Below are 138,072 nucleotides of genomic sequence, written 5' to 3' on the forward strand. Positions count from 1 at the left end.
TCGTATGTCAGGATGGGTCAGCAATCCTTCCCGTGTCTCTGTCCTTAACAAGGCTGCATCTGGGAGAAGTAGCAAGACTGAAGACAAGATGGAGCCCCCCTCATGGCATTTGATATTCATTTCTGGTGTCTCCCAAGCTAGAGCTAGTTACATGGTCAAGTGACCTGTTTCATATGCCAGCAGCCATTGTGCTCTGGCTGCTTTGCAGCTTTCCACACGCATTCTTCAGGTGTGTATTGGCCACCTTGAGAAATATTGTCCTCGGAGCTATACTGACTAGCATAGTGTGACGGCGCGTTGGGGGTTCCCCGTCTCCTGCACCCCGAAATGGCACAAACAGACTGCACCAGCCAGTGGAATTGAGGGTGGTTTATTGCTCCTCCAGCACAGCGCAGCGCAGCACAGATGTAATCTGGTTACAGGAACTGGGGGCTAAGAGGCCTCAATGCCCCCCTTGAGATAGGGGAGTCCCAGCCCCCTCCCCAGTTCCTTCTTCCCTGTCTTCCAGAAGGAACCAACTAACTCCCTTCCCGCCCTGCCCCCCAGCCAGGGCAGCATTCCACCTTCCTTTGTTCCTCTCCATGGGGGGTGTCTGGCCACTGGTTCAACAAGTTTGGCATTACCTTTGCATAGTGAGGCTTTCCCTGCTGGGTCTTGCTCCAGACAGCAGGGGTCACCACAGCCCAGCCAGGTACCCCCACTACGTCACACATAGTCACTCATTGGACATTCTGTCCTCATGACAGGCAGTCCATACACAGCATCAGCAGAGCCCACAGTCATAACTCCCCATGCAAACTCCAAACAAGTACATGAATACCATACACAGAATCAGCACAATATCAGCTTTTGTTTGACACCTCACACGGACCACTTTGTACCAAATTTGGGGCAAAAAGTTCCCCGTGATCACAGCAGTGATCTGTATGATCACCTTAAAATCCAATAACGTGACAGGGATCTGGGATCTGGGATGCAGAAGCAGGCAGGTGTCTGGCAAGGGGGAAGATGCAATGTGTGGCCAGGAGAGAGGGTGCAAGAAAAAAGGAGGGTGTCAGTGCAAGCTGGGGGTGCTGGCTGCTGGAGGAAAGGGAATTGAGGAGATTGGGAGGGAGTGTCTGGGAAGGACAGCAAATATTAGCTGGCTTTGGGCCCTCTTGCAGCAACATCTCCAGTCACACTGTCTTGGTCACCCCAGAGGGAGGCTCTACTGCTGCAGCAGCAGCCACACAGACTAGGACCAGCCCCAGACACCAGACACCCCACTACTGCACCCATTCAGTCCAGGGCTGGAGGTGTTGCTCCTGCAGCCATGCAGCTCAGGAACAGCCCCAGAGGCACCCCTGACATGGCCATGTGGCCCTGGAGGCCAGCAGTGTAGTGGCAGCAGTGCCTCTAGTGCCGGGCTCAGGTTGTGTGGCAAAGACTCAGCCTAGCACTGCCTCCTCTCTAGTGGCTACAAAGCACGAAGAGGGGATGGGGCTAAGCTCCATCCCCCTCAGCACATGCTCATTTTGAGGTGGGGCCTGGCACTGCCTTGTGGACAGGATCAAAGTCTTAGGAAGGCTGAATTCTACTAACAGAAAATTTTGCTCACCCCCACTATAGGGTTTCTCACCGGTGTGGGATCAACTATATGCAACAAGCCTTGAACTCTCGCTATAGCATATCCCAAAGTCAAAGCAGTTAAAGGATTTCTCTCCTGTGAGAGTTCTCATGGATAACAAGGTGTGACCTCTGACTGAAACATTTCCTACACTGAAAGGAGGTGAATAGCTTCCTCCTTATGGGTTTTCCTATGTCTTACAAGGGTTGAGGACTGACTGAAGCTTTTCCCACAGTAAGAGCAGCTGAAAGGTTTCTCTCCCGTGTGGGCTCTCCTATGGATAACAAGGTTTGACCTCTGACTGAAGCTTTTCCCACAGTAAGAGCAGCTGAAAGGTTTCTCCCCTGTGTGGGCTCTCCTATGGATAACAAGGTGTGACCTCTGACTGAAACTTTTCCCACAGTCAGAGCAGCTGAAGGGTTTCTCTCCTGTGTGGGCTCTCCTATGTCTAACAAGGCATGACCTCCGACTGAAGCTTTTCCCACAGTCAGAGCAGCTGAAAGGTTTCTCTCCTGTGTGGACTCTCCTATGGATAATAAGCTGTGATCTCCGACTGAAGTTTTTCCCACAGTAAGAGCAGCTGAAGGGTTTCTCCCCTGTGTGGGCTCTCCTATGGATAACAAGCTTTGACCGGTCATTGAATCTTTTCCCACAGTCAGAGCAGCTGAAGGGTTTCTCTCCTGTGTGAACTCTCCTATGGATAACAAGCTGTGACCGGTCATTGAATCTTTTCCCACAGTCAGAGCAGCTGAAGGGTTTTTCTCCTGTGTGAACTCTCCTATGGATAACAAGGCATGACCTCCGACTGAAGCTTTTCCCACAGTCAGAGCAGCTGAAAGGTTTCTCCCCTGTGTGGGCTCTCCTATGGATAACAAGCTGTGACCTCCGACTGAAGCTTTTCCCACAGTCAGAGCAGCTGAAAGGTTTCTCCCCTGTGTGGGCTCTCCTATGGATAACAAGCTGTGATCTCCGACTGAAGCTTTTCCCACAGTCAGAGCAGCTGAAAGGTTTCTCTCTTGTGTGGGCTCTCCTATGGATAACAAGCTGTGACCTCCGACTGAAGCTTTTCCCACAGTCAGAGCAGCTGAAGGGTTTCTCTCCCGTGTGAACTCTCCTATGGATAACAAGCTGTGACCGGTCATTGAATCTTTTCCCACAGTCAGAGCAGCTGAAGGGTTTCTCTCCCGTGTGAACTCTCCTATGGATAACAAGGCATGACCTCCGACTGAAGCTTTTCCCACAGTAAGCGCAGCTGAAAGGTTTCTCCCCTGTGTGGGCTCTCCTATGGATAACAAGCTGTGACCTGTCACTGAAGCTTTTTCCACAGTCAGAGCAGCTGAAGGGCTTCTCCCCTGTGTGGGCTCTCCTATGGATAACGAGGTGTGACCGCTGACTGAAACTTTTCCCACAGTCAGAGCAGCTGAAGGGTTTCTCTCCTGTGTGGACTCTCCTATGTCTAACAAGGTTTGACGTGTGACTGAAGCTTTTCCAACAGTCAGAGCAGCTGAATGGTTTCTCTCCTGTGTGGACTCGCCTATGTCTAACAAGGTGTGACAGGAAATTGAATCTTTTCCCACAGTCAGAGCAGCTGAAGGGTTTCTCCCCTGTGTAGGCTCTCTTATGGATAACAAGGGTTGAGGTCTTTCTTTTCCCACAGTCGGAGCAGCTGAAGGATTTCTCTCCTGTATGGGCTCTTTCATGTTTAATAGGAGTTGCACTGTCACTGCAAGCACAAGGTGAATGTTGATGGGGGATTTTCTTTTGAACAGTTTCCGTGTTTATTTTCAACTTTCTGCTCCTCTGACTGGATTCATCCTGTCCTGCTCCTGGACGGTTTCCCTGCTGCCCTTGTAGACTACGCTGACTCTCACAAGTCTCTCCTTGCTCAGGACTCTGAGAAACATGCCCTTCAGATCTTTCCACTAACACCCTACATGCAGCCATTTGCTCAGGTCCTTCCGCTTGAAGACTCTTATAACTGTTTTCATTCAGCATCCCATCGCCTGCTGGAATGGAGAGAGAAACCACACAGGAGTCATTCTCTGTGCTGAGCTGAAATAGAAAATCTGAATGGTGAACAGACAATGGGGGACAAACCCAAAGAATGGCTGGAAAGATTCAATAATCATGAGCTGAGTTCACCCTGCTTCCCCCATAACTCTTTCCCCACCCAGCACTCTCAGACTGTAGTTGATGACAGGCTGAAGGGCCAGTCAGACTTGATGAAAACACACAGCCAACATCTGCTATGCAAACACAGACATTGGTTTAAGTCAGTTTAGCTGATTTCTCACCTGTGTGGGTGTCACTGATGATCTCCACTTCCTCACAGCCTTGGAGATCCGGGATCTGCAGCGCTTCCCCTCGCTCCACCCAGGAGAGCACATGAGCTTTGGAAATAGGAAATCCTATTCAGGGAGCAATTAACCAAGTGCTGATCTTGTTCATTAAGGTCTGTGCCATTTCTGCTTCCAAAGCCAGGATCTTAAGTCTCCTACCCAGACAGGCTCCTTCCCCACCTTCCAGAGACTGGTCTCTGGTTGGTACAAGATCCCAGGATACACAAATTTCATAATACCCCTGTACAACTACCATGTTGGGAATAGCCTAGCTGACTCCCATGGGGAACTGAGCGCTCTGCTGCACTCTTACAGGATACAACTGTCTCCTTTAGGGTCTGTTCCATACTTGGGCAGGACAGGAACACACTGCTCATAAGGGGAGAGCTCTAAGACTTTCAGGACTGACAGATGCCCCTAGCCAGGACTCATATTTGAGCTGACACATGTCAGGTCTCTAGGGCTGGGAGGGAAAGGATCCAGCTGAGCTCTAGAGCCCTAGGGGCTCTGCCCACAAAGCTCTTGGCTGGGGGATGGAATTGCCCTGCTCTTGGGCTCAGATGCTCTACTTGAGCCAGAAGGAGGCAGGGGAATTGTCTGATCAGGAAAATGAATCCTTGGCTGGCCACTTCAAGCCCTGCCTATGGTCCATACTCCTGATCCTGACTGACTGTGCCATGGTGGGCCCTGTCAGCTGCCCACAACAACTGTCAGTTCTGCAGACAGCCAGGGCAGTGCTGGCCTGTTCCTGTGCCCAGCCAACGTGGAGACAGGTTGGGCTGCTTCTCTGCTGCTTGTAGATGCTCCTGCAGCTCAGCTCCCCTTCTGCAGCCTTGGTTCGACTCTGCCAGCAGCAGCAGCCCTCCTTTTGTGGCCAGTTGAGCCTGCCATTTGGTGCCCCTCTGGGTTGCACAGAATCTACCAGAGGAAGGGAAGGTCTCTGAGTTGGCGCCTTCCTTCCAGGGGCTCAGCACAATAGCACAAGGGGACCCTGCGGACGCTAAGAGCAGCTGCACCCTGCCCCACAACTCTGGTACCTGCCTGGGCCCTTCCACTGACACCTACGGTCAAGGCACAACATGGGCAAGATGGTTGGAACCACAATGAGAGCTTGGCTGTGGGAAGAGCAGCACCACTATTATGTCACCGAGTCATCTCTCACGCAAGAGCCAGGATTACTGGGGCACATACTGCTGATATTGGGGGTTTGGGCAATAAAGGACCCTGAACCAAACCCAACCCAGCTGCTCCAGAGCCCACCCAGCTTCTGTTACACAAAGGGACAGGAATCCTCACCCAGCCAGCTCACAGCTTCGTAATTCTCCTGCGTCACATCCCTGTAGAGGGCTCTCTGGCCCGGGTCCAGCAGAGCCCATTCCTCCCCAGAGAAATACACAGCCACCTCCTTGAAGCTCACTGGCTCCGCCACGGCCATTTCCTGTCCCTGGCTCTGCAGGCCAGGGGCAGAGCTGGAGTCGGACATGGGTGTTCTGCAGCCTGGCAGGGGAAGAAGGGGAATTGGAGACATTTCAAAAAGGGCTTTAATCCTTTCCACACCCAATTCTGCTCAGACTCTGTCCCTGGTGAAAAACATGCTAGACTCTGCAGTTTTGGGCAAACACTGAGTCTAGATATGCCATAAACACCACACACAAGTTAGATCTGAAAGTTGTATTTATTTCTCTCAATATCTGGCTTGAGTTACATTACTTTGCCTGCAACAATGGGATTCAGTTCTCAGCAACCAGGGTTTCTGCTAAACAAGCCACATATTCATCTGCCTGAACATGGACATAGGTTTAATTTAATTTGGGCCGCTGTATTTATAATCCTTAGTCTTCATGGATTGATTTGCAACCCAAACTTTGGTTCTCTCATCTGACAGAGACTTTATAAACTCTCTCCACAACAGAGAACACTTTATAAACTCTCTCCACAACAATAATATGAGTATTCAGATACATATTATTAAACATGTGTGCTGAATGTTTACAGGATAAGACCTTAAAATTCATGGATTCATGGCATCAGAAGATATCCTTAGCCATGCAGTCTGTACCCTCCGTGGCACAAGCCATTACACCTAGCCCAGCTACCCATGCACAAAGCTCTGTTTCCCCACAGCATATTTTGTAGAAAGTCACCCAGTGTTGATATGAAGACATCAAGAGATGGAGAACCCATTAGTTCTTTGCTCATTTATTTCAGCAGCTAATCCTCTTACCCATCAAATATTTGTGCCTCTTCTCTAGCCTGAAATTCTCTGACTGCAGCTTTCAGTTATTGACTCTCACTGAACTGTATCCACTAGACCAGGGGTGAGCAATTCATTTTGTTTGGGGAGCGGGGGGAGAGACTCCAAGATTTTGGAAAGTGGTTGAGAGCTGCACTCTTCCAAGACATTAAGCAGGAAATAGAGCGTATGGGATGGACATTGCGAGAAGAAGAGAGCTTTCAGTAAGGGGTTGGGATGCAGGAGGGAAAGAGGGATCTGGGAAGGAGTTCGGGTGAAGGAGGCAGTGTGATTTGGGGCACTGGATTAGCAACGACTCATGAGATATTTAAAGTAAAGTTAATTTAGAAAAGCGGCTAAGTGAACAAATAAAGAGACGAGGGTTACTTGGATGCAGAAAAAGAACAAAGAGTTTGGGTATGTGGAGTGGGAGCCAGGAGTGGGGGGCAGAGAATTAGATGGGGAAAGGAGAGGTTGGGGTGCCAGAGGCAGGCTTTGGCCAGGAGACTTATCTGAGTTACTCCCAACCAGAAGCCAAGCACCTCTCTGAGGCAGGCAGGAAGCCTGCTCAACCCTCATACCGGCTGCGGGGCCATGTGGGTGAGTGAATAAATGAGCCAGAGGGGAGGGGGCACAGTGCTTCCTTTCTGGCCAGAAACCAGCCAATGAGACTGTCCTGGGGGTGGAAGCAGTGCCTGTAGCCTTTCCGCTTCACCTCCGGTGAAGTGGCTTGCAGGTGGAAAGTGGCAAGCATGGAACTAGCCCATGGCTCGCAAAGCATCAGTGGGCTACATCCAATGGCCTGGTGAGCTAGATAGGCTGTATTTTGTCCAGGTCTGCACTAGACTGAAGAGTCCTTGTGTATCCAGAAGTTTCTCACCATAAGCAAACTGATACCGTGGAAGCCAGTCAGCTCTCAGCCTATTTATTGTTTGAAACTAATCCCATATTGAAACTGCCCGAGCAGTGAAATCTGAGCCTGAAGGTGCCGTCCATTGTGTGCTTTAACTTCACCCCTTTAGCATCACACCTTGTAGATCAGTGTTTCTCAAAGTGTCTGCAGGTCCCCAACCAGCGCCCCTGGGGATCCTTACTGATCAGTGTATGAGATTTAGGGCTGTGTGCACCATGGTCGCTGGGTTTGATAGGTAACTTCAATGACAATCCCAGGAAGATGTTTTCAGAGGAATTTTCTCATCATTTAAAGAATCTCCCCCTGCAAACTCACCTTGTCTGAAAGATCCCAGAGATTTTAATCTTCCTCTCTCCAGTGCAGAGGGCAGAGTGACTGGTGGGGGAAGGAATAAGAGAGGTGAGATTCCAGGCTCTCCTATTTATAACAATGTTCCCACTTTGAACTCTGTGCTTCAATTGTATCAGAGACCAGATACACACACACTCAGGTATTTAGTATGAAAGAGTCTGAAACTTTCATTTCCTCTCTCACTCGGGCACCTCTCAGCAATGGAGCCAATATCTCTGCAGCCTCACACTCATCCCAGGAGAGACAAGCTGTAAATGAGATTTACTCTTCCCTCCTCACCCCCTCCCACTTGGTTTCTCATTCACTCACTGCCTCTTATCATAACCTGGAGCTGTGGTGGCGGAACACGTTGCCATCACAGTAACTGGCCATTTTGATCTCTCAATGGGAGGTTCAGAGTTTGCAAACCCCTGGCTCTATCTGCAAGCAGTTGGGTCTGTTCGCTTAGTGTCTCTAAGGAGAGCAGAATGATGGGGCCGTCATTCTCCATGTGGGAATTGAGGAAGGGGAAGGTTGGCTTCAGAGCCCAGATTCAATAGTTTCAGATACTTGAACCACTTTCCCCTCATCCATCCCTTTCCAGGTACCTTTGAACTCCCTCAGTGTCTCCGACAGCGCAATCGTTTTCTGGGAGAAGGTGCTGACTTGTTCTTCCAGTTCAGGGGAAATCTCTGGCAGCTGGAACTGCCCCGTCTCACACCTGGACAGAAACAATTCAATGTGATTGTATTTACTTTACTGCTGATAAGTTCTGGCTAGTAAGTCTCAGCTCTAACAGGCCTGGGGTTAGAATCCTCCAATTCTCCCAGCCCGAGAGCAGGGACAACACATTCCATGGCCCTGCAACCTTCCCCTGAAAGGTCCCATTGCTGTTCTTCACTTCTGGTCTGGGGAGACTGGCTGGGGGACTAAAGGGGAATTGAGTCTCCGTGGCCAACTTACTTCTTGGCCCAGACGCCGAGGGACAGAAGGTTCCCAGGTGAAGGGCTGAAAGAATCTGTCCACTAGGGACTACAGTGAGACACCAGCTCCCCTCTCCCCAGCTCCTTCCACACAGGTCTCCAAACAGCCCTCAGGTGGGACAGACTCTTGGTCCCTGCTGCTCTGGGCTGAATGTGCCCAGCAGTGACAGGCCCATGTTCCACCCCACAGTCCTGAAGCAGCCAGGCCCCAGGGAGGTGAGAGCTCTAGCAAACACCTGAGGTTAGACTGTGCCCTGAATGGGGAATTCCAGAGTCTAAAGTGCGAGGATGAGACCCTCAGAATTAGAGGAGTCAGAGATATTTGTATCTAACGTGTGGCTGTAGAGCCCTGTGGAGATGTGGTGCTAACATCAGTTCCAAGCCCTTTCCCTGCACTCTGCAGTGTGAGGGGAGTGAGAGCCACGTACCTACTCAGGGTGCTTCTGACGTCCTAGAAAAAAGACAGAGAAAAGAATCTCAGCCCCATTGGACACCCAAAGGGGACCTCACAGAAGGGATTTTGCAAACATGAGAAGAGGCCCTGCCTTAGCCCCAGGAACATGGATCCCCTGAGCAAATGGGGCTTTGCCATCTCTAATAGCTCTGTGCCTGTAACTCTACAAAGCACAAGAGTCACTCACATGGCAGCAATGCACAAGGTGTTACACTGAGATCTGACAGCTGGACCCCAGCACTTGTGATTCAGGAGCCTCCCTTCCCTGTGTGGAGAGCTGGGACATTTCTCCCTCAGTCTCACCTGCAGGAATTCACTTGCTGGCTTCTGACACGTCCCCTCCAGCTCACCGATCTGCTCGCTGAGGCGGGAAATCTGCACAGAGAGTTTCCTGACAGTGTCAGTCTGGAACCTCCCAATCTCCTCATCTAACTTCTCCAGCTGGGCCAGCAGGAGTCGCTCTTGTTCCTCCAGGAACTGCCGCAGCTGCTGAAACTCAGCCACAATCATCTGCCTCTTGGCTTGGGTCCATTTCTGTGTGAAAACAGGGAAAGGGCTGGTGAGGGGCATGGACAGAACCCAGGGCTCTTTCATGGGGAACAGCGTGCAGCAGCAAGAATTTCTTGGAAAAACCTAAAATGTGAGACATTTGACTCTACTTTGTGGTTACTTGGCAGAGGCGTCTCTCCCAGCGTCTCCTTTGACCCATGTCCCTCAGTCATGGGCAACATCTTCTGTCATTCATGGCCTCTGGGAATTCAGACCCAGAGCAGCAGGAGGCAGGACTCAGCACCAGCCTGACAGAGATACCCAGAGAGGAAAAAGAAGCAAACATGTTAATGCACCAAGTGAGCAGACAGCCCTTCAGGGGACATTCAGCTCACTTGGGAAAGCCACAAAGGCTGGACATGAACTCATGCTGACATGGATGTTCAGGGCCTGTCTACAGATGGATCTCAGCCAGCAATCCATGATCCAGGAGAAACACAAACAAGCCCAACCTCACCAAGGACACGCAGGAGTCTGCCTCCTAACACAGCCCTCCCACTGCCAGTCCCTGCTGGTCCATAGCCACAAGCACTTACCAGATACTCCTGGCTTTTCCCTTCTGTTGCTGTTTTCCTTCTCAGCAGCTTTTCTCTCTCTTCCCGCAGAGCCTTCAAAGGAGTCTTCAATTTTTCCTGAAGAAACAGATATAAGCATGAGGGCAAACCCCATCGGATGTTGGGAGCCCATTTATCTGCCTTTAAGAGAGTCCCAGTTTTGTGGAACTCTGCCCTTGTCCAGCAGGGACTCAGCACTGGACGTGGGTTTGTCCATAGAAAAAGAGACAGGAGAAGACTGAGGGTATGTCTACACAGCAAAGTTAATTTGGAATCACAGCCTGGAAGGAACTCCGGCATCCAGAGCTATCCCAGCAAGCTTGTCACCAGTGTCATCCAAGGCCAGGGAGGCCTCAACATGTGAGTATCATCAATGTCCCCTTATGTGGGGGATGGGGGAGGAGAGAAGGGTGTGGGGGGGAGCCTAGGGACTGCGCGTGTGGTCCTTGCTGACCACAGATCACGCAGCAACCTGTGCATGTGCCACACAGAGGCCCTGGCCTGTTACCCACACGCATGTATGTATGAAGGCACATGACATGCTCCTGACCCCGGGGAGAGACACTGCACAATGCTCTCTCCCCAGAAGCTCCCTCTATGCAGAGGCAGGGCACATCTCCCTTCCCCCCCACCACACCCCCACACAATATACAGCACAGGGGCATGGAAACAGTCCTGGGCCAGCTCACACTCCCAGGGATAGCAGGACATGATGGTGCGGAGACCTGCCGTCCTCACCTTGCAGAGGGGGGCAGGGTATCACCCACTGTGTCCCCAGGGATAACTGAGCAGGTCTCTTGTTTCTCCACAGCTGCACCAGCCGCGGGTGCAGGGCGCACCAGCCACGGGTGCAGGGCGCACCAGCCGCGGGTGCAGGGCGCACAACCCCACCCAGGACAGCGTCCCGCACCCGGGCCAGCAGGATGACCCGGCACCTGGAGGAGTACCACTGGCAGCACCTGGCACTATATGCCAGGCAGGTCTGCTGCCAGGAGCGCTGGGTGGAGGAAGACCTGCAGCTGCAGCAGGAGGGCTTGCAGGAGCTGCTGGAGCAGGGCCGTGTCATCCACAACAACCTGTAGACCCTGGTGCAGAGACTGGTGCCGGCTGCCGCTCCAGCCCCTGTGGCTGCCCCAGCTATCGCTCCTCCACCCACTCCTGCTCCCCCTCCCGCTTCTTCTTCCTCCCCCGCCACCTGTTCCCCCCCCCCTTCTCGGGGACGCCAAGGCTCCCGCACACACAGTGCTGGGAGACAGGAGGGCCAGCAAGACCCCCAACCCTGAGGTTCTCCTCCTCCTTCCCCTTGCCTTCCCCTTCCAGATCCTTCCTCCCAGGTGTCCCTCTCCCTCCTCCCCTCTCCAGCCTCCTTTCCCAACTCTCACCAGGGTTTTATCCCCGTTTTTGTTTATGAAAATACATGTATTTTATTGGACATCAGGAAGGGGGGGTTAGGGAGGGGTAGAGCAGAAGGACATGAGGGAGGAATGAGGCACAAGCCCCCAGTGGGGCAGACCAGGGAGGCTCTGAGTGCTCCTCAGGGTGGACGCTCTCCCGCAGGGCCTCCTGGATACTGACAGCCTCCCCGATGGATGTCCTGGATGGCAGCCTGCAGCAGGTGCAGCCAGGCTGAAAGCAATGCATCCATGAGACACACCCGGGTGCCCAGGGGCTGCTCTGGCTCCATGTTGCAGAGTGCTATGGTGTCTTGAGTGAGAGCAACCAAAGCACTCAGAGACACACATGCTTTGCTGTCCCGCAGCAAGGCAGGAAAGCAAGCAGGGACACCGGAGCATTGGCTGCGCCGGAGAGGGAGGGGGGGGTTATGTGTATGTCCCCTTAAGCACAAGCCTCAGCCTCAGGCAACAGCCACACAAAGATACCCCTTAATCCCCAGGCTGCTGGCTAACCCTCATAATCATGACACCAGCTGCCAATCAAATGTCTTGGGCTGCGCAGGCCTTGAGTCATGGCAAGAGCTGGAGGGAAATGGGGAACGGCTGCACTTTGGAATGGGAAGGGGGTGTCTGGCACCATAGAGTAGAACAGTTTGATGGTTGCTTTCAAGGAGGGCACCATGGCTTAGTTGGCTAAAGCACCTGCCTTGTAAGCAGGACATGCTGGGTTCAACTCCCAGTGGTGCCTTATCACCAGGTTAATGGGGCTTTCCTTTCTTCAATATGTATCTGCTGTTGATTTTACCTTCAGTTGAGCTTGGTGGTGCCCTCACAGTGGGAATAGGATAGTAGCAAAGAGCAGGAGGTGCCCTAGGGGTTTGGTTTAGTGAGGCTTAGCTAGGCTTGGTAAATCAAGCTGTGGAAGATGGATTGCAGCAGCCATCTCCACCTGAGTGAAGACATGACCTAATGGTGCAATTAGTTAGATGCCGACACTTACAGCCCCACTGCCGCTAACTCACAGAGGCTACATCTACACTAGAAGCTTTCTCCTTAAAAAAATATGTTAATGATGGACTCAATTGCACAAGTCATGATCTCATTTGCATATTTTCTGCCAATGGGATTGTTGTGCAAACACAAGCGGCGTGAACATTTTTTTTGCACAAAATCCCCTTTTTTCACAAGATTCTTATGCCCCCCCCCAAAAGAGGTATCCTGATCTTGCAGAAAAAGGGGGTTTTGCACAAAAAGAAAACTTCCATACTGCTTGTTTTTGCACAGCAACTCCAGCACAAAATCAGTTTGCCAGAAAATATGCAAATAATTTCATGACTCATGCAAATGAGACCCTCATTAGCACCTTTTTTGCTGAGAAAATTCGTAGTGTAGCCATAGCCGGAGATTCTGGTGCTGATCATGCAATAGAAGCACATTATGTTTAAACAGCTGCCATGTGAATGTACCTGAAAGTCACAAGGATCAATGATCTGTATGAAAGGAAGGTGGCCAGTAATTAGAGCCCCAGGTATGTTGTGGGCACCTCCTCCACCAATTGCAATACACACTAGGCCGTTCCTCCCCAGCTGGGTGTGGTTCTTGTTCTTCTGCATAGCACAGCCCATGGAGACCGAGGACCTGCCATTGGGCTTCCAAATCACACCCTTGTTGAATGGATGGAAACAGAAACCAGACACACAGTGGGTTTGAGCTCGCTCCAGCTGAGGGACGGGTTTGCCTGGTTTATGCACATTAGAACAGGACAGCAGTAAGGATTCGTCTTCATTTAAAGAATTTTAAAAAATAGAAACCTAGAATGTAATGGAATTGGAGAAATAAATGTTTCCATTGAATGGTCAGTTGGATTTGAAGTAACACTCATATAATTTGTAGTCTATCACTGAGCTACTCTCCCTGATGTTTGCACTGTTAGGAGTTGAGAAGGGAACAAGAGGCTTTTGTAGCCCACGCACCCCTGGGCCTGTCTCCATTACTTCTGCCTCTGCCAGGTGAAGGGAGGCCGCTGGGCCCAGCATCTTTCTACCCAACCAGGGCTGGCTTTTGGGGAGACGGAGGGGCCACTGGAAGCGCATGGTCCCCTGGCTGCATCTATGGGGAGGTGGCTCTGCTGAAAGCCAGACTGGTTTTCCTGTTGTTAGGCAGGACCGTGCAATCCATGTTCTCTCCTGCTTTTGTAGCCTCTGTTACCTTCTGCAGGTGTCCCTTCTGATGGGACAGGCATGTTCTTCTCAGGGTTTGGGTTCCATGTTGCCCTAGGAAGGGGTGTGGCTAAAACACAAGCCTGGCTGTGAGCAGGATTTGAACCTACACAGGGAAACCCTATTGGATTTCAACTCCAACACCTTAACCACTCAGCCATCACAGGTATAAGTAACAGCAAGCCAGGGAAACTGGCAAATAATCTCAGTGCCCAGGCTTGATGTCACCTGACACAGAATTCACACGGCAAACCATTTCACCCGTCATGCGGAGGAGTCCTGGGTGCTCTGGTCTGAGGCTGGCTTAGAGGTGAATTCAAGGGGAAACCTCACAAAGGAGATTCCAGGCAGCCAGGCCATGGGGGTCTCTGAGATACCCCAGCCCTGCAGCCTGTCCCACCTGGCTGTTGTCATGGTCCCTCTGTGAGGTCACTGCCTCCCAGCCAATGAGCTGAGGTGATGAAAAAGTTCCTTGTGATGTCACTGCTGCTTTGCAGGCTCATGTCCTGCCCCTCGCCAGCCCCTTTGCATGTGTGAGCTGCTCCCCCTCTGCCCCCCTCACTCAGGGCTGGTTCTGGGGCTCACGCAGGGAACATCAGAGGCTGCTCAGGGGGCCACATTGCTAGGCCAGGGGCCCTCCTGTGGGGCTGTGAGTGTTGCTGTCTCTGCTGTACAGACACAGCCATAGAGCCTCAGGAGGCTGAAGCGGTGGGAGACACTTCCCTGGTTTCGGGAGGGAGACGAGACGTCAGGGCCCATGACTTGGAGCCAGCTACAGATACCCATGGAAAGCTGATTTTCAGAGGGGTGTGATCAGCCCTTCCTGTGTATCTGGCTTCTTTAAAGGGGCTTAATCAGGAGCTAAAAGTTGAAGAAGGGACATTTAGAAGGGTGAATTTCTGTCTCCAGCAGTTTTTTCTGTGTGGCCTAATGGACAAGGCACTGGCCGTCTAAGCCAGGGATTGTGGGCTCAAGTCCCACCTGGGGTTACAGTTCTTTCTCAGTGACAAAGAGTTTACCTTCTTCTGCTCACTGAAACAGTTGATAAACACACCCTAGGGTTAGGGTTCGAGTCAGACAAAACCATTTTAATATCCCAGCTGGGGGTGGTGGTATTGCAGATGGCAGGGAGTTACCCCTTACCGATACAAGCCTCTCCTCACACTCAAACGTCTGAGATATTTATACCTTCTTACAAAGTCACAGTGGAAATTTATAGAGAAAAGAGGAAGTAAGGCACTTTTCTCTTAGATGGTAACATCTGCTTGACCCGATAAACAGCAAGCAGTGCGATTTTTTGTTTGTTTGTTTAACAGTATTGTGGTTTCTTACTCAACTTGCTTAGGAAGCTCCCTTCCTAAAGAACGACGCAGGTGGGGATTAGGGAGGTAAAAATGCTTAACAATACTAATCACGTAACCGATTACAATTTTATCAATGACAGTATTTTTTAACCTGCTGACAGGCAGGGCTGGAAGTGGAAATGGGCTCTCCTGGTATTAGATCTCTCACAAGGTCTGCTGGGGGCAGCCACAAGAACTGCTGGCCAATGGGAACGCCCAGCAGCTGCAGACTGAGGTTAACTGCCAGAGGCAAGTGGGCACTGCTGGAGCAGTGGGAAGTTTATCAGGCACCAAGAAACATTAGCTCATCAGTTAACCAGTTTGAACTCTTGCTACAATCCAGTTGAATCCCAGTTCTGCCTGGCATAGACCTGTGCTTCCTGAAACCCTGCTATGGGTAGAGTGAAGGTGCTCGGAGTCCCACACAGCATCCAGCCCAGCAACCTCATCTACTGCCAGCTGCTGCGTCAGAGTTTAACTCCTCACGGAGGAGCCCAGGAGTTCAGCATCCCAGTGGGAAACCTCCTCTCCCTGCTGGGCCTGGGGCTTTATCAAGGCATCTTTCCCTCATAAGGGCCACACTTCATCACTGTTCAGTGATGCTGAGGGGCAAGGAGCTGGGTCCCTACCAGTTAGGGCAGGGACTTTCCCTTGCTGGGTGTTGTGCAAGGCCCAGATGCCACTGCGGGTCTATAAGGCAAATGCCAGATTATTAGTCCTGTTCCTCCAGTCAGTAACAGCTTGTAACCTCCTCTTCTCCAGTCCCAAGACAGCTCACTGACCGAGTGGCCTGTAGCTCCTGTAATCTAAACCTCTCTGATTGTTAACAACTTCCCTTGTGCAAACACCCCTTCTGCCAGCAGTGAGGGCTGGGTTTCAGGATTCAGAGCCTCAGAGAAACATTTCCCACATCAGGTATCTGTAAAGACTTGATGTACGTTGTACCACTTGTACAACTTGTACCATGAAGGCTTTACAGAGCTGTGTCACGCCTGTGCCCGATAACAGTCAGTGAAATTAGCCTGTAATTAAAACCCAACGTTATTTCCCATCACACTGGACAGCAACTCTGTACCTTGTACTCCTGGGCAGCTTCCTGTATAGGCGCCACCGTTTGATCCCAGGATCTGTCATACACCACACAGATGGGAGTTTGATCCTCTTCACAGAACAGCTTCAGAGCCTCCTGGTGCTCCCCGCACACCCCGTCCCATCTTGCTCTCTGTGCTGCCTGGAAACTCAGCGGCTTGGCTAGTTCCACCACGTTTGCCAGCTGCCGGTTGGGCCGGAGGGGTCCCTGCTGCTCAGTGTCTCTGCACCGATGGCTGAGGGGGGCCTGGCAGGAATTGTGCCCACACTCCAGAGTGACAGGGGCTGTGAAATCCTCCAGACAGACGGAACGCGGCGCTTCCTCCCCCACCGGGCTCTCTGCAGCCATGGCTGCCTCTGGGCTGGGGGACCGGGGCCGTGTCACTGTCCTGTGCTCAGCAATTGGGGGGCAGGTCCGGGGGGGGGGGGGCCTGAGGCACCAGCACTGAGGATACAAAAAAATCAAAATTATAAACCAAAAAAGCCCCAAAAGCTTCGCTCACCCCCCCCCCCGGGGCCTCTCAGCCCCCTGCCCAGCCAGCCCCGCCCCGCGCTCCTCATGCCAGGGCCCCCCCTCTCCGCACACTCCGCAGCCCCCCCCCCCCGCACGGAGACAGGGCGACACGCGCGGGGTGTTTGGGACGCGAGCGCAGAGGCGGGGGGGGGGGGGCGAGGCCATTGCCCGGCCGGAGCCGCCCCCAGAGCGCCCCGATCCCCAGCGCCGGACCCACCAGCAGCGCAGGACGGGGGGGTCACAGCCCCGCAGCGAGTAACGGCACCAACGGCCCCTCCCAACTCCGGGCGCGCGGCGCGGGGCCTGAGCACGGCCGGGAACTCAGGGAATGGGGCGAGCGCGGTCAGACCGCGCATGCGCAGCGGGTCAATGACTCCGATGAGAGTCCAGCGCCAGGGCTTAGCTCAGACCGAGGGGCTCCCCTCAGTGACGTTGCTCGCTCCGCCCCTTGCTCTGAAGCCCGAGTGACAAGGGAACCCCCGGCTGTGAGCCCCGAGTGACGTGCGATTTCCCCGCCCCCGTACGGCGTCATCAATGACGTTGATTGCCCCGCCCCTTGCTCTCGCGCCCGGGTGACGGGGATTCCCCTGACCCCGCTGTGGCGCTGGGAGTGACGGGCCGCCCCAGGGACACTGAGGGCGGGGGAGGGATTCGCAAGGGGGCCGGGTCCGGGGCTCCATGAACCAATCAGAGCGCGGAGCCACAGCGACGTCACCGGGCCCCGCCTCCTGGCGCGAGACACCGACCCGCGGCACGTGCGGGGGGGCCGGGCCCTGGGCCGGGGCAGACAGCTCATGGGACCCCCCCCCCGCAACACCCTGCGACCGTGACACCCCCCTGCGAGCCCCCCACAACCTCCCCTGCGACAGTGACACCCCCCTGCGAGCCCCCCACAACCTCCCCTGCGATCGTGACACCCCCTCTGCGAGCCCCACCCCACAGCTCCCTTGCAAGCTCTCACAGCCCCCCCTGCAAGCCGCTTAAAATCCTCCCTATGGGGCCCCCCACAGCCCTCCCTGTGAGCCCGCCACACTCCCTCCGAACCTCGCACTTCATCCCATGGGGCTTTGACAGAAGTGTCCTGGGCTCTCACTGGGGGATCCCTGTTCTGTTCATTCCCTCTGGGGCACCTGCATTGGCCACTGGGCAGACAGGACACTGGGCTGGAGGGGCCTTTGCTCTGACCCGGCCTGGTCACTCCTGTGTGGGAGACCCGTAAAGTCATTAATATCGGCAGCGCTAGTGACACTGAGGCTCCTTTAGAAGGAGCCAGAGCAGCCTTAGCGCACGTCAGGATCAGGCCCCTGAAACATGGATTCCAGCTGGAATAAGCGTTTGGCCTGTGACCTGAATGTCACTGGGCTTAGAGGGAGCAGACCTTTATCCTTAGATGCCAGGGAACCTCGATTTCACTGTCCACTTACAAACCCAGGAAAAAATCTTTCCATTCATAGAAAGAACTGAGGCTGCTTGAGAACTTCTTAGAGTTCAAGGACTTGAATTAGTCTGTCTTGGGAGTCACCTCGACAATTTGTGGTTTAATAATAAAGATTTTACTGTTTGAATCTCAGTGTCTGTCACTGAATAGTTACTATCTGAGCCAAGTACTGCCTGCCCCTCCCCCTAGCATTTCCCACTGCTGTGAAAATTGAACATGGGAAAACTGTGCAACTGGGAGCATGTAACTAGATCCATATAACTACTCAACTTTTACTTTTTCTGTCAACATCACACATCAAACACAATGAATTCTTCAAAGTAGGAATAAGAGCCTCCGGAAAAGGGCGCTTTTTCCAGAGGATCGGGGCCAGTGTAGACGCTCTTTTCCGGCTTTTCTAAAAGCCGGAAAAAAGCGGCGGACATTTTTATTTAAATGCCGCGGGGGATATTTAAATCCCCCGCGGATTTCCCTACGACGACTGGTGAAATTTACATGCCCCTTCCGGAAAAGGGGCCAGTGTAGACGTAGCCCTTGTGCAATGAGGGCTACCGGCATTGACAGAAGCGCCCCTCAGTGCGATTAGCTGTCTTCACTCGACTGCTAATTCGAACCCTGGAAGATCGACAGCAGCAGCCCTCATCTTCTCTGTAGTATAGATGCACCCAAGTGTGTCTCTGCTATAACAAAAACCCAGGTCTGTGGGTTAGGGTTGGGGATGTTGTGTACAATATGGACTCCTCTCACCTGTCTTCTCCCTTCCCCCACCAGACACGCTGCCCTCTGCACTGGAGAGAGCAAGAGGAAAGTCTCCGGGAGCTTTCAGACAGGGTGAGGTTTCAAGTGGAGACTGAAAACACCTTCCTGAGCTTGTAGCTCAAGTCAGCAACCAAACCCCCAGCGACCACGACAGGCAGAGCCCCAAACCTGCCCACTGAGTGGTGAGGAGCCCCAGGGACACTGGATCAGAAGGACGAGGGGCCGTGTCCTGCCCCCTTTAAGCAATGGGATGGTCGGACCCCCCACTTCTCACTATGAGCACAGTTTGCAGGCAGGGGCTGCGCTTTGTGTCGGGGCAGCTGATCGGTGCAGCCCCTCCTTGGGCACCAGCCTCTGCCCTGTGCTGGCCCCTCCCAGTGACCCCACCCAGATCCCCTTCCCCAGAGGCCCTGCACCCAGCCAGGCCAGAAGCCAGAGCTGGGCTCCCCCCATTGAGCCTGGCTGCCCTGAGGAGCCCTGGACCCTCCACTGCCCTGGGGGTGACTAATGCCCAGGCCCTGCTCTCTGGGGTGAGGCGGCTCTTCCCCCGCGCTGCCCGCTCCCCTCTGTGCCCTGGCGGGGGGTGGAGGCTGCAGCAGGGGAGGGAGTTTCCCTCTGGGGGTTAAAGCTGGAACCTGCCTCCTCTGCTCCCTCCTCCCCACTGAACCCTCCTGCTCTGGGCCTGGCCCTGGGGGTGGAGCAGCCCGAGCTGGGGGCAGGAGGCTGCAGCCTCTGCACACAAATGAGAAGCTGACGAAGCGGGTCCCATTGCCCAGGCCGAGGCGCTGCAGTGACAGCTCGGCTCAGTCTCAGGGCCCAGGGCAGAGGCAGCTCCCTGGGGCCCAGGCCTGTCCCAGCCACAACAGGGCTGCTGGGGAGGGTGAAAAATGGCCCCAGCCGCCCACAGGGCTGAGCTCTGCCCCTCACACCCTGATTCTCTCTCCCCAGCGACTGTGATGCTGGATCCAGACACGGCGAATCCCCTGCTCATCCTGTCTGGGGATCGGAAACGTGTGAGATGGGAACAAACACAGCAGCGACTGCCCGACAACCCGGAGAGATTTGACACTCGGCCCTGTGTGCTGGGCCGTGAGGGGTTCACCTCGGGGAGACATTGCTGGGAGGTGGAGGTGGGGGATGGGCTATGCTGGGCTGTGGGGGTGGCCAAAGAGTCTGTGAGCAGGAAGGGAGAGATCAGCCTGAGCCCCGAGGGGGGGTTCTGGGCTGTGGAGCGGTGGGGGGTTCAGTTCCGGGCTTTCACCTTCCCTGAGACCCGCCTGCCTCTGAGCCCCCCCCACAGGATCCGGGTTTGTCTGGACTGTGACCGGGGGCAGGTGACATTTATCGATGCTGGAACCGAGGCCCCGATCTTCACTTTCCCGCCGGGCTCCCTCCCTGGGGAGAGAATCCGACCCTGGCTCTGGGTGGGGTGGAAATCCCAGCTCAGCCTGTGCCCCTGAAATTAGCCTCTCTGGCCTCACACACTCCAATCCCTGTGACCCTGGAGGACTCCATTGTACCCAGCCTCCTCATTTCTGTGATGCCTGAAAACTCCTCCCCCACCCTCCTCCAGTCCCAGGGATGGGAAAGGTAAGCAGAAGACCCGTTGGGGCTGCAGGAGGGGCAGAGGTGGGGGTTGAGCAGGGGGAGAACTAACAGCCAGGCTGGGGACAGACAGAGGTGGGGGTGGCAGGACACAGAATTAACCATTCAGGGTTTGGTGGGTTGGAGAGAAGCTGGAAGCTGCGCAGCAGCAGGGAGCGATTTGTACCAGTCTGTGTTCTGAGATCTCATTGGGGTCTCCAGCTGCAGCTCCTGCCACCGAAGCCAAAGTCACCTTCCCCTGTGACTGTGGGACGGCCGGCAACACTTGTCATCAGTATCCTCCTAAGTGTTTCCATCCATAAGTGGAGGGAGTTTGGTCTCATGCACCAATACTGATGTCATGGGCTCTTGTTGGGACGTGTGCCATGAACATTCATATTTAAACACAAGTCTCATTACTTTTGTGCAAATAACTTTTTAATAAATATTATTTGTTTATATTGTGTATGGAACATGACTTTCAGTCTGTCTCCCTGAATCCATGTGGGTATTTTCCTTAATATGGGCATTTTCATTAAAGTTCCTTTGAAGAATACTGCTGTTAGATTTCCTAAGCTGTGACATGTTCCAAAACAAAACAAATCACTTTTGTCCAAGCCCCACATGTATCATAAAATGCAAGTCTCAGTTTTTTCTCCCCTGTTGAGGGCTTAGTGCCTTCCCGCTACCTAAGGGTATGTCTACACAGCAGAGCTATTTTGGGTTACCAGAAGTATTTTGAAATAGATATTCTGCATCTATTGAAGCAGACAGTTATTTTAAAATAGATTTTGAAATATTGGGTAGCTTATTCCGACATCCCAGTAACACTTGTAGTCCCCTTACTAAAGGTGCCTCTGATTATTCTCAGGGAAGATCCTATGTGCTGTAATCTAGCCCCAGAGACTACAATTCCCATGAGCCCTGGAGGAAACCAGGAAGGAAGTGGCTTTTGTTTGGGAGATTTGAATCTCTCCACATGTGTGGAGGAAGACTCAGCAGTCTGTGGATTCTTCCCTGTTTTGGGAGCAGAAAGGGAACCAGGCTGCTGTGGGGGAGTTTGATCCAGTTCAGGAGCTGTTATGTGGCAGTTACAGACTGGGACAGCGAGCCTTTGGAACTGGGATCTAGCAGGCTGCTTGTGATTGCCCTAGAGCCGAGGTCACCAACCAGTAGATCACGATCTACCGGTAGATCTCAGGGGCTCTCAGAGTAGCTCTTGAGCCCTCTCTGAACTGCATATCTGTGCAGTACATTTACATTAGATTTCCTCATTTGAGGAGCAGCTACTCACCGAGCAACAACACAGGTGAGTAGCTGCGAGTAATGGTGGGAGTTGGGAGGTCTGGAGGCCTGAAACACCCGACCCAGCTGACCGTGGCTTTCAGCTGAAAGAGGCTGCCCCCCGCTCCAACTGATCGGCGGCTTCTCCTCTGCGCCTGCCCATGTGGAGCTTGGTGCACCCTGGCTGAGCACCATGGCCAGCTGGCCAGGCAGCCACTTCTCTTCTCTCCAGCCCGGCTGCCCTGCGCTCAGCCCAGGGAGGCTGTGTCTAGCTCCAGCTGTGCTGGAGCAAGCTTCCCAGGCTGAGCGCAGGATCACAGATGCCCATCTGATGGACTGTATACGACTAGAAATCTCAGACTACAACCCAGACTTCAAAACACTGGCAGATACTGTTCAGTCACAGGTGTCACATTGAGACTTTGTTATTGGAAGAAAAAATAAATAATTATCAATACTTGATTTTAGATTTACAAAATAGCAGAGAACAAAATGTATAATTGTAAATGCTTCATTTGACATTTAAATAGCATGAATTAAAAACAGACCATTTATTTCATAACTATAAACATGTGATTTTAATTTTATATATTGCATAATTTAAAAATAAACTGTTTAACAAAGTGTATAAGGGCTTGGGATAGCAAGTGATGGAAAGGAGAATAGAGAGGGCGGGGCTTCAAGGAAGGGGTGGGGCGGTAGATCTTCGCCTGTTCTGAGACTTAAAAAATGATCTTGGGTGTAAAAAGGTTGGAGACCACTGCCCTAGAGGGGAGGCTCTCTGGCTGTACTTGTGGCTAGAAGCTACTCTGCATCCAGCACACAGAAGGAGACTGTGAGTAACTGGGCATCGTTGGGAAAATACTGCCTGGGACAGACCTCGGAGATACAGACTAACTCTGGGTTCAAAGAGAGGCCAGTCCAGTGAACTAGAGCTGATGCATAGCTGAGACCCACATACACACTACCTACAGAAGCAAAATGCAGGACAATGTAGCACTTTAAAGACTAACAAGATGGTTTATTAGATGATGAGCTTTCGTGGGCCAGACCCACTTCCTCAGATCAAATAGTGGAAGAAAGTAGTCACTACTTTCTTCCACTATTTGATCTGAGGAAGTGGGTCTGGCCCACGAAAGCTCATCATCTAATAAACCATCTTGTCAGTCTTTAAAGTGCTACATTGTCCTGCATTTTGCTTCAACTACCCCAGACTAACACGGCTACATTTCTATCACTATACTACCTACAGAGAATCTCCATTACAGCTGCAGTTCTTCAAGCGCGCCCGCGCAAGCAAGAGTCTGGGGCTCTGAGTCCAGGAGTGTGCACACTCTGGGATGGGATAAATATTGGCAGTGCAAATGGCAGCTAAATAAGTTCCTTTTACTTCTGCGTTCTTTGTTAATTGATATTATTCACTGTTAATTTATTAAATCCTGTATCTTTAAGTTAAGTCAAGGTGTTCATTCTAATGCAATCTATTAGATGTATATTATTTATGATTTGTAATTGTTGTTCTGGAGTTAGATCCAGTTTATTGTTGGAATAAGTTTATTCCTGGAGGTTCCCAAGGCACACCAGTAAGTGTGTTACAGGGGCAGCCAGGTGGAGGCACTGCCATTATAAGTTCTTTATGAGCAAGGGACAGCAGCAAGGGGCTGGATAGGGTTTCCCCAACTAAGCAACATCACCACTGGAGTACTCAGGATCTCCTTTTATGTTAAAACCATTAGGTGCCCAGGCACACCTGTGAGTGTGACGTGCTCCCGAGTAACCTGCGGAGGGAAAAGGGGGTTAAACACTCATTCAACAAGGGTTAAGGGGCATTTTGGGATAGTTCATTATTTCAGAATTTGGCAGTGCAAACAGTGCCAAATTACAAAATAAGCTCTTTTGAAATAGCATTGAAATAAGCTACACAATTTGCTTAGGCTGTATCTATACTGGCCACTTATTACGGAAAATCAGCCACTTTTCCGGAATAACTTGCCAGCTGTTTACACTGGCCCTTTGAATTTCCGGAAAAGCACTGATGATCTACTGTAAGAAATCAGCCGCTTTTCTGGAAATATTATGCTGCTCCCGCTCGGGCAAAAGTCCTTTTTCTGGAAAACTGTTCTGGAAAAGGGCCAGTGTAGACAGCACATTAGTGTTTTCCGCAAAAAAGCCCTAATCGCGAAAATGACGATCGGGGCTTTTTTCCGGAAAAGCGCGTCTAGATTGGCACGGATGCTTTTCCGGAAAAAGTGCTTTTCCGGAAAAGCATCCTGCCAATGTAGACGCGCTTTTTCGGGAAATACTTATAACGGAAAACTGTTCCGTTTTAAGCATTTCTGGAAAATCATGCCAGTGTAGACGTAGCCTTAGTGCATATTGCGTAGGTTATTTTAAGCTGAGTCCTGTGCAGATGCACCCAAAATGTTTACAGGAGATCTGCAATATGGTCAAGAAATGTGTGTTTAAAATAGTGCTTTTAATTTTACATAACACAGACCTGTAACACAAACATAACCGCACTCCCTTTCGTGATTCAGAAACTCCTCAGATACAAGGTAAAAAAGAGGGGCAACAGGCTGTTAATGTTGCACTATACAAGAGACACTTGCCAAAGGCTAAAGTGTTGCATGTCATTCCTGGACTCCTGTAGCAGGAGGTCACAGCCACATTCCACCACAGAGAAATCCTGACGGGTCCACTGTACTGAACAGCAACGGAGCTGGTTGTCTTGCTGGAGCTTGGCTTGTTTTGCAAGGTATTTACAGGGCCCAAGGTCACCTCTTCTAAATGCTCGTTGAGGTAGAGCTGGAAGGAAACTGTTGTTTGTTTATTTGTTTCAACAGAGTAGAAAAATACTGAGTTAGAAAAACAGCCGGTTCCTAGATGGCTGAAAATCAGCTGAGCCACGTCCTCCTTCCACAAGGGGTTTTAACTCTCCTCAGTTCAAACACGTCCTGAGGCCAGACTGAACGGTGAATACACCATCACTGGGACCGGAGTGTGGGCTGCCCCTTTTCCTCCAGTGTCTCTCACGAGAACACTCCATTGGCTACGGTTGTGTGAGGAGATCTTCTCTAATAAGCAGTGACGTTGGTACTTGGTGGTGGTGTCCGGGGGTCATTCTGAAAGGCTGCAGGCACCATTTCACCCTTTTGTTCTTCACTGTGGGTATGTCTACACGGCAGGGCAATAGCCAAAAGCCGAGTGGCCCAGCTGAGCGGTGGGCGTCAGAGGGACTCTCAGGCCTGCAGACTCCCCTGCACTGCTGGGAATCGGTTGGGTCTGACATCTCTGTGTGTCTGTGACTGGCCATTGAACATGGCCCTGCTTGGGCCTTTCTCCCCTTGAGAACAAACCTTTAGGCTCAGACACTGACAGGCGGGGGCAGCGCAACATTTTGTGTGTGATACAAACCCGGCCACGTGCTGCCCCTCTAGGGCCAGGAGAACAGTCTGTGCCTGGGAGCAGGGTTCGAAGGTGCATCTCCCTGCCCCAGGCCTAGAGCTGATGGGGAGCCGGGATGCAGCCCAGCCCTGGAACCAGCAGCCTCTCTGTCAGGAGAGAGAAATGGCGTTTGCAGGGAGGCTGCCCCAGGCCTTCCCCCGCCCCCCTCCGCTCACACAAACAGCAGAGCTCCAGGGCACAGCCCTTGCACCTGTCCCCTCAGGCCAGCTGCTCTGAGCCCTTGCTCTAGGGCCTGAGACACCTGCTCTCACCTGGGCCTGGGGGGACAAGGGGGGGGGAGTAGCCCAGCCAGAACTTTAGGGCTTTGCCGGAGGCCAAGGCAGCCCCAGGAGGGCCCAGGGAGGTCTGAGCTCAGGGGGCAGGAGGAGGAGCCCTGAGAGCTGACGTGACACCGGTGGCCTGGCTGGCCCTGCTCCCTCTGGGCACCTTTCCCCTCAGGTGGCTGCCAGGCACTCGGCCCTTATTGCTTCCCCACAGCCACTGGGTTTCCCAGAACTCCCCCTCTCCTCCCCTGGCTTCCTCAGCCCCCGGCCCCACGGCCCTTCCTGCCTACCGGGCACTGCATGTTCCAGGCCATTTGCTGTGGGTCTGAGTCTCCATGGTGCTTCCTAAGGGCTGCCTGAGAGAACGGGGGCTGCGTAGCCTGAGGGAGAAGGGGTCAGACTTGCGATCAGAAGCCTGAGAGTTTGTGTTCCACGGCAGTGGCTTTGCTGCGCCTGTGGCCCTGCCATCTTCAGCCTGCAAACCTCCTCTTGGCTCTGGCTGGTTCCTGCAAAAACCTCCCACTTCCTGTGCTTTGGCTTCCTGGTCCTCAGGCTGGTGAGAAGAGAATTTTGTGCCTCCTGCTGGGTGTCTGATGCCCACTGGCGCTTGGTCTCTTATCTGGCTGGCTCAGCAGGAGGCTGGGATGTGCTGGGGCCATGGAACCTACCAGCCTGGATAGAGATGCAGGGGGCCGAATCTTGCTGCTTCCCCGGCTGCCCTCATGTTTGGTCCTAGCAGCTGCCAGGCTCTCCCTATTGCACCCGGCACGAAAGGCAGGCAGTCTCAGGCCCAGGCCTCAGGGAATGTGTGTTCACAGCTTCTGAGAAAGGTGAAGAAACCTGTTCGACTCCCTGCGCTGGCTCTAGGCTGAGGGAAATTGCCACAACATAATTTGGCTGCGGAGCTATTGCCTTGGGTGTAGGAACTGTCTGGCAGAGAGAGCAGCACAAGTGAGAGGCTAGACCAAGATCCACTCAAGTGGTTTGTTTTTTGTGGCTCTGCCCCTCCAGTGCCCCTAAAGATCCTGGAACAAAAAGGACCCACAATAGGAGCCCAACATTTTATCTTCTGCTGTGACATGGATGGATCTAGCTCAGGTTTCACTCAGGGGTCCTTTTCCATGAGACATACCTGTGACAACCCCTATACTCCTGAGTTCTTCAGCCCCTGGCCTGTGATGCTGCCCACTTGGGTGAGCACTTGCCCTGACACTTGTAGAAGGGCCAAGCTGGCCAATCCAGCATCTCTCAAGCTTCCATTGGTAGCTCAGCTGACAGAGCAGAGACCTGTAGTGTGTGCTTGGCTAGTGAGTTTTAGGTTGCTGGTTCAACTCTAGTTTGAAGAAGAGAGTCTTTCCCCTCCAGCCCAGCTTTAGTGCAAGGCAAGCAAGATGGCTGCCTTGGGTACAAACTGTCAGAGCCCTGCACTGCAACTGACAATAGGATTGTGGGTACCAGCTGCCAATCACATTTCTTGGGCTACACAGGCCTTGAGACCCTGCCAGGGCTGAAGGGAAATGGGGAATGGCTGCACTTTGGAATTGAAAGGTGTTGTCTGCAACCATAAATTAGAACAGTTTTAGAGACACTTTTTTCAGAAGAGACTTTTCCAACATTTGGTCCATCTACACGGAGCCAATCCGTGGGGAAAACCTCCTCTTTCAGAAGAGCCCTTATTCCTTATAAAATGAGGAATACAGGTCTTCCGAAAGATCATGCCAACTTTTTTGGAAAGTGATTTGAAAAAGTGGACCTGTTCCCTGGATGTGGCAGAGTTTTCCTGGGCTAAGAGAGTTATCCTGGAAAAACTCTGTAATGTAGACCTAACTAAGGAGGGCACCATGGCTCAGCTAGCTAAAGTACCTACCCCCTAAATAGAAGATCCTGGGTTCAACTCCTGGTGGTGCTTTGTTGTAGCCTTTGCTCACATTTTCCTGTGTCCTTCTGGGACACTGAAGAGGCCTCCCCTGGCCACCCATGGAACTGCTGGCTCAGGAAAAGGCTGGTTGGATAGGAACATTGGGAAGAAGGAAACCACAAGCTTGGAGTGAGTGCAGAGGCAACTGGCAAGGCAGGGCTCTGGCTACAATTCCTGGGACAGGAGAGCCAGTGCCAAGTGCCCTTGTGATTCCCTGGGGGTGTCAGCTCCACCCAGAGATCCTGTAAATGTAACCTCTGTAGCTCCTGCACCTGCTCCTGTGTTTTATATTGAGGAAAAGCACAAGGCCTTGTAAATTAAGCCCTAATCAAACAAATCACACTGAGACTGGAGCCTCCAGCATTCCTCTAATCTCGTTAACATGGACACAAGACAAGATTCTGTCTCTCACTTACTAAACCTTAGAACAAAGAAATAGATATTGAACCAAAGGCCTAAAACTCTATCCCTGCCTTAACAGAAATCCCACATTGCTACATCATTAAACCAGAAATACAAATGTAAACAGATATCAAACTCTTACTCCAGCCGGACCCAGGCCGGGGCTGCAACTCAGGAGCGAGGGCACCACAGGGCCAGGCTGGCAGGGGCTGCACAACAGGAGTCAGGAGAATCATGGATCCTGGAGGTGCCCAGGCAGGGAGCAGGGGGCTGCACATGAGGAGTGAAGGCCCTAGAGGGCTCAGTTGGCAGGGAAGCAAGTAGCACCAGGAGTCTTCCCAACAGGGTCTAGCTGCCCAATTTCCTCCCCACCATGCCGACCACTTCAGCCACTGGGTCAGCCCAGGAGCTAAGGCACAAAACGGGGGAGAGAGCGAGTCATATGGGGGGGGGGGAGGAGAGAAATGCTGGTCTTGCCTTCCTGGGCAGTGCACTGCGACAGCTCTTGTGTGGGGCAGAGCTGCCAAGCACCTGGGAAAGAGAATTAGAGGCCAAGAAAACCAGCTTGTAGCAGCCACAGTAGCTCAGCTCAGTGAACATTGGCCTGGAAATCTAAAGGTCCCAGCTTCAGTCCCATGTTTTGGCATTTCTCTAGGTGCAGCAGGCTCCTCTCTGTGCCCGTTGAAATGCTGGAGGGCTCTGGAAAACACATGGCAGCTCCGTGGGCAGAGTCCTGAGCCCCAGCCCCTGGCTGGGCAGGGCTCAGTGAGCAGCTGTGGGGCTGGGCGGGGAAAGCGCTGTGGGCTGGCGGCAGATGGCGGCAGATGGAGTCGTGGTTCACATGGCAGCCGGCCAAGGAGTTAGGCTGGGTTTGTGGATGTTCTTTACTGCTCCCCTGTCTCTGTTCTCTGACTCGCCCCTTTCCCGTCCCCTGGTCCTGCCCTGCTCTGACTCCCTCCCAGCTGCCTGGCTGTCTCCCGCATGGGCTGAGCTCAGGAGCCAGATGGCTGACTTGCTCCACTGACACCTCCCATCAGTCTGCTCCATCACTCAGAGCATCCCAGGCAGCTGAGCGATTGTGCCCTTGAGTGGCATTCTCAGCCAGCCAATCAGCTTTATGATGAGGATCATGGAGGCAGGGCAAAGAGCTCTCTTGATCTCTCTTGTTAGGTCAGCAAGGAAGCAGCCAAGGCCCCACCCCCAGGGATCTGGCTGGAGACCATGTGGAGGGAACCACTGCCTCTCCCCTGTGTAGCAGGCACTTTCCCAGTGGGGCAACTCTGCCCCCTGGGGCCTGTCTCCATCACTTCAGTCACTGCCAGGCTGAGTCCCAGCAGCCTTCTGCCCCCAGCCTGGCTGGTTTTGGGGGAGACAAAGTAGGAAGCAGAAGGGGGCTACTGGAGACATTTAGCCCTCTGGCTGCCTGTACCTTTGTGAGAAGAAAAATGGGACTTTTTCCCATTAGTGGAGAATGTGGGTATCAATCCTACTGCCTCTCACATGCTAAGCAAGTGCTCTATCACTTGAACTAATTCTCCTGCTGTAGCAGCATAACCCCTCTTGGAGGCTCTTACCTTCTCCACGGGGACGTCTGCCTTCTAGGTCAGTTAGTCGCAGGAAAGGAAAAGGCTCCAAGGAGGCTCCTCCTCACACTCATGCTTGTGACCCTCATTCTCTCTCTGGCCTCAAGGGCAGATCTCCAGAAGGAGACTCCCTGCAGCAAAGCCATGGGGGGCTCTGAGATGGCCCCTGCCCTGCAGCCTGTCCCACCTGGCCATTGTCATGGACTCTCTGTGAGGTCATCACCTCCCAACCTCCTTTAGCCAATAAGCTGAGGGGCTGCGAAAGGCCCTTGTGATGTCACTGCCACACCCACCCCTGCCCTCCAGGGCTAATGTCCTGCCCCAGGCAGCCCCTTTGCATGGCTGAGCTGCTCCCAGGGGTGAAAGTGACACATTTCTTACAGGGACTGTTCTATTGGGCACCATCCCTTCGGCCAAGGGGGAAGTTCAAGTCAGGAAGTTGGGGAAGGGGTTGGGATAGGACAGTACCTGTAAGAAATTACAGTGTGGAGTGGAGTGTGAGAGGCTCAAGGCAGGGATCTGGGGATTGTATGTTGGGGGTGGGGCTCAGGACAGGGGTGAGGATGTGGGAGGGTAGAGAAGTCAGGGCACAGGATTAGGGATGTGGAGGTGCTTGGGGCTGGGATTGTGTGTGTGTGTGTGTGAGTGGTGAGGGGATCAATGGGACTAGATTCCCAGCTCCCTCTGCTCTGGGCTCCCTGAGGCCATTTAACACACAAGAGCTTTCTCTGCAGCGCGCTGAGGAGAGGAACCCATGAGCCAGTGATGCCGCTTTGCCCAGCTTGGCAGGGATAGAAGGCAAGCCGGGTGCCCAGTAACCCCAGACAGATGTGCACATCTGCTAGCGAGCAGCAGCTGTTGTGGGGCTCTAGAAATCTCCCGCTAGATCTAATTCCCCATGTGCCAGGCACCAGTCAAAGCCAGGGCTACGGGGTCTCACTGCGAAGGGTGGATACGTGTCTATTTGAGGCAGGTTCCTCACTCCCACATCCCAGACACGTACTGTGGCACAAAGACCAGCAACTGTCCCTGCACAAAGTGTGTCCCAGGGATAAGTGTTAGCCCTGGGAAGAAGCATCACCCTGCAGAAGAGACACCCCTGGTATGGAGCCAACAAGCCCAGGAGCCACCCAGCTCAGGATCCCCAAGGGCAGTGACACAGACTCCCTGGCACAGGAGAATCCCAAGCCCCAGTTCTGCCGGGCAGAGTTTTCCCCTCTTCCGCTTCTTGTCAGCTCCCTGCAAAACACCCCACAAGGGTGAGTGGGGATAAACCCAGCTGTGCTGCAGAGCGGCTGTTAGATGGGGAAAGAGAGGTGCTCCTGCTGCCTCCCTGAGCAACTCACACATGTGAGAAAACTGCCATTGGAGGTACTTGCATGGATGTCAGGATGGCCGAGTGGTCTAAGGCGCCAGACTCAAGGACTTGTCTTTCCCTTAGTTGGGTGTTCTGGTCTCCAAATAGAGATGTGGGTTCAAATCCCACTCCTGACACATCATCTGTTTTATATCTACAGAGGTGACCTCATTTCCCCATCTCTCCTGACATTGCAGGAGCCCTTGCTGAGTCCTTGCTCAGCCCTTTCTCTTAGGCTGCATCTACACAGCAGTGTTATTTGGGAATAACCGTCATTATTCTGAAATAACAATGGGAGCGTCTACACAGCAATTCCATTATTCCGACTTCTGTAACGCTCCACCCAGACCAGTGGTCTGAGGAGCCAGGAGGTTTCCAGGCTGCAGACAGCCAAGCCCACAGGAAAAGACAAAGCAAAGTCCCAGCCACTTCCTGCTCAGCCCAGCGGGTTCTCTGTGTGGCCCCCAGACCTTTTGTTTGCCATTCCCCAGGTGCAGGAGCCCAGATTCAGCAACACTCACAGGCCCCACAGGAGGAGGCTGGTTTGCTGCTTCACCCCGCAGCCCAGCAATGAGCCCCCAAACTCCCCTGTGCTCGGGGAGTCAGGTTTGCCATGTGAATTGTGTGGGGGCAGGTAACATCAGGCCTGGGCACTGGGATTATTTACCAGTTTTCCTGGGGGCCCTGCTGTTTTCACAGCACAAATATCTTTCCCATCCCCCCTTAGTCGTCCCTTTCCCAAGCTGAGAAGAAGAAGTTCCATGAACTCCTGGGAGCTGCTGTTCCAAAGAAGAGGCATTTCCTGTGGAAAAGATGGCCAAGACCAATCCCCTACACAGAGCCCCAGAAAATACCAATGGACACTGGGCACTTGTAAAGCTTCCTCTCGGGCAGCGCTACAGAATGGATCTGGCTGGCCATCGGGCTGACTAACGCCATCCACAGACGAGTCCCAGTGAGACTTCTCAGCCCAAGTGCAGAGACTGTGGAGTCTCCTGCTCCCAGCCCAGGGACAGAGGGGCAGCGCCCTGAGGAGGCGGGTCCCGAGCAGCAGAGACCTTTGAAGGGAATGGAGATGTAAGGTAAGAATGAAGGAGAACAAGTCACCTCCTCCCAGGTGAGATGTGGTGGGAAACTACCAGATCTGGTGCAAGCCGAGCTCCAAGGGCTGGTTCCTGCCTGGTGGCTCTTTGCAGGGCCTGGCTTGAGAAGCACCAAGGAGCCATGTGTGGCCAGGAGAAAGGGTGCAGTGCAGAAGGAACATGGATGAAGGAGCAGGGTGGGGGAGCAGGAACAAAGCAAGCTGGGGGTGCTGGGTGAGAAGAAAGCAAGGTGAATGGGGTGGCTGGGGTCTTGCATCAAAGGTGCACAGCCAGGGTGGGCCCTAGACTGTGTGGCCGCAGTGACCTGGTCTCAGGCAAGGCACCACTGAGAAGTCTCAGGCCCCCCCCAGCCTAACCTGCTGAGCTGTCTTCCACAAGCTCCTGAAAGCCAGCACACATGCTGCCAAACCCTGCACCAGGCCCTGGAACTACCTTGTGGACACCCAGGGGAACTGCAATAAGGGAAGACCCTGTGTTTCTGCCTGGCTTTGAACCAGGGACCTTCTGCATGCTAGGCAAATGTGATAACCACTACACCACAGAAACACACATAAAAATGTTTTCTGCTACTGCACTTAAGCTTGGGCAAATATTCGGTTGCTAAGCCTTTGGCCAACAGAGATTGCTGCGGGGCAAAGGAATTCTCTGTTGTCTATTTTGTGCTCTCAGGAAGGGACCAAACTGAAGGAGGCAGGGCCCCCACCTGGGAACTCCAACCTAGACCCTGAGACCAAGGGGTTTACAAGCCTAATAATAAAAGTTCGCTGCATTTCTTCCTCCCACAACCCTGCAGAACTTCAAAACCTACAGTCCCAGAGGAGATGTGCATGTTAGAACCTCCACCCACTGAGCTGTAGCCTTCTGTGCCCAGGGAGCCAGATACTGCCTGGGTGGGAAGGCAGGAGGGAAATGGGGAATGGCCGAACTTTGTGAGGCAATCGTGTTATCTGGGACCGTACATAGAACCGTTTACAAGTGGGTCTGGGTAGGGCACCATGGCTTGGCAGGCTGAAGCTTTGTGTAATAAACAGGGTATCCTGGGTTCAATTTCTGGAGTTGCCTTGTTGCAGCCTTTGCTCACATTTTCCTACACCCTTCTGGGACACGGAAGAGGCATCTCCGGTCTCCCATGGAACTGCTGGTTCAGGAAAAGGCTGATTGGGGAGGAGTGTTGGGAAGAAGGAAACCACAGATGAGAAGCACGTGACACCCACATACCCTGACTCTCCATGGCTGCAGGAGCTGCAGAGGTTTCACCCTCAGGCTCTCTAGGTGATGACACCCCCAGGGAATCACAAGGGTGTGGGGTGCTGGCTCTCCTGTCCCAGCAATTGCAGTCAGAGCCCTGCCTTGCCAGTGCCAGTCAAAGCAGCCTCTGCACCTGCTCCAGGCTTGTGGTTTCCTTCTTCCTAACACTCCTCCCACATCAGCCTTTTCCTTGAAGCCGCAGTTCCATGGGTCCCAGAAGGACCTAGAAAAATGTGAGCAAAGGTTACAGCAAGGCACCACTGGGAGTTGAACCCAGGATCTCCTGTTTATGAGGCAGGTGCTTTAGCCAGCTAAGCCATGGTGCCCTCCTCCAAAGTCTTTTTAAAATGGCTCTTTATGTTTCCAGACAACACTTTTGACTCCCAAAGTGCAGCCATTCCCCATTTCTCTCCAGCCATCGAGCCCAGGTGGTGTCTGGCTCCCTGGGCACAGAAAGCTACAGCTCTGTGGGCAGGGGCCTTTGGCTTCCTTGCCCATGGGATGCTGTTGCAGGAAGGGCTGCTCAGCAGCGATGGGGTTCACCTGTGGAGGAAGGGAAGAGTATTTAGGTGCAGACTGGCTCACCTAGTGAGGAGGCTTTAAACTAGGTTTGATGGGGGCAAGTGCCCAAAGCCCACAGGTAAATGAACAACATGGAGACCTGGGAGATGGGCCAGAAATGGGAGAGAGCAGAGGCTGTAACTGCAGAGATAAAGGAGGGATGCGGGACCACTGGGAAGCAAAATCTAATCTGTGTCTTAGATGCTGGTATAGACACACGGGAACTATGGGTAATGAGCAGGAAGAAGTTGGTATCACTGGGACTTGGTGGGTTAATATACTTTACTGGAATATTGGGATAGAGGGGTAGAGCTCACTCAGGAAGGATTGGCAGGGAAAAAGGGAGGAGGAGTTTACTTATCTATGAAACATGCGAACACTTGGCCTGAGGCAGAGTTGGACACAGGAGCGGACTTCTCAGGACTCTCTGGGTGAGGTTAAAGGGGTAAAACCCCAGGGTGATGTCACTAGGCGTCTATTCCAGACACCTCCCCAGGCAGAAGAGGTGCCTGAGGCTTTTTAAACAATTAACAAAATCATCCAAAGTACAGCTGGTTTCACACACACTCAGCCTCACCCACAGCTGGGAGGCAGTTTGCAGGGAGCTGAAAAGAAACAGAAGAGGGGAAACTGGAGCCTGGCAGAACCAAGTCTTGGGATTCTTCTGTGTCCAGATGTGCTAAGCAGCTGGCAGCCAAGCTCCCAAGTGCTGGTCTGTTCCCGCCCTCCCCAGACAGGCAAATCCCCTCTTCTGGGTATTACAGGCTGGACTTTGCCTGCCTGACTTTTAGCCAGGGAACTCCTCCCGCACCTGCAGTTCATCCACCTCCCAGAGAGGAAGCAGTTCAGGAGAAGTGCCGTGTGTGTGTGTGGGAGGTGTGGGGTGTTCAAGGGGGGCATTTCCCTTCATGTGTAAAAACTAGCACAGCCATGGGGACTCACACACACACAGGTGCACACGCCCTCAATATTGATGCCCAGGACAAGACTTGCTCTGCTCCTGGAACAGGAACAGCGACTAGCAGTGAGGCCCCTCCCTGGCAGCACCGTGTCAGACGGTTTCTTCTTGGCCTGGTGCCTCCTGAATGCTGGGAGCAGCTGCCTGGCCCGAGGGGCTGCAGTTCCCTGGAGAGAGGGGCTGGGGCCTGTGGCTGCAGGAAAACCCTTCTGCTGTGTCTGTGGCTGAGCGGCACAAAGGAAAATAAAAGATCCATTGGTGGATGGACGTGCCTGAGGAAAGAAGCTGAAAGCGCAATAGATACATAAAAAGGGCACTAGGAGCAGTTTGACTCACACACACGGCAGGGGGCGCAGCTCAGCCAGGATCTTATCCACTCACAGAGCTTCACCACCCCCCAAACCGCCCCATGGGCCTTGCCCGCACCATGCTCAGGGCCTGGGGATTTTATGTCCGTTTGCCAGATCAAATAACTAGGGCCCCCCCCGCTCTGGAGTCTCTGCCTCTCATCCTCCACTTTGTCTCCAGACAGACCCTGCTCTGCTACAGCTGCCTCCCTCTGCCTGTCACTTTTAGACCAAGATGTGCCCCTTCATTCTGACTTTGAATACCTGGGCTTTTAGCACTCAGATCTGCACCTAACATCAGCCAGATATCATCAGCATTTGCTAGGGAGGGGTCTGAACAGCTTCTGCAGAGAGGGAGACAGCCACTGTGGAGCATCCTTGCCAACTGTTTCAGTGAGCAGAGGAAGGTAAACTCTTTGTCACTGAGAAAGAACTGTCACCCCAGGTGGGACTTGGACCCACAATCCCTGGCTTAGGAGGCCAGTGTCTTGTCCATTAGGCCACTGGGGCACACAGAAAAAAGTGTTGAAGACAGAAATTCACCCTTCTGAATGGCCCTTCTTCAACTTTTAGCTCCTGATTAAGCCCCTTTGAAGAAGCCAGATACACAGGAAGGGCTGATCACACCCCTCTGAAAATCAGCTTTCCATGGGCATTGGTAGCTGGCTCCAAGTCATGAGCCTTGATGTCTCGTCTCCCTCCCGAAACCAGGGAAGTGTCTCCCACCACTGCAGCATGCTGAGGCTCTATGACCCTGTCTGTACAGCAGGGACAGCAACACTCACAGCCCCACAGGAGGGCCCCTGGCCTAGCAATGTGGCCCCCTGAGCAGCCTCTGATGTTCCCTGCGTGAGCCCCAGAACCAGCCCTGAGTGAGGGGGGCAGAAGGGGAGAAGCTCACACATGCCAAGGGGCTGGCCAGGGGCAGGACATGAGCCTGCAAAGCAGCAGTGACATCACAAGAAACTTTTGCAGCACCTCAGCTCATTGGCTGGGAGGCAGTGACCTCACAGAGGGACCATGGCAACAGCCAGGTGGGACAGCCTGCAGGGTTGGGGCATCTCAGAGACCCCCATGGCCTGGCTGCCTGGAATCTCCTTTGTGAGGTTTCCCCTTGAACTCACCTCTAAGCCAGCCTCAGACCAGATTACCCAGGACTCCTCCGCATGACGGGTGAAAGGGTTTGCCGTGTGAATTCTGTGTCAGGTGACATCAAGCCTGGGCACTGAGATTATTTGCCAGTTTCCCTGGCTTGCTGTTACTTATACCTGTGATGGCTGAGTGGTTAAGGTGTTGGACTAGAAATCCAATAGGGTTTCCCTGTGCAGGTTCAAATCCTGCTCACAGCCAGGCCTTTGTTTTACCAGTTTCCTTGGCTTATTGTGAGTTAGAGCTGTGATGGCCGAGTGGTTAAGGTGTGGTACTAAAAATCCCATGGTTTTTCCCTGCGCAGGTTCAAATGCTGCTCGCAGTGAGGCCTGTGTTTTGGCCACACCCCTTCCTAGGGCAACATGGTACCCAAACCCTGAGAAGAACATGCCTGTCCCATCAGAAAGGACACGTGGAGAAGGCAAGAGGCTACAAAAGCAGGAGAGAACATGGATTGCAGGGTCCTGCCTAACAACAGGAAAACCAGTCTGGCTTTCAGCAGAGCCACCTCCCCATGGATGCAGCCAGGGGACCAAGTGCCTCCAGTGGCCCCTCCCTCTCCACAAAAGCCGGCCCTGGTTGGGTAGAAAGATGCTGGGCCCAGCGGCCTCCCTTCACCTGGCAGAGGCAGAAGTGATGGAGACAGGCCCAGGGGTGTGTGGGCTACAAAAGCCTCTTGTTCCCTTCTCAACTCCTAACAGTGCAAACATCAGGGAGAGTAGCTCAGTGATAGACTACAAATTATATGAGCGTTACTTCAAATCCAACTGACCATTCAATGGAAACATTTATTTCTCCAATTCCATTACATTCTAGGTTTCTATTTTTTGGATTTTTTAAATGAATACGAATCCTTACTGCTGTCCTCTGCCAACGCACATAAACCAGGCAAACCCGTCCCTCAGCTGGAGCCAGCTCAAACCCGCCGTGTGTCTGGTTTCTGTTTCCATCCGTTCAATAAGGGTGTGATTTGGAAGACCAATGGCAGGTCCTTGGTCTCCATGGGCTGTGCTGTGCAGAAGAACAACAACCACACCCAGCTGGGGAGGAACGGCCTAGTGTGTATTGCAATTGGTGGAGGAGTTGCCCAAATTCACTGGAGATGGGCAGGAGCCTGTTACAAACATACAGTAAACACCATTATCAGACTGCCCAGTGCACATTCCTACCTTCCCTTGTGCACACAACATACATGGGGCTCTAATTACTGGCCACCTGCCTTTCACACAGATCATTGATCCTTGTGACTTTCAGGGACATTCATACGGCAGCTGTTTAAACATAATGTGCTTCTATTGCATGATCAGCACCAGAATCTCCGGCTATGTCTACACTACAAATTTTCTTAGCAAAAAAGGTGCTAATTAGGGTCTCATTTGCATGAGTCATGATCTTATTTGCATATTTTCTGACAAACTGATTTCACGCTGGGGTTGTTGTGCAAAAACAAGCAGTATGGAAGTTTTCTTTTTGCACAAAACCTCCTTTTCTGCAAGATCAGGATACCTCTTTTTGGGGGCCATAAGAATCTTGTGAAAAAAGGGGGGTTTGTGCAAATAAATGTTCACACTACGTATTTTTGCACAGCAATCCCATTGGCTGAAAATATTCAAATAAGATTGTGACTCATGCAATTGAGTCCCTCCTTAACATATTTTTTTAAGGAGAAAACTTCTAGTGTAGATGTAGCCTCTGTGAGTTACCAGCAGTGGGGCTGTTAGTGTCGGCATCTAACTAATTGCACCATTAGGCCATGTCTTCACTCAGGTGGAGATGGCTGCTGCAATCCATCTTCCACAGCTTGATTTACCAAGTCTAGCTAAGCCTCACTAAAGGAAACCCCTAGGGCACCTCCTGCTCTTTGCTACTGTCTTACTCCCACTGTGAGAGCACCAGCAAGCTCAACTGAAGGTAAAACCAACTCCAGATACATGTTGAAGAATGGTGGGAACAAGAGACCCATTGACCTGGCAACAAGGCACCACTGGGAGTTGAACCCAGGATCTCCTGCTTACTAGGCTGGTGCTTTAGCCAACTAAGCCATGGTGCCCTCCTTGGAAGCAACCTTAAAACTGTTCTACTTTATGGCGCCAGACACCCCCTTCCCATTCCAAAGTGCAGCTGTTCCCCATTCCCCTCCAGCTCTTGCCATGACTCAAGGCCTGCGCAGCCCAAGACATTAGATTGGCAGCTGGTACCCAAAACCTTTTTGTCAATTGTAGCAGCAGGCCCCAAAGGGACAGACCCAAGGCAGCCACCTGGTCCTAAGGCCGGGCCTGCAGCCAGGGGAGGGAGAAGAATCTCTCCTTTCAGCTGGAGTTGAATCAGCAACCTAAGGGCACTTGCCGAGCACCCGCTACAGGCCTCTGCTCTGCCAGCTGAGCTATGGAAGGTGCCTGGGGCAGGCTGCTTTGCCTATATTGGCCCTCCCATGAGTGCCAGGGCAAGAGCCCCCCAAAGGGGACGGCCTCCCGGGGGGGGCAGGAGAACCCGGCAGCACAGGGGTGTCACAGGCGCTTCACCCGCAGAAGGACCCTTGAGTGATTCAGGCAGAAACGCCGCGTCTCGCTCCCTGCAGCTCCACTTGCTGCCCTGGCAGGCGCTGCCCCTTCTCCCACTGGCCTGGGCCTGGCCTCCCTCCCCCGCCCGGCACCACAGAAAGCCCCTTGGCGTGAGCCTGGGCAAGCCAGAGGCCTCAGGCCTGTCCCCTCTGAGGGGCTTGTGCCTCGGCCTCCTCTGCCCTTGGTGCCGGCTCCCCCGGCTGCCCCTGAGCGCTGCTGGGCAAAGGAGGCAGCAAGGCAGGAGAGGGGGGAAGGAACAAGTCCCGCTGAGGCTGACACCTCGGGCTTAAGCCTCAAGCCCCAGCAGCCTGGCTGGGGAAGGGGAGACACAGGGCAGGGCTTGTACAGAAGGAGAGGAGGGAGATACAATGGCAGCTCCCTCACCCCATCGGACAGGAGGGGGGGCAGAGGTGACTGGTGGGAGCACTTGGGGGCACCAACTCCTCTGCCCCAACAGAATTTCTGAAGTTTATAACCAGGGCGTCCCAAATGCCCCCTGCCTCTGTGGGTGCCTCTCCCTGCGCCCCTCCCTCTGCAGGCTCCAGTCCCCCGGGGGGAGGAACTGCCCCCTCCAGCAGCCTGAGGGGAATTTCTTCCGTGATTTTTTTTTAAGTGTAGATAACTGCAAACACTGATCTGTTAGGGACTGGCAACAGTTTATTTCTATATTTGCATATTTGTTATTTGCATAATGTATATGCATATATGTAAATATAATGTTATTGGTCTGGCACAAGTTTGTGAATGGGTTTGCCTGTCCATGGTAGATAAACACAAAGGCTGGAAACAAGGGCCTGATCAATGGGGGCTGGCCGAATGCAAGGCAGGGAAAACACTGGGTGAAGGGGGGGGGATATTTTCCCCGCCAGGCCTTTGTCCCTCGGAATCCCTGGGGACGTTGGGTTTTGTCTTGTTTGGTTTCCCTTTTCCCTGCTTCCCTCCTCGCTGTGGGGAGGGGGCAGCTCTCTCCCTGGCACAGAGATGGGATGGGCAGATGCTCTGAGAGCGAGTCCCCAGGCTGTTTGGGGAGAGACCTTTCACCCTTCCACTCTCCTCCGCACCACCAGGATATCTGAGTGGTTAAGGTGTTGGACTTAAGCTCCAATAGATATTTGTCTGTGTGGGCTCAAACCCCACTCCTAGTAGTTCCCTGCTTTGGAGAGACATCGATCTACAGGGTGCTCTGTCTTGCTAAGAGGACAGGACAGGGGTCTGGAATTCCCCTGTGAAGGTCCCTGCCAGTTCTAGTGCTCTGTGATTAGGGTCTCAGTTCTGATTGGCTGAGCAGAGGCCAGTCACAAGGAGGAGACTCAGGACTTCGTTGTTCTCCTTCAGTCCCAGCAAATGAGCCAGAACCAATTGTTTGCTCAGGAAATTGTTCTGCTTCTCACCAGTGGTTGTCTCTGAGCAGCTCCTGAGTCTCTCTGTGTCCTGGTGCTTCTAACCTGCTGGCTGAGCTGAGCTATCCCTCTGTGGGGCTGTAGCACCTTTGAGACACTTTATTCTGGTCAGTCAGGGTGTGAAACTCCAGACTGAGGGGGAGTTTCAGCATCAGGGTCCTGTCCAAGACTGGCTGTGTGAGGTCAGACAAGGCCCTTTGCCTTTCTCAGCCTTTGTCCCTCTGTCAGTTGGGGGGAACAATCCCCTCCTGCCTGCCCCATGGTGGGGGGAGCTGTGAGAGGCTGTTGCTAGCAGCAGTGAGTACTAGAAGGTGTCCTGTCCTCTGGACTCTGTGTGGGGTTGCCAGCTGGTTTCAACAAAAATACCAGACACACTTGACATGACATGACATCACAATCACAATCTACATTATTGTTGTTATTGTTATTTAGAAAATACTGGACATTTCTATTTCTATTTTCTCAGTTTGTTTCCTGAACAGAAAGCTCAAATACTGGACTGTCTGGTTCAAAACCGGACACCTGGCAACCCAGCTCCATGTCAGCAGGGAAACGCCATCAAACACCTCCCCCCATATGCTGGCCCAGCCTTGTGCCTGCTGCTGGGGCTGCCTCCCCCCACATCAGTGGGACCTCCTGCCCGTGTGTTGGTGCAGCAACTGCCAGTCTGCCCGTACCCAGGCCTGGCAGCCATGTTGTCTGGGGGCAAGAGCAGGGAGAACGGCGCCGTCCTAGCCCAGCCCGCCCCCCCCCCCATCCCATTGCTGAGGGAACTTTCCCCCAATGCCAGCCCCATGCTCAAGGGCTTTGTAAAAGGGCCCGGCCAAAGTCCTTCCCCGCTTGCTCCTACTGAGCTGCTGCCAGAGCTGCCCCTCCTCAGGCTCTGCTCCAGACAACTCCCTCGCTCTGAGTCACTCCTGGAGCTGGTGGGACTAGACAGCCGCTGTCCTATGGGATGTGGCACTTCTCCGGGAACCATCTCTCAGTTCCCATGGGGAAAAAAGCAAGCTAGGACTTCCCAAACAACCCTCAGAAGCGCACAGTTCTATACCCCAGGTGGGACTTGAACCCACAGCTCCTGGCTCTGGAGGCCAGTGCCTTCTCCATTAGGCCACTGGGGGTCACAGCTGCTGTTACCTGTGACACTGAGGTGAGAAAAAGTACTAGGCAGCTATCACATGACTGGGAAGCAAACCCAGGCTACAGCAGTGAGAGTACTGGATGCTAACCGCTAGACCATCAGGGACATATGCAGAATTCCTCTTTAAAATCAGGAATAAGGGATCTTCTAGAAAAGGCTTTATTTTCTGCAAGATCCCTGTCTAGACTGGCGCTTTTTTCTGGCAAAGCCCCGAGCCGGAACAAAGTGGTGGCCATGTTCATGCAAATGCCGCGGGGAAAATCTAAATCCCTGGGGCATTTGCAATTCCGACTGGTCTCATTAGCATCCCTTTTCCAGAAAAGAGTGCCAATGTAGACACAACCAGCAGGTTTGAGCTGGTTCCAGCTGAGGAACAGGTTTGCCTGGTTTATGTCTATTGGTGCCAGAAAACATTAAGGGCTTGTATTCTTTTAAAGTGTGCACATACAATAGAAATCCAGGATGCAATAGAAGTGGTGAGGTAAATGTTTCTATAGGAGAAAGATTTCCAAAGGGGGCACTTGGGTTTGAACCAAGGACCACTTGATCTGCAGTCAAACACTCTGCCACTGAGCTACACCCCCATGCAAAAGGGCTGCCTGTAGCCAGTGTTGGGAGCTGAGCAGGAAACAAGAGGCTTTTGTGTGACACATCTCAGGTGGGACAGACCCCCCCACTGACCCCAGATTGTGATGGACCCTAACAAGGAATTTGTCCTGAACGCAGCAGAGCTGGGGCAGGACAGAAGTTCTGTCCACACAGAAAAGTTATTTTGGAATAACAGCCATTTAGAATAACAATGCCAAAATCTGTGCAGCAAATCCGTTAATGTGAAATAATCTGAAGTAACAGACGGGTTATTCCAACTTCTGCAAACCTCACTCTACGAGGAATAACGCCTGTTCCCAATTAGCTATTTCAGAATAATGCGTGTGGAGATGCTCCACTTCCGCTATTTCAAAATGGCCCCATCCCTAGGCCCATTCTAAGTTATTTCTCCCAGGGCTCTAAATCGAGGTAGCTCGTCTGCATTAGGGGAGCCTGACTCGGACTCATTCTGAGGTTTCCCTGCAGTGTAGATGTGCTATTTCGAAATAAGATATTTTGGAATCACTATTCAAGACCAGCTTATTCCAAAATCAATGTGCCATGTAGACGTAGCCAGAGAGCCCTGAGAGATGAAGCTGTTTTTGGGAAGCCAGGAGAGCGGAGGCCAGTCTGAGACCTGAGAGTCCCAGGTTCCCAGCAGAAACTGTATATGTAGGTCTCATGGTGTAAGGGACAGCACTCAGGACTCTGAATCCTGCAATCTGAGGTCAAGTCTCAGTAGTGTTAGGGTGTGTCTAGACTACAGGGCTTTGCTGACAAAAGTGGACTTTTGTCGACAAAACTAAACCTGTGTCTACACTACCGCTGAGTTCTGTCAACATAATGTCGACAGAACTCAGCAGTTTTGTCGACGCTGGTAAACCTCATTTTATGAGGAATAACACCTTCTGTCGACAGAGTTCTGTCGACAGAAAGCGTTATTGCATCTAAACTGCCCTTTGTGTCTATACTGCCATGTCGACAAAGCAGCTTGCTTTGTCGACAAAACTGGATGTTGTCTAGATGCTCTTTGTTGACAGAAGCTTTGTTGACAGTATCTGTCGACAAAACTTCTGTCGACAAAAGCCTGTAGTCTAGACGTACCCTTAGGCCCTAGAAAATTAGGCCTAGGGCAGTTATGCTAAAGCAGATGTAACAGATTTCTGGGTAGTCCCTGGACAGAACTGGAGATAGGTTCAAGCAGGAACGCACCCTACACGCTTGTTCAAGTTGCAAAATGAGATAAGTAAGAAGCTGCATTTTTGTACCTGCTGTGATGAGGAACAGTTTGTTTGAGAACTGATAAAGAGACTCCCTGTTTCTGCTCTCCCCGTTTTGTTCTAAACTCCCTGTTTATGTTCTCCTTTGGCCATAACAAACTGTCTCCTTGTTGCCCAGTACCTGTCTTTTGGGCTGATAAGAAATTGCTGATGCATTATGAATTGCTTAAGGCCATGATGTATAGTTGGCCAGGTGTGCATGGATATTAGAAGTTTCTAACCGATAAAGGGGGGTTGGTTGCTTGGGCAAATAGTCTATGACGTGATGGAACTGTCTATATAAGCCTACCTGTAAATAAAATCAGGGCTGGTTCTCTTTGGAGACGGGCCGCTCTCTATTGTAAGTGCACACTATTTAATAAAGAGCTTGTGATTGGATCTTGCTGGTGTTGCCTGTCTCTTTGCGGTCAGACAACGAACAAAGGCAGTCCACGTTTGAGTCCCTGACAGAGATAGGCTGGTTGCTGTGAGCTTCTTGGGCTCTGTGGGTTTTACATTCCTTGTCCTGAGGTTCCCTCCCCATGATGGAAAAGGGCAAAGGCTAGGCAGATCTCATGAGTACAGAGAAGGTTGGTTTCCCTGACTGGGAATCAAACCCAGGCCACAGCAGTGAAAGTGCTGAATCCTAACCACTAGACCATCAGGGAGATGCCTTTAGAGTCCTCAAAGGGAGGTTTCTCTGTCTCCTCCCCTGGCTGGAGCTTGGCAAGTCGAACATCCCCCAAGTGTCCCCCAGAATAGTTGTGAGCACAAGGCAGAGACGATCCTGCCAGGGTGGGGGCCAGAGGCTGAGCAGCTCGCAAGGGCCCTTCAGCAGCAGCACACGGCTGCCATCCAACAGCCCATCATGGGGCTTGTGCATCTCCCCCCTCCCACCGCCCTGCTGGTAACACCATCAGGACTTTTCCCTGTGGAAAGACCAAACTCTCTGGTTTCTCTGTGGGGAATGTAGAACTGGGGTGGGGCTGAGGGAAGAGCCTGGGAGGGGGAGGAGGCAGGCGAAAAGGGGAGGAAGAGCTCAGAGATGGGGCTGGGACTGGCCCCTGCCTCAGATGATCCCACTGCCTCATGCGCAGGGACCTCAGCAGCCGTGGGACGCATCAGGGAGAGAAGCTGGAGGAGTAGGAGCAAGTTTGGGTTCAGGGGGCAGCTGCTGGGCCACTGAGGCAGGCAACGAGCAGTTGGCAGCAGCAGCTCTCTATGCCGGGCACGTGCTTCAGGCCTCCTGGAGATATTGAGCCTCCCTCTGTGGCTGGGAGTTGAGCCCAGGATCTCCTGTTTATTAGGCAGGTGCTTTAGCCAGCTAAGCCATGGTGCACTCTGGTGGCCACTTGGTAAAAGTGTTCTATTCTATGGTCCCAGACAACACCTTTGACTCCCAAAGTGCAGCCAATCCCCATTTCCCTCCAGCCCTGGTGGTGTCTGGCTCCCTGGGCACAGAAAGCTACAGCTCAGTGGGCAGAGGCTCTAACGTGCACATCTCCCCCAGCCGCTGGGACTGTAGAGTTGGCCTTGAGGTTTGGCACAGTTGGGAGAGGGAGAAATGCAGCAAACATTGATCATCTGGCTTGTAAACCCCTGTGTGTCAGGGTCTGGGTTGGAGTTGTGGAAACCATTTCATATTTAGCTAGAAGCCATTTTGTATAACAGAAACCATTTCAGCTTCTTGCTTCTGCACGTAGACCAGAGTGAACTTTCTGTCACCCTGTGTGAGAGGCCTACAGGATGGGCTACTGGAATGTGTTAATTGAGCTGGTTGAGAGAGATGCTTCACTCCCTCGCACCTGCCCTCTATTTTGCTGAGAACTGGTTCACTTTTTTAAGTTTCATTGATGATTTCTGTAATTGGATGCCTTGACGTCAGACTGTTTGGTTAAGGGTATAAAGATACTAGGGTTGATTGTATTAGCAGCCTTACTGGACCCAGCTCTGCTGGGAACACGTTTGGCTCACTTTGTGCCTTATTGAGCAATAAAGCTGTTTATTAGCCGCCAAACCAGAGAGGACCTTTTGCTTCAACAGAGACCCTGGGGAGGCCGGCCTCCTTTGGTTTGGTCCTTTCCTGAGGGCACAGAATCAACAAGAGAGAATTCCTTAACCCTGCAGCAATCTGAGCTGGCCAAAGGGTTAGTAACAGAATAGTTTCCCAAGTTTAATCTCAGGTAAAAAAAACTCTCTGTGGTGTTGTGGTCATTGTGTTTTCTTAACATGCAGCAAGTCCTTAGTTCAAAGGCAAGTAGAAACACGGGCTCTTGAGGTGTCCTTTCTGATGGGACAGGCATGTTCTACTCTGAGCTGGGGGTCTTCGGGCTTGGGTAGCTTTCCTTCTTCTTGCTGGTCTCCTTCTTGGACCCCAGTTTATATAGTGAAAATTGAGTCCTGCTTAGCAATATCTTAATCAATTATTTTAGCATAATTTTACTAACCAGTCATAAGATACTATTGTGATTTACCTAACCAATCATACTCCACCACCTTAGTTGATTTACATCTAGCAAAATTAATTATACAGCAGACAGAAACAGATCCAAACCAGACAGCGACCACATAGACAAACAATGGGAAAGGGAGGACAAGAATCATAGAATGCCCATTGCACAACCACAGCTATTGATAAGCAGTTTCTTGCCAGTCAAAACGGTGTTTAACTAAGTTTTCTCTACCCATCTTGTGATCTGTTTCTTATCTGGTAACAGTGGGTGCCATTAGGACAGGATCCCCTTCTCACAGCCTAGTGTGACACTATTTCAGTGTCATTTAACTGGAATGTGAGTATGTGACTCCAGGCTTTACAGCTAATTGCTGCTGCTCTTCAGTCTGGCTGCAGAAGAAGGCTTTAGTTTAGACCTACTGAATAGCGACAGGCCTTCCAATAGGGTTACAGCGGAACCACATTGTTACAGATGACCTTTCCAGGCCAAAGATAGAAGGAAACCCTCAAAGGTGTTTCTAGACCAAGGTTCATTCAAGTGGTTTGTTTTTTTGTGGACCTGACCTGAACGCACCCCTAGAGACTCTGAAACAAAGAAGACACACGAGAAGAACCCAACTTTCTTCCTTTTGCTGTGACATGGATGGATCTAGCTCAGGTTTCAATCAGGGGGTCTGTCTGCATTTGAGGTACCTGTGACAGCCCCTGTGCTCCTCTGCCCCTCATCAGCAATGCCACCTACTTGGGGGAGCAGTTGCCCTGAGACTTGCAGAAGGGACAACCTGGACAAAGGAGTACCATTCAGGCACCCTTCAATAGTTCAGCTGGTAGAGCAGAGGACTGTAGTGTGTGCTTGGCAAGTGATCCTTAGGTTGCTGGTTCAACTTTGGCTTGAAGGAGTGATTCTTTTCCCTCCAGCCTGGCCTTAGCAGAAAGCAACCAAGGTGGTTGCTTTGGGTCCATGTCTTCAGAACCCTACACTGCAATTGACAAAACAATGGTGGGGAGGAGCTGCCAATCACATTTCTTGGGCTGCGCAGGTTCTGTCCACACACAAAAGTTCTTTTGGAACAATGGCCGTTATTCCACAATAACAATGCAAGAGTCTACACAGCAATTACGTTATTTTGAAATAATTCTGAAGTAACAGACGGCTTATTCTGACTTCTGCAAACCTCATTCTACAAAGAATAACACCTGTTCCAAATTAGCTATTTCAAAATAAGGTCTGCGTAGCTGCGCCACTGCTGATAGTTTGAACTAGCCTCTTCCTGGGGACATTCTAATTTATTCTTCTGAGACAGCTCGTCTACACGAGTGACAGATGGCAGAACAAGGAGCAATGGTCTCAAGTTGTGGTGGGAGAGGTCCAGGTTGGATATTAGGAAAAACTATTTCACTAGGAGGGTAGTGAAGCACTGGAATGGGTTACCTAGGGAAGTAGTGGAGTCTCCATCCCTAGAAGTGTTTAAGTCTCGGCTTGACAAAGCCCTGGCCGGGTTGATTTAGATGGGATTGGTCCTGCCTGGAGCGAGGGGCTGGACTTGATGACCTTCTGAGGTCTCTTCCAGTTCTATGATTCTATGATAAGGGGATGGGTTGATGAGATAATATGATCTTGGTAACTAATTGACCATTCATTTTCAGTGGGAAATAGGTCAATGGAGGGATTATAGGAGTTACTATAGAGAATTTCTGGGTGTCTGGCTGGTGAGTCTTGCCCACATGTTCAGGGTTTAGCTGATCGCCATATTTGGGGTCGGGAAGGAATTTTCCTCCAGGGTAGATTTGCAGAGACCCTGGAGGTTTTTCGCCTTCCTCTGTAGCATGGGGTGCAGATCACAGCTGGAGGATTCTCTGCATTTTGAGGCCTTTAAAGTATTTGAAGGCTTCAATATCTGAGATATAGGTGAGAGGATTATTCTGGGAGGGGTCGGTGAGATTCTGTGGCCTGCACTGTGCAGGGGGTCAGACTAGATGATCATAATGGTCCCTTCTGACCTTAAAGTATATGAGTCAATGAGTACACTGGGGAGCCTGCCTCGGACTATTCTGAGGTTTCCCTGTAGTGTAGACATGCTAGTTCGAAATAAGCTATTTTGGAATCACTATTCGATTCCAGCTTATTCCAAAATAAATGTGCTGTGTAGTCATAGCCAGAGGGGTGAAGCAGCAGGAGGGAAGCCAGAAGTGCAGCGGCCAGATGGAAAACTGAGTATCCCAAGTACCCACACACACTGGGTCATGGTGGTCCCATGGTGTAAGGGGCAGCACTCAGGACTTTGAATCCTGCAATCTGAGTTCAAATCTCAGTGGCACCTGCTGGTTTGAGCTTGTTAATGTGAGGTTTTTTGCACGTCTATGCTGCAGGCTTTTTGCACAAGAACAGGAGATCAGTCTCCCAAAGTAGAGATGGCCAATTGGTTAAGGAGTTTGATTAGAAACCCCTTGTAACCTCACTCCTGTAACAAGTCTGTCTCCTGTGTCCCTCTCCACCTCAGTCCCAGTGTGTGCATGATTTCATATCTGAAGAAAGTCCTCCTCCCTTTTCCCCTGCCAATCCTTCCCTAGCAAGCTGTACCCTTCTGTGCAATATTCCAGTCGTGTATTATCCCACCAAGTCCTTGTGATACCAACTTTTTCCTGCTCATTACCCATAGTCCTGTGTGTCTATACCAGCATCTAAGACACAGATTAGATTTTGCTTCCCAGTGGTCCCGCATACCTCCTTTATCTCTGCTGTTACAGCCCCTGCTCTCTCCCATTTCTGCCCCATCTCCCAGGTGTCCATGTGATTCACTTACCTGTGGGCTTTGCCCCCATCAGACCTACTCTAAAGTGTCCTCACTAGGTTAGCAAGTCTGCACCCAAATACTCTTCCCTTCCTCAACAGGTGAATCCCACCCCTGCTGAGCAGCCCTTTCTGCAACAGCATCTCATGGGTAAGGAAGCCAAAGCCCCCTGCCCACTGAGCTGTAGCTTTCTGTGCCCAGGGTGCCAGACACCGCCAGGGCGGGAAGGTTGGAGGGAAATGGCTGCATGTTGGGAGTCAAAAGTGTTGTCTGGAACCTTAAAGTAGAACAATTTTACAGTAGCGTGTGAGGGTGATGCCACGGCTTAGCTGGCTAAAGCACTTGTCTTATAAACAGGAAATCCTGAGTTCAGCTCTCAGTGGTGCCTTATTGTAGCCTCTTCCACTTCTTGTCAGCTCCCTGCAAAACATCTCACAACAGTCAGCGAGGGGGAGAGTGGATCAACAGAGCTGTGCTGCAGCTGTTAGGTGTGGAAATTGATGGGCTCTTTTGGCCTCCCTGAGCAACTCACACATGTAAAAAAACTGCAGTTGAAGGTGCTTGTATGGGAGGCAGGATGGCTTAGTAGTCTAAGGTGCCAGGTACAAAATTCTATCTTTCTCTACATGAGATGTTCTGGTCTCTGAACAGAGATGTGGGTTCAAATCCCACTCCTGATGCATCCTCCTTTTTGTATCTAGAGAAGTGACCTCATTTCCCTCTCTCCCATGACATTGTAGAAGCACGTGCTCAGCATTTCTCTTAGGCTGCATCTACACAGCAGTGTTACTTGGGCATAACGGCCATTACTCTGCAATAACAATGGGAGCGTCTACACAGCAATTCCATTATTCCGACGTCTGTAACGCTCCATCCAGACCAGTGGTCTGAGGAGCCAGGAGGTTTCCAGGCTGCAGAATTAGTAACAGAATATTAGCCCAAATTTAAGTCCAGCAGGAGAAGGCCATAAAGGGGTGTTTCTTGACACCCAAAGCTGCGTCTAGACTGGCAAGTTTTTCCACAAAAGCGACTGCTTTTGTGGAAAAACTTGCCAGCTGTCTACACTGGCCGCTTGAATTTGCGCAAGAACACTGACGATCTCATGTAAGATTGTCAGTGTTCTTGCGCAAATACTATGCTGCTCCCATTTGGGAAAAAGCCCTCTTGCGCAAATGTATTTACGCAAGAGGGCCAGTGTAGACAGCTAAAAAGTGTTTTGCACAAAAAAGCCCCGATGGCTAAAATGGCGATTGGGGCTTTCTTGCACAAAACCACGTCTAGATTGGCACGGATACTTTTCCGTAAAAAGTGCTTTTGCACAAAAGCGTCCGTGCCGATCTAGACGCTCTTTTCCGCAAATGCTTTTAACTGAAAACCTTTCCATTAAAAGCATTTGTGGAAAATCATGCCAGTGTAGACACAGCCAAAGTGTGTTTCTGTGGTGTAGTGGTTATCGTGGTTGTTTAATATGCAAAAGGTCCTTGGTTCAAAGCCAGGTATAAACACAGGGTCTTCCTTTGTGGTGGCTCCCCTTGGTGCCCAGGTAAGTGCAGCTCCTGCTGCCCAGCTTGCGCCTGGGATAAACTCACCTCCTATGTGATAGAGGGGGTGACATGAGCTGAGACTGCCCCTGAGTGCCAGCCTGGGGAAATGAGATGAGTCAGGCCAGGCACCTGTGGTAGGCTTCTGGTTTGGCCTTTCCTGTCCTGGCAGGATGGGGCTGGCTCCTCACAAGGAATATGCCCAAGGAAGAGCAGGGGGCAGAGGAGGAAAGCCAAGCTGAGGGGGGGCCAGAGCCCCCCCCCCTTTGTTCTGCCAGAACCCTGGGGAGTGGGGATGGGGCTGGCTGCAGGGAGGCAGAGTTCTGTGCCTGTCTCAGGACATCCCAGCAGGCAGTGAGGGGGTGGGGCAGGATGCTGTGAAGTGAGGGAGGGTGCACTGGGGGTCAGAAGGGGATGAGCATGGTGCTACTTCAGGGCTTGACAAACTTTTTGGACCAAGGGTCATGCTGGAAGCAGAAATGGGGTGGGGAGCAGGTCAGAACCTGTGACTAAAGCCAGACATGGCCTGGCACATCCCGTATCCCTCCCTCCTGCCCTCTGCACTCCAGGTCCCCCTCCAACTCCCATCTGATCCCCGCACCCAAGGACTCCCCTGCCCTTGGCCCCATGACTGCACCATGCCAAGCAGTGGGGCAGCCGTGCCAGCCAGGCTCTGAGGGAACTGGGTGCAAGGGGAGGGGCCGGGGGTGCCTCCCCGGGGAGCCTGGACAGTGGCCAGCCCTGCTCACCACACTGCCCAGGAGCAGTTCCTGCCTGGCCCTGGCCCTGGCCCAGCCAATGGGGAGCACATGCCCCCCGCTCCAGCTACCCCAATGCTAAGAGCTGGCCATGCCGGCTCAGGGGCTGCCCCATGGGCTGTGCAGGGGCTGGCAGGGAGCCTGTGGAGCCACAAACCAGACGTTCAACACCCCGGCCAGCGGTGCTGCCTGGCGCCTCCAGGAGCCTGTTGAACCAGGAGTTTCCAGTCCCAAACCAAACACCTGCCTCCCTCATCCCTCCCCGCTCACCCTGCTCCCATCCCCTCACAGCTCCCCTCCCCTCCCCTGCCCTCATAACTTCTGCCCCTCCCCAAGCCCCATAACACTCTGGTTTCTGCCCATCCCAAAGGAGCGTTTGCCCCAAGTCACTGGCACCTCTGGGCTGAAAGCAAACCCAGCGCCTGCAGCCAGTCCTATGGAACCATCACCAACGATTTACTGGCCCAGAGAAGGGAATGAGAGTTACTCACAGGGCGAATGCACCAGCCAGACACACACACACGCACACACGCGTGCAGTGCGCTCCTGCCTGGCCCAAGAGAATAGACGCACCTCTGGTGAGCCAGCTCCCTGTGTCCTGTAGAACCAGCCCAAACAGGATAGCTGCAAATCCCTCAGTTTGTTCCCATCCCTCCTCCCACCACCATCCCCCTCCCTCTCTGCCCCACGCTCAGCATCTAAGGATACGACAGAGGCATGTAGATTAGGCTACCAGGCATAGGAAAATGAAGCGGCGATTTAAATAATTGCCGCTTCATTTAAATTTACATGGCTGCCGCGCTGAGCCGATCACGGTAGTCTGGACGCGCGGGTGTCGACATCAAAGGCATTTGTCGACCACCCAGGTATGCCGAGGTAGCCTACCTGGGTAGCCTAATCTATGCCTGGTAGGCTAATCTGTCGCCAGAGGCATGTAGTCTAGATGTACCCTAAGCCTGGGAGAGAGAAAGTTCTTTCTGCCCTGGCCAGTCCTTCTCTCCCCCACAGCTCACACTGATAAGAGTTTTTGGAGCTGGCTCCTCTTCAAAGGGCATGTGGAGGAGGGGAGCAATGAACAGAGTCTTGTCTGGAGCTTCCTGTGTGAGGCAGGTGATGCCCCCGACACACTAGACTCTGCCATTGTGCGCAGATGCTGAGTCTACCTGGTTTTCCTCCATATATTTGTAGCACAGACTCAGGCCCTCTCATAAGGACTAAAGCAACAGAAACTTTATAACCTCTCCCCACAGCAGAGATGCAGGGAAGTTAATGCCAGTCAAATGTTTATTAAACACGTGTGGTGAGTGTTTGCAGGATGAGACCCTGAAATTTGTAGATTTGCAGTATCCAAGGGGAACGTTAGCCCTGCAGTCTGACCCCCTCTGTGATACAAGCCATTGCACTTAGCCCAGCTACCCAGGCACAAAGCTGTTTCCCCACAGAATGTTTTCTACTAAGTTGCCCAGTCCTGAGTTGACAGTATGAGGAGATGGAGAATCCACCACTTCCTGTGGCCATTGGTTTCTGTGGCTCATCTTCGACCCTAGGGAACATTTGTGCCTCCTCTCTAGCCTGAAATTGTCTGGCTTCAGCTTCCACACTGAGCCCTGTCCACTAGACCAGTGGCTCCCAACCTTGTTTTATACAGTGGACCGGTAAAGCCATTCACAAACCCTTGGCAGACAGGCAAGATTTTCTTTGCATATTTTTTATGCAAATAACGACTATGCAAATGAAATGTACCAGTCCGTGATGGATCAGAGTTTGCCAATATCTACAACATAACAAGAAATTCAGAAGAAGGAATTCCCGTCTTGCTGTTGAGTGGGCGACTGGTGCAGGGAGGGGCATCCGCCAGGGCAGGGGCATTTGGGACTCCCTATTTAGTAACAAATATTTTTGGGGCCCAGGAGCTGATGCCCCCTATTGCTACCACTAGTCAGTCACCTCTGCCCTGTCCCCCCTGCTCCATGAGGTGGGGGAGCTGCCATTGTATCTCCCCCTCCCTTCTGTACAACCCCTGCCCTGTGTCTCCCCTTTCCCAGCCAGGCTGCTCTTGTTCCCATAGTCACGCCCCTGCCTCCTCCCACATCCCCCTTTCCCTGCCTGTGTCCCCCCTCAGAGTTTTGTTCCATTGCACCTCTGCTCCCATTCACCCCATAAGTCTTCCCTGAATCCCCCCATCTCCCTTCACACCTCCTGCACCCCTCTCCTGCCCGAGCCTCACATATCCCTGTTCCCCTCTTCAGCCCCTTGCCTATCCCCACCCCAGCGCTGGCTCCACGGCCCTGCACACGCCCCACACCTGCTCTTCCTCCATTTCAAAGGCAGAGGTGCAATTGGGACCGGGTGTGAGCTGGGAATCAGCTGTCCAGTCTCAGGCTCGGTACCAGATGCTGCACCTCTTCTTTTGAAATGCCCCTCCCTTTAAAAAGCAGAGGCACAGCATCTGGGACTGGCTATGAGCCAGGATATGTGATTCCTGGTTCACCCTGTTCTCCTCCATGCCTCTGTCTCCCCTGCCACTTTCCCGATAAAAATATTTGCGCAAAATCTTGCCAATCTAGACGCAGCCCCACAGTCTGCAAGACTGCTAGCTCAGTGATTTTGTCAGGGTACAATAGGCAGGGAACAGACTTTCTAGTGCTCTGGCATTCACCTTGGCTGTGTCTACACTGGTCTTGTGACAGAAATATGCAAATGAGGCTAAGGTGGACTATCCTGAGCCTCATTTGCATATCTAATGAGCCACCATTTTTTGCAGAAGAGGGTCCTGTGCCAGGAGCTGTCTACACTGCCCCTTCTTGCACAAGAAAACCCCTGGCCAGTGTAGACAGAGCTCCTGTCACTCTGGATTGATGAGGGGGGGAGTCTCCCGTTGCCCCGCACAGGAGCTGCCTGAGGCGCGTGTGTTCCCACGCGAGGGGGCAGGGGGGCCAGCGGGGACAGGAGCCGCCAACTGGTGCGGGCTCCCTGGTGTCCCCCCGTGAAACACACAAGAGCTGTGGGGGAGGGGGAGCCGCACGCAAACCCGCAATATCCCCCACGGCATTTAAATAAAAATGTCCGCCATTTTGAAGTAGGAATAAGATCCTCCAGAAAAGGGCTTTTTTTCCGGAGGATCGGGGCCAGTGTAGACGCTCTTTTCCGGCTTTTTTAAAAGCCGGAAAAAAGCGGCGGACATTTTTATTTAAATGCCGCGGGGGATATTTAAATCCCCCGCGGATTTCCCTATTACGGCTTCTGAAATTAACATGCCCCTTCCGGAAAAGGGGCCAGTGTAGACGTAGCCGAGGGGGAGGGGGAGCCACGCGCAAACCCGCAACATTCTCCCCCGGGCACCCACGTGGGTCCCTGCAGCCCCAGCCCCGCCCCTCGGACCGACCAGCCAAGAGAAGGGGTCTGGGCATGTGTCAGCACCGTCACGCGCCTCGTGGGCGGCGGAGACCCCGCATGTCGACAGGCGAGAGCAGAACGGCAGCGCGCGCCGGCCCCCCCGGCACGTGGCGCTGCCTCCCAGCCCGGCTGTGAGGAAACCCCGCCCCCCATTGTTACACGCGGGGCGGGGCCGAGATGGGGGTGGGGTTGGGGCAGCCGCCAGGCCGGACCCTCGCGAGGGGGGTGTTTGCAGGGGCCGCACCCAGCGCGGCGGGGCCCCCACCCAGCGGGGGGCGGGGCCAGGACATCGGGGCTGGGCTCTGGGAGCTCTGGTGCGGGAGGGGCCAGGGGTGCAGACTGTAGGGCAGGAGCTGGGGGCAGGCTCCGGGCTGGGGGAGATATGGGGCGAGCGGTGCGGTACTTTCCTGCCTCCCCGCCCCCAGGCGAAAGGGGCAGTTCGGGGGAGTTTCCAAAGGGGGCTGGGTCCATTTCACACCCGTTTCCCAGGCTCCCTCCCTGCCCCGGGCTCGGCTGCTCAGCCTGCCCCCCCCCAACTCTGCAACCAGCCCCAGAATTATCCCCCGCCCCGATTCCCCGCGCCCCAAAGGCCCACAGCCCCGCCCCTTCACACCCCCCGCCGGCTCCCCTTCTCCCCAGGGGCTGCGAGGAGCAAGGGCACCTGCAAGTCCCCCCGCCTGTGCCCCGCTGCTCCGCCCGACGCCCCCTGGGTCCTAGCGCCCTGCAATCCCTGGGCTCTTTGCCCCACGTGTGTCCCTGGCTGCGCGGCTGCTCCCCCCCCACGGGCCATGGAGCTGCGGGGCGATGGCTCCTGCTCCTCTGGGTTCTTGTGGAGTCAATTAACCTGTCCCGGGCTGTTGGACCCCCCCCCCCAGTTCCTCTGCCCCCCAGGACTCCCTGCTGTGGGGGTTGCTACTGGGAGCTGGTATCACACCTGCCTCCTGCCCTTTGCTGATTCTGCTGGTCACTGCACCCTGCAGCCCCCTGGACAGTGCTCTGGGAGCTGGGACATTCCCACCCCAGTGGGGCCCCTCTCCCCACTCACTGGCCCAGGGGTACAGGTGGGGATGGGGGGGGTGTGCATCTGTCAGTTTCCCCTCCTGCCTCTCTCCAGCCTTTGCTCCAGGGCTGGGAGGTGCTGGGGGCTGAGACATTACCAGCCCCACGTGCTGTTGCCCATTCCTGCCCCGCCCCACCTCACATGTCGCTAGCCCCTAGGGCAGGGGGTGCAATGTTGCCATGGATACGGGACACTCCTGTCACAATTAGCAACCACTGCCTTTGCCCATCCCACTCAGGGGCACCAGATCAGGAGGCCAAGGCCACTGTTGAATGTGGACAGGTCTGGCCTGGCCTCTTTCTCCCCAGACCCTCCCTGATCCTCCCCATTCCCCCTGGGCTCTGCCTCTGCCCCACCCTGGCCAGAAGCTGGAGCCCTGCCCAGAGAGGAGAAGCCCTGAGGTACCAATGCAGCTGGGGCCATCACAGGACCATCCACCTGGGGATGGGGGGGCTCAAAAGCTGCCCCTGGCTGATGGACTGGTCCTAGCAGCCCCTGCCCAGGGCACATGGAGGGTCCATGGATGCCCCCCACTGCCCAGCCAGCTCTTACTGTGACATGAATGGGGTAAGAAACACAGGGGCAGTTGTAGGGAGCCTCAGACTCCACCTGCCCTGGGCGGGGGTGTGGACATGGGCTGGGGCTGCTCATGGGCCCCCCACCAGTGTTCCCTGTAAGCTAAGCACTTCAGCAGCCACTCAGGAGAGATTCAGGTGCTGCCCAGGTGATTAGCAGAGCCTCCCCTTGCCCCCCCCCCCCACCCCGGGCAGCAGCCTGTGTTTCTATGGGTGGTGCACATCTGCACCTGCCTTGGTGCACACAACAACATTTATTCTACACATAGAAACAAATTCAAGGGAACCCTCCTCCCCCCACCCCAGCAGGACACCCTGAGTGACACAGTCTGCTCCCTCCCCAAGCTCCACAACACTCTGGTTTCTGCCCATCCCAAAGGAGCGTTTGCCCTAAGTCACTGGCACCTCCTGGCTGAAAGCAAACCCAGCACCTGCAGCCAGTCCTATGGCACCGTCACCAACGATTTACTGGCCCAGAGAAGGGAAGGAGAGTTACTCACAGGGAGAACGCAGCAGCCGGATACGCACACGGTGCGCTCCTGCCTGGTCCTAGGGAATAGAGGTGCCTCTGATGAGCCAGCTCAGTGTGGGGCCACTGCAGATCCCTCAGTTTGTACCTAACCCTCCCCCCCTCACCAACCCCCTCCCTCTCTGGCCCACCTCCAGCATCTAAGCCCAGTAGAGAGAAAGTTTTTCCTGCCCTGGCTTGTCCTTCCCTCCCCCAGAGCTCACACTGATAAGAGGAATGTTTGGGGCACGGCTCCTCTTCTAGGGCACAAGGAGGAGGTAGGGAAGCAACCAACAGATTATTTTGCTCACAATTCTCCTGCCTAGCATCTCTGGAACTTCTTGTGCCAGGCAGGAGATGTCCCTCCCTCCCCCCCCCCCCCCGACATACCAGGTTCTCACACTTGGCTCTGCCCATCTCCTGGCCTTGGGCTGGTCCTGGTGTCATAACAAACCCTCGTCCAGCCCCTGAGAAACACCGAACTCTCACCCAGTGCCACAGGCACAGTCAGTCCCAGGGGGTCAGAACTGGCAGCCACCCCCCAATATTTCCCACAGCCCAGCCCCTGCCCCCATTTCTGCCAGTGCAATGCTTGTTTTAACTGCACGGACACCCCAGGGAGCCAGCTGGCTTCTGGCCCCACATGTGCCAGTGACCAGAGAGACATGAGCTGGCACCCGCATGGGTGGCGAGTTATATGGTCTCGTGGTGCCCGTGCTCCAGCAATATTTGGAGCCAGGGGCCCCGCTCCTCCAATATTTGGAGCTGGGTCTCTCCCCTGCTTCTCCCCCCCCCAGCCCCAGAGCATCCCAGGAGGAGACTTGTAACAGGGCGCCCACAGCCCCAGTGTGATGGAGCACACGGGCTCCGCCACTGGTCACGCCATGGCAAGCTGTCGCGGCAGGCTGGCCCCGCCCCTGCACCCTTGCAGCACATGCTCAGGCCATGCCGGGTATTTAAAATGTCGGCGACATGGCAGTCAAGGGCAAGGGAGTCCACCCAGGCCTGGGCCCGTGGGGTGAGCTCAGGGAAGTGCCCACTCTCCTGCCAGGACCTGGCAGGCAACCCTGCCGAGCGGACACCTAGACTCCGCAGCCCTAGAAGAAACGGCCTATGTCCCCTTGAAGGCCGGGGGGCGGCAGGGCCTGATCGCAGACTCCAGCCCCGCTACCCCGCAAACTGGAAGGCAGAAGGTAGGGGAGGGGGAAAAATAGGGGGAAGGGGTAGGAGAGGAAGGGGCTTGTGCTGAGGGGAAGGGGGCAGGTCAGGAGAAGAAAGGGGAAGGTACCAAGAGACAGGGTAGAGGAGAAACAAATGCCAGGGGGCCACGTGCAGACAATGAGGGAAAGGGCAGGAGGGGAGGTGTCAGTGGGAGGGGGGACAGGGTGATGCTGGGAGAGGAGAGGGGAAGGGTATTGGGGGCTGGAGGGGGAGAGGGAGGTGCTGGGAGAAGGTTTGAAAGAGGAAGTGGGCATGAGGAAGGCGGGGATGGAGCAAGGCATGTGTGAGGGCACAGGGGAATGGGGGCAGAGGGTGGTGAGGGGGTGAGCATCAAGGAAAAATAGGCCAAGTGGGCACGGGCAATGAGGGAAGGGGGAGGCACCAGGAGGGTGCAGGTGCCAGGGGATTCTGGGGTGAAGCAGAAGGGCAGACACCTGTAGGGAGGGACCAGCACCATAGGAGAGAGGCAGGGCAGGTGTGTAGAGGGAGGTGGTAGGAGAGAGGACGAGGAGGGGTAGCTCACATGAGCAGAGTGGGGCTACTGGAAGAGTGGGAACAGGGGGCAGAGAAGGGCTGGTGGAGGGGGGCAGGTCTCAGGAAGTCCGAAGGCAGTGAGAAGGGAAAGAGTCAGGACAGCAGAGGAGGATGAGGGGTTGGGGGGGGGGGCAGCAGGCACCAGGGGAGCTGATGGAACAAGGGGAGGAGACATGGCAGCAGAGAGAAAAGGGAAAGGTTTAAAAATATGTATTAATAACTTTGGTGCCACAGTGGCACATCCAAACAAGCCACATGACCTCAGTACTGGTGCACAACACAAAATTCATTCTGCTCATGGGAGGAAACTCTTAGACTATGTCTACACCGGAGGTTTCTTGTGCAATAACATCTTGCGCAAGGATTCTTGTGCAAGAAGTCTTGCACAAGAACATATCCGCACTGCCATGTGCGAATTGTGCTTTTGCACAAGAGCATCCATGGCAGTGTGGACGCTCTCTTACGCAAGAAAGCGATGTCCATTTTAGCCATAGGGGTTTCTTGCACAAGAAATCCCTGCCAAGCATCCACACTGCCCTCTTGCACAAGAGAGCTTACACCTGTTAGAAAAGAGCGTAGCTCTTGTGCAAGATGTCCTCTCTTACCACGCCGTACTGTAAATTTCCTTGCTCAAGAGCAAGCGGGCAGTGTGAATACTCTGTGGTTTCTTGCACAAGAACAGCTGTACTTGCACAAGAAGCCGCGAGTGTAGACATAGCCTCAGACAGAACACTTGCCCCAGCCTCTCCGCCCCCCCCTCCCGAGTTAATGTCCCACACGTTGGGTTAATGCAACTGTAGGATAGTTGCATGAGGGGGGTTTGGTGGGGGCCAAACTAATCCTGGTTGGTAGGAGGATGGTGGGAAAAGCCCTTGGAGAGGGGTGACATGACACTGTTTACTTCTGGTCGTGTGTCCATCTTGCCCCAAGCGTGTTACCTCCAGAGGCGTGGCTAATGAGGCACTAACAAAAATTATACAAACCTGCCACCCATGGGCACCCGTGCAGGAGGCACCCGTGCAGGAGGGGGAGCAGCGTCACACAGGCCTGCATGTCTGTGGTGAGCAGCGGTGAGCAGCTGTGTGACACACCGCACACTGACCGTCAGGGGGACACTGACCGTCAGGGGGAGCCGTGTCACAGCACTGGATGAGCTGACGAATCCCTTCCCAACAGGTTCTTGGGCAGAAAATCTCCCCTTGCTCCTCACACCGACCTGCCCTGCCCCATTGCCAGGGCTACGCCCACTGACACCCTCGCAGCACAAAGTGTCTGTGCAGACCCCACAGCTCAGCCCCTCTGCAGGCAGGAACTGAGCTCCGCCTAGGAATCCCCCTTCTGGGGCCAGGCAGCCCAGGCCCCTCGCTGCCCCCTGGGCCAAGGAGCCAGGCTGGGGCCTCACGGACCCGGACGGACAGACAGAGCCCCCCCCCCCCCTGGGTTAGCCCCTGGAGTGCGGGGTCCTTGTCCCCTCCTGTCTGTGGTGGGGGGGGTGAGCCAGGGCTCCCTAGCTGGGGGGGGGGCAGATGGGGGGGGGGCAGATTTTATGATGGCAGGGGAGGGGGGCAGGTGTCCAGTTTGGGAATGAAGGCCCCTGGACCCTCCCCTCCTACCCCTGTCACACCCACTTCCCCCTAGAGCCTGGCTGGTGCAATCATGGGGCCAAGGGCAGGGGAGCTGTCAAGTGTGGGGAGCAGACCCGGGCTGGATGGGGGGACCTGGAGTGCAGGGGACAGAAGGGAGGGAAATGGACAAGGCCATGTCTAGGTTTTGGGGGGGTGGGGAGTCACAGTTTCCCCCAGGCTCCCCCCCTACCTCAGCTCATTGGCTGGGAGGCAGTGACCTCACAGAGAGACCAATGCAACAGCCAGGTGGGACAGGCTGCAGGGCTGGGGCATCTCAGAGACCCCCATGGCCTGGCTGCCTGGAATCTCCTTTGTGAGGTTTCCCCCTGAGGGCAGAAGGGATTGAGGGTCCCAGCTGGGAGTGTCTCTGTGGAGATTTCCCCTTTCCCCAGGCTGCAGTGGGAGGGGCTGGGGCAGGCAGGGGTACAGGAGGAGCTGGCAATAAACTGAAGAGAGGTCTGGGAGAAGCAAGTTAGAGGGCTGCAAACACCCAATGAGAATGGGATTTGAACCCATGCGTGCGGAGCACAATGGATTAGCAGTCCATCACCTTAACCACTCGGCCACCTCATCTGAGCTATTGTGTAAAGCTCAATGCTGTAAAAAACCCAGACACTCCCTGGCTACATCTACCCTGCAGGCTTCTTGTGCAAGAACAGTTTTGTGCAAGAGTTCTTGTGCAAAAGGTCTTGCGCAACAGTGTGTCCACACTGCCATGTGCTTTTGCAAAAGAAGTGCTTTTCTGCAAGAGCACGCATAGCATTGTGGACGCTCTCCTGCGCAGGAAAGCTCTGATGGCCATTTTAGCTGTATGGCTTTCTTGAGCAAGAAACCGCTGTTGCCCATCCACACTGCCTCCTTGTGGATGAGGTCTTGAGCAAGAAGGCTTATTCCTCGTGGGGAGAGGAATAACTCTTGCACAAGAAGCCCTGTTATCTGATGCTGTACTATAAATTTACTTGTGCAAGAACGTGCGTGCAGTGTAGACACTCTGTAAGTTTTTGCACAAGAACAGCTGCTCTTACGCAAAAAGCCTGCAGTGTAGACACAGGCTGAGAGAGACAAGGAAAGGAAATGGCCAGAGCCTCCCCCCGGCAGGCTAGTCCTCAACAGGGTGGATGCATCTACCCAGCACCCTCACCTCGAAGTAAGCTGTGCAGTGTGAGCGGGCTGCCCAGAACCCCCAGGGGAAGGTCTGTGTGAAGTTTCCAAGGCAACAGCAACAACAAAGTTTCATAATCTACACCCATGTGACTGTGATTTATTTCTCCACTAACAAGTTTCTCTGAAGGGATGAGAAGTGCAGGGAGCCGGGTCACATTCTCCTGCCTGAGTCTCAGTCCTGGCTGAAGCCTGGCTACGGAGAGAAGAGGCCAATGCAAACAGCCCCATGGCAGCGAGGGAGTCAGTACGTGGGTACGTGGAGCAGAGAGCGGGGGGCAGAGCTGGGCTCTAACTCACTAAGGGTGTGTCCCACGGCTCCAAATAAGCAATGAAATTGTGCAGCTTATTTTGCGTCTATTTTGAAATAGCTTATTTTGTAATTTGGCGCTGGCTACACAGTGCTGCCTACACAGCACTTACTGCGAAATAAATCGCAATTCCAAAACATCCCTCACTTCTCATGCCCTGAGGTTTACAGGAACATCAGAATAGCGAGCCAGTTATGGCTTGAAACAAAGAGCTTGCTCTTAATATGCATCAAAGGTTGTGGGCTCAAGTCCCACCAGAGTCACTTCAGCTGCTTTCTCATTTTGAGGGCACATTTTACAGAACAGGCAATCCTTAGGCTGATACCCAGGTGGGCTTGAGTCCAGACAGTTCCCAGCAGACCCCAGTGAGGGTGGAGGGAAGGGCTGGTACTTGGGTTGGGGTTGGAGTTGGGGGTCGTTCTGAAAGGCTGCAGGTGCCGTTAGACCCTTTTGTCCCTCCCTGTCTCCTACTAGTGCTGAGCAACACTCAAGCTATGTCTACACTGCACTGTTCTTCTGCAAAAAGCTATGCAAATTTCAAAACCCAATTTGTGCAGCTTTTTCTTGGAAGAGGCTTTTCCAACATTTGGCCTGTGTACACTGGGAAAGTCACACACAGGAGGCAGGAGGCAGAGCCAGACCAATATACCAGCCTTTCAGGGAAGGGGAAGACAAGCCCCAAGCAGCTGCCTGGCCTGATTCATCTCCCTTTCCCAGGCTGGCACCCAGGGGCATTTTCAGCTGATGTCACCCCCCTCTGTCACATGGAGTTGGGCTCATCCCAGGCTGGTCAGCAGCAGCTGCAGTTACTTGGGCACCCAGGGGAAGCAACAATAAGGGAAGATACCATGTTTCTGCCTGGCTTTGAATTAGGGCCGTTTTGCATGTGAAGTAACTGTGATAACCACTACACCACAGAAACACACTTTGTTGTAGGTGGGACTTGTCTGGCTGTTCTGTTCCTGGCTCTTTCTAACACGCTGCTCTGCGGGGGAGGGGAATGCACCTTGTGAACACTCCACCTCTTGTTCTCAGGGAAGCGACTCACCCGAGCTGCCAGCTCCTCATTTCCTCACCAGCCCCTTGAGATTTGTAGCTCAAAGCTGGAGCTGCTGTGGCACGAGGTGAAGCTACAGAAGCTGACGGGGGACAATCAGTGGGCGGAGGGTTATTTTTTCTCCCCGCTGGGCTGATGTGGCTAGAACTGAGGAGAAGAAAATCCTCTTCCCTTCTCCTCAGAAGATGGAAATTGCAGTTGGTTCTATCTCCGGTTCTACTAAAGCTGGACCCCAGGACTGGACTTTTTCTTTCTAAAACCCTGGTGAACGTTGAGCTCAAATTGTTTGCAAACTGAGAATGTGAGTTAAAGGGTATCACCCAGCATAGGGCTTGAACCCATGATTCTGAGATTAAAAGCTTCATGCTCTACCAACTGAGCTAGCTAGGCTGTACACTATAGCCTACCCCATGACAGGGCCATCTCTCCAGTGACAGGAGAAGAGTTCCAGGTTCAGGATTTTTTTTAGCGCTGCAGGAAGGGGAGATGGAGGAAAATCAAACCCCTTTAGAAGCTTTGTTCTCAGGGCACCAAGTGAGACAGGAGGGATGTAACCTGAGAAACCTGTCCCCCCCCAGAAGGGGCATCAAGAATTCAGGTCCTCAGGCCAGTGCATTGGGGACAACGCGTGAGCCCTTCCATGAGCATTTTCTGCTCCCACTGGGGAAGGCAGCTGGGCAGGACCAGACGGCAGCCCACGTCCCTTTCAGCCCCAGGTGCAGGGGGTAACAGAGAGGGGAGGAAAGTCCATGGCCAGAGCCTCCTCCCAGCAGTCTGGCCCTGCACTGAGTCTGTGCATGATGGAGCCTCTCCCAGCAGGGCTATGGCCTGTTCTCTGCAAAGTGCTCAGCTGGTTCAGTTTTTTGCAGGAAGGAGTGGGATCCATGCGCCCTGCTCCTCACTGACAGGAGTGTCCTCTTCCCTCCTTTTCACACAGGGTATGTCCACACTGCTCTCCGCTACCACTGAGCTACACCCCCATTTCCCATCTATCTTTACCTCAAGTCTTGGGGAATTACTCTCTGGCAGTACTGTCTGCAGGAGCAGGTGGTGCCATGCACACATGGCGGGGGGAGGACGGCCCTCTATGGGGTTGGTCATCTGTGGTGTCCCCCAACCTACGATCAGCATGACGCTTCACGATAGCACATCATCCCCTGAGCTCCCGCCTCCCTGCCCTGTGTGTGTTGCCACCTCACAGCACTCACCTGATGTTCCCTCCCACGTGCCCGAAGATGTCTGGGAGGCCTCCTGCATCTGGGGGACCAGTTCCAGGGTGAGGGTCACAACGTTCCTGGAATCCTCATCCTGGAAATGTTGGTCAGCAGGGTTGTTGTCCTGAAGCTGCATCTGCTGCTGCCCAGGTGTCTCCATCCCAGACTCCAGAACCATGGCAGGAAAGAGGCACAGGCATTGGTGGTATAGTGGTGAGCATAACTATCGTCTAAGCAGTTGATGTGGGTTTAATTCCCAACCAATGCAAAGGGCAGAAGGAGCAATGAAGCCCCTTACAAAGGTTTTACTTTAACCCCAAAAAATGGGCACAAGTGGGTCCCACAGCTGGGAGCTGCTTTTCCAATAGGCAGGAAGTGCTTGATCACAGCCAAATGGTGGAGAAGCTACACTTGACCACCTGAAACATGAGAACAGCTCTTGGCCATGGGCCATGCAGAATGTCTGGCAGCCCCTTTGCTGCTCTTGAACTTGAGCCAAGACGCTGTACCCGCCCCCTCCCAGAAACTTCTGTAACTCCTCTGCCATCCAATTCCTCCCCAGTTCCTTCCTGACACCTGCCCCCCACCCCCCTCAGCTGAGTACTTTCTAGGTGGGAGCTTCTAGGAACAGGCATTCCTGGCCACAGGGTGGGTCTGGGTCCTCTCAGCCTTTGGATCCATGTGCAACGTGATCCCAGGGGGACCATCTCCTGGAGTTTCTCCTTGTCCCATGGATCTCAGGGCAGGGGGACCCAGGGCCGGGGTCTGTATGCTGCAAAAGGGTGTAACACATGCCAACATTTCTCCTTCCTCTGCCGGAGAGGGAGCCAGATAGTTCCCATGATACCACATACAGATGGGCAGGGTCTGGAGAGGTGAAGCCACTGAATGGAAAAAGCAAGGAGAGCAGAGTGTCAGCTATCAGCTGAGAAACTCAAACATGGGGCAGTGTGATGGTCCCATGGTGTAAGGAGCAGGACTTTGATTTCTGCAGTCTGAGTTCAAATATCAGTGGGGCCTACTAGTGAGGTGTTGGTTTGTGCAAATCTGTAAGAGTGAATCTCCTTGCCCCTCTCCTTCAAGTCCACATTGTGTGTCTTTACTTTTTCAATCTAAGGACTTTGAAAAAACTGTTTCCAAAAGCAGCTCCAGTGGCACAATGGGTCAGCCTGCAGTACTTATAAGACAGCGCACCCAGGAGACCTACTGAGGTTGTGAATTCAAACCTCATATGGAGCGGTGGTTTTCAGTCCCAGCTGGGCTGTCTTCTTGCATTGAACCCTGGGGGTGCTGGGATTTCACCCCAGAGGACAGGAGCAGTGAAAATTCCCCCTTCACATGCTATGGCCTCCAGCAGCGGCCGGAGGCCGGCTGCAGTAGCTGGCGCCCTGGGCAGGGCAGCGCAATTGGTGCCCCTGCCTGCACAGCTGTCAATGCCCGTGATGTCATCATTGGGTGCCCTGGTTAGTGGTGCCCTAGGCAGCTGCCTAGCTCCCCTAGGCCCACAGGCCACTGGTGATGGCCTCATCAGAGCGATTGGTGGGTGGCCACGATGTGAGGCCAACTGGCACAGAGAGGTTTGGACCCTTGACCCTCTTTCTGCTGGGTCCTTCTTGTCCATCTTCTCCCCCCCGCCCCACCCATCAGCAGCCACCGTCCCTTTCAGCCTCTGGGTCAGCTCAGGAAAAGAGGCAGGAAATGGGACAAAGTCAGGAGACAAGCAACAAACCCCCAAACTTCCCCTGTGCTCTGAGAGCCCAGTTTGCTGAGAGCCCCCCTGCCTGAGACCCCAGAGCCCTCCCTTGGGCCTCAGAACAAAAGCTTTTGTTAATGTCTGTGTTTGAACCAGGGACCTTTACAGCTTCAGTCTAATGCTCTCCAAACTGACCTACTTTGGCACCTGAAGTACCTGCCTTCCACCCCTTGCCCTTGCCCTTCTCTCCCAGTATGTCTCCACTGCATGTTTCACTTGCACAAAAACCTCCCCCCTGTGCGTGTGGCTGGCAGTGGTTGCTAGATGGATCCATTCACATGTAGCTTCACTGAAACCCCCTTGTTTTTGCCTTGAGCCTCCCCCAGCCCAAAGGCCGGTGCCCAATAGAACAGTCCCTGTAAGAAATGTGTCACTTTTACCCCTGGGAGGAGCAGCTCAGCCATGCAAAGGGGCTGCCTGGGGCCGGACATTAGCCCTGAAGGGCAGGGGTGGGTGTGGCAGTGACATCACAAGGGCCTTTTGCAGCCCCTCAGCTTATTGGCTAATGGAGGTTGGGAGGTGATGACCTCACAGAGAGTCCATGACAACGGCCAGGTGGGACAGGCTGCAGGGCAGAGGCCATCTCAGAGACCCCCGATTGCTTTGCTGCAGGGAGTCTCTTTGAGATCTGTTTCTGAGGCCAGAGAGAGAATGGGAGTCCAAAGAATGAGTGTGAGAATGAGCCTTCTCCTCTCCCACCAGCTAAATGACCTAGAAGGCAGAGAGGTGGGAGAAGGACCCAGAGTTAATCTCTTGGGTCACAGCTGCTGTAACAATGAGGTAAGATGAATGAGTGGGCAGTTGTCATGTGAAGAGTGAGGCTGGTTTCACTGACTGGGAATTGAACCCAGACTTCAGTAGTGAAAGCACCAATTCTTACCCACTAGACCATCAGGGACACATGAATGCAGTTCTTTCTTTACCTACATTAACCTTTCACAGGTCACTTTCTGTCCCCTTCAGGACAGGGGTCCATTTTCCATTGTCCAGAGGGGACAAGAACAGAAACCAAACAGAACATCAGAACAGCCAGATGGGACCATGCCAGTTGCCCAACTAGCCCAGGATCCTGTCTCATGACAGCAGCCAATTTCATTGCCCAGTGGGAATCCTCAGGACAGACAGTTATTAAGTGATCCCTCCCATCGCCCATTCTTAGCTTCTAGAACACACCAGCTAGGGACACCTTCCCTGTCCATCCTGGTTAAATGCCACTGATTGACCTTTCCTGCATTAAATTATCCAGTTCTTTTTTGGACCCTCTTGTAGATTTCACCTTCACAGCATCCACTGGCAAGGAATTCCACTGGGTGCAAAAATGCTTCCTTTTGGTTTATTTTTAATTTGGTTACTTACCAGTTTCATTCTCTCACCCGGGATCTTCAGTAGGAGAAAAAAAATTCTTATTGTTTAGGCAACATGCACTGCACTGCAGAAAGCAGCCCCCTGCCTTTTGGGAAGAGACCCCTGAAAGCGCTTAGCCCTCTGGCTCACTAAACAGCTTAGCCCTGTGGCAGCTAAACAGGTTAGGCTGAGAGTGGAGGAGGCAGGTCTGGGGCTGAGACTTCTCAGTGATGCCTTGCCTGAGACCAGATGCGGTGGCCAAACAGTCCAGGGCCCACCCAGAAGTGTCACTGCTGTGGCTGTGCACCTTCGGGGCAGTGTGGCTGTGGCCTTTGCTGCAAGGGGACACAAAGACACAGCATGTTCTGCCTCATGCCCAGACCCCAGCCACCCCATTCCCCTCACTTTCTTCCCAACCAGCTCCTCCAGCTTGCTTGCACACACCCCTTTTTCCTGCTCCCTCAATCCTGGCCAGACACCCCACCCTGCTCCTGCATCCACGTTCCTTCTGCTCCCTTTCTCCTGGCCACACACGGCTCCTTGGCGCTTCTCAAGCCAGGGCCTGCAAGGAGCCACCAGGCAGGAACCAGCCCTTGGAGCTCAGCTTGCACCCGAGCTGGTAGTTTCCCACCACATCTCGCCTGAGAAGAGGTGACTTGTTCTCCTTTCTTCTGACCTTACATCTCTGTTCCCTTCAAAGGTCTCCGCTGCCTCAGGGCCCGCCTCCTCAGGGCGCTGCCCCTCTGCCACTGGGCTGGGAGTGGGAGACTCCATAGTCTCTGCACTTGGGCTGAGAAGTCTCACTGGGACTCGTCTGTTGATGGGTTAGTCAGCCCGATGGCCAGCTGGATCCATTCCATAGCGCTGCCCGAGAGGAGCTTTACAAGTGCCCAGTGTCCATTGGTATTTTCTGGGGCTCTGTGTAGGGGTTTGGGCTGGGCAATCTTTTCCACGGGAAATGCCTCTTCTTTGGAACAGCAGCTCCCAGGAGTTCATGGAGCTTCTTCTTCTCAGCTTGGGAAAGGGACGACTCAGGGGCGATGGGGCAGAGTTTAGTGTAATGATGCAGTTTCTTTTCAGCTCCCTGCAAACTGTCTCCCAGCTGTGGGTGAGGCTGAGTGTGTGTGAAACCAGCTGCACTTGGGATGATTTTGTTAATTGTTTAAAAAGCCTCACCCACTTCTTCTGCCTGGGGAGGTATCTGTAATAGATGCCTAGTGTGATATCACTGTTGGGTTTTACCCCTTGTAACCTCATCCAGAGACTCCTGACAAGTCTGTCTCCTGTGTCCATCTCCGCCTCAGTTCAAGTGTTCGCACGTTTCATATCTAAGGAAACTCCTCCTCCCTTTTTCCCTGCCAGTCCTTCCCGAGCAATCTGTACCCTTCTGTGCCAATATTCCAGTCGTGTATTATCCCACCACATGCCTGTGATACCAACTTCTTCCTGCTTATTACCTATAGTCCTGTGTGTCTATACCAGCATCTAAGACACAGATTAGATTTTGCTTCCCAGTGGTCCTGCGTCCTTCCTTTATCTCTGCTGTTACAGCCCCTGCTCTCTCCCAGTTCTGGCCCATGTCCCAGGTGTCCTTGTTGTTCATTTATCTGTGGGCTTTGGGCACTTGCCCCCGTCAAACCTAGTTTAAAGTCTCCTCACTAGGTGAGCCAGTCTGTATCCAATACTCTTCCCTTCCTCGACAGGTGAGCCCCACCCCTGCTGAGCAGCCCTTCCTGCCACAGCATCCCATAGGCAAGGAAGCCAAAGCCCCCTGCCTACTGAGCTGTAGCTTTCTGTGCCCAGGGAGCCAGACACCGCCAGGGCTGGAGGGAAATGGGGAATGGCTGCACTTTGGGAGGCAAAGGTATTGTCTGGAAACATAAAGAGCCATTTTAAAGAGCCTTTGGAGGCAGGCACCATGGCTTAGTTGGCTAAAGCGTCTGCCTTATAAACAGAAGAGCCTGGGTTTGACTCCCAGTGGTACCTTGTTGCAGCCTTTGTTCACCTTTTCCTATGTCCTTGTGGACACAGAAGAGGCCTCCTCAGGCCACCCATGGAACTGCTGGTTCAGGAAAAGGCTGATTGGGGAGGAGTGTTGGGAAGAAGGAAACCACAAGCCTGGAGTGGGTGCAGAGGCTGCTGTGACTGGCACACGCAAGGCAGGGCTCTGACTGCAATTGCTGGGACAGGAGAGCCAGCACCACTCAGCCTTGTGATTCCCTGGGGCTGTCAGCACCTAGAGAGCCTGAGGGTGCAACCTCTGCAGCTCCTGCAGCCATGGAGAGTCAGGGTCTGTGGGCATCAGGTGCTTCTCACCTTTGGGGGAGAAACCTCTTGGGACTTGTGGTTTCCTTCTTCCGCATACACCTCCCCACTCAGCCTTTTCCTGAACCAGCAGTTCCATGAGAGGCCAGGAGAGGCCTCTTCTGTGTCCCAGAAGGGCATAAGTAAATGTTATCAAAGGCTCCAACGAAGCACCACCAGTAATTGAACCCAAGATCCCCTGTTTACTAGGCAAATGCTTTAGCCAGCTAAGCCATGGTGCCCTATTTTGATCCATCTGTCAACTGTTCTACTGTATGGTCCCAGACAACACCATTGCATGGCAAAGTTCAGCCATTCCCCATTTCATTCCTGCCTTCTCACCCTGCCGCTGTCTGGCTCCCTGGGCACAGAAGGCTACAGCTCAGTGGGCAGAGGCTCTAACATGCACATCTCCCCCAGCCGCTGGGACTGTGGAGTTGCCTTTGAGGTTTTGCAGGGTTATGGGAGGAAGAAATGGGACAAAATTTGATTATCTGGCTTGTAAACCCCTTGGCCTCAGGGATTAGGTTGGAGTCCCCAGGTTGTGGCCCGGCCTCCTTCAGTTTGGTCCCTTCCTGAGGGCACAAAACTGACAGCAGAGAATTCCTTTACCCTGCAGCAATCTCTGTTGGCCAAAGGGTTAGCAACCGAATATTTGCCCAAGCTTAAGTGCAGCAGCAGAAGATGGTGTTAAGTGTGTTTCTGTGGCGTAGTGGTTATCACATTTGCTTAACATGGAAAAGGAAAAGGACCCTGGTTTAAAGCCAGGCAGAAACAGGTGAAAACACAGGGTCTTCTCCTATTGTGGGTCCACTTGATGCCCACAAGGCAGTTTCAGTGCCTGCCCTTTGGTGCAGGGATGGACAGCATGTGTGCTGGCTTTCAGGAGCATGTGGGAGACAGCTAAACAGGTTAGGCTGAGACTGGAGGAGGCAGGGCTGGGGCTTCTCAGCAATGCTTTGCCTGGGACCAAGTGGTTGCAGCAGCATGGTCCAGGGCTCTCTGTGGAAGTGCCACTAGTGCAGCTGTTGCCTTTGCTTTGCTGTAAGGGGACACAAAGCCATATAGGCTGTGTCTGCACTGGCACTATCAGCCCCACTGCTAGTAATTCTCAGAGGGTCCATATTGCCCTAGAAAGAGGTGTGGCCAAAGCACAGACCTCGCTGTGAGCAGGATTTGAACCTGCACAGGGAAACCCTAGTGGATTTCTAGTCCAACGCCTTAACCACTCGGCCATCACAGATCTGGGTATGAAAACTGGTGAATAATCCCAATGTGCAGGCTTAACGTCACCTGCCACAGAATTCACACAGCAAACCATTGCAACAGCTGTGCACAGGAGTCCTGGCTGTTCCCGTCTTACGCTGCCTTGGAGGTGAGTTCTGCTTCAAGGTCTTCTCTCCTCCTTCTTGGTCTTCCTTTCCCTTTTCCTTCCTCTTCTCTTCTCCCCTTTTCCTTCTTCTTGCTGGTCTCCTTCTTGGACCCCAGTTTATATAGAGAAACTCAATACTGCTTAGTTCTTCCTTAACCAATTATTTTAGTAAAATTTCACTCACCAATCAGAACATACTGTAACAGAATTACCTAACCAATCATACCACACTGCCTTAGTTGATTTACACCACACAAAGTCAATCACACAGCAGACAGAAACAGATCCAAACCAGACTATCACACAGACAAACAACAGGAAAGTGAGGCCAAGAAGCTTAAAATGCCAATTGCACAACCACAACTATTGGTAAGCAGTCTTTTGCCAGACAAAATGCTGTTAACTGAGTTTTCTCTACCCACTTTGAGATCTGCTTCTTCCCTGGTGACAGTGGGTGTCACCAGAGACCCCTTCTCACAGCCTAGTGTGACACTATTTCAATGTCATTTAGATGGAATGTGAGCATGTGACTCCAGGCTTTACAGCTAATTGCTGCTGCTCTTCAGTGTGGCTGCAGAAAAAAGCTTCAGTTTAGACCCATGGTCACCAACCCGTCAATCGCGATCGACTGGTCAATCACAAGGCCTCGACCAGTTGATCGCGAGGTGTTTGGGCACCCCCACCCCCATTTTTCCCCCACCCCTGAGAAGCCTCACTACTTACCTCTAGTGTAGTGCTGGCTTCCCGTGGAGTGGATGGAAGTCCTGTCTGAAGCCCACGTCACTTCCGGGGGTTCCAGAAGTGCACGGGCTGCTCCCCTCCCACAGCTCTGTTGTGTGCTGGGGGAGGGGGCGTCGGCCCTGGAGGAGGAGTGCGGCAGTTTCCCTGTGCCGCTAGCACTGGAGGGGTGAGTAGAGCGCAGGGGTTGCCTCGGGGCAGGCACCCATGGGGGTTGGGTTGGCCAGACTGGGCCGCACCATGCTGTGGGAGGAGGGTTTGGCCCTGGGGCAAGTGCCCGCGGAGGTTGGTCATGCTGTGGGAGGGGGTTGGCCATGCCGCACCATGCCATGGGAGAGGGGATTTGGCTCCAGGTCAGGCACACGTGGGGTTTCCCTGCACCACAGGGGAGGGGGGGAGTCGGGCCCGGAGGAGGCACATGCTGACTTCCCTTGGGGCCGGGGGGGGAGAATCCTAGGAGGAGGCAGATGCAGGGGACTGTGCTGCCACTGGCCCCCCACCCCCTGACCACACTACCCGCTCCCCAGAACCCACTCCTCTGTCCCGAGCCACAGAACTCTGTCCCCTCTCCCCTGTCCCCAGCTACAGAACTCTGTCCTCATTCCCGTCCCCACTCCTCAAACTCTGTCCCAACTGGCACCCTGTCCCCTGCTGCAGAACCCTGTCCTCTGCCCTCCCAGGACCCTGTTCCTTCTCCCCTGCCCCCCGCCGCAGAACTCTGTCCCCACAAAATGTATAATTATAAATGCTTCATTTTAGATTTAAATAGCATGAATAAAAAGACCATTTATTTCATAACTATAAACACCTGATTTTAATTTTATATATCGCATAATTTAAAAATAAACTTTATCAGAGTGTGTCAGTGAGGGCTGGGGATAGCAAGTGATGGACAGGAGGAGAATAGAGAGGGCAGGGCTTCAAGGAAGGGGTGGGGCGGTAGATCTTCACCTGTTCTGCGATTTAAAAAGTGATCTTGGGTGTAAGAAGGTTGGAGACCACTGCTTTAGACCTACTGAATAGTTACAGGGCTTCCAATTGTGTTACAGAAAAGCCTTATTGTTACATAAGACCTCTCCAGGCCAAGGACAGCAGGATCCAGAAGCACAGATAAAGGTAGGTAAGTACAACTGCAAAGGGACTCAACCCCTCAATTTTCTGACATGAAGCCAGACACCTTGCCCTTTAGGCCATGCAGTCTTGGGCTGCTCAGGATTGAATTTCTTGAAATGTGTAGGTAGGGAAAAGTCTCCCTAGTCCATCAGGTTTTATTATTTTCCTTGTTTGGGGGTTTAGAAATCACGTCTGAGCTGGTGAATTATTCTTATTGTGTGTAACTAAGCATTGCAGCCCAGGGATTTTCCTGAGTCTATGTTACTTCATGGCTCTCTACCACCTAGGCTATCTCCATACTGCATCTCTCTTCCCCAAAAGCTTATGCAAATGAAGCACAAATTAGCATATTGCCATGCTAATTTGCATAATTAATTTAGGTCTGTTTTTGCACAAGAGGCTTTTGCACAAAAAGGAGCTGGGTAGACTGGGGCTCTTCCTGCCACCTGCTTCCCCTGGCTGCAGCCTGGCCTTGGGCTCTTTCCTGACAGCCCCATGGGGCTAGGGGAAATGCAGGGGCCATTTCAGAGTCTGGTTGGGGGCGGTGACCTGTCCATGCCGTGATGGGGGAGGGGAGAGTGTCACACGGCTTCTTCTAGAGCTGGTATTTAAATAAAAACAAAAAATAAACAAGCAGCTGGGATGGGGCAGCTGGAGGGATCTGGGAGACCAGAGGCAGCCTGAGCGCTGAGAGTCACAGGGGCTCACCAAAAACATCAGCTGTTTGTCCCATGGTGCAAGGGGCAGCACTCAGGGATCTGAACTTTGCAACCTGAATTCAACTGTTAGTGGGCCCTTCCTAGGCTGGTTGTTGTGAAACCTTCCTGCTTTACATTTCTTGTTCTCAGGCTGGTGAAAAGAGATTTTTGTGCCTTCTGCTGGGTGTCTAATGTCCACTGGCGCTTGGTCTCTCATCCAGCAGGCTCAGATGAGCTGGGGCCCTGGAACCTACCAGCCTGGCTAGAGATGCAGGGGGCTGACATTGTGTTTTTGCTGCTTCCCCTGATGCCCTCAGGTCCAGTCCCAGCAGCTGCCAGGCTCTGCCTATTGCCCCCTGGCCTCTGCTAACCCACATGTTGGGTGTGGAGCTATTGCCTTGGGCGTAGGAACAGTCTGGGAGAGCGAGCAGCACAAGTGAGAGGCTGGACCAAGATTCACTCAAATGGTTTGGTTCTTTTGGGTCTGCCCCTTCTGCACCCCTAGAGACAATGAAACAAAAAAAGACCCAGGAGAAGAACCCAGCTATTTTATTTTTGCTGTGGCATAAATGGATCTAGCTCTGGGGTCCTTCTGCATGTGAAGCACCCCTGTGCTCCTGGGTTCTTCTGCCCCCCGCCTGCGATGCCATCCACTTGGGGGAGCACTTGCCCTGACACTTGTACATGGGCCAACATGGACAAACCAGTGGCCTCACTCAGGTGTCCTTCACTAGCTCAGCTGGTAGAGTTGCAGACTGTAGTGCGTGCGTGGCAAGTAATCCTTAGGCTGCACTGCAATTGACAAAAAGATTATGGGTTTGAGCTGCTAATTGCATTTGCACGGGCCTTGAGACCCCTTGAAGGCTGGACTAAAATAAAGAAGGGTTGCACTTTGGAATTCAAAGGTGTTGTCTGGGACCATAAATTAGCACAGTTTTAGAGACACTTTTTTCAGAATAGGCTTTTCTGATATTTGGCCCATCTACACAGGCCCAAATGTGGGGAAAACCTCCTCTTTCGGAAGAGCCCTTATTCCTACTAAAATGAGGAATACAGGCCTTCCAAAAAACACGCCCACTTTTTTGGAAACTGATCTCCATGGATGTGGCAGAGTTTTTTCAGAGATACAAAAGGTATCCTGGAAAAACTCAATATTTGGCATATAGCCAAGAAGGGTATCTGTGTTGGGGCTGTTGCTAAAAACGGCACTGTGGCCTAGCTGGCTAAAGCAGCTGCCTTATAAACAGGTGATCCTGGGTTCAAATCCCATTGGTGACTTGTTGTAGCCTTTGATCACATTTTCTTATGTCTTCCTGTGACAGAAAAGGCTTCCCCTGGCCACTGATCAAACTGCTGGCTCAGGAAAAGGCTGACTGGGGAGGAGTGTTGGGAAGAAGGAAACCACAAGTCTGGCACGGGTGCAGAGGCTGCTGTGACTGGCATTGGCAAGGCAGGGCTCTGACTGCAATTGCTGGGACAGGAGAGCCTGCAGTACACTCCCTTGTGATTCCCTGGGGGTGTCAGTGCCCAGAGCTCCTGTGAGTGCAACCTCTGCAGCTCCTGCAGCCATGGAGAGTCAGGGTATTGGGCATCAGGTGCTTCTCACTTGTGGTTTCCTTCTTTCCAACTCTCTTCTCCAATCAGCCTTTTCCTGAACCAGCAGTTCCATGGGTGGCCAGGGGAGGCCTCTTCTGTGTCCCAGAAGCACATAGGAAAATGTAAGCAAAGGCTTCCAACAGGCATCACTGGGAGATGAACCCAGGATCTTGTGTTTGCTAGACAGTAGCTTGAGCCAGCTAAGCCATGGTGCTCTCTGCATGCAGTTTGGTGAAACTTTTCTACCCTATGGTCCCAGACAACACCTTTGACTCCCAGCATGCAGCCATTCCCCATTTCCTTCCAGCTCTGGCAGTGTCTGGCTCCCCAGGACAGGGCAAGGGGGCTGGGGGACGCTGGCTACATGTGGCTTGAGGATCTCACAAAAATCCCAGCCAGTCTGCTCTGTACCCCCTCAGTGGCAGCCCGTGAGTCTGGGGAAATAGGCAGTCGCCTAGAGCGCCACCAGCCCGTGCACACAATGATGATGTCATGAGTGCCAGGGCACCCTGTGATTACATCACAGCCGTACAAGCACGGGTGCTGATCGCACCTTCCACCTGGGGCGTCAGCTGCCGCAGCCAGCCTCAGACCACTCCTGCACCCCCTAATGTCTGCTACAGCTGCTTCCAGACCAGATTGTGCTCTGCCGCCGGCATCACAAGGTACTGGGCAGTCAGGGCCAATCCCCCAGTGCAGCCTCTGTCCATGGCCACACAAGGGCTCCTTTGGGAAGTGGGGCAGGACGGTCAGGCTGGGGGTGAGAGGGGTGTGATAAAACAGCATCTGTAAGAAAGTTAAGAGTGGAGGGCAGGAGGTAGGGCCTGGGGGCATGAGCAGCGCTGGGCAAGCGGGCTCAGTTCAGTTTCTCCCCAACACAGTTTCTGGTTCAGGGCGTCCCTTTCCTCTACCCCAGTCATCACCGGGCTGTGAAGCAGCACCAGAGGGTTGTGGGCTGTGTAGCAGTGTGGGGCAAGTCTAAACCACACCATTCAGTGTGAGCTAGGCCAGTTATTCCTTCAAAGGTTGTGGGTTCAATTCTTGCCAGTGTCACTTTAGCTGTTTCTTCATTACCAGGGCAGCATTTACAGAATCAGCAACCCCCTTGAACCATGGCCAAATGGGCCCAAGGCAAAGGAGGGGAGACAGCCCCACTTCCAGGAACTACAAGTCTCTGCACAGCAGAGGGAGGGAAGCAGCTGCCTCAGAAATGTTCTTGGCTGCTGGCCAGGAGTCACCCAGCCAGAGCCTGTCTTTGGCACCCCAGGCTCTCCCCCCCTTCCCCCCCCCCCCCCCCCCAGCACTGATGGGAAGAGCAAACAGTTGGCCAATTTTATGACTACAGATGAGGCTGTTTTCCCTGACTGGGAATCAAAACCCGACCACAGCACGCACAGTGCTGACCCCTAGCCACTAACCCACCAGGGAAACAAGAAGCACACTTACTTGCTCAGCTACACTCGCCCTTCGCAGGCCACTTTCTGTTCCCTTCAGAACGTGGGGCCATTCTCAGAGAAGGTGCGTGATGCCGGTGTATTTCTCTGTGCCTCCCCCGCCCCCCCTTCCCCTGCCCGCTCTTCTCACTTTCCTCTCCCCCTTCCCCTGCTGGTAACACAAACAGGACTTCTCCCTGTGCAAAGAACAAACTCTCTGATTTTGATGTGGGGAATGTAGAACTGGGGAGGAGGATGGCAGAAAGGGGAAGAAGGGGAAGTGGGGCTCAGGGATGGTGCTGGGACTGGCGTCAGCCTTGGGTGGTCCCACTGCCTCATGTGCAGGGGCCTCGGCAGCCATGGGGAGGCTCCAGGAGGAGAAGCCACAGGAGCAGGGGCAAGGGCAGGTTCAGGTGGGACCTGAGCAGGAGCAGTTTGGGTTCGGGGAGGCTGCTGGGCCACTGAAGCACGTGACCAGGCAGTTGGCAGCAGCTCTGTGTGCCAGGCACGTGCTCCAGGCCTTCTGGAAATATTGAGCCTCCCTTTGTGACTTGTGCTGAAGAGCCTTGGGGCAGCCACTGCAGCAGCAGGAATTTGGGCATCAGGCCACCCCATTGGGGACAATGGAGGGAGGAGAAAGATTTTCCTTCCTATTGGGGAAAGCAGGCCAGGCCAAGGCCCTTTTAGCCACTGGGTCTGTGCAGGCTCAAGCCTCCTCCTACCAGTTCTCTGGACTGTTTCCTGAAAAAGTCTCAGCCTTTTGCTTGTCTCTACTTCCCATAGCAGGTAGCTAAAGGAAGGGAAGTCATCGAACACCCCTGTGGCCAGCATGGGGCTTGAACCCACCACCTTGGCATTATTAGTACCACGCTCTAACCAACTGAGCTAGCTGGCCTACAGACCTACAGCTCACCAGTTGTCCTTTGAGGAAAGGTGCCTTAGGCAGCTGCAGGGCTGTCTCTGCAGCTGCCAATGGCTCTTCTCTGACAGGGCCACTAGTGACTCACTGTGACGTGGGCTGGCTAGTCCAGCTGGTTTGAGGGTTGGTCAAGGTGGCTGGCGGCTGGCAGACCCAGAGCAAAGAGGCAGCCGGAATCTCTTGCTGTCAGCACCTTGCCTCCCAGCTTCTTCCCTGTCAGCAGCAGCCGCAGCCCCTTTTGGCCACTGGGTCAGCCTAGGAAGGGAGGCAGGAATGGGGCATCAGATTGCAGGATTCAGAGTCCTGAGCGCTGCCATTGTCACCCTGGGACCTGAACCAACCACCCCTCACTCAACTGGGCCGAACTGGTGCCCCAGTTCATGCCCACGGGGACCTGCTTTACTTGGTTTCCTTCCAACTTCTTCTCCTGGGCTGCAAGGAGCATCCCTGGGATAGGCATAGGACTCTGCTTCCCCACAGTCGGCCCCACCCCACAGGCTTTGGCAGAACGGAGGGGAGGGGCTCTGCTCACCCCACTGAATCCCACAGAGGTGCTGAGCTCGTGCCCTGCCCCCCTCAGCTTGGCTTCCCTCCTCTGCCCCATTCCTGCCTCATTTCCTCCTTGGGCCAGTCACACAAGGGAGGCAGCAGGAAGAGCCATCCCCATATGCCAGCCTCCAAGGGCAGGGGTGGCCAAGACACAAGACCCCAGCCTGACCCATCTGGCTTCCCCAGGCTGGCACCAAGGGGCATTCTCAGCTGATGTCACTCCCTTCTGTCACATGGGATTCGGGCTCATCTCAGGCACAGGCCTGGCAGCAGGAGCTGCACTTACCTGGCCACCAAGGGAAGCTGCAATAAGCTGTGTTTCTGCCTGGCTTTGAATTAGAGCCTTTTTGTATGTTAGACAACCATGATAACCACTACACCACAGAAAAACACATTGGTGGGGGTAGAACTTGGCTGTTCTGTTCCTAGCTCTTTCTAACACCCTGTTCTGCAGGGAAGGGGAATGCACCTTGTGAACACTTCACCTCTTGTTCTCATGGAAGCCACTAACCTGAGCTGCCAGCTCCTCATTTCCTCACCAGCCCCTTGAGATTTGTAGCTCAAGGCTGGAGCTGCTGTGGAAGGAGGTGAAGCTACAGAAGCTGACGGGACAATCAGCGGGCAGAGGGTTATTTTTTCTCCTCCCTGGGCTGATGTGGCTAGAACTGAGGAGAAGAAAATCCTCTTCCCTTCTCCTCAGAAGATGGAAATTGCAGTTGGTTCCCTCTTTGGTTCTCCTAAAGCTGGACCCCAGGACTAGACTTTTTCTTTCTAAAACCCTGTTGAAAGCTGAGAGTGAATTGCCTGTAGACTGAGAATGTGACTTAAAAAAGGGCATCACCCAGCATAGGGCTTGAACCCATGACCTTGAGATTAAGAGTCTCATGATCTACCAACTGAGCTAGCCAGGCTAGCTGCCAAAAAGCCTTCTCACACCCCATTACAGGGTATCAGGAGCCAAGTGTTCGCCACTGCCTGACAAGTCTTTTTTTTTTTTTTTTTTTTTGGCCCCCGGTGACCAAGAGTCTTGTTGCCAGCCTGGAGAAGACAGATGAATGAGGCCAGGAACCTATTGGAGAATCTTGTGAAATATTTGTACAAGTTTAAATCCATCAGAAAATGGATTTATAGGTGTTTCTGTGGCGTAGTGGTTCTCACATTTGCCTAACACACAAAGGCTATGTGTACACTGGAGGGCTCTTGCTCAAGAATGGCTGTTCTTGCGCAAGAATCCTCAGAGCATCCATACCGCCCACCCACTCTAGCACAAGAAGATTTACAGTACGGCATCAGAAGACAAGGATTCTTGTGCAACAGCTATGCTCTTTTCTGACAAGTGTAAGCCCTTCTAGTTCCTGTGCTTTGACTTCCTTTTCCATAGGCTCCCCAGAGAGAATTTTGTGCCTCCTGATGGGTGTCTGACGCACCCGGAGCTCAGTCTCTGGCTTGGATGGGCCCTGGAACTTACAATCTGGCTGGAGCTTGCTGCTTCCCCTGATGTTCTCATGTGTGGTTCCAGCAGCTGCAAGACTCCAACTCTTGCCCCCATGGCACTAACAGGTGCCCACCTCTAAGCGCTCATTTAAATTGGTCTTTATGGTCCCTTTCAGTGCATTTTTCTCCTCAGCAGCACACAAGAGAGAAGCTGTTGCCAGCGGCCCTGCAAAGCAAGACGAGCTTTTCCTGCCTTCCTCAGACTGACTCGCTACTTGGCCCCATTACTGCCTCCCTTCCTGGCCTGACCATGTGGTAGAAAGGGGCTGCGGCTGCTGCTGACAGGGAAGAAGCCGTGAAGGAAGGTGCTGGCAGCAAGAGATTCCGGCTGCCTCTTTGCCCTGGGTTTCAGTGCGCCATGCCGTTCGCCAGCCACCTTGACCAAACCTCAAAGCATCTGGACTAGCCAGCCCACATCACAGTGAGTCACTAGTGGCCCTGCCAGGGAAGAGTCCTTAGCAGCTGCAGAGACATCCCTGCAGCTGCCTGAGATGCCCCCCTCAAAGGGCCACTTACAAGCTAGGTTTCTGTAGGCTGCTGAGCACAGTTGGTTAGAGCGTGGTGCTAATAACACAAAGGTTGTGGTTTCAAGCCCCATACTAGCCACAGCGCTGTTTGGTTTGGTGACTTGCCCTTGTTTAGCTGCCTGCTATGGACAGGGAAGCAGAAACAAGAGAAGGCTGAGAGCTTTGCAGGTAGGCCAGAGAACTGGTGGGGGGATGCTCCAGCCTGCACCGACTCAGTGGCTAAAAGGGCCTTGGCCTGGCCTGCTTTCTCCAATAGCAGGGAAACTCTTCTCTTCCCTCCATTGTTCCCAATGGAGTGACAATGTCCAAATTCCTGCTGCCACAGTGGCTATCCCAAGGCACCCTGCAGGGAGGAGGCACCCAAGCCAGAGAAAGGTTCAATATTTCCAGGTGGCCTGGAGCATGTACTAGGCACATAGTGCTACTGCCAACTGCTTGGTTGTCTGCTTCAGTGGCCTGGCAGCTGGCCCTCCCCAACCCAAACTCACTCCTGCTCCAGTTCCCTCTGAGCCTGCAGCTGCCCCTGCTCCTCTGGCTTCTCCCCCTGGAGCCATTCCATGGCTGCTGAGGCCCCCACCCATGAAGCAGTAGGGCCACCAGAGGCAGGCGCCAGTTCCAGCCCCATCTTTGAGCCCCACCTCTCCCTTCCTCACCTCTCCACCAGCCTCCTCCTCCCTCCCAGGTTCTTTACCCAGCCACTCCCCACTTCTACATTCCCCACATGAAAACCAGTTTGTTCTTTCAGCAGGGAAAAGTCAAGTTTGTTTTACCGGCAGGAGCAGGGGGAGGGGAAAGTGGGAAGGGAGAGCAGGGGAAAGGTTGGGGGGGAAGCACAGAGGGGAATGTAGAGGCCCCTTGTGGGGATGCCCAGGGGAGAGTCTCACAGGTGTCCTTGTCTGAAATTCTCCTCCAGAGCCTCTTGGAGGTACAAGCCCTCAATGGGCTCCTGGTGGCATCACGGGCACCGAGTTCTTCAGTGGCCCCAACCCAGGTAGGGCAGCTGCTGCATAGAAGAAAGTGGCTCAGGGAGGGAATACATGAATGACCCTGTGGAGGTTGGTGAGTTTTGGCTTGTTCGCACCAGCCCAGGCAGTGGACTGTTTCCCGGCCTCTAGGGCTCTGAATTGGGACCCGGTGGAGAAAGAGGGCCTGGGTCCTGCTACCTCCAACCCAGGGGCTAGCCATTGCTAGCCTACTCTAAGAGTTCCCTGTCATTGGTCTTGAGCTGAGAAGGCTGTGCACTGGTGAACTAGAGACACTTACCTGTGGACTTGAGCCAAGAAGGCTGTGCACTTGCTAAGTAAAGACATATCTTGCAGGACCTTAGCCTGGAAGGCTGTGTTTCTGTTGATCCAAACCCCTCACTGGGGAACCCCAGCCTGGAGAAGGTGAGGCTTGTGTTAATCTAGGACTCTACTCATAGACCTCAGCCGAGTTGGTGATGCTTCTGTTAATTAAGGGGCTGGGTTAAAGTATGGCTACCTGTACACCGGCATGATTTTCCAAAAATGCTTGTAACGGAAAAGTTTTCCTTTAAAAGCATTTTCAGAACAGAGCGTCTCGATTGGCACGGATGCTTTTCCACAAAAGCACTTTTTGCGGAAAAGCATCTGTGGCCAATCTAGATGCGCTTTTCCGCAAAAAAGCTCCGATTGCCATTTTGGCAATCGGGGCTTTTTTGCGGAAAACAAATCTCAGCTGTCTACACTGGCCCTTTTGCACAAAAGGGACTTTTGCCCGAATGGGAATAGCATAGTATTTCCGCAAAAAGCACTGATTTCTTACAGTAGGAAGTCAGTGCTTTTGCGGAAATTCAAGTGGCCAATGTAGACAGCTGGCAAGTTTTTCCGGAAAAGCGGCTGATTTTCCGGAAAAACTGGACAGTCTAGACACAGCCTAGGACTAGATTAGACTGGGAGGAAAGTGCAGGGGTTGGGATGAAGGGGACACTGCAGAAGTTAGGGGCACAATGCAGGGTTGGTGGCAAAGGGTGCACAGGATGAGGGTGCAGGAGATGGGGAGCTCATGGATGCAGGAACAGTAGAGCAAGGCTGGGTGGGAATGAGACTGGGTGCCAAGCTAGTACATTTTCAGGGTCCATGTGTGCAGGGTCACGCACCTTGCTAATTATCCTTTGGTTTAGTATATTTCTTCCATAATTTAAATTGCACGTGTGTGTGTGTAAAACTCTCAATAACTCATGGGTGCCATGTAGGCACACATCTGAAAAAGTGCACAGGATGTCACTCTGTGCACAAGAAAAAACTCACTCCACTCATGGATGGAAGATCTTAGGACTACTGGCTGAAGGCTCTAGCTGGGACTGTGATCTTAAAGATGGAGGGGACTGACATGGAGGCCTCTGAAAGGCTACATCAAGGAGAAAAGACTGCCACAAGCTCTTGCTGCCCCAGCACACGTGTTACTGTGAAGGGGGAGGAAGGAGACACACCTCTCCCTGCCATGGTAACTCTGGGGCTGGGGACATGGGATAGCCAACTGTCCTCTGGCCACAGCAGGACTGGGCTGGGGTTGAGACCAGTGGGTAGAGGTATTTCTCCCCACCAAAGCCCTATCAGCTCACATGGCATTTAACAGGCTGAGGCACAGCCACCTGGCCACATAGCTTACAGGGAACTCAGGTTCTAGGTTTCTTCCCCCTGTAGGTTCTCCAATGGCTAACAAGAGTTGAGCTCTGACTGAAGCTTTCCCCACAGTCAGAGCAGCTGAATAGTTCTCTCTCCTCTGTAGGTTGTCTTATATTTAACACACACATGGACAAGGGGGATCCAGTAGATACAGTGTACTTAGATTTCCAAAAAGCCTTTAACAAGGTCCATCACAAAAGACTCTTGTGCAAATTAGGTTATCATGGGATAACCAGGAAGATCCTTCCATGGATTGAGAACTGGTTGAAAGGGTAGGAATAAACGGTAAATTTTCATAATGGAGAAGTGTAACCAGTGGTGTTACCCCAGAGTCAGTCCTAGGACCAATCCTATTCAACTTAATAACTGATTTAGAGAAAGGGGTGAGCAGTGAGGTAGTCAAGTTTGCGGACGTTACTAAACTGTTCAAGATAGTCAAAACCAAAGCAGGCTATGAAGAACTTCAAAAAAAGATCTCACCAAACTGAGTGACTGGACAACAAAATGCCAAATGAAATTTAATGTGGATAAGTATAAAGTTATGCACATTGGAGAAAATAAACCTAACTATACATACAATATGATGGGAGCTAATTTAGCTACAACTAATCGGGAAAGAGATCTTGGCGTTATTGTGGATAGTTCTCTGAAAACGTCTACAGTGTGCAGCAGCAGTCAAAAAAACAAATAGGATGTTAGGAATTATTTAAAAAGGGACAGAAATTAAGATGAAGAATATCTTATTGCCCATATATAAATCTATAGCACACACACATCTTGACTACTGTGTACAGATGTGGTCTCCTCACCTCAAAAAACATATTTTGGCATTAAAATAGTTCAGAAAAGAGCAACTAAAATGATTAAGGGTTTGGAATGGGTGCCATATGAGGTGAGGCTAAAGAGACAGACTTTTCAGTTCAGAAAGAAGGGACTAAGGGGGATATGATAGAGGTATGTATATAAAATCATGAGTGGTGGGGAGAGGGTAAATAAAGAAAAACTATTTACTTGTTCCCATAATATAAGAACTAGAGTACACCAAATGAAATTAATGGGTAGCAGGTTTAAAACTAATAATAGAAAGTTCTTCTTCACACAGCACACAGTCAACCTGTGGAACTCCTTGCCAGAGGAGGCTGTGAAGGCTAGGACTGTAACAGAGGTTAAAAAAGAGCTGCATAAAATCATGGAGATTAGGTCCATAAAAGGATATTAGCGAGGGGGTAAGGAATGGTGCCCCTCGCCTCTGTTTGTCAAAGGCTGGAGAAGGATGGCAGGAGACAAATTGCTTGATCATCATCTTCGGTCCACTGCCTCTGGGGCACCTGGTACTGGCCACTGTTGGAAGACAGGATACTAGGCTAGATGAACCATTGGTCTGACCCAGTATGGCCATTCTTATGTTAAAGTCTGACCTGTATTTGAAGCCTTGTCTGCAATCAGAGCTATTATGAGGCGACTCTCTTGTATGTTTTATCTGATGGTTAGTAAGGCAGGAGCACTGACTATAGCTTTCCCTGCAGTCAGAGCAGGTGAAGGGTAGCTCTCATATGTGGGTTCTCCTATGTCTAACAAGGTGTGCGCTTCTACTGAAGCTTTTCCCACAGTCAGAGCAGGTAAAGGGTTTCTCTCCTGTGTGGGTTGTTCTATGTCTAACAAGCTGTGACTTCTGACTGAAGCATCTCCCGCAGTCAAAGCAACTAAAAGGTTTCTCTCCTGTGTGAGTTCTCCTATGGAGAACAAGGTCTGATCTCCCGATAAAGCCTTTCCCACAGTCAGAGCAATTGAAAGGTTTATCTCCTGTGTGTCTCCTCCTATGTGTAACAAGGTTTGACCTCTTCCTGAAGCTTTTCCCACAATCAGAGCAATTGAAAGGTTTCTCCCCTGTGTGGGTCCTCCTATGGATAACAAGCTCTGAACTTGTACTAAAACTTTTCTCGCAGTCAGAGCAATTAAAAGGTCTCTCTCCTGTGTGGGTTCTCCTATGTCTAACAAGGTGTGACTTCTCATTGAAGCTTTTCCCACAGTCAAAGCAATTGAAAGGTTTCTCTCCTGTGTGGGTCCTTCTATGGGTAACAAGGTGTTCACTTCTACTGAAGCTTTTCCCACACTCACAGCAATTGAAAGGTTTGTCTCCTGTGTGGGTCCTCCTATGGGTAACAAGGTGTTCGCTTCTACTAAAGCTTTTCCCACACTCAGAGCAATTGAAAGGTTTATCTCCCGAGTGGGTCTTCCTATGGTTAACAAGATGTGAATTCTGACGGAAGCTTTTCCCACAGTCAGAGCAGTTGAAGGGTTTCTCCCCTGTATGGGCTCTCCTATGTGTAACAAGATGTGAGCTCCTCAAAAAGCTTTTCCCACAGTCAGAGCAATTGAAAGGTTTGTCTCCTGTGTGGGTCCTCCTATGTCTTACAAGGTGATCGCTTCTACTGAAGCTTTTCCCACAGTCAGAGCAGTTATGGGGTGTCTCTCTTATATGTAGTATCTGATGGTTCGTAAAGTGCAAGTGCTGACTGAAGCTTTTCCCCGAGTCAGAGCACTTGAAGGGCTTCTCTCCTGTGTGGGCTCTCTGATGTTCAATAGGAGTTTCAGAGTCACTACAAGTGCAGGGTGACTGTTGATGGGGGATTTTCTGTTGAACGGTTTCTGTGTTTCTTTTCTCCCCTCTGCTCCTGTGACTGGATTTATCCTGTCCCCCTCCTGGATGGTTTCCATGCTGCCTTTCTGGGCTATGCTGACTCTCACAAGTCTCTCCCTGCTCACGTATCTGGGAAACATGCCCTTCAGGTCTTCCCAGTAACATCCCACATGGAGACACTTGCTCCGATTCCTCCTGCTGCACAATATCATGGTTCTCAGTCAGCATCCCATCACCTGTTGGGATAGAGCAGTGGTCCCCAACCTTTGAAGGTTGTCGGGCGCCAGGGGGCGTGGCCGTTCGCCTGCCGGGCACCAGGGGGCGGGGACACTTGCGCGCCCGGGGGCGGGGCCCCCCCATAGCCGCGTGCCCGGGGCCCCCTCCTAGGGCTGCGCGCCCAGGACCGGCACTCCCCCCCCCTCCCCGCTCACCGTGCGCCATGTGCCCGGGGCCAGGCCAGCCCCGAGCACCTGGCGGGCGCATGCAAATGCCCCTGCGGGCGCCATGGCACCCGCGGGCACCGTGTTGGGGACCACAGGGATAAAGAAATAATCCAGACAGGAGTTATTCTCTATGATGAGCTGAAAGAAAACTCTGAAAGAGGAATAGAAAAGGGGACACACGCTCAAATAATGATTGAATTATCATGAGCTGAGTTCACCCTCCTTCTTCACAACTCTTCCACAGAAGAGAAAACCCAGCCTTTCCTCATCCACCATGCTCTGGCTCAAGTTGAAGACAGGCTAAAGAATCAGACAGACTTCATGAAAACACACAAGTAACACCTGCTATAAGTTGGTTTCTGAGGCATTTTTAACTGATTGCTCACCTGTGTGGATGCCACTGATGATCTCTCCTTCCTCTCGGCTCTGGTCATCTGGGACCTGCAACTTCTCCTCTCGCTCCACCCAGGTGATCACATGAACTTCAGAGACTGGAAATCCTGTTTGGAAAGTAATTAAATAAGTGCTGATCTTGTTCATTAAGGTCTCTGCCATTACTGCTTCCAGAGTCAGGATCTGAGTCACCCATCCAGAGAGGCTCCTTTCCAAGAGCCCAGAACACACACACACCTGCAGTAAAGGTCCACCCCCCCCCCCCCCCCCCCACCTTGAGAATGGCCCAGCTCTTTCCCCAGGAGAGCTGAGCACTCTGATGCACTCTCTAGGGTACAACTCAGTCCCCCTCAAAGCCCATTCCATCCCCCTCATCCCCAGTATCTCAGGGCAGGACAGGGACACACTGCTCAGAAGGGGAGCCCTAGGGAGGGCTGGCAGGTCTGACACCAAGGTCCCCAGACAGGGCTCAGACTGTAGCAGCCACATGCCAGGTCACTAGGACTTGGAGAGGAAGGACCCAGCAGAGCTCTAGTTCCCCAAGGCTCTGTCCACAAAGCTCCTGGCTGGTAAGCTGGGCTCCCCCTGCTCTTTGGCTCAGATGTTCTACTTGGGCTAGAAGGAGGCAGAAGAAGGTGTCTGAGCAGCTAAATGAATCCTTGGCAGGCTTCTTCAGGGCCCTGCCTATGCTCCTGATTCCTGATCCCAACTTCCTGTGTCTGGGTGGGCTCTGCTAGCTGCCCACAACAGCTGCCATTCCTGCAGCTGCCCAGGGTGGCATGAGGCTTCTCAAGCGACCAGCCAGGGTGAAGCTGGGCCGTGTTGCTTCTCTGATGCTTGTGGCTGTAACTCAGCTCCCCGTCTGTAGCCTCGGTTCTACTCTGACAGCAGCAGCCTTTGTGTAGTTTCCCAGTCTGGTGAGCCTGGCCTTTGATTTGGGGCCGCTCCAGGGAGGCACAGAATCGACCACATTTGCACCTTGTGAGCGCTTTCCCCTCAGCTTTGCCTCCACCCCTTCTTGGGCCTGCATTTAGTGTTCAGAAGAGCCACCTGTGATGTGACCATGGAGATCATTGTGCTACCACTGTTACACAATCGCAAGAAACCTTGTGCGAATGTGCTGTGTGCCGAGTCAATGGGAAAATTCTGATCTGATTACTAGGATTATCTTGTTTATGTCCATTATTTTTGAACTAAAACAAGCCAGGCTTTGGCAGAATGGTGGAGCACTGCTATCAACTAACCAAGAAATCACATTCCTGAGCAGGAGGAGGGCAATCAACTCACCGCTCTCTGCAGGAACTGCAAACACACAGTCCTAACAGATAGCTCACTGACCCTTGTGCACAAGAGCGGGATGAGGGGATAATGGATATGGATGTTTTGTTCAAACAAAGAGGCAGAAGGCCAAGTGGGGTAGCAACACATGGAACGCAACATGTATTTTATTTTGGTCAATATGAGAGGAGAAGTCACAGGAAGGGCATGTTGATACTGGCTGAGGGGCAGTGTTCTAGCTGCTGACTGAGCTGGTACCACTATTGGGTTGGGACAAGTCTCACTATACCTGTGTCTGAGGAGCTGGGACACTAGCACCCTGCTCCTTTCACAATAAACCTGGCTGAGTGCCTTAGCCTCTGAATGGAGCCTGGGTCTTTCTTAGCAGCAACCCTATGCCGTGCTGCATGGATAAGCTGCATGCCCTGCCAGTGCCGCTGGCATCAAGGCTCCAGAAAGATCCGCCCTGAACAGCCGTATCAACTCTCTGTGGCACTAGCAGCAATTCATATGGCACTGCAGTCACTGTGGGAAGCAAAATTATCAATCACAGCAGCACCTGGGAACTCTGGTGTAAATCAGGACCCCACTGTGCTATTGCAGTGCTCATATGGAGCTAAGCATCACCCCTCTTTAGTGTAGGTATCCTTCCCAGCCCTGAGAAACAGGGACACACTATAAAAGCTAGTAAAGAGAGAGGTGACTGCACACAGAGAGTCTAAGGGACTGGATCAAGGTCACACAGGGGGACTGTGACAGGCAGAGGACTGAACACAGGTCTCCTGAGCATGAAGCCAGACATTCACACAGGAAGAAAAAGTTCCTACCCGCAGATATAAAAAGACAAGACAGGTGACATGATTTATCTCCACTGCACAGAGAGGCAAGTGAGCCCCAGAGAGAAGGAAGCTGAACTTTTGAAAGGAGACCCAACCTGTGCCTGAAATGCAAGGGGAGCTCTGCTCATGTTTGTCTACTACAGAGCTACCTCGGACAAAATACTCACAAAAGCGTGAACTGCCTTATCCACCCTCCCTCAGCCCCAGCATCCAGCCCCTCTCACTGACAAGTACCAGCATGTCACAGATTAGCTACAGGCAGGGAAGGACTCTGGGAACCGCGCCCACCTTCCAGTGGCTAAGCACACTGCCACATGGGGATCCTGCAGCCACTAACAGCAGCCAGACCCAGACCTCTGGTACCTGATGTTCCTGCCTGAGCCCTTCCACTCACACCTCTGGTCAAGGCACAAGATGGGCAAGATAGGGGGGAAGCGGAATGAGACCTGAACCTGGGAGGGGGCACGGAGGGGACAGTCTTTCACACAAGAGCCAGGATTATTATGGCAGATAGTCCTGACATTGGAGGCAGAGGCAATGAATAACCCTGAATCAAACCTAATCCAGATGCTCCAGAGCCCACCCAGCTGCTGTTACCCAAGGGGACAGGAATCCTTACTCAGCCAGTTCACAGCCTCATAATTCTCCTGCATCACACCCCTGTAGAGGGCTCTCTGGCCCGGATCCAGCAGAGCCCATTCCTCCTCAGAGAAATACACAGCCACGTCCTCGAAGCTCACCGGCTCCGCCACGGCCATTTCCTGTCCCTGGCTCTGCAGGTCAGGGGCTGAGCTGGAGTCAGACATGGGTGTTCTGCAGCCTGGTAGGGGGAAAAGAGAAATTGGAGACATTTCAGAAGGGGCTTTAATCCTTTCCACACCCCCATTCTGCCCAGACTCTGTCCGTGGTGACACACATGCTAGACTCTGTCATTGTGGGCAAAAGTTTTAGTCTAGATATTCCAGAAACAGCACACAGGAGTTAGATCCCAAATACACATTCATTTCTGTCTGTACCTGGCTTGAGTTACAACATTACTGCCTCTGCAACAACGGGATTTAGTTCTCAGCACCCAGTGTTTCCGATAACAAGCCACATATTCATCTGCCTGAACATTGACATAGGCTAAATGCAGGCTGTTGTATTTGAAACCCTTAGTCTTCATTCACAGATTTGCAGCACAAACTTTGCTCTCTCATCTCACAGAGACGTTACAAACCCTTTCCACAACGGAGTCAGTGAAGGTAACACCACCATTCAGATGCTTATTATTAAACACGTGTGCTGAGTGTTTTTAGGAAGAGATCTTAAAATTCATGGATTCATGGGATCAGAAAATATCCTTAGTCACGCAGTCTGACCCCTCTGTGGCACAAGCCATTACACTCCATCCAGTTACCCAGGCACAAAGCTGTTTCCCCACAGTGTACTTTCAAGAAAGTCCCCCAGTGATTTGAAGATATTAAGAGATGGGAGAATCCACCAGTTTTGTTCATTTGTTTCAGTAGCTAATCTGCTTCCCTATCAAACATTTGTGCCTTTTTTCTAGCCTAAAATAGTCTGGCTTGAGCTTTCACTTATTGGCTGTCACTGAGCCATATCCACTTGATGGGGTGAGCAATACATTTTGATGGGGGGGCCAAATGGAAAGTGGCTGAGAGCTGCACTCTTCCATGACATTAATGCACAAAATGCAGGGTCTGGGATGGACGTTAGGAGAAGAAGGGAGCTTGGGGTAAGGGTTTGGGATGCAGAACCTACAGAGGGGTCTAGAAGGGAGTTTGGGTGAAGGAGGCAGGCTGTGATAAAGGACACTGGATTAGCCAACTACTCATTAGATACTTAAGTAACTTTAATTTAGAGAAGTGACTGGGTGGACAAATAAGGCGCTGTGGGTGTCTGACCACTGAGAGCTCCTGCAAACATAGCTGCAGGACAACGACAGGGTTTGGGCATGGTGAGTGCGGGGCAGGAGTGGGGAGCAGATATTAGGTTGGGAAGGGAGAGGTTGGGGTGACAGAGGCAAGCTCTGGACAGGAGATTTATCTGAGTGACACCTGGCCAGAGGCCAAGTACCTCAGGAAGGCAGGCTGCAGGGCCATGTGGGTGTGTGAATAATTATGACCCAGAGGGAAGGGGGCACGGTGCTTTGTTTCTGGCCAGAAACTGGCCAATGAGATTGTCCTGGGGGTGGAAGCAGCACCTGAAGCCTTCCCCCCTCCTCTCCAGGCTCACAGTTGCTTTCTGAGTGACTTGCAGATGGGGAGTGGCATCTGTGGGCTGGATCCAATGGCTTGGTGGGGTGGATCCGACCTATGGGCTGTATTTTGCCCAGGCCTGCACTAGACGTAACAGCCCTTAGGGATCCAGTAGTTTCTTGCTTTGAACGAACTGATATAGTAGAAGCCAGGCAGCGCTCAGCCTATTTATTGTTTGAAACCAACCCCATATTGAAACTGACTGAGCAGTGAAATTTGAACTTGAAGGTGCCGTGCATTGTGTGCTTTAACTTCACCCCTTTAGCATCACACCCCGTAGACCAGTGTTTCTCCAAGTGCCCACAGGTCCCCATGCAGTGCCCCGGGTCTCCTCGCTGATCAGTGGGTAAGATTTAGGGATGAGTGGCTGAGATTTAGGGCTGTGCTCGCTATGGTCACTGGGTCTGATTGGTAACTTCAATGACAATCCCATGAATTCTCATAATTTAAAGACTCTCCACCTGCAAACTTACCCTGTCTGAAAGCTCCCAGGGATTTTCCTCTTGCTCTCTCCAGCGCAGAGGGCAGAGTGTCTGGTGGGGGAAGGGATAAGAGAGGAGAGATTCCAGGCTCTCCTATTTATAACAATGTCCCCACTCTGAACTCTGCATTTCAATTGTATCAGAGACCAGAGACACACTCAGGAACTGAGTATGAAAGAGTCTAAACTTTCATTCCTTCTCTCACTCGGGCACCTCCCAGCAATGGAACCAACATCCCCGCAACCTGTCCCAGGAGAGAAGCTGTGAGTGAGATTTACTTTTCCCTCCTCACCCCCTCCCACTTGGCTTCTCATTCACTTACTGCCTCTTATCATAACCTGGAGTTGTGGTGGCAGAACACGTGGTCATCACAGTAACTTTAGCCATTTTGATCTCTGACTGGGAGGTTCAGAGTTTGCAAACCCCTGGATTTATCTGCAAGCACTTGGGTCTGTTCGCTCAGTGTCTCTAAGGAGAGCAGTGTGATGGGGCCGTCATTCTCCACGTGGGAACTGAGGCAGGGGAAGGTTGGCTTCATAGGCCAGATTCAATAGTCTCAGATACTTGAACCACTTTCCCCTCATCCATCCCTTCCAGGTACCTTTGAACTCCCTCAGAGTCTCCGACAGAGCAATCGTTTTCTGGGAGAAACCTCTGACTTGTTCTTCCAGTTCAGGGGAAATCTCCTCTGGCAACTGGAACTGCCCCGTCTCACATCTGGACAGAAACAATTCCATGTGATTGTATTTCATTTACTGCTGATAAGTTCCGGCTAGTGAGTCTCAGCTCTAACAGACCTGGAGTTAGAATTCCTCCAATTTTCCCAGCAACACAGTCCATGGCCATGCAACCTTCCCCTGAAAGGTCCCATTGCTGTTCTTCACTTCTGTCCTGGGGAGACTGACTGTGGGACAAAAGGGGAATTGAGTCTCCATGGCCAACTCACTCCTTGGCCTCTAGGCGCTGAGGGACAGGAGTTTCCCAGGTGAAGGGCTGAAGGAATCTGTCCAGTAGGGACTAGACTGAGACACCAGCTCCTCTCTCCCCAGCTCCTTCCACACAGGTCCCCAAACAGCCCTCAGGTGGGACAGATTCTTGGTCCTTGCTGCCCTGGGCTGAATGTGCCCAGTGCCCAGCAGTGACAGGCCCATGTTCCACCCCACAGCCCACAGGGAGGTGGCAGCTCCAGGAAGCACTTGAGGTTAGACTGTGCCCTGAATGGGGAATTCCAGAGTCTGCTGTGCGAGGATGAGACCCTCAGAATTAAATGAGCCAGAGATATTTGTATCTAACATCTGGCTTTTAGAGCCCTGTGGAGATGTGGTGCTAACATCAGCTCCAAGCTCTTTTCCTGAGCTGTGTAGCGGGAGGGGAGCAAGAGCCACATACCTACTCAGGGTGCTTCTGACGTCCTAGAAAAAAGACAGAGAAAAGACTCTCAGCCCCATTGGACACACACAGGGGACCTCAGGGAAGAGATTTTGCAAACATGGGAAGAGAGCCCCTGCCCTGACTCCAGGAACATGGATCCCCTGAGTGAATGGGGCTTTACAATCTCTTATAGCTCTGTGCCTGTAACTCAACAAAGCACAAGAGTCATTCACATGGCAGCAATGCACATGGAGTTACACCCAGATCTGACAGCTGGACCTTAGCACTTGTGATTCAGGAGCCTCCCTTCCCTGTGTGGGGAGCTGAGACGTTTCTCCCTCGGTCTCACCTGCAGGAATATATTCACTGGCTTCTGACACTTCCCTTCCAGCTCACTGATCCGCTCGCTGATACGGGAAATCTGCACAGAGAGTTTCCCGACAGTGTCAGTCTGGAACCTCCCAATCTCCTCATCCAGCTTCTTCAGCTGGGCCAGCAGGAGTCGCTCTTGTTCCTCCAGGAACTGCCGCAGCTGCTGAAACTCGGCCACAATCATCTGCCTCTCGGCTTGGGTCCATTTCTGTATGGAAACAGGGAAAGGGTTGGTCAAGGGCATGAATGGAGCCCAGGGCCCTTTCATGGAGAGCTGAGTGTGAAGCAGGGAGAATTTCTTGGAAAACCCTAAAATGTGTGACATTTGACTCTACTTTGTGGTTACTAGGCAGAGGTGGCTTTCCCAGCATCTCCTTTGGGCCCCATGTCCCTCTGAAAGATGTCATGGGCAGCATCTTTTGATATTCATGGGCTCTGGAAATTCAGACCCTGAGCAGCACGAGGCAGGACTCAGCACCAGCCTGACAGAGATATCCAGGAAGGAAAAAGGAGAAACATGTTAATACACCAAGTGAGCAGACAACCCTTTAGGGGGACACTCAGCTCCTTTGAGGAGGATTTCTGGGAAAACTACAAAGGCTGGACATTAACTCATGCGCTGACATGGAAGCTCAGGGCCTGTCTACACATGGATCTCACCATGCAATCCACAATCCAGGAGAAACACCAACAAGCCCAATGTCACCAAGGCCACACGAGTCTGCCTCCTAACAGCCCTCCCACTGCCAGTCCCTGCTGTTTCAAACGACAGGCACCTACCAGATACTCCTGGCGTGTCCCTTCTGCTGTTGTTTTCCTTCCCAGCACCTTTTCTCTCTCTTCCCTCAGAGTCTTCAAATGGGCCTCCAATTTTTCCTGAAGAAACAGAGATAAGCACAGGGGCAAACCCCATCAGATGTTGGTAGCCCATTTGTCTGCCTTTAAGAGAGTCCCAGTTCTGTGGAGCTCTGCCCCTCTCCAGCAGGCACTCAGCCCTGGACATGGTTGTGTTCATAGAAAAAGACACAAGAAGAGACTGAGGATGCAGCAGGACACCTACAAGGGTGGGGGAAGGATCAGTGGTGGCACCTTTATAAAGAATGAAGCAGGTGGGGATTAGGGAGGTAAAAATGCTTAACAATACTAATCATGTAACTGATCACAATTTATCAGTGAGAGGAGTTTTTTAATCGGCTGACAGGTAGGGCTGGTAGCGGAAATGGGCGCTCCTGGGCCGGGGATCTCTCGTGAAGTCTGCCGGGGGTGGCCACAAGGACTGCTGGCTGATGGGAACTCCCAGCAGCTGCAGACTGACGTTAGCTGCCAGAGGGAAGCAGGCACTGCTGGGGCAGTGGGGAGTTTAACCAGTAACTGGCACCGATAAGCATTAGCTCTTCAGTTAACCAGTTTGCACTCTTGCTACAATCCAGTTGACTCCTAGTTGTGTCTGGCATGGACCTGCACTTCCTGAAGTTCTGCTATGGGTGGACTGAAGGCGCTCGGGGCCCCACACAGCATCCAGCCCAGCAACCTCATCTAGTGCCAGCGGCTGCATTGGAGTTTAACTCCTCATGGAGCTCCTCAGAAGTTCGGCATCCCTATTAGAAACCTTCACTTCCTGCTGGACCTAGGGCTTTATCAAGGCATCTTTCCCTCCTAAACGGCCACACTTCAGCTCTGTTCAGTGATGCTGAGGGGCAGGGAGCAGTGTCAGTCTAACAGGGTACGGGGCTAAACTCTATCCCTGACGTGCCTGGCGACTATGAGCGACTAGGTGCTGACCCACCTTCCCTTCCCACAATTTGTCTAACTGGACTGTGACCTGCTCAGAGAAGGGACTTTCCCTTGCTGGATGTTGTGCAGGTCTCAACTGCCATTGCAGGTCTATAAGACAAATGACAGATTGTTCCACCCATCAATAACAGCTTGCAACCTCCTCTTCTCCAGTCCCAAGGCAGCTCACTGATAGAGTGGCCTGTACCTCCTGTGATCTAAACCTTTCTGATTGTTAACACCTTCCCTTGTGCAAACACCCAGTGAGGGCTGGGTTTCAGGATTCACAGCCCCGGAGAAACCTTTCCCACATGGGGTATCTTGACGCAAGTTGCCACAAAGCCAGAGCATTTACTTTTTACAGCATGTCTTGTAGGCTTTACTGAGCTCTGTCACAACTGTGCCCAGTAACTGTTAGTGAAATAACGCTGTAATTAAAACACACTGGACAGGAACTCTGTACCTTGTACTCCGGGGCAGCTTCCTGTATGAGCACCACCGTGTGAGCCTGAGATCTGTCGGACACCACACAGATGGGAGTTTGATTCTCTTCACAGAACCACTTCAGAGCTTCCTGGTGCTCCCCGCACACCCCGTCCCATCTTGCTCTCTGTGCTGCCTGGAAACTCAGCGGCTTGGCTAGTTCCATCACATTTGCCAGCTGCCAGTTGGGCCCGAGAGGTCCCTGCTGCTCAGTGTCTCTGCCCTGAGGGCCGAGGGGGGCCTGGCAGAAATTGTTCCCACACTCCAGAGTGACAGGGGCTGTGAAATCCTCTGGGCAGACAGAGGGGCAGGTCCAGGGGCGTGAGGGCACCAGCACTGAGAATAAAAAAACGAAATCAAAATTAAAAAACAAAAAAGCCCCCAAAGCTTCGCTCACCCCTTCCCCCGCCAGATCCTCCCCTGGGCCCCTCAGCCACCTGCCCCAGCCAGACCCCCCCCCGTCTCTGCGCCCCTCAGAGCAGGGCCCCCCCCGCACACTCTGCAGCCCCCTCGCAGCCCCTCTGTGCGCCCCCGGCCCGCCCAGACACCCTGAGCCCGGCGGCAGAATCAGGAAGCCCGACAGAGGGACCGCGGGAGTGGGGGGGCGCCCCGATACCTAACGCCGCCTCCTCCCCCCAACCCCCTCACGCCGGGCCGCCCCCTCCGCGCTGAGCCAACCCAGCAGCGAGTAACGGCGCCAACGGCCCCTCGCAACGGCTCCCACCTCAGGGCGCGCGGCGCGTGACGTTACTGCAGCCGCCGCGGGGCGGGCGGGGCCTGAGCGGGGCGGGGAGTGACGGGCGAGGACGCACTAAAATCCGGCTGCGGGGTGTAGAATGCGGCGGCCGCGGTCAGACCGCGCATGCGCAGCGGGCTAGTGACTCCGAGCAGAGTCCAGCGCCCGGGGTTTAGCTCAGCCCGCGAGCTGCCCGGCCACGCCCCCAGCGCCGCGGGGCCCCACGTGGCTTCCGCCTGTGGGAGCCAGGCCGGGGCGAGATTCTACAGGCCCCGGGGCAGCCGCTCCCCGCGTGTCTGTGCCGAGAGCAGCTCCCCTGGGGCGGGCACCGGCTCTTAGGGGGGAGCCTCCCGCGGGACAGCGGAGCGGCCCCGAACCAGCTGCTGCGCTGGGGGCCCGGAAGGGGGGAGGGTCCAGAGCCCCGTGGTGTATTCCCAATTCCCCCCCAATCCAGCCCCCCTCTCCCGAGCCCCATGACCGCCCGCCCCGCAGTCTGATCCCCTGTAGCGGCCCCCGCCGCAGTGCAACCCCTGCCCCTCCCCCCGCCTCCTCCATCCCTGCGCCCACAGCACTCCCCGTGGCAGCCACTGGCCGCAGCAGGAGCCCAACGGACCCCGCCCCCCACTGTGACGTTATTGCTCCGCCCCTTGCTCTCGCTCCGATTGACAAGGGTTCCCCGGGCTGTCACGCCCCAGTGACGCAGAATCGCCCGCCTCCGTGGCCGCATCATCAGTGACGTACATTGCTCCGCCCCTTGCTCTCTAGTCCGGGTGAGGGGGATTCCCTGGCCCTGCTGGCCCGCCAGGAGTGACAGGGCTGCCCAGAGACGCCGAGGGCGGGGCCAGGAACTCGGAAGGGGGCGGGGCCGGGGATCCACCAACCAATGAGAGCGCGGTAGCCCAGTGACGCGCCTGCCCTTCCTCCGGCGCGAGACACGGACCCGCCTCTCGGGCCAGGGGGGCGGGAGCGCGCGGACTCGGCCGGGCTCGGGCCCCGGAACGTGTCACCTGAATGTTCCACCCAGGCCCAGGAGGAGCCGGGCTGCTTGAGACCTTCCTGTCCTCGAGGGGCCTCGGCTTGGCCTGTGGAGAGTCACAGCCACAGTTTGTGGTTTAATAATAAAGTTTTTCCTGTTTGAATCTCAGTGTCTGTCACTGAATAGTTATTGTCTGAGCCCAGTACTGCCTGCCCCTCCCCCTAGCATTTCCCACTGCTGTGAAAATTGAACATGGGAAAACTGCAACTGAGAGCATGTAACTAGATCCATATAAATACTCAACTGTTACTTTATCTGTCAACATCGCACATCAAACACAATGAATTCTGCACAAGCCTCACGCTCTCTCCTTACACGCACAGTTCTGGGAGCTGAGCAGCCCAGCCTGGTGGATTCTGGGGAACATGTGCCGCCCCAGAGACTCGCCAAACCAGCCCAGGGGTAGGTGGCAGAGCCAGAGTGTGGGACATTGATCACCAAAGCCTCTAGGGCTGGGGTGTCTCCTGCTGGCTTTTCCCATTACAGGAAACAGCCTGAGTCAGCTCCAGGGAGGGGAACAGCCGGTTGTTGCTGGAGGCAGGTAGAGCCTGAGCTCAGGAAATAGAAACTGATCCTCTTCCCCAGCCCAGAGGGAGCCATGGCCGCAGCGAGCACAGTGGAAAGTCTCAGAATGGACGTGACTTGTCCTGTCTGCCTGGAGTATTTCACGGACCCGATGATCACACCCTGCGGGCACAATTTCTGCCACACCTGCCTCAGCTGGTGCTGGGAGGGACCTGGCCCAACTAACCCCTGCCCACAGTGCAGGGCCCCTGTGCAGCAAGGACCTCTCCTGCCCAACAGGCAGCTGGCGAACATGGTGGAACTAGTCAAACAGCTCAGTTTGCAGGTAATGAAGGGAGCAGGCACGGGCAGGATGTGTGGGGAGCACCAGGATGTGCTGAAGCTGTTCTGTGAGGAGGATCAAGACCCATCTGTGTGGTCTGCAGAGAGTCCTGGGTGCACCAAGCGCACACAGTGCTGCCCATCTGCTAGGGAATTACTCTGAGTTTGAGTCACTGGCTAATTTCCCTGACTGTTCTATGGCCCAGTGCGACTCACCAACCAGCTGAAGCCTGCCTGGCTCAGGAGAGGCTGGGACAAAAGAAATGCTCCAGCTGAGGGGGGGTAAGGGGAGGAGGCAACAGAGGCCAAATTCCAAGTCTTTAAAGACACCGGATGTGAGAAACTTCTCTGAGATGCTCAGCGGAATCCTCCTGAAACCAGCCCTCTATGAGAGCGGCAAGGAGTCCTGTGGCACCTTATAGACTAACTGAAGTGTAGGAGCATAAGCTTTCATGGGCAAAGACCCACTTCGTCAGATGCAGCCCTCTATGGGGGAAATGAGAGCCCGTTACCGAATGGGAGGGGTATGGATCAGCCACAGGCTGGCTATGGGAATGTGCTGTCTTCAGACTGGAGAAGGGAGGTTACAAGCTGCTGTTGTTGTTACAAATGTGATGACTAGAATTTAATGTTATTACTTGTGTTTGCATCACAGTAGCCCTTACAGGTCCCACATGAGATCCAGGCTTTGCACAAAACAAAACTAGGGACAATCTCTTCCCTGAGCGGTTTACAGTCTAGATAGACAAACGTTGGGAAGGAAAACTGAGGTACAAAGCGGGGGAGGGGGGTAAAAGAGAGGAAGAAAGGTGAATGAGCTAAGAGGTTAGTAGCTGATGTCAGTCTAGAACCACCCCCAATTTTTCCAGGTACACTTTATGATCCTAACCACTAGGCCATGCTGCCACCTCAGGTGTGGGGTTGAAACATATTGGTTAGGAGAGAAAGATGCCCAGTAAGGTGAGGCAGTTTCCCACTGCTGAACTCCTGGGCTGCTCAACTCCTGGGCTGCTCCAGGAGGGGTTAAACTCAGATGCTGTGACCGGCACTAGAGGAGATCTCTGGGCTGAACACTGTGGCTGTGTCTAAACTGGCAAGTTTTTCCGCAAAATCATCTGCTTTTGCGGAAAAACTTGCCAGCTGTCTACATTGGCCACTTGAATTTCCGCAAAAGCACTGACAATCTCATGTAAGATTGTCAGTGCTTTTGCGGAAAAAATATGCTGCTCCCATTCGGGCAAAAGTCTTTTTCTGAAAGACTTTTGCGCAAAAGGGCCAGTGTAGACAGCACAGTACTGTTTTCCGCAAAAAAGCCCCGATCGCGAAAATGGCGATCGGGGCTTTTTTGCAGAAAAGCATGTCTAGATTGGCCACGGACGCTTTTCCGCAAAAAGTGCTTTTGTGGAAAAGCGTCCTGCCAATCTAGACGCTCTTTTCCGAAAATGCTTTTAACAGAAAACTTTTCCGTTAAAAGCGTTTCCGGAAAATCATGCCAGTGTAGACGTAGCCTGTGTGGGACCATGAGCACCTTGAGTCCACCTTCAACAGGGCTCCAGGCAGCGCAGGGCCACGCCAGCCACCACTGGGATCAGACTGGGTTAAAGCAAAACTACCCCCAGGCTGGAGCTGCTTGGTACCAGTCTGACCTGTGCCAGGCAGCCTTTAGGAGTCTCCCAGAATGCACTGCTGCCAGGAGCTGTACCAGGCACTGCGGCAGTGGGTACTTGCCCCGAGGGTATTACCACTGTAGGGCAGTGCTGGGGCAAACCCCAGCCACCCTGAGCAGAAATCAACCTGTTTAATTAAGGGAGTCACTGACCCATCCCCAGAGCACAGGACATGCCCACGCCTGCCTGCCGGGCCTCCCCCACCTGCACTGGTCGGCCTCTGTGGGCCTGTCCCTGCCTCTGTCAGACCATCCCCACCTACATCATTCTTTGTGGAGGTGCCGCCCCCTCCTGCCCCCACCCTCACAGGTGTCCTGCTGCAGCCTCAGTCTCCTCAGCTAAGGCTACACTGTAGCCTTCTTCTGGAAAAACTTATACAACTGAAGCACAGTGTGGAATATCGCCGTGCTTCATTTGCATCATTAATTAGCATCTGCTTTTGAGCAAGAGGCTTTTGCACAAAAAGGAGCTGTGTAGACAGCAGATAGAGGCAGCAAAGTGCAGGGGGAAAAAGGGGGACTTAAAAGCGGCAGAGATGCACAGCTAGGCCTGGTTTGAAACACCAAGGCAGCGTTCAAAGGGGCAGCACCACTGACCTGATCCCTGGCTCGGTGTTTCAAAGTGGCAGCGCTGCAGAGCTGATTCCAGGCTCAGCTGAGCGTCGCTGCGCGTGTGGAGCCCGGGGTCAGCTGGGGACTCCTCAGCTGATCTCGGGTTCCACGTGGCATTTCAAAGCAGCAGCGCAGCATGGAGCCCGGGGTCAGCAGGGGACTTTGACTCCCGCTGGGGACTCTTGTGCATGTCAAAGCTGGCGCCCACCTACAGCCCGGAGTCAGTGGGACTTCCCACCTGCCCTGGGCTGCACGTGGAGTTCTGCATTCCTCCTTTGAAACGTACTAGAACCCCAGCGGGAGCTCCTTTACATTTAACAGCAGGAATGCAGGAGTGCCTCTCGACTAATCGAGTAGTCGATGGAAATTCCATTGACTACTTGACTAGACAATTAACCACTAGTTAGCATCCTGAGTTTCTCCATGTTTTTGGGTGTGGACAGGTCCTGAACTTCCATGTCAGGGGATGAGTTAAAGTCCAGCCCTGGTGGCTTTCCCAGAAATCCTCCCCCAGTGACCTGAATGTCCTTGGCAAGGGCTGTCTGCTGGGTCTGTCATTTCCTGCACTAATGGGTTTGCTTCTGTGTACTTCCTGGGTATCTATCTGTGTCAGTGTGGGGCTGAGCAGTGTTCCCAGTACTCTGAGTGCTTAGGCAGCAGCTCAGGAGAGATCCTGATGCCTCAGTACACATAGAAAAAAATATTCAACACATTGAGGAGAACCTGGGTGCTGAGTCCTGCCTCCTGCTGTTCCCAGAGCCCATGAATAACAGAACACGCTGCCCATGACAGACATGGGAACATCCCTTTCAGAGGGACACAGGGGCCAAAGGGGAAACCGAGAAACACCTCAACCTAGTACCCGTAGAGTGGAGACAAGTGTCAGAAATCTGTAGGTTTGCCAAGTTCTCCCAGAAATCTGTAGGTTTGCACTCAGCTCCTCATGAAAGGGCCCCGGGCTCCATCCATGTCCCTGCCCAGCCCTTTCCCTGTTTTCAGACAGAAACCAAGAGGCAGAAGATTGTGGCCAAGTTTCTACAGCTACCGCAGTTCCTAGGAGAACAAGAGCGACTCCTGCTGACCCAGCTGGAGAAGCTGGACGAGGAGACTGGGAGGCTCCAGACTAACACTGAACTGGAAGAACAAGTCAGGGGTTTCTCCCAGAAAACCACTGCGCTGTCAGAGACTCTGAGGGAGTTCACAGGTACCTAGAAGGGATGGGGGAGGGGAGAGTCAGCAAAGCGTCTGAGGCTGTGGAAAGAGACCGATGGAAACCTGGCTGGGAAACACTGATCTACAGAACCGCCCCTCTGTTCAATTAGCAGTTTTAACTCAACTTCTAATTCAAACCCTGGGAGATCGACAGCAGCAGCCTCAATCTTCCCTGCAGTGTAGACACACCCCAAGGCTACGTCTAGACTGGCATGATTTTCCGGAAATGCTTTTAATGGAAAAGTTTTATGTTAAAAGCATTTTCGGAAAAGAGCATCTAGATTGGCACAGATGCTTTTCTGCAAAAGCACTTTTTGCGGAAAAGTGTCCGTGGCCAATTTAGAAGCGCTTTTCCGCAAAAAAGCCCCGATCGCCATTTTCGCAATTGGGGCTTTTTTGCGCAAAACAAATCTCAGCTGTCCACAGGCCCTTTTGCACAAAAGTTTTGCGCAAAAGGGACTTTTGCCCGAACGGCAGCAGCACAGTATTTCCGCAAGAAGCACTGATTTCTTACCGTAGGAAGTCAGTGCTATTGTGGAAATTCAAGCAGCCAGTGTAGACAGCTGGCAAGTTTTTCCGGAAAAGCGGCTGTTTTTGCAGAAAAACTGGTCAGTCTAGACACAGCCCAAGTGTGTCTCTGCTATAATGAAAACCCAGGTCTATGTGTTAGGATTGGGGATGTCATCGGCAATATGGACTCCTGAAGTCTCACTTCTCTTATTCCTTCCCCCACCAGACACGCCGCCCTCTGTCCTGGAAGGAGCAGGAGGAAAGTCCCTGGGAGCTTTCAGACAGGGTGAGGTTTCAAATGAAGACTGAAAACACCTTCCACACATCATACATGTGTAGCTCAAGTCACCAACCAAACCCCCAGCGACCACGACAGGCAGAGCCCAAAACCTGCCCACTGAGTAGGGAGGAGCCCCAGGGGCACTGGGTCAGAAGGACGAGGGGCCGTGTCCTGACCCTTTAAGCAATGGGATGGTCGGACCCCCCCCACACACACTTCTTACTATGGGCACAGTTTGCAGGCAGGGGGCTTTGCAGGCAGGGGCTGCGCTTTGTGTCGGGGCAGCTGATCAGCGCAGCCCCTCCTTGGGCACCAGCCTCTGCCCTGTGCTGGCCCCTCCCCATAGCCCCACCCCAGATCCCCTTCCCCAGAGCCCTGCCAACAGCCAGGCCAGAAGCCAGAGCTGGGCTCCCCCAATTGAGCCCGGCTGCCCTGAGGAGCCCTGGACCCTCCACCTGCCCTGGGGGTGACTAATGCCCAGGCCCTGCTCTCTGGGGTGAGGCGGCTCTTCCCCTGCGCTGCCCTGGGCAGGGGGTGGAGGCTGCAGCAGGGGAGGGAGTTTCCCTCTGGGGGTTGAAGTTGGAACCTGCCTCTTTTGCCCCCCCGCCCCTTCCCCACCTCACTGAACCCTCCTGCCCTCAGCCTGACTCTGGGGATGGAGCAGCCCAAGCTGGGGGGCAGGAGGCTGCAGCCTCTGCACAGAAATGAGAAGCTGATGAAGTGGGTCCCATTGCCCAGGCTGAGGCCCAGTGACAGCTCGGCTCAGTCTTAGGCTAGGTCTTCACTACATTTTTTTTTTTTCAGAAAAAGGTATGGAAACTGCGCTCCACAATTTGCGCACATTTTTCCGGTTGTTTTTTTTTTTTTTTTTAAGATGTTTTTCTGAAATTTGGCCCACCTACACGGAATGAAATGAGGAATGCAGGTCTTCCAAGAGAATGCATCTGCTCTTCCGATAAAAGCGTCAGAAGAGCAGACCTGTTTCCTGGATGCGGCGGAGATTTTCCAGGATAGAAAAACTCCATAGTCTAGACATAGCCTAGTGACCCAGGACAGAGGCAGCTCCCTGGGGCCCAGGCCTGTCCCAGCCAGAACAGGGATGCTGGGGAGGTTGAGAAATGGCCCCAGCCGCTCCCAGGACTGAGCTCTGCCCCTCACGCCCTGATTCTCTCTCCCCAGCGATTGTGACTCTGGATCCAGACACGGCGAATCCCCAGCTTGTCCTGTCAGAGGATCAGAAAAGTGTGAAATGGGAACATGAACGTCAGCCACTGCTCGACAAACCGGAGAGATTTGACTCTGTGTACTGTGTGCTGGGCCGTGAGGGATTCACCTCGGGGAGACATTGCTGGGAGGTGGAGGTGGGGGATGGGAAAGATTGGGCTGTGGGGGTGGCCAGAGAGTCTGTGAGCAGGAAGGGACGGATCAGCCGTAGCCCTGAGGAGGGGATCTGGGCTGTACAGTGGTGGGGGGGTTTCTTCCAGGCTCTCACTGACCCTGAGGTGACCCCACTGCAACTGAGCACTCCCCACAGGATCTGGGTTTGTCTGGACTGTGACCAGGGGCAGGTGACATTTATCGATGCTGATGCTGAGGCCCTGATCTTCACTTTCCCGCCAGGCTCCCTCCCTGGGGAGAGAATCCGACCCTGGTTCTGTGTGGGGTTTAAATCCCAGCTCCAACTGTCCCTGAGTTCAGCCTCTCTAGGCCTCACACAGCCCAGTCTCTAGAACCTTGGAGTCCCATCTGCCTAGCCCCTGCTCCTCATCTCTATGATGTGTGGAAGCTGCTCCCCTCCATCCCTGCAAGAGAAGACCCCCTCGGGCTCCAGGAGGAGCAGAGGAGCAAAGGTGGGGGCTGGGCAGGGGCAGAACTAACAGCTGGGCAGGGGACAGGCAGAGGTTGTAACAAGATGATTTTTTGGTAGCCGTATTGGAAAGCCTGTAGCTATTTGGTAGGCCTAGACTACCGCCTTCTTCTGCAGCCAGACTGAAGAGCAGCAGCCATTAGTTGTAAAGCCAGGAGCCACATGCTCACATTCTGTCTAAATTGCATGAATGTCACACTAGGCTCTGAGAAGGGGATTCTATCTTAATAGCACGCACTGTCACCAGATAAGAAACAGAGCTCAAGATGGGCAGGGAAAACTTACTTAACTGTATTTTGTCTGGCAAAACACTGCTTATCAATAGTTGTGGTTGTGGAATCCTCATTCTACGATTCTTGTCCTCACTTTCCTATTGTTTGTCTGTGGTATCTGTCTGGTTTGTGTCTGTTTCTTTCTGCTGTATAGTTAATTTTGCTAGGTGAAAATCAACCAAGGTGGTGGAGTGTGATTGGTTAGGCAATTCTGTTACCGTATGTTATTATTGGTTAGTAAAATTATACTAAAATAATTGGTTAAGGTGAGCAGGATTCAGATTTCACTATATAAACTGGGGTCCAAGAAGGAGACAAGCAAGCAAAAGTAATAGAAGCAAAAGGACAGAAGAAGAAAGGGGAAAAGCAAGAAAAGCAAAAGGGAAACAAGAACAGAAAGGAACACCAAGAAGAAGGAAGACAAACTCCCCTCCAAGACATGGCATCTAAGGTGGGGCGAACATTTTTTGCCCCAGGCCACATCTGAAGGGCTGTGGCCTCAAGCAGAAGGGTCAGGATACTTCCCTGCTTCCCCATCCACAGACTATGATTGGTCTGGGGGTAGGGGAGAGCATAAAGTCTTTGCCCTCTCCCTCCCCACAGAGGTTCCCCTAGGGACCCATTTCCCTGTGCGGGAGGAGACTTCACGCACGCCCCCTTCTGCCCCCAGGCCAATCAGGGCTTGGGGGCAGGGGAGCATGCAAAGACTCCTCCCGTCCTGCCAGGAGCACGTGGTGCTTCTAAGCGCTGCACGCTCCTGACATGGGGAGGAAACTTCGTGTGCTTCCCCCAGCCCCAAGTCCTGATTGGCCTGGGGGCGGGGGAGTGGCAGGGCCTCTGTGGGCCGAATCAACCCACCTGGTGGGCTGTATCTGGCCCACAGGGGCCCTTTTGCCCACCCCGACCTAAGACCAGAACTGCCAGGATTCTGCTGCACAACCGCGACATGTAGCAGCTAAGATCCAGAGTGACTGATCTTACCTGGCCAGCAGAGGAAGTCTGCCTGCCTGTACCAGGAATGGTGAGCATGACACTGTATTCTGCTTGCTTGAGAATTGTCAATAAATAGATGATAAGGATATTACTCTGTAAGGCTCTTTCAGTGGCAAAAGATCCTGCAAATCGGCAGGAAGTTCCACCCGTCACCCTGAGTGAGGGTGGGTGTGTAAATAAACAGGGTTGCACCTTTATCACAGTATTGGACTTTAAGGGGAGCAGCCAGATCACTGCTGCGCCCATAGCGGGGTATTTGCCCCAAAGTCCGTACAAAGGGGGCCATGTGAGGTGTCAAATAAAAGCTTCTGTTTTACTGAGTCTATGTGTGCTCTTCATGTGCTTGTATGATCTCTGTATGCGGAGTTATGAATATGCTCTCTGTGCTGGTATTGGGCCTGGACTGCCTGTCATGAGGAAGGAATGACCAATGAATGATGATGCTAACTAGCACAACCGTAAGCACAATGGCTCTCAAGATGCCCAATACACACCTGAGGAATGCATCTGGGAACATGCAAACCAGCCAGGGCATAATGGATGCCAGTATGTGAAACAGACAGCTGGCAGTATGTCTTGTAGATATAGATCTTGTTGTTATAGTAACTAAGGGTATGTCTACACTACCCTGCTAGTTCGAACTAGCGGGGTAATGTATGCATACCGAACTTGCTAATGAAGCCCGGGATTTGAATTTCCCGGGCTTCATTAGCATAAAGCCGGCACCGCCATTTTTAAAAGCCGGCTAGTGCGAACCCCGTGCCGCGCGGCTACACGCGGCACGGGCTAGATAGTTCGAAATAGCTAGCTAGCTATTCCAAACTATCTGTACTCCTCGTGGAACGAGGAGTACAGATAGTTCGGAATGGCTACGTAGTTCGAACTATCTAGCCCGTGCCGCGTGTAGCCGCGCGGCACGGGGTTCGCACTAGCCGGCTTTTAAAAATGGCGGCGCCGGCTTTATGCTAATGAAGCCCAGGAAATTCAAATCCCGGGCTTCATTAGCAAGTTCAGTATGCATACATTATCCCGCTAGTTCGAACTAGCGGGGTAGTGTAGACATACCCTGAGTTAGGTCACTGGGGTCAGCCCAGCTGGTTTGGGCTTGTTCTAGTTAGTTCTGTGCTATGCAATAACATGGACACTCGCAACTACTCAAGCTCTCTGTATTTCCACTGATCTAAGTTTCAGTTTGCACAGTGTAGCCATCAGTTCTTACCCCCACCTTCCAGAACAGCCAAAAAAAATGTTTGTTTTCTTACATTGACTTCTACCTTTTTGTTCCCGGAGGCAGCACAGGTATCCCACCCTCGTTGCCACTTGTTATGTTGTGTGGAGTTTCACAGAATAGGAAGAAATCAGTGGAAATACAGAGAACTTGAGTAGTTGCTAGTGTTAGTAGTTGCCTATGGAAATACAGCTCACAAGTGGCCCTTTCAAGAAAGGTGCCTCAGAAAGCTGCAGAGACATCTCTGCAGCTGCCAAGGGCTCTTCTCTGACAGGGCCACCAGCGACTCACTGTGATGTGGGCTGGCTAGTCCAGCTGGTTTGAGGTCCTCCTGGGACATAGAAGAGGCCTCCCCTGGCCACCCATGGAATTGCTGGTTCAGGAAAAGGCTGATTGGGGAGGAGTGTTGGGAAGAAGGAAACCACAAGCCTGGAGCAGGTGCAGAGGCTGCCATGACTGGCACTGGCAAGGCAGGGCTCTGACTTCAATTGCTGAGACAGGAGAGCCAGCACCACGCACCCTTGTGATTCACAGGGGGTGTCAGCACCTAGAGAGCCTGAGGGTGCAACCTTTGCAGCTCCTGCAGCCATGGAGAGTCAGGGTATGTGGGCATCAGGTGCTTCTCACTTGTGGTTTCCTTCTTCCCAACACTCCTCTCCAATCAGCCTTTTTCTGAACCAGCAATTCCATGGGTGGACAGGGGAGGCCTCTTGTGTGTCCCAGAAACACATAGGAAAATGTGGTAAAAGGGTATTGAAAGGCACCACTGGGAGTTGAACGCAGGATCTCCTTTTTACTAGGCAGCTGCTTTAACCAACTGAGCCATGGTGCCCTCCTTAAGGAAGCTGGTGAAACTGTTCTATTGTATGGTCCCAGACAACACCTTTGACTCCCAAGGTGCAGCCATTCCCCATTTCCCTCCCGCCCTGGCAGTGTCTGGCTCCCTAGGCACAGAAAGCTACAGCTCAGTGGGCAGAGGCTGTAACATGCACATTTCCCCCAGCTGCTGGGGCTGTAGAGGTGCATTTGAGGTTTGGCATAGTTTGCGGGAGGGAGAAGTGCAGCAAACATTGATCATCGTGCTTGTCAATCCCTTGGTCCTCAGGTTTGGGTTGGAGTCCCCAGAAGGGGACCTTGCCTTTTTCAATTTGCTCCCTTCCTGAGGGCACAGAATTAAGGAGAGATAATTTCTTAACCCCACAGCAATCTGAGTTGGCCAAGGAGTTAGCAACAAAATTTCTGTCAACATTTAAGTAGAGTCAAGGAAACCCTCACAGGTGTTTCTGTGTATTTGTAGACCGAGGTTCATTCAAGTGGTTTGTTTGTTTGTGGACCTGCCCCGACCGCACCCCTAGAGACTCTGGAACAAAGAAGACACATGAGAAGAACCCAACTTTCTTCCTTTTGCTGTGACATGGATGGATCTAGCTCAGGTTTCACTCAGGGGGGTCTGTCTGCATGTGAAGTACCTGTGACAGCTCCTGTGCTCCTCTGCCCCTCATCAGCAATGCCATCTACTTGGGGGGATCATTTGCCCCGAGACTTGTAGAAGGGACAACCTGGACAAGGCAGGCTTAAGCAAGTACCCTTTGATAGCTCAGCTGGCAGAGCAGAGGACTGTAGTGTGTGATTGGCAAGTGATCCTTAGGTTGCTGGTTCAACTCCAGCTTGAAGGAGTGATTCTTCAGCCTGGCCTTAACAGAAGGCAACCAATGTGGTCTATGTCTTCAGAGTCTTCCACTGTAATTGATAAAAAGATTGCAGCCAATCACATTTCTTGGACTGCACAGGTTCTGTCCACACACAAAAGTTCTTTTGGAACAATGGCTGTTATTCCACAACAACAATTCAAGAGTCTACACAGTAATTGCATTATTTTGAAATAATTCTGAAGTAACAGACGGATTATTCTGACTTCTGCAAACCTCATTCTACAAAGAATAACACCTGTTCCAAATTAGCTATTTCAAAATAAGGCCTGTGTAGATGCGCCACTGCTGCGAGTTTGAACTAGCCCCTCCTCAAGACCATTCTAAGTTATTTTTCCTGGGGCTCTAAATCAAGGTAGCTCGTCTACACTGGGGAGCCTGCCTCAGACTATTCTGAGGTTTCCCTGCAGTGTAGCGGTGCTAGTTCGAAATAAGCTATTTTAGAATAACTATTCAAGAAAAGCTTATTCCAGAATAAATGGTCAGTTTAGTCATAGCCAGGGAGATGAAGCAGCAGGAGGGAAGCCAGGAGTGCAGAGGCCAGCCTGAGAGCTGAATATCCCAGGTGCCCCATGCATAGTCCACTCTATGGGTCCCATGGTGTAAGGGGCTGCACACGGGACTTTGAATCCTACAATCTGAGTTCAAATTTCAGTGGGTCCTGCTGTTGTGGGGCTTGTTGTTATGAAGTTTTTCACACTGCATGGCTATGTTTATGCTGCAGGCTTTTTGCACTAGAACCACTGTTCGTGTGCAAAAACGTGTGGAGTGTCTACCCTGCATGTGCATTCTTGTGCAAGAAAATGTAGAGTAAACCATTGGAAAAGAGGGCTTCTTGTGTAAAAGTTATTCCTCTCCCCATAATGAACAAGCCCTTTTGCACAAGAAGGCCAGGCAGTATGGACAGGCAACAGGGATTTCTTACACCAGAAACCCTGATGGCTAAAATGGCCTTGAGAGGTTTCTTGTACAAGAGAGCATCCACACTGCCATGGACGCTCTTTATAAGGAGATATACCACCCTATAGATCTGGAGGGGACCTTGAGGGGTCATCTAGTCCAACCCCCTGCACTCATGGCAGGGCTAATGGTCATTCTCAAGGGCTGAGCTCTCAAGTCTGGGTTTAGGGAGCTAATGCTCAAACCACTCAGCTCTCCCTCCCTCTTGGGGGAAAGGGTGTGGCTGTGTGGACCTGCTCTTGCACAAGAACTCTTGCCCAAAACAGTTCTCGTGCAAGAAGCCTGCAGTGTAGATGGAGCCTAAAGTTTTTCATATTTTTTTGTTTTAAAAATATTTCAAACAGTTATTCAATGTGCCCCAGGCCTGGAATTGTGCTGCAGCTGCCTCCCTCGCTACGGTCGCTGGCTCCATGTGCACTGGCCTTCTGTCTGGGTGCTGCCAGGGGGGTGGGAGGTACCGATGGGTAACAGGTGCCAAGGTGCATACAGAGAAGCCAGCACATGCATCTCTTCAAGTGACCTCACTTTACACACCTCAGCTTTTAGGAAACACTCCTGTCTGCACCTACCAGTGTCACTGTCTGCTCCTGAGGGGTCCTATCTGGGGGAAACGGCAATTCCAGGGGACACTTGCCCAGTGTTCAAACGTCTCACAGATGCCATGGCAAAGAGGAAGCCTAAGAGACTTTGCATCTACTAGGCAACAGTACAACTGCCACCCCAGACAGGACTTGAACCCACAAGCTCTGGCTTAGGAAGCCACATATATCTGGTTTCAAGATTCAAGCTCTTGGAAGGCGCCAGAAACACAAGAAGGGCTGATCATACCCCTCTGAAAAGCAGCTTTCAGGAGGCACCTCCAGCTGTCCCCAGAGTGTGGGTCACCCCACACTAGCCATGAGTGAAACTCAACAGCTGGACATCTTGTCATAAGAACATAACATAAGAACATAACAACAGCCATACTGGGTCAGACCAAAGGTCCATCTAGCCCAGTATCCTGTCTACCGACAGTGGCCAGCACCAGGTACCCCAGAGAGGGTGGACCGAAGACAATGATCAAGCGATTTGTCTCCTGCCATCCCTCTCCAGCCTCTGACAAACAGAGGCCAAGGACACCATTTTATCCCCTGGCTAATAGCCTTTTATGGACCTAACCTCCATGAATTTATCCAGCTTCTCTTTAAACTCTATTATAGTCCTAGCCTTCACAGCCTCCTCTGGCAAGGAGTTCCACAGGTTGACTACACGCTGTGTGAAGAAGAACTTTCTTTTATTAGTTTTAAACCTGCTACCCATTAATTTCATTTGGTGTCCTCTAGTTCTTCTATTATGGGAACTAATAAATAACTTTTCTTTATCGGCCCTCTCCACACCACTCATGATTTTATAGACCTCTATCATATCCCCCCTCAGTCTCCTCTTTTCTAAACTGAAAAGTCCCAGTCGCTTTAACCTCTCCTCATATGGGACCTGTTCCAAACCCCTAATCATTTTAGTTGCCCTTTTCTGAACCCTTTCCAAGGCCAAAATATCTTTTTTGAGGTGAGGAGACCACATCTGTACACAGTATTCAAGATGTGGGCGTACCATAGTTTTATACAGGGGCAGTAAGATATTCTGGGTCTTATTTTCTATCCCTTTCTTAATAATTCCCAGCATCCTATTTGCCTTTTTGACCGCCGCCGCACACTGTGTGGAAGTTTTCAGAGAACTGTCCACGATAACTCCAAGATCTCTTTCCTGATTTGTTGTAGCCAAATTAGCCCCCATCATACTGTACGTATAGTTGGGGTTATTTTTCCCGATGTGCATTACTTTACAGTTATCCACATTAAATTTCATTTGCCATTTTGTTGCCCAATCACTCAGTTTGGTGAGATCTTCTTGGAGTCCCTCACAGTCTGCTTCTGTCGTGACTATCCTAAACAGTTTTGTATCATCTGCAAACTTTACCACCTCACTGCTTACCCCTTTCTCCAGATCATTTATGAATAAGTTGAAAAGGATTGGTCCCAGGACTGACCCTTGAGGTACACCACTAGTTACCCATCTCCAATCTGAAAATTTACCATTTATTCCTACCCTTTGTTTCCTGTCTTTTAACCAGTTCTCAATCCAAGAAAGGACCTTCCCTCTTATTCCATGGCTATGTAATCTCCCTCCTGAAGCCAGGGGCTTGTCTCCCATAGCTGCAACCTCAGCACTCTGGGGCTCACGCTGCTCCTGGGGAAGGGAGCGGGTCCCATAGGGGTTGGGGATGGGTGGGGAATGGCCAGTTGTTACTGAAGGGGGAGGATAAAACGCAGCCACCTTGCCAATGGCAGGGAGAGCGGTTGGGGCTGGTGGCACCGTGGGACGTCCCTGGGGGAGCTCTGCAATGTGACCCTGGCTCCCAAGGCAGCAAGTGCAGAATCCCCCTTGGTGCACTGCAGCTCACAGCACCCCTGGTTTCTTCACTCTGCTTTGCAGCAGGGCAATTGCTGGGGTAGAAGAAAGGGAAAAGCTGAGCCAGAGGAACACATGCGCCCCCTCCCACACTCAGACCCCCCATACCCAGCCCCCTGCCCAGAGCCTCAGCTGTGGCTTAACCCTGGTTCCAGAGAGAAGAGGCCAATTCAAACAGCCCCATGGCAGCGAGGGAGTCAGCATGTCAGTGGGTGGGGCAGGCAGCTGGGGGCAGAGCTGGGCTCTAACTCGCTGGGTGATCTTGGCCTGTACAGTGAATCTCTCCCTGTCTCCATGGCCCTGTCTGTACAGCAGGGACAGCAACACTCACAGCCCCACAGGAGGGGGCTGGTTTACTGCTTCACCCCACGGTCCAGCAATGAGCCCCCAACTCCTCCTGTGCTCAGGGAGCCAGGTTTGCCATGTGAATTCTGTGGGGCAGGTGCCATCAGGCCTGGGCACTGGGACTATTTCCCAGTTTCCCCGGCCCTCTGACACTGCTAAGATCAGAGGTGAGGCGGCTGAGTGGTTCAGGTTTTTGATTAGAAACCAATAGACTAAGCAGGTCCACAAAATCCACTAGTTCTGCAGCCCCAGAAAAATAAATGTGAACCTCAGTCCTCCCTGTCCCTTCCCCTCACGCCATGGGGGCTGGAACGCCAGAGGAGTGAGGTGTCTTAGTTGAGGGCCACATCAGAGAGGGCTGGGGGCCTTTGCAGGAGTTTTTTTGTTTCTCACTTTTGTGGCCCCCAATTTTTCTGTGGATCAGTGGCCCCCGACCAAAAAAAGGTTCCCCACCCCTGCCATAAATAAAGCAACATTGAAACCTTGTGTGCTGGCCGTAATGTTTTCCTTTATTTCAAATGAAGTTTGATCAACTAACATGAGACAGTTCAAGTGCTTAATCTGTTTATTTAAATTAAACTGTTCTCCCCAGCTGCAGCCCTAGCAAAATGGCTGGGGTGTGATTATGTCATTAGTGGTGAGTGTCCATTAGTAACCAAGAGTCCATGGAAAGGTTTGGGGAGGGCAGGGGCTCAGCAAAGGGGTGGGGGTCTTGGGGAAGGGACGGGATAGATCCTGGCTTGCCCTGACATTTAAAAGGTGACCTTGTGGGCATGTGGCACCCTGAGCAGCCTCTGATGTTCCCTGCTTGAGCCCCAGAACCAGCCCTGAGTGAGGGGGGCAGAGGGGGAGCAGCTCACACATGCCAAGGGGCTGGCCAGGGGCAGGACATGAGCCTGCAAGGCAGCAGTGACATCACAAGGGCCTTGTGCAGCACCTCAGCTCATTGGCTGGGAGGCAGTGACCTCACAGAGGGGCCATGGCAACAGCCAGGTGGGACAGGTTGCAGGGCTGGGGCATCTCAGAGACCCCCCTGGCCTGGCTTCCTGGAATCTCCTTTGTGAGGTTTCCCCTTGAGGGCCCCATCTGGGAGTGTCTCTGTGGAGATTTCCCCTTTCCCCAGGCTGCAGTAGGAGGGGCTGGGGCAGGCAGGGGCACAGGAGGGGCTGGCACTGAACTGAAGAGAGATCTGGGAGAAGCAAGAGGAAGGGTTGCAGGATCCCGATGAGGATGGGATTTGAACCCATGCATGCAGAGCACAATGGATTAGCAGTCCATCACCTTAACCACTCGGTCACCTCATCTGAGCTGTAAGAGTTTGTTACCAATTACCCAAAGCCAGCACTGCCAGGAACCTTTGTGCCACTCGCTGGCTGGCCGGGGACATCCAGGGCTGGAAGGTTTTGGCTTTTCACAATGTTCCCTGGGCTGTTGTACAAAGCTCAGTGCTCGTAAAAAACCCAAACACCCCCTGGCTACATCTACCCTGCAGGCTTCTTACACAAAAACTGTTTTGTGCAAGAGGTCTTGCGCAAAATGTCTTGTGCAAGAGCATGTCCACAGCGCCATGTGCTTTTGCGCAAGAATGTCCGTGGCAGTGTGCACGCTCTCTCGTGCAAGAAAGCTCTGATGGCCATTTTAGCCATAGGGGTTTCTTGCACAAAAAAACCCTCTTGCCCATTCATACTACCTTCTTGTGCAAGAACTCTTGCACAAGAGGGTATATTCCTCATGGGGAGAGGAATAACTCTTGCCCAAGAAGCCCTCTTTTCCTATGTTTTGCCATAAATTTAGTTGCTCAAGAACGCGCATGCAGTGTAGATGCTCCTCAAGTTTTTGCGCAAGAACGGCCATTCTTGAGCAAGAAGCCTGCAGAGTAGATGTAGCCCCTGGGTGCCCAGAGATGAGCTGTCTAGTCACAGTCTGGCTCGGCGCGCGCTCTGCAATGGGAAGATGTCCATGGAGCAGGCAGATGGCAGCAGCACATGGCTCTGGTGGATCCAGCATCCAGAGGAGTGTTTCCAATATGAGTGTTTACTGACAGTGTCCATCTCTGGTCTGATTTCACAGTGTGCTTCCCTCACATAACCCTGCCGCAATTCCTTGACCTTGGCTCTGACTTGGTCTAGGATGCGGGGTAGTGGCCTTTCTTTATAAGACCATTGTCCATTCGGCCATAGATATCCACATTCCTCCGCATGGACTGCAGGGCCTGCAGAGACTCCTCCTTCGACCACAGCTCCAAGAGGGTCTTTATCTGTGGCCCAGACAATGACAGTGCCTGGCGTTTGCTGCCCCTTGCTTGATTTGATTCCCAGCCAATGCAAGGTGGGAAGGGAACAGGCAACCTCCTGGGGGAGATCTTCTTTAACCCTGAACAACAGGAACAAGTGGGTCCCACAGCCAAGGGCTCCCTCTCACCGCTTTTTGTGGGGAGCAGCTCAAACACTCTGTAGTGTGTATTCTCAGATTGCCCCTGTCCCACTGGGCTGTTGTCATGGACCCTCTGTGAGGTCACTGCCTCCTAACCAATGAGCTGAGGTGCTGCACAAGGTGCTTATGATGTCACTGCTGCCTTGCAGGGCTCATGTCCTGCTCCTGGCCAACCCTTTGGCCTGTTTGAGCTGCTCGCCCTGTATCACCCCCACTCACTCAGGGTATGTCTGCACTGCAGAAGTAAACAGGGTCTGAACCACTGCTTCCAATACAGCCAGCTGAAAGGGGAGAGCAGTCCTAGGTGTGGGGACACTCCTTCAGTTGTGTAGCCCTGCAAAATACTCAACTGTTGATATGGAAATACAGCTCATGCTGGGCTGGGAAAGGAATCCGGGCTGTGGCTATGTAAATCCAGTTCAACCAGTGCTATAGGCCTGATGGAGGATCGGTTGTGAGAATGGAATGTGGAGTATTGTAACTTATTTGGCTGTTGTGGGGTCACAAACCATTTTATCTCTAACTGTAGGAATTGTAAAATATGACACCAGTGCTTGCAGGAGAGACACTGTCATTGAAAAAAGTCTGGGGTGGACGAGCCTTTCCCTTCCAGACTCAAGTGGAGTGGACTCTGGGTGTGGGGGGAAGGAGCGTGAACCAGCAGCCCACATGTCCTCCAGCCATGAGCTATGAGACGGGTTCATTCTGCCTCTCCCTCCCCCACTACCCATTCTAATGATAGATCTAGAACAGACTCCTTAAGGAATCTCTTTGTTATTTTGAAATATTGTTCCAGTGGGGGCTGGAATCTTGTCCAGCCTAGTGGGGGGCCAAGAGCTGAAATCACCAAGGAAACTGACAAAGAGCAGAAATCACTGGGGTTAGCCCAGAGCCAGACCTATCCCGATCATAAAAGCAGCAGCTGGCAGGAGCAAGCAGCCAGCAGGGTGAACGGTAGGGGCAAGAGCAGGTAGTTGGTGGGTGGCCAGTAGGAGCAGTGGCGGGTGGCCAACGGAGAGGGTGAGATGCCTCCTATGCCCACTCCCTCCAAGAGTGGGAGATGAGGTCTGAAAATCACGCCTAAGCTCTTATCTGCCCTGAGCAAGGGCAGCAACTGGGAGTGGGGTATAGAGAAAGTTTGGGCACGTGAGTGGGACACGTACATGGCTGGACTTACATTGCTGGCAAAGGACATTGCTCAAGCCACTGTAGCCGAGACTTATTTGTGGGTTGGTTCTGAACCCTGCTTGTGGTATTTTCCCAGGCGAATGCCACGTTACTTCTCGCCCTCTTTCATTAAAAGCTTCTTTTCTACATTCAGACTCTGTGCCGGCAAGTGGGGAAGTATCACCACCCCAAGGTACTCGGAGGGCGGGGGGGATTTCCCAGGCTTCTGGGTGGAGGCTCAAGCCAGTTTTGTGTGAGATGAATGAAGAGAAACCCCTAGACATCGAACCCAGCCCTGGCTGCTGCCAGCACTACCTGGCAGAAGAGATACACTAGCAGGGGGAGTGACCAAAGCACAGGCCTCGCTATGAGCAGGCTTAGAACTTTTTCAGGGAAACCCTATTGGATTTCTAGTCCAACACCTTGACCACTCGACCATCACAGATGTGAAGACAGCAAAGCCCCTGGGCCAGGGGAACTGGCAGATAATCCCAATGCCCAGGCGTGATGTCACCAGCCACACAAAATTCACACAGCAAACTGGGCTCTTAGAGCAGGGGAAGTTTGGGGGCTCGTTGCTCGGCCATGGAGTGAAGCATCAAACCAGCCCCCTCCTGTGGGGCCTATCAGTGTTGCTGAATGTGTGCCCCTGGAAACGGGAAACAAAAGGTCTGGAAGCCACACAGAGACCCTGCTGGGCTGAAGTCCCAATGACTCCACTTTGTCTTTGCCTGTGGGCTTGTCTGTCTGCAGCCTGGAAACCTCCTGGCTCCTCAGACCACTGGTCTGGATGGAGCATTACAGAAGTCGGAATAATGGAATTGCTGTGTAGACGCTTCCATTGTTATTGCAGTATAATGGCCGTTATTCCCAAGGAACGCTGCTGCGTAGATGCAGCCTGAGAGAAACGCTGAGCAAGGGCTCTTACAATGTCAGGGGAGTCATTGAAATGAGATCACTTCTCTAGATATAAAAAGGAAGACATGTCAGGACTGGGATTTGAACCCACATCTCTATTCAGAGACCAGAACACCCAACTGAGGGAAAAACAGAACCTTGGGTCTATCACCTTAGACCACTCAGCCACCCTGACAACTGCGTAAAAATAATCAACCGCAGCTTTCTTACATATGTGAGTTGCTCGGGGAGGCGGCGGGAGCACCTCTCTTTCCCCATCTAACAGCTGCTCTACAGCACAGCTGGGTTTATCCTCACTCACCCTCATCTACCGTTGTGAGGTGTTTTACAGGGAGCTGACAGGAAACAGAAGAGGGGAAACCGCTGGCCGGCAGAACCGAGGCCTGGGATTGTCCTATGCCAGGGAGACTGTGTCAGTGCCCTTGGGGATCCTGAGCAGGGTTGGTACTTGGGTTAGTACTTGGGGTGGGGCCGGGGGCTGTTCTGAAAGGCTGCGTTAGACCCTTTTGTCCTTCCCTGTCTCACCCCAGCGCTGAGCAACACCCGTCTGCGCATCCGTGTCTCTGTGGCAGGAACCTGCCCAGGCAGCTCTTCCAGTGAAGCCCCTGCCTGGCAGCACCGAGCAGTGAGAGCTGAGTGAAGGGGGAGGCAGGACCAGGAGGAGAAGGCTCCATGACTGTGTCAGAGGGAGGCTCTGCCCTGGCCAGTGGGGAATCGTTGCCTCTCCGAGGGGCCCAGGCCTGGTGAGTCATTTCCCCAGGTTACTGAGTGGGGGCTGGAGCCAGTTCTGGGTTGTCTCCTTCAACAACCAAACTGAACCAATGGATCTTGTGCCCACCTGACACTGTGCTGGGCTAGTGCTGTGTGTGCCACAGAGCTTCCTACATGGGAGAGGGGAGGGGCAGCTTGAGTCACCCAGCTCCGCCCCTTCTGAAGGGCTTGTGAAAATGGCAGGTGCTGTCTTGGCAGTGAGGGAGAGGTGGGAAAGGGGCCCTGAGTGAACCTCTTGGGTCACAGCTGCTGTAACAAAGAGGTAAGATGAATGACTTGGCAGATGTCAGGTGAAAACTGAGGCTGGCTTCCCTGACTGGGAATTGAACCCAGGCCTCAGCAGTGAAAGTGCTGAATCCTAAACACTAGACCATCAAGGACACAAGAGCAAGGTTCTTTCCTTACCTAAACTAGCCTTTCACAGACCACTTTCTGTCCCCTTCAGGACATGGGTCCATTTTCCATTGCCCAGAGGGGACAAGAACAGAAACCAAACAGAACATCAAAGCAGCCAGACAGGGCCATGCCAATTGCCCAACTAGCCCAGGATCCTGTCTCACAACAGCAGCCAATTTCATTGCCCAGTGGGAATCCTCAGGACAGACAATTGTTAAGTGATCCCTCCTGTTGCCCATTCTCAGCTTCTAGAATACACCAGCTCAGGACACCTTCCCTGTCCATCCTGGTTAAATGCCATTGATTGACCTTTCCTGCATTACATTATCCAGTTCTGTTTTGGACCTTCTTGTAGATTTCACCTTCACAACATCCTGTGGCAAGGAGTTCCACTGGGTGCAAAAATGCTTCTTTTTAATTTATTTTTAATTTGGTTACTTACCAGTTTCATTCTGTCACCCATGATCTTGAGTCGGAGAAAAAAAATTCTTCTTGCTTTCTGCACCCGTGTCATTTTTACATGAAACTGTCCCATCACCCCTGAGTCTAGACTACATCTAGACTGTGCTCTCCCCAAGATCTCCTCCCGCAGAAGAGATGCAAATCTGCTGATACTTTTTGAGGAAGAGATTTTTCCGATTTTTGGCCCCGTGTAGCCCACCCGTGGGAAAACTGCTCATAGCCGGGGGAATTAGCTCTTCACTAAGCACGTGAGAGGCAGTGGGATCAATAGCCACATTCCTCAGTGTCTGTGGTGTTCTCCTTCCTTCTTCTCACAGGCAGAGTCGGGGGGCTCTGAGCACCCAGAGACCAGTCCCTCTTCCTCCCTGGTCTCTGAAAAACCCAGCGAGTGGAGCACGGAGCTGCTGGGCCTGGTGGAGTGTTGGGAGAGGGGCTAGTGCTCCCTTTGCGCACGAGAGGTAGGAGGATTCACTCCCATCTTCTCCTGCCTGCTCACTGGTGCTGAGGGGCTGGCCCCTTTCCTGCCACCCCAACTCTTATTCCCACAGTGCACTTTGTGCAGGGGCCCTTGGTCTTTGTGCCAAGGCATGTGGCTGGGAGCCAGGACTCAGGGCCCTTCCCCAAATATACAACCCCCACCCCACCCAAACCCTCTGTTCAGCTCTCACTGTTTGGCTGCCTCCAGCATAGGCTGAGCAGGTGACCTGCCCTACAGCTGGGAGAGCATCAGGCACCTGACCACAAGTCTGATCAGTCTGGGGACCAAGCTCCATTGGGCCTCAGACACCCAGCACAGGAGTAAAACTGCCTCTGGGGAACCTCAGCACAAGGAATGTAAAACCCACAGAGCACAAGGAGCTCACAGCAACCAGGCCAGCCCAGCAGGCCCCACTGAGATTTGACCTCAGCTTGCAGGATTCAGTGTCCTGAGTGCTGCCCCTTACACCATGAGACCTACATATACAGCTTCTGGTGGGGACCTGGGACACTCAGGTCTCAGGCTGGCCTCTGCTCTCCTGGCTTCCCACCAACAGCTTCATCTCTCAGGACTCTCTGGCTACGTCTACATGGCACATTGATTTTGGAATAAGCTGTTCTTGAATAGTGATTCCAAAATAGCTTATTTCGAAATAGCACGTCTACACTGCAGGGAAACCTCAGAATAGTCTGAGTCAGACTCCCCTAATGTAGACAAGCTACCTCGATTTAGAGCCCTGGGAGAAATAACTTAGAATGGCCCTAGGGAGGGGCCATTTTGAAAAGCGGAAGTGGCGCATCTCCACACGCATTATTCTGAAATAGCTAATTGGGAACAGGCGTTATTCCTCGTAGAGTGAGGTTTGCAGAAGTTGTAATAAGCCATCTATTACTTTAGATTATTTCACATTAACGGAATTGCTGCACAGACTTTGGCATTGTTATTCTAAATGGCCATTATTCCAAAATAACTTTTCTGTGTAGACAGAACCTGTGTCCTGCCCCAGCTCTGCTGCTTTCAGGACAAATTCCTTGTTAGGGTCCATCACAATCTGGGGTCAGTGAGGGTCCGTCCCACCTGAGATGTGTGGCCGCTCTCTGGGACAGCAAACACGGACACAAGGCAGGATTCTCTCATTCTAGGACCATTCATTGGTTTTTCACCTGTCAGAGCTACAGACTAACAGGGCCCCCCCCGAAGGGACCGACTATGTGGCCCCCAGACCTTTTGTTTGCTGGTGCCTAGATGCCAGGGGCCCAGACTCTGCAACACTCACAGGACCCACAGGAGGGGGCTGGTTTGATGCTTCACCCCACGGCCCAGCAACGAACCCCCCAGCTCCCCCTGTGAGCTGGGAGCCAGGTTTGCTGTGTGAATTCTGTGGGGCAGGCGACATCAGGCCTGGGCACTGGGATTAGTTACCAGTTTCCCTGGCTCTGCGGCATTGCTGAGCTCACAGCTGTGATGGCTGAGTGGTGAAGTTGTTGGATTAGAAATCCACTAGGGTTTCCCTGCGCAGGTTCAAATCCTTCTCACAGCAAGGCCTGTGTTTTAGCCACACTCCTTCCTTGGGCAACAAGCTACACAACCCCTCTGATACTCTCCTCACCCTCCCCATCCGGGGCCCATCCCCTCTGCTCCTTTCAGAGACTACGAGGTAGAAGGGCAGTGTCCAGAGAACAGGGTTTTCCAAAATTTGGTGCCATGTAGCAGCAGGTGGCAGGAGCCAACGTGGCTTGACAGCCTGTTCCATCCTAGTGCACTGACCTCCCAGCCTGCTGCTGCTCTGGGAGGGGGTGTCTGGCCGTGTGCATCGGGGCATTGTGATGCCACGCGTGATACCAACACAGGATGCTCTGCTGCAGCGTCCTCGCCCTGCCTCTGACCCCAGGAGCTACTGGCAGACGGGCACCGACCCTCCGTCCTCACCTTCTGCAACCAGCTGTTCCCAAGAGGGCAAGTTTGGGCAGAAGGTGATTCCAGGATTCTGTTTCTGCCCTTGTGGACAGAGAAACCGGGACAAAGCAGCAGCCCCAAAAGGCTCTTCCATACTCAGCTTACAGAGCAGAGGCCTGCAGTAGTTGCTCAGCAAGGCTGTGTCTACACTGCCCCCGCTTATGCAAAAAATATGCAGATAAGACAAAGCGTGCAATATCGCTGTGCTTCATTTCCATAATTAATGAGGCTCCGTTTTTGCAGAAGAGGCTTTTGTGCAAAAAGGAGCCATCTAGACAGCGCCTTTTCTTGCACAAACCCAGGAATATTCCGCGCTTTGCCTCATTTGCATTTTTTTTTTTTTTTGCACAAGAAGGGAGGCACTGTAGACATAACCTATGGCTGATTATTTTCAGGAATAACGGAATTGTGCAAGAGGGTTTTTCTTGCGCAAGAAGGGAAATGTAGACAGCTCCTTCTTGAGCAAGAGCCTCTTCTGCAAAAATGGGGGCTCATTAGACATGCAAATGAGACTGGGCAATATTCCACACTTAGTCTTATTTGCATAGCTCTGGCACAAGATCGCGCCAGTGTAGACATAGCCTGTGTGTCCCTACATGGCTGGTTTGACCCCAGCAGGTATCCCTAGAGAGCTAGTTTGACTCCAGCTCTAAGCGGAGCTTCTTTTCCCTCCCCTGGCTGAGGCAGGACTTGACAGCTGCTGGGTGGAGCAGTAGGGCAGGCAAGGACCTTCCAGGGGGCACAGGCAGGCTCTCCACAGAGGAACCAAACAAGGGAGCAGCCACAGGGACTGTCAAAGCCTGGGACTGAACCAGGAACCATTAAATTTGCGCTCTGAGAATCACCTCACTGAGGGTATGTCTACACTACCCCGCTAGTTCGAACTAGCGGGGTAATGTAGGCATACCGCAATTGCAAATGAAGCCCGGGATTTGAATTTCCCGGGTTTCATTTGCATAAGCGGGGCGCCGCCATTTTTAAATCCCCGCTCGTTTGAACCCCGTGCAGCGCGGCTACACGGGGCACGAACTAGGTAGTTCGAACTAGGCTTCCTAGTTCGAACTACCGTTACTCCTCGTGGAAGCCTAGTTCAAACTAGGAAGTCTAGTTCGAACTACCTAGTTCATGCCCCGTGGAGCCGCACTGCACGGGGTTCGAACGAGCGGGGATTTAAAAATGGTGGCGCCCCGCTTATGCAAATGAAGCCCGGGAAATTCAAATCCCGGGCTTCATTTGCAATTGCGGTATGCCTACACTACCCCGCTAGTTCGAACTAGCGGGGTAGTGTAGACATACCCTGAGCTACTTCAGTAAGTATGCAGTTTGTTTTGCCTGGTCCCATCACTTCTCTCTCAGGGGTGTGTCTACACGGGTGCGATCTTGTGCCAAAGCGGCCACTTTTGCGCAAAACCTTCCTGCCTGTCTACACTGGCGGGGAGTTCTTGCGCAAGAACCCTGACGTTCTAATGTATGAAATTAGGGCTTTTTGCGCTAGAACTATGATGCTCCTGCTCAGGAATAAGCCCTCTTGCACAACTGTTCTTGTGCAAGAGGCCAGTGTAGACAGGCGACATGCATTCCTTGCACAAGAAAGTCCTATGGTGAAAATGGCCATCAGAGCTTTCTTGCACAAGAGAGCGTCTACACTGGCACGGATGCTCTTGTGCAAAGACACATGCCAGTGCAGACGCTCTCTTGTGCAACTACTTTAGCGCAAGAACATGACAGTGTAGACATAACCAGGGAGATATAAGGCTGTATTTTTCCACAGCCTGAAGTCACCTGACACACACAATTCAACCAGCAAGCCTGGGTCCCAGAACTCAGGTAGCATGTGGGGGTCTCATAGTTGAGCCATGGGGTTCAGCATCAAACCAGCCCCCACCTGTGGGTGGTGTAATTGTGCTGGAATCTGGTTACTCTTGTCCGTGGACAACGAGAAACAGTCTGGTGGGCCACACAGAGAACCCTGCTGGGATAAAGTACAGGCAACTGACGACTCTGTCTTGCTGCCTACAGCAAATCCTCCAGGTTCTGCACGGTACTGGGTGGAAGTGGTGTCACTTGTGCAGCAGCACAGAGTAGTTTAAACTCTGAAGCTAAATGAACACTTGGGAGAAAGAGGCTCCTTGTTACAAATTCAACATTCAATACCACAAGGTTCGTAAGGACTGTGCTTGGTTCTTTGATTTGAGGCAAAGGGCTTGTTCTCACTGCCCAGGTGCTCCAGGAATGAGACTCTACGTGGCACTACATGGCATAGTGGAACCAGGCTAGAGATGCAGGGGGTAGGAGGGGCTGAGCTTGCATCTCTTGCTGCTGCCCCTGGTGCCTGCAAATCTGGTCCCTGCCACTGCCAGGCTCCGCCCCCTCCCGGTGCTAAAGGTGGAGGTCTGTGGGGGGGCTGGGCACGAGGGGGGGGGGTCTATAGGTAGAAGAGGGCTGGGCACAGGGTATATCTGGAGGAGATCTCTGGCAGAGGGGAAACTGGGCATGGTGGTTGCTGGGTATCAGCTCTGCGGGGTAGGGGCCAGTGTGGTGGACTCACTAGCAGTGCAGGGATGGGGCAAGGATGCAGGTGGAAGGGGAGTGCATGGGTGGCTTGGGGATGGTATTATCTAGGAGTTGGGTTGCAGGAGGCTTGGGGTAGGAGAGGCAGGAGGTTCCCTGTTCTTTTCATAAAGACAATGCTGAAACATTTTGTGTTTGACATAATATTTTATTTAAAAATGAAGCCAGGCCAACAAACCCCAATTGGGGTCAACCCTCCTCCCCATCTGGCCACAGCATCATAACACTCCTGTACCCGCTCCCCCCCTCCCTCCGCAGACTCCAAATCTGAGCCTATCATACACGGGAACCCCCTGTCCTGAGCCTCTTACATCCCCAAACTCCTGCATCCCCACAACCCAGTCTGCTGCCACAACACCCCTGCACCATCCACACACTGAAAATCTGTGTCCTGAGCCACTCCTACTGCCAGCCTCCCTGTCCTGAGCCCCTCATGCACCCCAGCCCAAACTCCTGCACCCTCACAACCACAAGCCTGTAGTTTGCTCAGTGCCCCAACCCCCCCCCCCCCCCCGCCAACCCCCACACTCTCCAGCCTGGAGCCTCCTCCCCAAGCCAGCATCCTCCTCTCTACTTGCTCCTGCACCTAAATTCCCTCTGGGTATGTCTACACTACTCTCCTAATTCGAACTAAGAGGGTAATGTAGGCATACCGCACTTGCAAATGAAGCCCGGGATTTGAATTTCCCGGGCTTCATTTGCATAAGCCGGGCGCCGTCATTTTTAAATTCCGGCTAGTTCGAACCCCGTGCCGCGTGGCTACACGCGGCACGGAGGAGCTAGTTCGGATTAGGCTTCCTAATCCGAACTAGCTGTACTCCTCGTGGAATGGGGAGTACAGCTAGTTCGGATTAGGAAGCCTAATCCAAACTAGCTACTCCGTGCCGCGTGTAGCCGCGCGGCACGGGGTTCGAACTAGCCGGGATTTAAAAATGGGCGGCGCCCGGTTTATGCAAATTAAGCCCAGTAAATTCAAATCCTCGGCTTCATTTGCAAGTGCGGTATGCCTACATTACCCCGCTAGTTCGAACTAGCGGGGTAGTGTAGACATACCCTCTCAGAGCTTGCACCTCTCACCCCTTCCTAGTGCTTTTTTGGTGATGGTCTGCCCTAGAATGGTGCACTGGTACCAATTTCCCCCCGGTGCGACTTTTTTGTTTCCCCCTTTCCCCCCTCTGTGGTATGTGGCTCTTCACACTCTATCCACAGCTATTTTGGCTCTTCGTCTCTAATGGGTTGTCCACCCTGCACTAACCCAAAAGAGCAGTGGATAGTAGTGCAAAGAGCCACACATCCCTCCACCAGAGCCAGGTCCTCCACTCTAATCCAATGCCCTCCCCCAGAGCCAGGTACCCCCAGGCCCCTCCCATTCTAACCCAATGCCTGGGTCTTACTGGAGCTGCCACAGCCACGGCCTCACACTTCTCCCTCCAGGCACTGGGGCACGTGCACAAAGCAGGCATGCAGCTCTGAACGAGTCGCAACCCCGAGAGCCGCATTTCTGTAAGCAAAGAGCCGTATGTGGTTCAATAGCCACATATCAGCCACTCCTGTCCCAGACAGATGTGCACATCAGCACGGTAGCAGCAGCTGTTGTGGGACTCTAGAAATCTCCTCCCGCAACTCCCCACATGCCAGGCACCAGCCAACCAAAGGGAGGGTTGCAGGGTCTTGAGTAGAACAGAGTGTTGGGGGAGGGGTCTGTATCTACTTGGGGAAACTCCTCAGTCCCGCATCCCAGGCACGTGCTGTGGCACAAAGACCAGTGGTCTCTGCACAACGTGTCTTGCAGGGATAAGAGCTGGGGCAGCAGGGAGGGGCAGCCCCTCAGCACCAGAGAGCATGCGAGAGAAGATGGGAGCAAATCCGGCTACCGCTCCCTTGAGATGGAGACACATTTCCATGGGGGCAGAGCTAAGCTCCTAATTGTGATGGCCGAGTGGTTAAGGTGTTGGACTAGAAATCCAATGGGGTTTCCCTGTGCAGGTTTGAATCCTGTTCACAGCCTCTGGGCATGGTGGAGGTTCCTCCTACCAGATGTCTGGCCTGCTTTCTGCAAAGCGCTCTGGCTTTTGCTTGTTTCTGCTTGCCTGTCCATAGTAGGTAACTAAAGGAAGACAGGACCCATCCCACCTGTCCAGCAGCCAGCTGGAGCACATGACCTTGGTATTATTAACACCACACTTGAACCAGCTGAGCTAGCTGGTCCCCCAAATAGCCCTTTCAGAAAGGAGCCTCAGGCAGCTCTGGACCAAGGGGGGTCATTGTAGGCGGGGGGATTAGTTTGAGTAGCAGAGCTCTGGCTGACCCTACAAAAGGCAGGGGGATCCATACCCACGTTCTCCAGTGATGGGGAAACCTCATTTCTCTTGTCACAGGCAGAGCCAGCCCCAAGGGCCTCCAGTGGCCCCTCTCTCCTTCAACCTTCTCTCCCCAAAAGCTACTTGGGCCAGGGCAGGAAGCTGCTGGGACTCAGCCTCCCTTTGCCAGGCCGTGACAGAAGCCATGGGGACAGGTCCCAGGCGGTGGCGGAGGGGGGGCAGAGTTGCCCCATTGAGACTGTCAGAACCAGACAGAAAAAGCCACCTCCCTCCTGCTTGTTTTCTGGTCTCTTCTTTCAGCCCCACTCCTGCCTGGGCCTGGGTCCCTTCTAGCCACTGACTCGCATCTGCTGAGCTGTACCTGGGGGCTGTGGGGGGCTCAGGCGTGTGGGGAGGGGTCCCTGGTCACTGCGCAGGCGGAGGAGGCTGGGGTCTGTCTCTGCTCCGGGTACAGAGCCCAGAGCTGACTGAGCTTCCCGGGTCAGACGCTGCTGCCTCCGATATCGTGATCTGGGAGCCCAGGCTGAGCAGCGGGTGCGTAGCGAGGACTAAGGAGACGTTCACAGCGGCCCCTCTGTGCCCACCCCGGCTGGGGACGTTCCCCGGTGCCTGTTACCAGCCCCTTGGGGCGGCCCCAGGCGCTGCCGGCATCAGCTCCAGGGGCCGGGGAGAGAACTGGGGGGCAGGAAAGTGACTCGGCCAAACCAGCCTGAGTTTGTGCCGCAAACAGCCACGAAGAAGGAAAAGCACCAGGCGGAAGGTCGCTCGCTCCGCTCAGCGCGGGGATCGCCCGCCGGCCCCGGGGAAACCGCGCAGCCGAGACGGGAGACGCTGGCGCGGCCGGGAGAGGGGTGGCGCAGGCAGGCTCCCCGCGGGGAGCAGCGACTCTCTCTCCGCGCCCAGCGGCGCTTGCCCCGCAACCCGCATTCGCTGCGGGAGCCGAGCCTTGTGCCGCCCCGCTGGGCTCAGCGCCGGCCGGCAGACAGGCAGCGTTACCGCACCGGGGCGCCCGGAGACTCTACGGCGGATCCTTTTCGCTGCCTCCGCCCGTCACCAGCGGGGACTCGAAAGGCAACTCCCTCCTGCCCGGCAGCGGAAAGAGCCGCGGCCCGTGCGGGGATCGAACCCGCCGCCTTGGAGCCATTGGCGCCGCGCGCTGCCCAGCAAAGCCACCGGCCTGGGCGCGGTCCCGATTCACCTGCTTTAATTGCGGGGAGCAGCCCCGCCCCCGCGCCACTTCCCCGGGACACTCGCCATTGGGCGGCGCTGCCCCGGCTCTGGCCGACACGTGCCCGGGCACGAGGCCAGACACTGATGCGGGCAGAGAAGCCGGAGGCGACCGCAAGGGACCAGCTGGAGACTCCCCACCTAGATGAAAGGGGAGGGGCTAGCGCAGGGGGCGTGGTTAGCGGGGGGACAGTAGAGCGGGCGGAGGACGCTCCGGCAGCCGCAGCACGAGCCCCGCAGACGCTACTGCCACGCGGACCGCGCCGAACCACCTTAGCCTCAGACACCTTAGCCACGCCCCAGAGCGCATTAGCCCCGCCCACTTTCACCCTTCCGACACCCTCAGCGTTCTCTGACTGCGCAGGCGCAGTTTTTCCCGCCAAAAGAGGACGAAACCAAAAAAGCGGAGGGGACCATCGTATATCCCCCGCACCACGCCGCCGGCACGTGGTATCGCCCAATTCTGAGGGTATAAAAAGGTCTCGCCTTAGCCACGCCCCTTTCCTTCCTGCACACACCCCCTGCAGCGCGTCTGGCCGGGAGCGGGGGGGGGGGCGGAGCAAGAGCAGCAGCCCCCGGGAAACGCCCCGGCACCGGGCAGCGTCCTGCGAAGCGCTGATAGGACCCGGGTAAGTGTTGCCTTTTGGAGCTGGACGCTGTGTTTTCAGCTGACTGTGCTATGTATCCTAGGGTCTGTGTGTGTGGTGATTTCCTGTGCTGGGTCCTGGGACGGTTTCACTGTGTTGCTCATTGCTAATGGCGTGTTCTGGGAGTGCTTCTTTACAGGTGTCTCTTTAGGACATAGCAGTGGGGGCAGGGTGTTGAACTGGGCCTCCTTCTTAGAGCCACCAGCCTTCCAGCACAGCCAGGCAGAGGGGAAACTGAGGCAGCAGCCAACAGGAGAGCTTGCCTTGGGAATCGGACCTGGGGTAAGTGTTGTCTTTTGGAGCTGGACGCTGTGTTTTGAGCTGACTGTGCTATGTATCCTAGCGTCTGTGTGTGTGGTGATTTCCTGTGCTGGGTCCTGGGACAGTTCTGGTGTGTTGCTCATTGCTAATGGCGTGTTCTGGGAGTGCTTTTTTACAGGTGTCTCTTTAGGGTGTATCAGGAGTGGGGGCAGGGCGTTGAACTGGGCCTCCTTCCTAGAGCCACCAGCCTTCCAGGAAAGCCAGGCAGAGGGGAAACTGAGGCAGCAGCCAACAGGAGAGCTTGCCTTGGGAATCGGACCTGGGGTAAGTGTTGCCTTTTGGAGCTGGAAGCTGTGTTTTGCGCTGACTGTGCTATGTATCGTAGCGTCTGTGTGTGGTGATTTCCTGTGCTGGGTCCTGGGACGGTTTCACTGTGTTGCTCATTGCTAATGGCGTGTTCTGGGAGTGCTTTTTTACAGGTGTCTCTTTAGGACGTAGCAGGAGTGGGGGCAGGGCGTTGAACTGGGCCTCCTTCCTAGAGCCACCAGCCTTCCATCACAGCCAGGCAGAGGAGAAACTGAGGGAGCAGCCCACAGGAGAGCTTGCCTTGGGAATCGGACCTGGGGTAAGTGTTGCCTTTTGGAGCTGGACGCTGTGTTTTGAGCTGACTGTGGTATGTATCCTAGGGTCTGTGTGTGTGATGATTTCCTGCACTGGTGCTGGATCCTGGGATGGTTTCGCTGAGTTGCTCATTGCTAATGGCGTGTTCTGGGAGTGCTTTTTTACAGGTGTCTCTTCAGGACGTAGCAGGAGTGGGGGCAGGGCGTTGAACTGGGCCTCCTTCCTAGAGCCATCAGCCTTCCAAGAAAGCCAGGCAGAGGGGAAACTGAGGGAGCAGCCAACAGGAGAGCTTCCCTTGGGAATCGGACCTGAGGTAAGTGTTGCCTTTTGGAGCTGGACGCTGTGTTTTGAGCTGACTGGTATGTATCCTAGGGTCTGTGTGTGGTGATTTCCTGTGCTGGGTTCTGGGATAGTTCTGGTGTGTTGCTCATTGCTAATGGCGTGTTCTGGGAGTGCTTCTTTACAGGTGTCTCTTTAGGGTGTATCAGGAGTGGGGGCAGGGCGTTGAACTGGGCCTCCTTCTTAGAGCCACCAGCCTTCCAGGAAAGCCAGGCAGAGGAGAAACTGAGGGAGCAGGCCGCAGGAGAGCTTGCCTTGGGAATCGGACCTGGGGTAAGTGTTGCCTTTTGGAGCTGGACGCTGTGTTTTGAGCTGACTGTGCTATGTATCCTAGCGTCTGTGTGTGGTGATTTCCTGTGCTGGGTTCTGGGACAGTTCTGGTGTGTTGCTCATTGCTAATGGCGTGTTCTGGGAGTGCTTTTTTACAGGTGTCTCTTTAGGGCGTAGCATTAGTGGGGGCAGGGCGTTGAACTGGGCCTCCTTCTTAGAGCCACCAGCCTTCCAGGAAAGCCAGGCAGAGGGGAAACTGAGGGAGCAGCCCACAGGAGAGCTTGCCTTGGGAATCGGACCTGGGGTAAGTGTTGCCTTTTGGAGCTGGACGCTGTGTTTTGAGCTGACTGTGCTATGTATCCTAGCGTCTGTGTGTGGTGATTTCCTGTGCTGGGTTCTGGGACAGTTCTGGTGTGTTGCTCATTGCTAATGGCGTGTTCTGGGAGTGCTTTTTTACAGGTGTCTCTTTAGGGTGTATCAGGAGTGGGGGCAGGGCGTTGAACTGGGCCTCCTTCTTAGAGCCACCAGCCTTCCAGGAAAGCCAGGCAGAGGAGAAACTGAGGGAGCAGCCCACAGGAGAGCTTGCCTTGGGAATCGGACCTGGGGTAAGTGTTGCCTTTTGGAGCTGGACGCTGTGTTTTGAGCTGACTGTGGTATGTATCCTAGGGTCTGTGTGTGTCATGATTTCCTGCACTGGTGCTGGGTCCTGGGACGGTTTCGCTGTGTTGCTCATTGCTAATGGCGTGTTCTGGGAGTGCTTTTTTACAGGTGTCTCTTTAGGGTGTATCAGGAGTGGGGGCAGGGCGTTGAACTGGGCCTCCTTCTTAGAGCCACCAGCCTTTCAGGAAAGCCAGGCAGAGGAGAAACTGAGGGAGCAGCCCACAGGAGAGCTTGCCTTGGGAATCGGACCTGAGGTAAGTGTTGCCTTTTGGAGCTGGACGCTGTGTTTTGAGCTGACTGTGCTATGTATCCTAGCGTCTGTGTGTGGTGATTTCCTGTGCTGGGTCCTGGGACGGTTTCACTGTGTTGCTCATTGCTAATGGCGTGTTCTGGGAGTGCTTCTTTACAGGTGTCTCTTTAGGACGTAGCAGGAGTGGGGGCAGGGCGTTGAACTGGGCCTCCTTCCTAGAGCCACCAGCCTTCCAAGAAAGCCAGGCAGAGGAGAAACTGAGGGAGCAGCCCACAGGAGAGCTTGCCTTGGGAATCGGACCTGGGGTAAGTGTTGCCTTTTGGAGCTGGACGCTGTGTTTTGAGCTGAGTGTGGTATGTATCCTAGGGTCTGTGTGTGTGATGATTTCCTGCACTGGTGCTGGATCCTGGGACGGTTTCGCTGTGTTGCTCATTGCTAATGGCGTGTTCTGGGAGTGCTTTTTTACAGGTGTCTCTTCAGGACGTAGCAGGAGTGGGGGCAGGGCGTTGAACTGGGCCTCCTTCCTAGAGCCACCAGCCTTCCAAGAAAGCCAGGCAGAGGGGAAACTGAGGGAGCAGCCAACAGGAGAGCTTGCCTTGGGAATCGGACCTGAGGTAAGTGTTGCCTTTTAGAGCTGGACGCTGTGTTTTGAGCTGACTGTGGTATGTATCCTAGCGTCTGTGTGTGTGATGATTTCCTGCACTGGTGCTGGGTCCTGGGACGGTTTCACTGTGTTGCTCATTGCTAATGGCGTGTTCTGGGAGTGCTTTTTTACAGGTGTCTCTTTAGGGTGTATCAGGAGTGGGGGCAGGGCGTTGAACTGGGCCTCCTTCTTAGAGCCACCAGCCTTCCAGGAAAGCCAGGCAGAGGAGAAACTGAGGGAGCAGCCCACAGGAGAGCTTGCCTTGGGAATCGGACCTGGGGTAAGTGTTGCCTTTTGGAGCTGGACGCTGTGTTTTGAGCTGACTGTGGTATGTATCCTAGGGTCTGTGTGTTTGATGATTTCCTGCACTGGTGCTGGGTCCTGGGACGGTTTCGCTGTGTTGCTCATTGCTAATGGCGTGTTCTGGGAGTGCTTTTTTACAGGTGTCTCTTTAGGGTGTATCAGGAGTGGGGGCAGGGCGTTGAACTGGGCCTCCTTCCTAGAGCCACCAGCCTTCCAGGAAAGCCAGGCAGAGGGGAAACTGAGGGAGCAGCCAACAGGAGAGCTTGCCTTGGGAATCGGACCTGGGGTAAGTGTTGCCTTTTGGAGCTGGACGCTGTGTTTTGAGCTGACTGTGCTATGTATCCTAGCGTCTGTGTGTGGTGATTTCCTGTGCTGGGTTCTGGGACAGTTCTGGTGTGTTGCTCATTGCTAATGGCGTGTTCTGGGAGTGCTTTTTTACAGGTCTCTTTAGGGCGTAGCATTAGTGGGGGCAGGGCATTGAACTGGGCCTCCTTCTTAGAGCCACCAGCCTTCCAGGAAAGCCAGGCAGAGGGGAAACTGAGGGAGCAGCCCACAGGAGAGCTTGCCTTGGGAATCGGACCTGAGGTAAGTGTTGCCTTTTGGAGCTGGACGCTGTGTTTTGAGCTGACTGTGCTATGTATCCTAGCGTCTGTGTGTGGTGATTTCCTGTGCTGGGTTCTGGGACAGTTCTGGTGTGTTGCTCATTGCTAATGGCGTGTTCTGGGAGTGCTTTTTTACAGGTGTCTCTTTAGGGTGTATCAGGAGTGGGGGCAGGGCGTTGAACTGGGCCTCCTTCCTAGAGCCACCAGCCTTCCAGGAAAGCCAGGCAGAGGAGAAACTGAGGCAGCAGCCAACAGGAGAGCTTGCCTTGGGAATCGGACCTGGGGTAAGTGTTGCCTTTTGGAGCTGGACGCTGTGTTTTGAGCTGACTGTGGTATGTATCCTAGGGTCTGTGTGTTTGATGATTTCCTGCACTGGTGCTGGGTCCTGGGACGGTTTCGCTGTGTTGCTCATGGCTAATGGCGTGTTCTGGGAGTGCTTTTTTACAGGTGTCTCTTCAGGACGTATCAGGAGTGGGGGCAGGGCGTTGAACTGGGCCTCCTTCCTAGAGCCACCAGCCTTCCAAGAAAGCCAGGCAGAGGGGAAACTGAGGGAGCAGCCAACAGGAGAGCTTGCCTTGGGAATCGGACCTGAGGTAAGTGTTGCCTTTTGGAGCTGGACGCTGTGTTTTGAGCTGACTGTGGTATGTATCCTAGGGTCTGTGTGTGGTGATTTCCTGCACTGGTGCTGGGTCCTGGGACGGTTTCGCTGTGTTGCTCATTGCTAATGGCGTGTTCTGGGAGTGCTTTTTTACAGGTGTCTCTTTAGGACGTAGCAGGAGTGGGGGCAGGGCGTTGAACTGGGCCTCCTTCCTAGAGCCACCAGCCTTCCATCACAGCCAGGCAGAGGAGAAACTGAGGGAGCAGGCCGCAGGAGAGCTTGCCTTGGGAATCGGACCTGGGGTAAGTGTTGCCTTTTGGAGCTGGACGCTGTGTTTTGAGCTGACTGTGCTATGTATCCTAGCGTCTGTGTGTGGTGATTTCCTGTGCTGGGTTCTGGGACAGTTCTGGTGTGTTGCTCATGGCTAATGGCGTGTTCTGGGAGTGCTTTTTTACAGGTGTCTCTTTAGGGCGTAGCATTAGTGGGGGCAGGGCGTTGAACTGGGCCTCCTTCTTAGAGCCACCAGCCTTCCATCACAGCCAGGCAGAGGGGAAACTGAGGGAGCAGCCCACAGGAGAGCTTGCCTTGGGAATCGGACCTGGGGTAAGTGTTGCCTTTTGGAGCTGGACGCTGTGTTTTGAGCTGACTGTGCTATGTATCCTAGCGTCTGTGTGTGGTGATTTCCTGTGCTGGGTTCTGGGACAGTTCTGGTGTGTTGCTCATTGCTAATGGCGTGTTCTGGGAGTGCTTTTTTACAGGTGTCTCTTTAGGACGTAGCAGGAGTGGGGGCAGGGCGTTGAACTGGGCCTCCTTCCTAGAGCCACCAGCCTTCCATCACAGCCAGGCAGAGGGGAAACTGAGGGAGCAGCCAACAGGAGAGCTTGCCTTGGGAATCGGACCTGAGGTAAGTGTTGCCTTTTGGAGCTGGACGCTGTGTTTTGAGCTGACTGTGGTATGTATCCTAGGGTCTGTGTGTGTGATGATTTCCTGCACTGGTGCTGGGTCCTGGGATGGTTTCGCTGTGTTGCTCATTGCTAATGGCGTGTTCTGGGAGTGCTTTTTTACAGGTGTCTCTTTAGGGTGTATCAGGAGTGGGGGCAGGGCGTTGAACTGGGCCTCCTTCCTAGAGCCACCAGCCTTCCATCACAGCCAGGCAGAGGGGAAACTGAGGGAGCAGCCAACAGGAGAGCTTGCCTTGGGAATCGGACCTGGGGTAAGTGTTGCCTTTTGGAGCTGGAAGCTGTGTTTTCACCTGATGGTGCTATGTATCCTAGTGTCTGTGTGTACGGTGAATTCCTGTGCTGGGTCCTGGGACGGTTTGGGTGTGTTGCTCATTGCTAATGGCGTGTTCTGGGAGTGCTTCTTTACAGGTGTCTCTTTAGGGTGTATCAGGAGTGGGGGCAGGGCGTTGAACTGGGCCTCCTTCCTAGAGCCACCAGCCTTCCAGGAAAGCCAGGCAGAGGAGAAACTGAGGGAGCAGCCCACAGGAGAGCTTGCCTTGGGAATCGGACCTGAGGTAAGTGTTGCCTTTTGGAGCTGGACGCTGTATTTTGAGCTGACTGTGCTATGTATCCTAGCGTCTGTGTGTGGTGATTTCCTGTGCTGGGTCCTGGGATAGTTCTGGTGTGTTGCTTATTGCTAATGGCGTGTTCTGGGAGTGCTACTTTACAGGTGTCTCTTTAGGACGTAGCAGGAGTGTGGGGGCAGGGCGTTGAACTGGGCCTCCTTCCTAGAGCCACCAGCCTTCCAGGAAAGCCAGGCAGAGGGGAAACTGAGGGAGCAGCCCACAGGAGAGCTTGCCTTGGGAATGGGACCTGAGGTAAGTGTTGCCTTTTGGAGCTGGACGCTGTGTTTTGAGCTAGTTGGGTTACTTGCCCAAGAACCTGCGTTTCTGGTTGTTTAATTCCCTGATACTAGTTGCGAGGACATGGCGCTCATTCTGCCAAGTTCCTGTATCAATAGCCGCTTTTGATAGGACGTGCTCTGGTTCACCCACTTTATATTTAGTCGTCTAGGATGTGTAAGCCCTTGAAAAATGTCACTCTTTATCTCTCTGCTGTTTCTGGACATATTAGACTCTTTTTTTTTTTTGTTTTTGTTTTTCTCACATGCTCTTACTCACCCTCTTCTCCTTATTAGAACGTTAGAGGTTCCCCATTAATAAACATGTCTCCAAAGAGATGTCTGTTAGATGCAGGTGCTCCTCCGCACCCTTTGGCCTTCCCTTATCCCTTGTTTTAAAAACTGCTCTACGCCCTTTTTAATGGTAAGTGCTGGCAGTTAGGTTCCCTTTTTGGTTTTGGTGGAGCCCTTCCTTCCCATACAGGCACCCCCTTCTCCAAAGTTCCCACACTTCTGGAGAAAGCTACATCTCTCCTCTCTTCACCATTGTCTCATCGATGTAAGTGGCTTTTTGTGGTGGTGGGTGACGGGGGTGTTGGGCAGAGGGGGCTGTGCTGTGGGCTGTTGGAATGAATATCCAGGTGTTTGTCTGATGGTTTGTCTGACTGGTACTAGTTGCGGGGACTGAGACTCCATCTGTTTGGCAATCAAGAGTGGTTTATTTCAGTGGGGGCCTTCAGGGGCTGATGTGGTTGGAGGCAAGACGCTTGGAACCCAGCAGCCTTATCCGAGAGGCAGTCAGTGAACTGAGTGAGCAGCCAACTGGGGAGTTTCCCTGGGCAAGGTCCATGTGGAGCTTAGGTAAGCGAGGCTGTTGTGGAGGGGGGAGGAGTGGCTATGTTAAGATGGTAAGAACGGCTATACTGTGTCAGACCAGAGGTCCATCTAGCCCAGTATCCTGTCTTCTAACAGTGGCCAGTACCAGATTCCTCAGAGGGACCCAACAGATGGGAATCAAGTGGATCCCTCTCCTGTGTCTGTTTCCAGGCTATGACTGACAAACCAGAGGCTAGGGACGCCGCTGCTGGATCTGACCTCTGTGAACCTATCTAGTTGTGTTTTTTAACCCTATTAGAGTCCTGGTCTTCTCAACCTCCTGTGGCAAGGAGTTCCGTGGGTTGACTGCACACTGCGTGAAAGAAGAACTTCCTTTTTGTGTAAAACTTGCTACCTATTAATTTCATGTGGTGATCCTTAGTTTGTAGGGGAACTAGTAAATAACATTTTTCCTTACTCATATTGTCCCAAAGTCTCCTTTTTCTCTAAGCTGGAAAGTCCCAGTCTTTTTAACCTCTTTTTGTATGGGACCTGCTCCAAACCCCTCATAGTTTCTGCTGCGCTTCTCTGAAGCTCTTTGAATGCCTTTATAGAGAGGCGATGAGAGAGACTGTCGTTTTCTCCTCTATTTCATTTTGAAAGGATTCCTGACGTCCGTCGTGTGCGCTTTGGCTGCTACTGCTGCACATTGAGTGGATGTTTTTAGAGAACTCTACGCAGTGACTCCAAGATCTCTCTCCTGAGTGGTTAGAGCTAAATTAGTCCTTATCATTTTGTATGTAGAGTCAGGGATGGTTTTTTCCCCCCTTATATGTTACGTTCCATTCATCGACATCATTAGCTTTCATTTGCCATTTTCTTGCCCACTGATTTAGTTTTGTGAGATCTTTGAAGCTCTTCACGGTCTGCTTTGTTCTTAAGTATCTCGAGCAGTTAACATCACCTGCGAAGTTTGCCACCTCACTGTTTACCCCTTTCTCCAGACGATTTATAAGTAGGTTGAATAGGATGGGTCCCAGTATGGACCCTTGGGGCCGGGGGAGGAGGCACCTCTCTCCATTCTAAAAACTGACCATTTATTCCCACCCTTTGTTTCCTATCTCTCTTTTAACCAGTTATCAATCCATGGGAGGACCTTCCCTCTTATCCCATGACAACGTACTTGACATGAGGGACCTTGTCAAAAGCTTTCTGAAAATCTAAGTACACTATAGCCCCTGGCTTCCCCCCCCTTGGCCGCATGTCTGTTGACCCACCTTCCCCTCCCTCAGTCCAAAAACTCTCTAGTAGTAAGACATGACTTCCCTTTATAGAAGCCATAGTTGCTTTTTTTCCCACCCAAGAAAGGGTTCATCTATGTGTCTGACCATTTTATGCTTGGCCATAGTTCCAAATAACTTGCCTGGTACCGACGTTAGGCTTCCCAGTCTGAAATTGCCAGGATGGCCTCTAGAGCCCTTTTAAAAATATTGGCGTCCTGTTAGCAGTCTTTCTGCTTGTTGGCTATGGAATCTTGATATAAAGGCTAGGTTACAAAGGCCAGTTAATCGTTGTGCAGTTTCACATCTTACTTTTTTCAGAACGCTTGTGTGAGTGATGTCCAGTGCCACTGACTTGTTACTGTCAAGTTTTACCACTTTGCTCTGAAACCTCCTCTAGTGACACCTCAGTCTTGGACAATTCCTCAGATTTGTCAGCTCCAAAGAATTGCTCAGGTTTTGGAATCTTCCTAATGACATTGTCAGCTGTGAAAACGAAAGCAAGGAATTCATTTGGTTTGTGCAACGACCTAATTGTCTTGGGGTGCTCCTTAAGCATTTCGATGGTCAAGTGCCCCTGCTGGTGGTTTAGCAGGCTTCCTGCTTCTGATATACTTAGCCAAATGGCTTTTTATTACTTTTTTGACTGGCTAGCTGTTCTTCAAACTCCTTTTGCCTTTTCTTCTATTTTTACACTTCATTGGACCATTTATGCTCCTTTCTGTTTTCCTTGCTAGGATTTAACTTCCATTTCTTTTTAAAATGATGCCTTTTTCTCTTTCACTCGCTGCTTCTGTTACTTGGTGGTTCTCTTACTGTGTGTTAATTTGGGATATACATTTAAGTTGGGCATTTCTTACGGTGTCTTGGAAAAGCGTCCATGCAGCTTACAGGGATTTTCCTTTTGTCACTGTACATTTTTCATTTCTGCTTAACGAACCTCCTCATTTTTGTGTAGTTCCCCTTTCTGAAATTCAGTGCCACAGTGTTGGGCTGCTGAGGGTTTTTCCCACCACAGGGATCATTTAGGACTAAGTCAAGAATTGCCTGTCCCCTTGTGGGTTCCAGAACCATTTGCTCCAAGAAGCAGTCATTTGAAGATATCAAGAAATGTTACCTGTGCCTCCCATCCTGAGGTGAGGTTTTACCCAGTCAATATGGGGATAGTTGATGTCCCCCACTATTATTACTGAGGTTTTAATTTTGATGGCCTTGCGAATCTCCCTTAGCGTTTCATAGTCACTATGGCTGTCCTGGTCAGGTTCCCTCTGGCTATCTTTTAAATTTCTTTTTAACCAACTTCCTCTTCATTTTTGTGTTTCCCCTTTGTAAAATTGAGTAACACCTTGTTGGGCTGCTGAGGTGTTTTCCCACCACTGGGCTGTTAAATTTTATACAAGGCACTCTAGTTCACCCATCTTATTTAGACTTCTAGCGTTTGAGTATAAGCACTTGGAAAAGGGTCACTGTCTACCATTTCCAGCTGTTAAACTTTTTTCACTTGTTTCTCTTATCTGATCTTCCTCTTCCTTGATCATTTTCCATCCTCTTCAACCTTACTAGGAGAGACTCTTAATAGATGCTCCTACAAGAGCTGTCTGTCAGATATGTCTGCTTTCCCCTAGTCCGTAGTTTTAAAACTGCTCTACGACCTTTTTAATGTTAAGTGTCAGCAATCTGGTTCTAGTTTGATTTAGGTGGAGCCCATCCTTCCTGCATAGGCTCCCCCTTCCCCAAAAGTTTCCCCAGTTGCTAACTAATCAAACACTCCTCTCTACACCATGGTTTCATCATAGAACTATACACTGGAAGAGACCTCAGAAGGTCATAAAGTCCAGCCCCCTACTCTAGGCAGGACCAATCCCAACTAAATCAACCCAGCCAGGGCTTTGTCAAGCCGAGACTTAAACACCTCTAGGGATGGAGACTCCACTGCTTCCCTATGTAACCCATTCCAGTGCTTCACCACTCTCCTAATGAAATAGTTTTTCCTACTATCCAACCTGGACCTCTCCCACCACAACTTGAGACCATTGCTCCTTGTTCTGCCATCTGTCACTACTGAGAACAGCCTCTCTCCATCCTCTTTGGAACCTCCCTTCAGGAAGTTGAAGGCTGCTATCAAATCCCCCCTCACTCTTCGCTTCTGCAGACTAAACAGACTCAAGTCCCTCAGCCTCTCTTCATAAGTCATATGCTCCAGCTCCCTAATCATTTTGGTTGCCCTCTGCTGGACTCTCTCCAATACGTCCATCCTTTTTGTAGTGGGGGCCCAGAACTGGACACACTACTCCAGATATGGCCTCACCAGAGCTGAATAAAAGGGAATAATGACATCTCTGGATCTGCTGGCAATGCTCCTCCTAATGCAACCTAATATGCCATTAGCCTTCTTGGCTACAAGGGCACACTGTTGACTCGTATCCAGCTTCTCATCCACTGTAGCCCGCAGGTCCTTTTCTGCAGAACTGTTACTTAGCTGGTTAGTCCCCAGCCTATAACAATGCTTGGGATTCTTCCGTCCCAAGTGCAGGACTCTGCACTTTTCCCTGTTGAACCTCATCAGATTTCTTGTGGCTCAATCCTCCAATTTGTGTAAGTCACTCTGGGCCCTATCTCTGCCCTCAAGCGTATCTACCTTTCCCCCTAGCTTAGTGGTCTCATCCACACCTTGAGACTCTGAAGTGCTGCCTGCTACCTGGAAACATTTGAGAGAGTTTGCCTGGGAAAGGTCAGAAAGGAGCTTGAGTAAGTGTGGCTGTTACAGTGCAGGGGATATGTTGGGGTGGTGCTGTGCTGTGGGCTGGTGGGGTAAGTATGCAAGTGTATCTGGTTTGACTGGTAATAGTTGCAGGGACTGAGACCGCATGTGTTTGGCACATTGAAAAGTGTAACTTGGGAGTGCTTTGTTCCAGGTGGGCCTTCAGGGGCTGATTGGCTTGGAAAGGCAGCCAGAACCAATGGAACTGAGCAGCAAATAGGGCAGCAGCTGACAGAAGAGTCTGCCTGGGAAAGGTCCACAAGGTGCAGGGGTTGGTGTGGTTTTGGGGGGGGGGGGACTATTAAAAACGTAAGAACGGGCCTGGTGGGTCATACAGAAGTCCATGGTTTGTCACAGGTTGTTTGTGCACAGTGTGAAGGAAAAACTTCCCTTTTGTGTTGAACCTGCTAGCTATTTGGTGACCAATAGTTCTTACGTTATGGGAATAAGTAAATCACTTTTTTCCTTTGACTTTTTCCACCCATCCTGATTTTAGAGACCTCTATCTTATCCTCCCTTTGTCTCCTCTTTAAAGCTGAAAAGTCCCAGTCGCTTTAATCTCTCTTCATACAGGAAGCATTCCAAACCCATTGTCATTTTTGTTGGCCTTTTCCAGTGCCGGTTGATCATTTTAGAGATGAAGCGACCACGTCTATAGGCCATATGGAAGGTGTGAGCGTACCATGGCTTTCTGTAGAAGTGATAAAAGATTATCTGTGGTATTCTGGATCCCTTTGTACAAGGATTCCTTGGGTTTTTTGCCTTCTGTGGCCCACGGAGTGGATGTTTTCCAAGAGCTTTCCACAATGATTCCAAGATCTCTCGTGGGAATGGTTACAGCTAAA

General features: G+C 52.9%; 3 protein-coding genes, 14 non-coding genes and 1 pseudogene across 19 annotated transcripts in view; 5 read left to right on the forward strand and 13 right to left on the reverse strand.

The window, feature by feature from the left end:
- Positions 1–17,106, reverse strand: part of LOC142821482 (uncharacterized) — a 17,705-nt gene extending 599 nt beyond the window's left edge. Inside the window, exons 1-10 of the mRNA XM_089770893.1 lie at positions 16,738–17,106; positions 15,993–16,451; positions 9,944–10,039; positions 9,162–9,392; positions 8,833–8,855; positions 8,030–8,142; positions 7,407–7,466; positions 5,242–5,442; positions 3,901–4,014; positions 1–3,612 (exon numbers count right to left, since the gene is read on the reverse strand). The exon at positions 1–3,612 is cut by the window's left edge and continues 599 nt beyond it. Of these exons, the coding sequence (XP_089627019.1) occupies positions 1,754–3,612; positions 3,901–4,014; positions 5,242–5,442; positions 7,407–7,466; positions 8,030–8,142; positions 8,833–8,855; positions 9,162–9,392; positions 9,944–10,039; positions 15,993–16,355 (3,060 nt within the window). The 5' untranslated portion in view covers positions 16,356–16,451; positions 16,738–17,106 and the 3' untranslated portion in view covers positions 1–1,753. The remainder of the gene's footprint in view (positions 3,613–3,900; positions 4,015–5,241; positions 5,443–7,406; positions 7,467–8,029; positions 8,143–8,832; positions 8,856–9,161; positions 9,393–9,943; positions 10,040–15,992; positions 16,452–16,737) is intronic.
- Positions 12,030–12,103, forward strand: TRNAT-UGU (transfer RNA threonine (anticodon UGU)). The gene has a single exon. It is a non-coding gene; the product is annotated as a tRNA-Thr (tRNA).
- TRNAS-UGA (transfer RNA serine (anticodon UGA)) lies at positions 13,657–13,741 on the reverse strand. The gene has a single exon. It is a non-coding gene; the product is annotated as a tRNA-Ser (tRNA).
- Positions 17,107–19,545: 2,439 nt separating the features above from the next.
- On the forward strand, positions 19,546–21,129 carry LOC142821474 (butyrophilin subfamily 2 member A2 pseudogene; annotated as a pseudogene).
- A 9,472-nt stretch (positions 21,130–30,601) lies between these two features.
- TRNAL-CAA (transfer RNA leucine (anticodon CAA)) lies at positions 30,602–30,710 on the forward strand. Its single transcript has 2 exons — positions 30,602–30,639; positions 30,665–30,710. It is a non-coding gene; the product is annotated as a tRNA-Leu (tRNA).
- Positions 30,711–32,149: 1,439 nt separating this feature from the next.
- Positions 32,150–32,222, reverse strand: TRNAA-AGC (transfer RNA alanine (anticodon AGC)). The gene has a single exon. It is a non-coding gene; the product is annotated as a tRNA-Ala (tRNA).
- Positions 32,223–33,176: 954 nt separating this feature from the next.
- On the reverse strand, positions 33,177–33,250 carry TRNAM-CAU (transfer RNA methionine (anticodon CAU)). The gene has a single exon. It is a non-coding gene; the product is annotated as a tRNA-Met (tRNA).
- Positions 33,251–37,915: 4,665 nt separating this feature from the next.
- Positions 37,916–37,989, reverse strand: TRNAT-AGU (transfer RNA threonine (anticodon AGU)). Its single transcript has one exon. It is a non-coding gene; the product is annotated as a tRNA-Thr (tRNA).
- Positions 37,990–40,948: 2,959 nt separating this feature from the next.
- Positions 40,949–41,022, reverse strand: TRNAW-CCA (transfer RNA tryptophan (anticodon CCA)). The gene has a single exon. It is a non-coding gene; the product is annotated as a tRNA-Trp (tRNA).
- A 531-nt stretch (positions 41,023–41,553) lies between these two features.
- Positions 41,554–41,625, reverse strand: TRNAC-GCA (transfer RNA cysteine (anticodon GCA)). Its single transcript has one exon. It is a non-coding gene; the product is annotated as a tRNA-Cys (tRNA).
- A 1,859-nt stretch (positions 41,626–43,484) lies between these two features.
- TRNAE-UUC (transfer RNA glutamic acid (anticodon UUC)) lies at positions 43,485–43,556 on the reverse strand. The gene has a single exon. It is a non-coding gene; the product is annotated as a tRNA-Glu (tRNA).
- Positions 43,557–59,841: 16,285 nt separating this feature from the next.
- TRNAS-GCU (transfer RNA serine (anticodon GCU)) lies at positions 59,842–59,923 on the reverse strand. The gene has a single exon. It is a non-coding gene; the product is annotated as a tRNA-Ser (tRNA).
- Positions 59,924–68,102: 8,179 nt separating this feature from the next.
- On the forward strand, positions 68,103–68,176 carry TRNAI-UAU (transfer RNA isoleucine (anticodon UAU)). The gene has a single exon. It is a non-coding gene; the product is annotated as a tRNA-Ile (tRNA).
- An 8,089-nt stretch (positions 68,177–76,265) lies between these two features.
- Positions 76,266–76,339, reverse strand: TRNAI-AAU (transfer RNA isoleucine (anticodon AAU)). The gene has a single exon. It is a non-coding gene; the product is annotated as a tRNA-Ile (tRNA).
- A 1,645-nt stretch (positions 76,340–77,984) lies between these two features.
- Positions 77,985–95,103, reverse strand: LOC142821491 (zinc finger protein RFP-like). 3 transcript variants are annotated; one of them, XM_089770962.1, is made up of 10 exons: positions 94,639–95,103; positions 93,895–94,250; positions 92,439–92,534; positions 91,636–91,866; positions 91,305–91,327; positions 90,517–90,632; positions 89,907–89,966; positions 87,795–87,995; positions 85,052–85,165; positions 77,985–80,312 (listed from the first exon to the last, which is right to left on the reverse strand). In XM_089770962.1, exons 2-10 carry the CDS (start codon positions 94,078–94,080, stop codon positions 80,257–80,259), a joined length of 1,083 nt encoding a protein of 360 aa, XP_089627088.1. In that variant the 5' UTR covers positions 94,081–94,250; positions 94,639–95,103; the 3' UTR covers positions 77,985–80,256. The 3 variants fall into 3 exon arrangements, with proteins under 3 accessions (XP_089627088.1, XP_075768661.2, XP_089627089.1); XM_075912546.2 differs by lacking the exon at positions 77,985–80,312 and adding an exon at positions 82,778–84,458 and having other exon boundaries at positions 94,639–95,099; XM_089770963.1 differs by lacking the exon at positions 77,985–80,312 and adding an exon at positions 84,222–84,420 and having other exon boundaries at positions 94,639–95,102.
- A 994-nt stretch (positions 95,104–96,097) lies between these two features.
- On the forward strand, positions 96,098–104,243 carry LOC142821636 (zinc finger protein RFP-like). The gene is made up of 4 exons (XM_075913215.2): positions 96,098–96,536; positions 99,810–100,014; positions 100,759–100,818; positions 101,992–104,243. Exons 1-4 carry the CDS (start codon positions 96,285–96,287, stop codon positions 102,540–102,542), a joined length of 1,068 nt encoding a protein of 355 aa, XP_075769330.2. The 5' UTR covers positions 96,098–96,284; the 3' UTR covers positions 102,543–104,243.
- A 7,613-nt stretch (positions 104,244–111,856) lies between these two features.
- On the reverse strand, positions 111,857–111,938 carry TRNAS-GCU (transfer RNA serine (anticodon GCU)). The gene has a single exon. It is a non-coding gene; the product is annotated as a tRNA-Ser (tRNA).
- Positions 111,939–116,231: 4,293 nt separating this feature from the next.
- On the reverse strand, positions 116,232–116,303 carry TRNAE-UUC (transfer RNA glutamic acid (anticodon UUC)). The gene has a single exon. It is a non-coding gene; the product is annotated as a tRNA-Glu (tRNA).
- Positions 116,304–138,072: the final 21,769 nt, after the last annotated feature.

Source organism: Pelodiscus sinensis, chromosome 19 (assembly GCF_052426305.1).
Source record: "Pelodiscus sinensis isolate ZL-2025 chromosome 19, ASM5242630v1, whole genome shotgun sequence".
In the NCBI taxonomy this organism is placed as follows: Eukaryota; Metazoa; Chordata; order Testudines; family Trionychidae; genus Pelodiscus; species Pelodiscus sinensis.

Coding starts and splice junctions, on each gene's coding strand:
- LOC142821636 (XM_075913215.2), top strand. CDS start 96,285: ATGGCCGCAGCGAGCACAGTGGAAAGTCTCAGAATGGACGTGACTTGT. Junction 100,015..100,758: donor GACTCTGAGGGAGTTCACAG/GTACCTAGAAGG, acceptor TTCCCCCACCAG/ACACGCCGCCCTCTGTCCTG. Junction 100,819..101,991: donor CCTGGGAGCTTTCAGACAGG/GTGAGGTTTCAA, acceptor CTCTCTCCCCAG/CGATTGTGACTCTGGATCCA.
- LOC142821491 (XM_075912546.2), bottom strand. CDS start 94,080: ATGGAACTAGCCAAGCCGCTGAGTTTCCAGGCAGCACAGAGAGCAAGA. Junction 85,166..87,794: donor TGAGGCTGTGAACTGGCTGA/GTAAGGATTCCT, acceptor CTTTCCAAACAG/GATTTCCAGTCTCTGAAGTT. Junction 84,459..85,051: donor CATCAGTGGCATCCACACAG/GTGAGCAATCAG, acceptor CTATCCCAACAG/GTGATGGGATGCTGACTGAG.